The sequence below is a fragment of the Siniperca chuatsi genome, linkage group LG17 (genome assembly GCF_020085105.1).
Source record: "Siniperca chuatsi isolate FFG_IHB_CAS linkage group LG17, ASM2008510v1, whole genome shotgun sequence".
Lineage (NCBI taxonomy): Eukaryota > Metazoa > Chordata > Actinopteri > Centrarchiformes > Sinipercidae > Siniperca > Siniperca chuatsi.
This window is the reverse complement of record NC_058058.1, coordinates 9,227,205-9,371,383: the sequence shown is the minus strand read 5'-3', so window position 1 is coordinate 9,371,383 and position 144,179 is coordinate 9,227,205. Positions and strand designations below refer to the sequence as shown.

General features: G+C 39.9%; 3 protein-coding genes across 6 annotated transcripts in view; all 3 read right to left on the bottom strand.

Moving 5' to 3' along the window:
* Positions 1-7,138, bottom strand: part of ext1b (exostosin glycosyltransferase 1b) — a 124,353-nt gene extending 117,215 nt beyond the window's left edge. The window contains exon 1 of the mRNA XM_044170621.1: positions 5,209-7,138. Coding sequence (XP_044026556.1) covers positions 5,209-6,152 — 944 coding nt within the window. The 5' untranslated portion in view covers positions 6,153-7,138. The remainder of the gene's footprint in view (positions 1-5,208) is intronic.
* Positions 7,139-40,941: 33,803 nt separating this feature from the next.
* Positions 40,942-136,840, bottom strand: samd12 (sterile alpha motif domain containing 12). 4 transcript variants are annotated; one of them, XM_044170620.1, is made up of 5 exons: positions 136,629-136,817; positions 118,252-118,460; positions 110,318-110,447; positions 99,179-99,319; positions 40,942-42,774 (listed from the first exon to the last, which is right to left on the bottom strand). In XM_044170620.1, the coding sequence occupies exons 1-5, from the start codon at positions 136,639-136,641 to the stop codon at positions 42,743-42,745; spliced, it is 525 nt and encodes a 174-aa protein (XP_044026555.1). In that variant the 5' UTR covers positions 136,642-136,817; the 3' UTR covers positions 40,942-42,742. The 4 variants fall into 4 exon arrangements, with proteins under 4 accessions (XP_044026555.1, XP_044026553.1, XP_044026552.1 ...); XM_044170618.1 differs by lacking the exon at positions 136,629-136,817 and adding an exon at positions 135,837-136,509; XM_044170617.1 differs by lacking the exon at positions 40,942-42,774 and adding an exon at positions 96,379-96,518 and having other exon boundaries at positions 136,629-136,840.
* Positions 136,841-142,140: 5,300 nt separating this feature from the next.
* The window catches only part of abrab (actin binding Rho activating protein b), a 4,566-nt gene continuing 2,527 nt past the window's right edge, over positions 142,141-144,179 (bottom strand). The window contains exon 3 of the mRNA XM_044170615.1: positions 142,141-144,118. Coding sequence (XP_044026550.1) covers positions 143,635-144,118 — 484 coding nt within the window. The 3' untranslated portion in view covers positions 142,141-143,634. The remainder of the gene's footprint in view (positions 144,119-144,179) is intronic.

The following is a 144,179-nucleotide window of genomic DNA, read 5'->3' as shown; positions in this document are numbered from 1 at the left end:
ATACATTTGAGCAGATTAGTAGAGCTGAAATGATTAGAAGATGAATTGAGTAGTTGATCGACAACTGACCGACGTCAACAGTTTTGATAATCATTAATCAGATGATAGATAGATGATAGATTAAATGATTCAGCTAAGAATCTAAAAAATAACTGTTGTTATTTTGTTGTTGCAGATTTCCAATAATGTTACAAAGTTAAGCACTTGTAACTTAAGTGTTGACTGCTCAGAAAATACCAGTTATGAAAGAAACAGATGCACTGGCAGACGGGAGCCACCACAGAAATACTGATGAAGCTGTGTTGACTTCTCTCATGTAACGGTGACACAGTGACTTGCCCCAGATAACACCAAATGAGGCTGAAGAAACTCAAATACACAAATGAGACGGTTGAAATGACAAGAGAGAGAGAAAGACAAGAGATATTGAAGTCAGTGGGGATGTGAGATGGATAGACGGGCTGATAAGATAAAAAAACAAACAGGATTTATCTAGTTATAGGCTTAAATCTGTCTCTTACACAGATGCACCCACCAAAATATCAGACTCCTAATTAAGCTGCACAGCATTCAAACACATTATCCTCTGCATCATTAACATTCTCCATCATGAGCTTGGTACTTTATCTAAGAGGGAGCAGGCAATCATGAAATATTCATGATTTATTAATCTGACAACAGAAAAATAAACAATGGCAACCTGGGGAGTGTGACACCCTCTCCTGCTAAACAGCCAGGTAGCAACTTGACTGTGTTTGCTACTTGCTTGGCACTCCAAATCTCCAACAGGAGTCCACTATCAGACGCCGCCGCCGCCGCGCTGGCATTCAGGTGAATGCCGGTTATTCCCACTCATAGTGTTTTACTGAGATAAGGTGGAGAGGAAATGTTGCTGGTTTTCTTCACTTGGCCCAGATCAGCTTCTGCCTCTCATTCTGTGGCGTTGTGTCAACAAAATGTCAACCGTCGCTTCGTCATTCAAAAAAAAAGAAAAAAAAAAAAGAGGGAAATGGAAATGTGACGGGGAGCCATCCCGAGCCAAATCACATCAGTGTTTCCATGTCGTTCTGATAGAGACAGGGAAGCACGGAGGGAGAGAGGGAGGAGAAAGAGGAACGTAAAAAGAACCAGTAGGTAGATAAGGGAAAGTAAAACAGGAAAGAGAGGAAAATGAAAAAAGGGAGGACAAGAGGCTGGCCTCCTTTCCCTTTTTTCTCCCTCTCAGCCACTCATGCTTTTGAGAGAATTTTCTCAAGTGGGAAAATTTCTGCTGATGACATAGTTGTGAGAATGAAAACGCAGCAGCACTTGGTTGATGTTACTGTCACTGACTCCTAATGGGGAAAAATCCCACTACACGCGCTATTTTCTGGACTCTCCATTTCTTTCATCCGAACTCATGCAGCACATTTCGACATACACTGCGCACTATTATCACTCAATCTCACACCCACTTGCTCTTCTTCTCCTTCCACACGCACTTTCAGGCATGCGCAAACACAGACACATTTTCTGTATCTCCTCTTGACTTTCTCATTCTCTAAATCTCTCTCTCTCTCTTTATTGCCCTTCCTCTCTAACTCTGATTTCAAGTCCCCCGGGTGACCTTGAGCAGCAGCTGCCATTGAAGTAGCTAAAGTACAAAGTCAATACGAGCCAACAAAGCTGGTTAAGTATTAAATGGGGGATGATGACGCTGCAGTTAGCCAGAGAAAGGCTTAACAAAGAGAAAATAAAATGAATATGTGCAGTTGGACTTTAATGGAACGCTCAATAGTAATGATGATGTACTTTAAGCAATTGACTCATGATATTAGATGAGATTGCACTTTTGATTTGTGCAGGATAATATGCCTGGCAGTGAAACAAGGGGCACTTACAGTACTTACATGCTGGATTTAATGTTGGGCTACATGGGTATGCCATTGTATAGAGAAAAGTGTAGGGCAAATTAGAATGACTGTTTAGTCTCCTTTAGGTGACATAGTACAGATCTAAATCCATATCTGAAGTGATTCATTACTGAAACAGGAAGTAACGGGTCACAAAATTTGACTTCCTATTTAAAAGAAATAAGAACTTTATTTCCTACAACTGAAATCACAAAGTTGGACACAGAAAATAGCACACATTAGTTAAGAGTATGCCAGTAAAGGAGGTTTAGTCACCACAAGGCATAGCATTACAGCAAAATCCCAGCTAACGTGAAATTTTTCAATTGTCGAGGCTGTAATAGCCTTTCACTGTCCTCTCCCAGGATCATTGTTAGAAAGACCTGAAAACTCAGTGGATAATGTAGCAGTGAAAGGGCCCTTTCATCAGTGCTTGGCCAGGGAAGTGAACCAGAGTGACTCCAATTGAAAGCTATTGCAGCTAAGAAAATCAATTGAATAAATGTGTAGAGCGTGGTGCTTTTGTGTGCATGCATGGTGTGTGGGTGGGAGCTGGTTCAGGTACCTATATACTGACTTTCAGACTTCCCTCCTGCTGCTGCTGCATTCCTTTGTGGAGCAGCATTCCTCTGGAAGGCAACGGGGTCAAAGGTCAGGGAGGCAAAGATGAGCCTGGATGTGGCATAGTTCTGCAGCACCAGACATGGCAGTGTGTACTTATGTATTTATGTTTGGGTGCGTGTTTGTGGTCAGTTGGTGGATGCATATCGATTGCAAACAACTGAGCAGATAGTAGATAAGGCCAGAGATGACCCCATCACTTCTTTTGGGTTCAAGGTATGCCAGGCCACATTCAAAGAGCATCCAGGTACGAACATATACTGTACAGCCAGACAGCCTGCCTTGGCAGTGCTCCTTCCTCAACCTCAAACAGCTGCTCTGACACGTGTGTGCATTCCTGAGTCTGCACCACAGCGTCCCTGCAAGGCATCATCTGTCCGCCCTCAGCCTGTGGAAACGGAGCACTAACAACGGGCCGGCTGCATATAGATCCATTTACCTGAGAGTGCTACGTCAGGGTTTTTGCAAAGCACAGGTTGGCACCCAAAGGGGTTTAAATTAGATTAAAATGAAAGCCATCCGTTTGATTAAATTTAAACAGGCAGCTAAATCAGAACAGGAATTCACGGATTGATTTATTGATTAATTTAATACATGTATTGGTTTCACTATGTTGCCAAATGCCAAAGTAGGCTTGCAATCTAAACACAGGTTATAACCATAATCATCTCTAAAACACGAGAAAAGTCAACTCACAAATGGTTCACAAAGAAGTATGAAAATCACTGAGATGCACAGAAAAACAAGAAAACTGCATGCTAAACACTGTAAAAGTGTTGCGTAAAAATGAAATTGGATTTACTGAGTTTTAGTGGGGACAGAAATCAAATGCAGTATCGATGCTGGAAATGAAATGACTAACAGGCAGCGGTATTGATCAAAATAAATCAACCGTGAAACACACTACAGTGGAAAGACTGGGCAGTGAAAGCCTCGGGTTCCCTGAACTCACTGCGATCAGCTGTGTCAATCAGCTGATTATGGTACAGAGATGTTCTCGAGACAGAGCTACCTCTGGGAAAACAAGGCCCGATCCGTTGGGAAACAGAGCCGTGAGCAGAGCGGAGCAGAGGTGGGCTGTCCAGAGACGACTGGAATGTCAGATAATGGATGACATATCTCTCTCCAGGTGACACCGAGCCCAAGGCATCCAGGGAGACAGCGAGGGAGAGAATGTGTGTGTGTGTTAGAGAGAAGGGGGGGGGGGTGACGAATGGATAGACAAGTGCATGCATGTGAAGTTTTGTTAGAGCTCCCTTTTTTGCATTATCGGTTTGTCTGTGAGGAGTTGGAGGTTTTTGAGTTCATTTCAAGTTCAAGGAGAGCTACTTCCTCCCTCAACCCAACGTATGTTTGGTTTAAAATCTTTCTTATCTTCCCCCACAGCTCCTTTCTCTGTCTTTCTGATTAATTGGATGGAAATATGTGTAGGTTAACTTTCCATATGTTCCCCATCTGTCCTTTCCCTTAACCTTGACATGGTGTGTGTACAGGTACGCACACCCACCCACTCGGAACAATGACGACAAGTGCTGTTATCACATGCCTGAGTTTATCCAGGCTTTACAAAGGCATAAGATCCACAGGTTGATAAATCTAGATCAAACCAATGTCACTCACAGGCAAATGAACCTGACAGTGGAGTTCACTACATAATACAGCTATGTAAACATCAAACACTGCCTTCTACATTAAACCATACCAAGCATTCAAGTACAGCTGTTGATCCCAAGGGGGAATCATTAATTACCACCTTGACAAAACTGAGACCTCCAAAATTAGAGGTAATCAACTGTCCCTGGGGGCTAAGTGGAAAAGATGGCACTAACTCCTGGAAATGAAGGTGATAATTAACCCATTATGACTGATTTATTCGCACGAAATCACCTCATAATTAAACCAAACTTGTTACACACCACAACCTACGCAAACTAAACTACATGCACCTTTAAAAGGGAAGCGGCATTTTGTCATGATAAAGTCACTGTAAAACTGATACTAATTCAGAGAAAACGCTCACCACCGTTGACTTTCACTTAATTTGCACTAAGTACAGGGTGCAAATCGAACATGTCTCTGCATATCCTGGTAAAGGCTGCTGCTGTGCTCTCTGTGGAGTAGAGCTAGAAGGTAGTGGAAGGGGGTGAATTCCTTCATAGGAAAGGCGGGAGGGGAGAGGGGTGTCCAGGGAGCTAATAGACTGGCTGGAGATATTTTACTTCATGCTTGAAAGGGAGCAAGGAGGTGGAGCGGAGGGTAAAAACCAGTCAAGTAGTGGGACATAAAAAGGTTGGTTAACTATTAAGGCTCACAGTTGTTGATAGTTAATCAGTTTTATTTCCAGAGTTTTACATTTCTTAGTGTGATTTATAAATCTAGATTTTAAAGGGGGGAAGTAAACTTATATTCTATGTTTCTGGTTAATACCTATTTTCAGTTAGGAAGGACAGAGTCTAAGTGAATTTGAATGGCTCAACAAACACACACACACACACACACACACACACACACACACACACATCTAAATCACATTGTGCGTCAAAGCATGAGAACCCTGAAGGATGCGCGTCTGTTGCTGTTTCAGATGTGGGTGACAGCTCCATGCACACGGATTTTGGTGCGTAAAAGTTTAAGACCATTAAAATAATATAAAATAAACTTTTTCCAATCAACCACCCCAGTAACTGGAACTTACTTGTCATACTCTGCGTTGTCCTTGTCACAGCGTGCGTCCTTGTGCTTCTGCCAGTCTTTGCCATGCTTGCAGGTGGTGAGCAGCACCACATCCTCTGCGTTGTGGACGTGATGTAAGGCATTCCTGGTGTCCGAGCCGATACCTGTCAGGTAGCGCTTCCCCTTGAACACCAGCATGTATTTTCTAAAAGGCGGGATGGAGTTGTACTTGAGGTACCCCCTCTCTCCGCCGGTCCTCGGGTGCTCCTTGGAGAAGAGGGGGATGGATACGTCGAAGTTGGGCCTGAAGTTCTCGGTGCTGATGCTGGCTTTGGCCAACATGGCCTGACCGATGTCAAAGCCCAAGTCTTCCGTATAGTCCGGCCACGTCCCCGAGTACAAGTTAAATATGAGGTGGTTCCTGCCGTCGTTCCACAGAGGCAGGTTCTGGACCTTGGTCTTCAGGTTGTGGACGTATTGCGGGGACAGCTGGTCCCGGTCCAGAGTGTCCAGACTTAGGACGAACAGACATGCCTGTCCGGGGTCTGAGGTGTAAAACCTGGACCCTTCAATGGTCGATAAAATATTCTGATAACTATCTGAGATCTTCTCCCCCTTCTGCTGCGGGTAAACGTAAACTTTGAATCCGTTCTTTTGACACAGAGAGAAATCAAAGCATGAGTCCATGCGGCACCGTTTGCCTTTGTAAACACTCGTGTTGACGTCCCTCTTCTGCCTCGGAGATATGTGCAGGTTGTACTCCTCGGTGTCCGTCTGATCCCAGGGGAGGAAGAGGTGTAAAGGGTCCGAGAAGTGAGGCCAGGGTTGGTCGGGCCGGTACCCATTTCGGCTGCGGTCATGCCGGCTCCTGCTCGCCGCTGGAAGCTGAACCCCTCCGAGGTAGAAGAGAAGCACTAGACATGCACCGGCGGAGAGCAGGATCAGGTAGCGTTTTTTGGCCTGCATGTGTCCTGGGAACAGGGGCGAGTTGTTTAGGAATTAGAAATGTAAAGTGGCCCGAAGTTAGGCTCTCACCAACCCCGGCTAGACCGCTCCATCCTCCGGCAGCTTCCAAGGATCCCCAACCCTCCTTCTGCGTATTCGGTTCCCAAATCCAGCAATTGATCCAGTGCATGTGGGCGATTTTAAAAGTATTGTCCAGTTCTCCCTCTTCTGTAGAGTTTCACCATATCGCACGGCGCCTTCAGCGGGGCTTGGGTGCACCTAAAAAGACCAGTGCTGCCCGGACAATCACACGCAGCGGGTCTCTTCCCCTGCGCTTCTTCTCAGCCTCATTCAGGCTGGCTATATGGGTCTATTCAAATCAAAAATTGTCCGACAGCCGTCTGGGAAGTCTCTCCCCCTGGATGAACAGCGGCAGGGGTCCCAGAGGCTCTCCCAGACGGAAAGGTATACCCCGGTTTGGATGTTAAACTCGGTAACACATTGACCAAGGAGTGTAAAAACCCGTCGCTGTGGCCGCCGCGCTCGGATCCAAATGCCTCAGGGTGAATTCGTCCTATTCCCCCTCTTTTATCACTCCATGGTCCCGTGTGAAGAGAAGCAAAAAACCGGCAGAAGCGTCGTAGCGTAAGGGGCAGCTCAGCGGTACAACTGTAACCTGACGAATCCCTGCATTTCTCTTCTTATTTATTACAACCTCCCCACAAACCCTCATACGCGCTGATATAGAATAAAACCTGGCTCGGCGGGGAGCCCCGCAACAGGCGAAGTTATCCGGTCGACACGAGGGAAACAAACGCTAACCTCAGACTGGGTAAATAGCTGAGAAAATGTTCAAAAGGACGAGATTCCTTGATCCTAGTGTCCAATTACCGAGTGCTCAGTTGTTCCGATTGTTAGTCGGTAACATTCCAATCCCGACACGACGGCAGCTGACGTGACGTCCCATCGATGCGCATGGGCGCCGCTGATTGGTCCGTCTGTGGGAACGGAAGAGGCGGGACTTGGGGAATGCACCCATTCATAACCGGACTCCTCCGCATGTGCAAATTATCTAATTGTAAGCCTATGGAAGTTGTTTGTTGATGTGCCAGAGAGCAAAGCACCCTCAGTGAAAGAGACTGCCACAGTGAGAAATTCTGTTCTCAGTGGTGGCTACTGAACTCTCACAGCCACGTTTGCACTCATTCTAGCTGGATTAAACTCATACTCTAACTCATAATCTATAGTCATTATCAACGCATCCATGGTTGCTTGGTTGCTTTTATTTTGTCGAATTCACGTATCTACTTCATTATTTATCTTTTAACTTTTAATGATCTAATTTTATTTTTTCATTTCTCCACAAAAACACTTTGGTCATTATTTGTTTTAAATTGACTCAATTTTACTGTTTCGGTATGACTACAAATTGATATTCACTGTATCCCTTTAACCTGAATGTGTCCAATTTTGATCTTGTAGCCATAAATATAGCAATAAAGAGCGGAGCAAAAACCTTCCAGAAATATAGAAAAAAGAATATGAACAGAATATGCAAGCAATTTTTCACATTCAGCATCTACTGTGGGTTGTACATTAGATAGTACACATATTTATTTATTTGTAAATAATTTCTTTCTTTCTTTTATTCTTTCTAAGTGACCACTAAGTAACAATATATATACTTAAGTATTTTCTGAGCTTTTTGTCTTTTTTATATCGTGTTTTAAAAAAACATTTATTGCATTTATTAGACAGCTGTAGAGACAGACAGGAAACGAGAAGAGAGAGAGAGAAGTATGACATGCAACAATGATAAAAGGACTGGACTCAAATGGGTAAATTGCGGTTCCATGGTACAGTATTGTGTCTCAACAACAAGGGTGTTTTTTTTTTGTTTTTTTTTACATTGGCCCTACTGCATTTTTTTCACTAAACCATACTCCCGACAGGGCAAAGAAAATCAAAAGCTACACAAGATAAGCCCTGTGCAATTTACCTGTAACATGTAACACTGATATCACCTACAGGACTCAGCATCCACTCAAATGAATTATTTGATTGTTCATTTGTACCAAACTAACACTGCAAAATAGTTAGAATATGAAGACATTGAATGAGAATAAGTTGTTGGAAGTCAACCCCAGACTAACGTTTTCTCGTATCCACTAACAAACCAAAGTGACACAGCAAAGGCCACCCGCTTGACAAGGAAATTAATAGCAGAGGAGTGGTTCTCACTGAGTGTCACCATGCCTCATAAGCCCGCATAATCCTCCCCACTGCCATTTGGTGGCAAAACACTCGGGCTGGGTGAAGAGGCCATCCTCATTTTTTATCGACCAATTAGCTCAGAAGAGGGGGACTAATTAGCAGGGCTGGCTGGGAGACAGGCCAGGATCCTGTGGTTGGCCAGCGCTCATCATCGGAATATGCTGGTGATGAAGAGGCCTGGGTGCTGTTCCAGAGGGCTGCTGCTGTCTTAATACAATGCTAAGCAGTCCATATAGGAAAAGTTTTGTTGACGGCAATGAAAATGTGAATCCTGAATTCTGTGTCGATGGCTATTTTGCAGCCCATCTAGTAGCCTTATATTTTCTCATTAGTTTCTTCATACAAGAATCAAGAATCCTATTTAGAATCTCTGCACCCTGATGGAAAAGCCACACAACTGACAAACCTACCACCACTATATCTCTTTTGAGAAATCTTACTTTTGTTTATGCCTGGGGGACTTTGCACTTAATTGCTTGCAACTCTAATGGGAATAATGTCTGGTTGGTAAATGACACTTGAAACCAGGATTGTGTTAACCAGAGAAGATGGTGAAAAATGCTTGTCTTTTTAATGTATTGTGGGTTGTTCACATCATTAAACATTTCTCTTGATTGCAGATGAGAAGGAGAGACACAGTAGAGCTTCAGCAGAGACTGCAGTGTTCACTGCTGCACCATCAAAGGCACCCAATGTACTCCCAATGTATCCCCCGTATTCCAACTGTCATGGAACATTTTGGAGCTGTGTGGTCTGACAGCGGTGAGGACTAGGAGTCATTCCAGCGAGCGTCACCTCACTCCACTCCTCCATCCTTCCTTGTGTACACTTCTAATATTTCCACCCCAAATTCCCCTTTTCATTCATGCTTTGGTCTCACTCCTTCACAGGACTGTAGCAGGTCTGAGATATGAGAAGCTGTGAAACCTTAAAAGCTGGACTAAGCAAGATTGTTATATAAAACAACCCTTTTTTATCTGCCAAAATCAAAGAGTTGGGTTTGAAATAATGTAGATTCTCCCTTTCTTCCCAAATTAAATCCTGGTCTCAGCATGGCCATGTGCGGGAAATTGGCCCACTTGTGGAGGAAGAAATATACAGGAAGTGACACATTTTACATACAGGGTAAAAAAGCAAATGCTTTTTCCAATAAAAAATATTTTTAACCAGTTTCCTAAGTTGTTTTACTATTCCAGAGGTGGTAGCCGGACATGACATGTCTCCTTTCTCAACTCGTACAACATGAACTAAAATATAAAAAATGTATGATAAGTATATACTGATTTTTCTTTCCAACCTTATATGTTTTCATACAAAATAACATGCACATTTTTTTGCTTGTTTTACAAAAAGAGGAAGGACATATGTAATTTCCAGCTAAGTGAATTAGGAAATACAGTTGCAACTTGAGAAACGGGTTAAAAATCTTTCTTTTATTTTTTGTTTGTTTGTTTTTGGGTGCAATATCTTTTTATCCAGATGGTTAGAGGAGTCTTTGAGGATTGTGGATGTACCTTCAGAACAGGTATTTATTTGAAAATCATGCTTTGCTCTTTGACTTAAATGTAATGGTAATAAATGAGCAGCACAGACTGAGGCTACTTTGGTGCAACAGTAGTAAGTTGTTTTTCATGTCATCATAGTATTTGGGATAACACAGAAAACACTGTTGCTATATCGTATGATACACCTTCCTAAAGTTTTTGTGTCGCTTGTTTTTTTAGTTTCTATGAAGCAGAAAAACTTGTTTCTGAACCTCATGTGAACTCAAAAGGGGCAAACATATTCCCTTTCTTTCACATTTTGGATCCTGGTTTTCAATGAAGAACAGGCCTCGTTTTATCTGTTTGTTATTATTGATAAGATAGTTTGGGCAACTTCTGCATTCTATATGTTGACCATGACACTCATTTGAATGATCACGATAATAGCCAGTATCAGAAAATGCAATAATCTTAATTATATGTCGTCCTGACTGACTGAACAAACTAAAAAGTTAGTCAAGTAAAGATATGGATTACCAGTGGACTTGCACTGATAAACTGCGTGTAAAGCACTTCTCCTCAGTGACGGCAGGCAGCCATGATAAAGACTTGCAAATTCAGGCCGTGGTAAACAAATACCCACGACTGGAAGGTAATCTGTGGGTTCAGGGAGTTTCAGGCAAGAGGAAGACAAAACAGCCTTTGAGAGTCTTCAGGCTGCTGCTGATCAGTCTCTGATAAACTCCCATCTGGATGATGTAACAAGCTGGGCTCCTGCAACGACAAAGGGCGTGTGTGTGTGTGTGTGTGTGTGTGTGTGTGTGTGTGTGTGTGTGTGTATGTGTGTATGTAGGTGTGCGAAGTCACTTGTGAATACTGTATCTCAAGAGTGCGGTGTGTGTTTGGGTCCATGCACCTGGCTTGTGTATGCCCTTGAGACTATATTTTGTTGTGTATGTGTGTGGGGATGTGGTGTGAATACGGGTTGCAAATCCAATTGAGTTTACTTTTTAAAGGCTTGTGAAGTTCCTCCTAAAACCTGAGAATAGAGTTCCACTGGCATAGTGTGTAATCTTGCCTACATGGTCTCACAGGGAGTGTGCTCTTCCATTCCAACAATACTGCTTTTATTTGGAAGATGTAGAAAAAAGATAAGTATTCATGTCCAATTTTTAGTCTTGTCACCTGTGTTGCTATTTCCCAGTGCTAATTCCTGTAAACTTTGAGAGGGTAAAAGTTGAGAGACATAAAAATATAAACATATTGTAATGAAATGCTGGTCAAAACACTGGCCGGGCCTCAACCTGAGGCAATGAATTAATTCCACGTAGTTGTCACTTCTCATAGCTGACAACAGCAAACAGTGCAGTGACAAACAGGCCAGAAGTTTAGCTAAAAGAGCAATGTGACTGATGTAGTCATGGCAAGTGAGTGGGAGTCAATCTGGACTTGGGCTTTCTGTTCTCAGACTGTCAGCCTCATGGATTGCTTCAGGCTACTGAATGCTAAATGGTGTAGCCTTGGCTATCCTTTCAAAGTGCTGCTCACTCTGTGTGTGGGATGCTTAGTGATCTCCCAATTCTTTATTTATTTAAAGTGACCTTTCGACTCCCGAGCTTAGATTGCTTTGGGCAAACTGAGCTGGGTTTAAATGTTCGGGGGTGTGGGAGGGAGGCCATCGTTTGTTGCCAGGGCCCTGAGCGAACTGCGCTGAAACTCTACAGTTTTAACCCCAGAATTCTACTGGGAAGTACTGGCTGGCAGGCAGCAGCAAATGAAGCGTTTCAGGTTAGATGTGGTGATAAGTTTTTGTCCTCATTAAAAAAGAAATCCCTGCCACTGCTTCCTCATTTGTAATGCACCGCAATTCATTCGAGGTGGATTTTGATTTGGGGATTTGGATAGTGTAAGGCCACTGAAGCCAGAAGGAAAAAAGAATGCATCTTGTAGTTTTGTCTTACGCAAAGCCCTGAAAGAGCAACTTTACATATTTGTCCTGACTTACTTTCCAACTTTGTGGTTAAAGACAAAACCTCTGTCTTGGCTGAACAGAATTAAAGTATTCCTGCTTATGAGAGTGTGTACAGTACGTCCCATGAAACACCTATTCTTAAGCACACTTGCGGCAGAATGTGCCAATCACTTGAAACATCGGCCCCACTTCAGGGAGCTGAAACATAATGAGTGTCAGTATCATTAAATCTACCGTGCTGATATTAAATCAGTATCATTCAAAGGAGCTCATGCTGATATCATTGCTTCAGAAAGTGCTGATGCTGCTGTGGGACCTGCCGGCTACAGTACGATAGGATTTTGCATCCATTCAGAGATTCTATAATTCCCTCAGGGACTATACTGCACAGTAATCCACTTAATTTACAATTACCCATGTAAGCCACACTCATATGGAATGATAAATGGACTCATGTAATCCCACTGATAGAGCTGGTGAGTGTAGAAATCAGACCCTATACACTATATATGGTCTGTTTTTTTAATCCTTCCATCATTTGTCTCCATATACACAGCATTTTGTCATATGTATATGAACTGCTCTCAGTTTGGAAGCACAAGCACACACACACACACACACACACACACACACACACACACACACACACACACACACATATTTACACATACTCTATGTGTCTTCCCCTCTGCATACTGTATGACCCTCCGCCCTGTCTTTGAGGAGATGCAGGGGTAAGGCCTGGCTGTGCAGGGTGAATGTTAATGTTTTAACTCCCCTGCCAAAGATCAGAGCAGTGCCTGCTCTTCTCGGCCCTTTGAACACTAACCCAGTTTTCACTGTATCAACCTCTGTCCTCGCTACGTCTGTGCTGTTGGCTGCTGGGTATTTGGTATTGAGGTAGGATTTATTGGCATGACAATTGTGAGATAGTTGGACGCAAGTGGTTCTGTTCTTGTATCTGTGATTTGATGATGGCACTAGATGAAAAGTCAATCCATCCAACCCACCAAGTCCATGGACGTTGTTTTTATGGGCCAAATCAGGTCGGCCAGATGTGGCCCAAAAAGAGACGATGAAAATTTGTGTAGTCCATCTGATTTTATCCTAATTCAGCCCAAGATGGACATCTGTTTTGGTCACACTGAGCCAAAATATAACCTAATATATTAATTACATTACATACAATTATGATTAATGTCTTTATGAAAACTGGTTGTGGATGTGATAAATTATGCCTAAACCACATAACCTTGATATCCTATATATGTAAATATATGTAGCAATATTTGTAATAATAATGCTTGCAATTATACTGATAATATAGTACTGTATATAGTATCATAACATTCACTGTAAAAACTCAGGGATCACCAAAGTTGCTACAATTCATCCTTAAGGGAACATGAATGTCTTTGCGAAATTTCCTTGTAATCCATCCAATATTGTTGACAGTTCACTTCAAAACCACTAATGTCAACCTCATGGTGGCGCTAGAGGAAAAGTCCAGGGATCATCAAAGTCAGAAGGCTTCATCCTCTGTGCACCATGACTGCCTGTACAAAATTTCCCGGCAATCCATCCATAAGTTTTGAGACATTTGAGTGGTGAACTGACCGACAGACCGACATTGCCATCCCTAGAGCTACACCGTTAGCGTGGCTAAAAACATGTTGATTTTGTCCTTGTGATTAATGTTTTTCCTATTTTCTACTTTATTTTGCCATATTGCAGTTTTCTGTTCAAGACAAATCAATCTTTGAACCTCATTCTCCTGTCTCTGATTTGAGTCTTTTGCTCTAACAATTCTCTCACTTTACTTTCCTTCACACATTTAAATGCCCCTTCTCTCAGTTTCAAGTCAAAGATACGCTAATCAATCTCCTTCTTTCACCTTTTCTCTTGCTCTTTTTCTTGTTCCTTCTTTCTCTCCGACTTAGCCTCTTTGACCCTTTGACTCAGTCAATTGCACTCCCTATACCTCTCCGCTTTCTCTGCTTTGATTCACACATTTTAATTGCCCATTTCCCCATCTCCAGAATTAATGAAATCTTTATTCATACAAAGATTTATTAAGATTTAGAGAGATGAGGGAGGAATACAGAGAAGGAAGCAGAAAACGAAACAATACCCTTTGATTTTTGCTGAGAACAACAGATATTGATAGTAATGATTACCCTATAGCCAAATAGCTCAATCATACCTTACTAACAGGGAATAAATCACAGAAATCAGCCTCAACAAAAGCAAACAAGAAGCACATTTCTCTCTCTGTGTTCAGAGTATCATTTGCTGTCTAAAGCATTTGAGAGAGACGCTGTGAAGGACACACAGCAGATCAAAGCCTTTTCCCTCGCCCTCTCTCACAGCAGTCCTTACGCAGGGAACGACAGATCTGGGTGATGAGTTGACGGCGGAGAAAATGATGCAGGGAAAAAGGTTAGAATGACATGTGAGGACATGTTATGACTGCTGCCTTGACTTGACAATGCAGGGTTAATTATGGATGGCCTCCTCTGTTGGCAAGGGCTCAACACTAAGTCGCAGAGACGACTGAAGCCCGGCTGCCTTCTGGCTATGTGCGTTAGGTCCTCTTATGTTTTATTACTGCTGGAGGTTGCATTGGGGTGGTGGAGTTCCACTTAGGATTTGAAACGAGCTTTCTGACATGAGAAGTTAACAACAGTTTCAGCTGATGTTTTATGGCTGACCCATTTTACTCATGGGTTATTAGCAAAACACATCCCCTGAGGACCATGGAGCCAATGTAACAACTTAACCAACCAGACTGAACAGAGGAACCAGAGTCTGATAGAGAAACAGCAATTTCCTTCCTTTGTTAGTAATGGGATAGAAATTTCCTCTCGTCTTTAAAGGAATAGTTCGACATTTTGGGAAATACGCTTATTCACTTTCTTGCCGAGAATGAGAAGAGATTGATAACAACCTCATGTCTCGGTTAGCATCCTTATCCCTAGCTTAGCATAAAGACTGAAATCAGCCTCTAAACACCTCTTATTTACTTTTTTACTTATTTACTCAAAGCATCATGTTTATTTAACTCAAATATAACCAGAAATGTAACAACAATTTGTAATTTTAGCAGGAGTTATGTGTTGGAGCTATTTCTTGACAAACAACAGTTTATCCCTCCACCCAGCACTTCTGGCTATCACACGAGCTGCCAAATATGGTTGGTGAGCACAGGTTTTGGTTTTATAGGCATGATGGTACTAAACCTGGCAACCTCGCGGAGATTGAAAAGACATACGCACTGTCACTGCACTCGGCTGTTGCTCGCCAAAAAACAGTTCCAGCACACAACTCCTCCAAACACTGTCAATTGTCATTTTTACATTACTATTTATGAACAGGCTTTAAGGTTTGCTTGCAGCCCATCCTCACCTTACAGCTCGTCTTCAACTGTAGGGGCACTAATTTAGAAAATGCTCCTGTGGGTCGTATTAGAGGGTAAGAACAAACGACCTATGTGGTCGTATGGGATGAAGGACTGTCAAAAGCATGTATGTGCAGATGGTCCAAAAATGACGAACAGTGGAAATGCTAATAGCTTCAGACTTAATAAAACTTTGTTTATAATGTCAGTAGAATTAATGTTGTTAGCTGCAACAGCATGCATGTAGCCTAAACTCAGATCAGGATGAAATGCCCTTTTATTGCTATTTTCTCTCCTTTTTTACCCACGCCCTACTGTACGCTATACATGCACACATTTATACTAACTATGTTGTTAAAGTCAAGACATATATAGATTACATTTTATAAACTTGGTCAAAGAAAAAGCAATTTCCTTCTTGTGCCTTATCTCATTTCACTCTGCTATTCATTTTTGTTGCTACGTCTTCAATCAATCAAGGTTGCCCAGCTGACATCGCTGGTACACAAGCTGAGTTGCATTGATTTCGTAAAGGATGTCAGGCTTCTGTGGCTGGTAAATGTGCCTCTTAAGGATCTGTTGTGTTCTCACATCATTGTTGAGGCACAGCAGATTCATACACATTTGATTGCCCAGATGCCATAATTAGCTTGGTCAGGCAAACAAGCACTCTGAAGTGGTTCTGCCTGAGTGTATCTATTTAAAAGACCTTGTTTTTTTCTAAAAGGTATAGATTGGAATAAAGCGATGTCAGTAAGAAACGAAAGCCTGAAACATTTAGTTGATTTACTGACCTGACCTGGCAAGGAGAAAGTTGCTCAAGCCAGAAAAGTACTGGATTTGTCTCTATTGTCTGTAGTCTGGGAAGTAATTTGCCTGCTGCGTCCATGTTTGGGGAAATGGGGGGTGGTTTTTGCTTTGTCATGGGGAACGCAATGATTCATGCTAAAAGAAGCCTAACATCTGGCCTCATTAATCATTTCTTTTCAAGTCTGGGTTTTTGGGGAATACTTTTCTCTTTTCATCACATTCTCTCTCTCTCTCTTTCTCCTTCTTTTCCTCTCCCTCCCTCCCCCCATCTGCACTACTTGTCATCTGTTGACATTCTGGCATGCCTCATCACCCATATCACTCCTCCCTCCTCATTTGCTCCCTAATTTGTTTAGATGGCAGAAGGAAGAGAGGGATGAGAATGAAAGTTACTAAGGTGTGGAGGGAGAAAAGAAAGGAAGGAGAGAGTGCGGGTAGGGAGGAGCGGGCAAAAAAAGAACTGCAGAGTTGTAAATCAAGTTTGATGAAATCTGTTTGTGTTTAACAGTTAGGGAGTTCCTCATTACTCACTGAGCTCTGAGTGAATGCAGTGACACATCCACATTAATGCCACATGCTACATTGCCTGGGGCTCACCAACACAATGATAAGAACAACATTTTCCATTTATTGTGATGACAAAGCCCCCACACTCCACCCATTTACAGGGTTCGGAAATTGCTGCTTTCTGACAAAGTTCCCATGACCGCTGTCATGTCAACTGACATGTTTGTTACTGTTTATTACATTTTATGGCTCAACTGGCAATCCTAAGGGACGTGCTGTTCATAATGGTGACAGAGAGAGATTTATTGTGTATAATAGTAGCAATATTAAAAGACTGCTAAAAACTATGGATCACAGTCAAGAAATAAAGCAGGAACAGATCAAAACATGTCCTATATCATATTTGGGTATTATGTTCAACTAAAACTAGGAAAACCTTAAAAACATGTGAAAAACCATTTTAAGTCATATGTGAAAGTTCATTCTTGACCTCAGAAGCAGTAGTTTTACAAAAAAAACTTAACTCAAAGTCTGCATACTTGCTTTGTCTGAAGTTAATAAGCACATCTCACGGTCTTCCTCAAGGGATGGAAGCACACTATTAATTCACATTCAGTTTGATGTGACTTTATAATCATGACTTAAACGTTTGACTTAAAAAATTGTAACTTAAGTTGTGCTTACTTGCTTTTATTCCAGATATTTCAACCACATCTTACGGTTAAAAAAAGGTCTGCTGTTCATGGCTTTGTTATGTGAGTTGCAAAACAGCATGAAGCAAATAAACCAGTTCCAAAGAGGCAAAGCAGTCAGGTCCAAACTTCCAATGCAGCAAGTTTTTCAGTGTGGCATTATTTGGCAGTTTTCTTTGGCAAAGAGGAACAGCAGTTTCAAGTAAAAGTTCATGGACACTTACTAAGACACATATGCTAAACGCAGTAAAACTTGCACAGAAACATTTCCAAAACTGGTAATAATAACAGGGTTGTCATTCAAAACACCAATTCATAAAGACATTTAACCTGAACTACGAGGGCAGCAAAGCTCGATAAGTAAACAACTGATAAAGTAATAGGGTCTAAAAAGGTAGTTTCGACAGTCTTTCCTGTATCAGGTTTATGGTTGGAAAAAGCAAAATGATGCTCTCAAACCACAGTCTTCTTCCAGATGTTTGCCAGATGGTAGCACGGTAGATATGTAATAGCTTGAGCATCCATCTACAGAGAGTCATATGTCTGATGATGACTTTGTGTGCTTGTACAACAGCCAGAGAATATGCATGAGGCTATTTTACAGAACCAGAAGCAGCACTTCATGATGTAAATAAGACAATGTTCGTCCTTTGTCTTCATTGTCGAAAGCAAGGTACTTCCAACATTCTTTATGTTGTTAAAGTCAAATAAAAGTCCCCTCATGATGCATCCACATGTTGACATAACAATTTCTTTATAAAACTGCTCACATGCTCCTCTCCATTTAGCAGCTGTTCTGGAGTTTTCAATCGTATCACATGATCTTTATCATCAGAGTTCGCCCAGTTGTCATGGAATTTTAGATGTTAAAAAAAAAAAAATCCTAAGCACTTTAAGGACAGCTTGTCTACGTTGGCTTAAGAGCTGTGGTTCAACATGTAATATGGTTGAAAGCTCCAGAACAACTACTGTACTAAATAGACATTGAGGTGAGGTTTCTTCACTGCTGTTTCCAAGGTCAAGAATGATCTTTGAACCTCTGTTTGGCAATAGTTTTATCAATAATCAATTCATCGATCTCTATAGAAAGCTCTGCAGTAAAATTTGAAATATGAAATCTTATGTAACCCTTAAAGAGCTAGACAATTTTCCTTCTTGAAGAGGTATAGCTGATATTACTGGATACTTTATAGTCACATATTGTAAGATATTGCCATCATTTGTTTCCACATATAACTAAACCATATGTTTCACAAAACCTGTTTGGACGCTAAAGAAGATGAGTGCTCAGGTTATTTTCAGACACAACCAAAAATGTTTGTGAAGATGATACAGTCTGTCCAACATGTGATGTTTGGAAAACTGTTTATGTCTTCCACTGTATGACAAATTCGGAAATCTGCATTTAACATGGCCTATATTTTGTTTATTTCTTTTGGTTATACAAGTATGAAAGCTTTCAGAGAAGGTAGATTCTAAAGCCTTTTTTAAAAGTCTGAGCAAAATGGCTACAAGCATTGTTTGTATAAAACTTGAGTTAAGTCCTGAATGATATCAGAGTTTAAGGTAACGTTAGCAACTCTGTCCTGCTCTTTATCGGATTTGGGGAATTTTACACTCCAGTGATGGCAGCCAATGTTACCTGAGATAGTGTTAAGTTTGCCAAACACAACAGTTAATCCTATTCCTGAAAGGCTTTTCTATTGTAACACTAAAAGTGAAAACAAACAATTTAAAAATACAAACAAAATAACAGTCTAATATTTTTTCCTCATCATATAATATTGGGACTAATTAAGTCTACACTTCAATAAAATAATAATGCTATTTCTTTATTTTCATTTCTTTTATATGGATCATAAACTGGTGAAAATGCGGACTTTTGGCCTGGAACACGCATCTTTAGCCTCAATATCATAGCCATCAATGGCTTTAAATCCCTTTTACATGATTCAGGTAAGTTGGAAACATTAAAAAATCAGCCAGAGGCAGCATTTTCAACCAATTCTTGGAGTTAACGTTAGCTTAATAAGCTAGCTAGCTACAGCTAATAAAATCTGCAAGCAGTTGTCATTTTAGCCAGCAAAATCAATGGTCACTGGCCAGAAATGAGAAGCCTGCTTTTGAGAGTTGTTCAGTGTTCAAATGAGAATATATTGTGCCGAAAAATAAAGTTGCAACTTTTGCTTTTGGAAAAATAAAATAAAATGCATAGGCAAAATAGGGAGAAACTACATGGAAAGTCCCTGATCTTCTAGGCTGAAGAGCCAGTCAGAGAGCTCTTTCACTCCAACTACTTCTCGAAAACCAATTCAACAGCAGCTGATGAGGGATGACTTGGGCCAGTGGTGCTGGACACACCACAAAAAATACACTCAAGAAGCTCAAGGACGGCTCATTGGCTCTCAACCTCTGACTGTTAGCTTGGTTTATCAGGGCGCAGAGAAACACAGACACACAAATCAAACTCTCTCATGCCAATTTCTTGTGAATATTGCCCAGTATGCTCTCTGCTAAAGACAGAAGGCTACTGATATCCAACCTCCAGCTGTTTCTTCTGTTCTATGGAATAAAGGGGGGTCTTCCCACTGTAAATCACCTGGCCTTGGTCCGCCATAAACCTCTGTTGGGACTCATCCAAACCTGAACATTTGGTGTTGCCTTTTATCAAAATGCCAGATGAAAAGAGGGGAGGGCAGGGGGTGAGAAAAACCAACAGACAATAAAGAAAGATGAAAGAAGAGAAAGAGAGATTATTGCAATTGTCATATAAATGCCTTAACCAGGATATCTTACTGCGATAAAGATCAGAAGGTGAGTAAACAAAACTTGATTAAAAGAGCTGAGTATCTTGTCGGTGTCAAATTTCAAATATCTCTCACAAATCAAATCATATCTCACTTACACTGTAAACTGTGTGGTCCGCACATACACCACAAAAGTCACATATGGAAAATCTTCACAGGGAGGTCTGTGGATTATTCAGATGCTGTGAGCATTACAAATAGATTCCATTCAACTCCATGGTATTGGGGTGGTGGCAGAAATCTCAGAGAGGGATGTATCAAAACCTGGTCAACTAAAACCCAAAATATCTATATAGCTAGAAACCACTCCAGGTGAGTGGCACAACCTAAACTGGGCAGTGGTGGAAGAAGTATTCAGAGCCTTTACTTTTAATATCACACTTTAAAAATACTTCAGTCCTGCATTCAAAATCTTACTTAAGTAAAAATACTGAAATAGTATCAGCAAAATGTACTAAAATGGTATCAAAAGTACTTATTAGGCAGAAAAATGTCTTCTTTGGTGGAGTTTTATTGTATGATTGAGTCTTAATTTTCTTAAAACAAGTGAAAAGATCTGTCATTGCAGTAAGAATAGTTTTGTTTTTTAAATTTAAACTTGTTTAAAAATGTCCTAGACATGAGTGTTTGTAGCTTGAACAAGAAAGAATAGGACAGGTTGCAAAATGCATTACTACAATTATGAAAATTTTAATTAAAAACAATACTTGTGAAATGGAAATACTTGATTTTGTCACTTTACAAAAAGAAAATAAGACTTGAAGGACTCAATTAAGGACTAAAATGACTCAATAAGCAGATTTTGTGCACTGAACAAGGCATTATATTTTATAAAATGATCATATGTTGATGAATGTAAAATCTTTTCGTGCAAAATAACTGGTAACTTCAGGTATTAAATAAATGTAGTGAACTAAAAAGTACAATATTTTCCTCTGACATGTAGTGGTGTAGAAGTATAAAGTAGCAGAAAAAATTTAATACTCAAATAGAGTGCAAATACCTCAATATTGTACTTAAGTACAGTGCCTGAGTAAATGTATTTTGTTAAACTCCACCACTATAAGTGGGTGAACTGACCCTTTAAAGTGCTCTGCAAGCCTCCTCTTGGTTCTTTCCTCCAAAACCTTCTCTAATGACTCAGGAGTCAGAGCTATTATAGGCCCAGCCTTTTCTTTTTAATAAACTTGTTATTCCTGTTCCAATCATTGACAGTAATACTGCTACCCTAGCATACAACAGAATAAATAAGGCACTAGTCACAGAACTCTGATTCTAAAACAAGATATGCAAATTGTGGTTATTGGGAAAGTCCTGTTGCTATTAAACATGTAAACACCTTACTCAAACAGAAGTTTTAATCAGGACATTCACAGTAGACCAGTCTCCATCTAAACAGACTGAGAGAAATGTGCAAGTCAGGAAATCATGTGCAAGAGGACTGACATTAGTTTACTAGAAGTGTGCAGAGAGTGCAGAGAATAGATTGTGCAGAGATAGAAGAGCGGGTGCATCAATGTTTGCCTGTGTGACAGACAAGGAAGATGAGAGAAATACAAAAGCTAGAGAGCATTTTGGGGATAGCTGGTTTGTGCTGGTTAAACAGGCAAATTCTGAGAAGACCTTGTATGTGTCAAAACCCTTTCTAAGAAAGGTGCTCAGTGCATTTAATTCTGTGTGTGTGTGTGTGTTTGTGTGTCTCCCTATCTACCTTTAATATCAGACGTGTAACTTTATCTACAGTACATTTGGCAATACAAGTCTGGAGAAATGTCTTCATCTCTGTCTTTTTCTGTCTCCTCTCACCGAGCCCCCTCCTCTGCCACGCTCTGCTCTGAGTTCAAGCTTGCCTGAACAGCTTGGCAAGTATCGCTGTAATACATTCCATCTACCAACAGCCCTGCAAACTCACGTTTCAAGGATTTCCAAACTGATTAATCCCTGACAAATTGTCAAAATTGAAGTAACGTCAGGCAGACATGGCCTTCACCCAAATCTTGTCATACATGCGGTAGATTCAAATTAAGGTTATTAAGGTTATTATCCATCTTGTAGCACATGCCCCAGTAAGGGAAGTTCTAAAGTGTGTGAAATGTGGAACGAATTCTTTTACCTCCACTGACAGTAAATGAGAAAGAAAGTTGGTCATGAAATGTTGCTTCTCAGGACTCTATGCATGACCAGAGCTGGTACAGAAAGAACAACAGAAGGAAACAGACTGTAAGAAGAAGAATTGTATCATTGTTTGAAAGTTCATAGTGCGTGAGTGTGTACGCCTAAGGCAGGAGGGGGAGATTCCACTGGGGGAAATGTATTTGACACTGTGCTTGCAGTATATGAGGACAAACAAAAACATATTACAACTGACTGACAGTGGACTAATAAAGTGCAGAGCTGCACTGGATGAGAGTAAAACAACTTATTGAGTATCTGTAGTAGTTTAACGACCCTAAAGTCTACATTACACTCAGTGTCATCTACAGGAAAGCAAACAAAAAGCTTATTAAGGTAAAATATTTTAATTGAAATGTAAACTTAGCTTATATGATCCAGTAATGGGGTCAATGTCTGTATTATTAAAAAACTTGACTCAAGAGATTTAAATAACGTGGATTTCACTATAAAAAACAGCAGGCCTGTGCAATCATCATGATCACACCATTATTTCTGCCAAAGCCAAATTCCACTTTCCCAGCTGGGACATTTAAAGTCCAGAAGACAGTCGATAAGGAGTTTTCACAAAGTTACTTTTAAATGGCAGATTACTGGATAATGGACTTTTTAACTGTCACATTTTAGAGAGGTTCTTTGTATCTGACATTGCTTTTTCTCAACCCAAGTAACCCTAATAATGAGAAAAATGTAATTTAAAGGCGTAAGAGTGGTTTTCAAAGACATGCATGTCAGAGACTTTTAAAGGCTCATAACATTCATAGCTGTGACTGTTAATGTGCACCCCAGTAACACTGGCTAGCAGCTCTGTGAGGGTTTACTGATGTGGTGCTTTGTCCCAAAAGCTAACATTAGCTTGCTAACATGCTCATAATGACAGTGCTAACATGCTGAAGTTCAGCAGTTACAATATTTATCATGTTCACCATGTTAGTTTAGCATATTAGCATGCTAACATTTGTTAATTAGCACAAAACACTGAGGCTGGTGGAAATGTCATTAGTTTTGCAGGTATTTGGCCATGAATAAAAGTGTTGGACAAATTAAAATTTTGACATGATGATGGCACGAGAAGAAAAGTTCAGAGGCCACAAAAGTTTTTACAGGTCATGCTCAGGGGGGCATGAATGTCTGAACCAAATTTCACAGCAATCCATCCAATAGTTTTCAAAACATGTCACTGAAAACCACAAATGTCAACCTCATGGTGGTCCCAGAGGAAAAGTCAGGGGATCTCCAAAGTGAATAAGATTTATCTACTGGAGACCATGAATGTCTGTACCAAAATTTGTGCCAGTCCATTTTTGTAGATGTTGAGATATTTCACAGGATAGGTGAAAACTTTGATCTGCTGGTGGCGCTACATGAAAAGTTCAGAATCACCAAAGTCATTAGGATTCATCCTCTGGGCACCATGGATATCTGTACCAAATTTCATGGTAATCCATCCTACAGTTGTGGAGATATCTCACTAGAAAAACAAAAATGTCAGGGGATCACCAAATTCATTATCATTCATAATCTGGAGACCTTGAATGTCTGTACAAAATGTAATGGTAATCCATCCAATAGTTGTCAAGCAGTTTTGCAAAGTTACTCATTACACACTATTCAATGAAACTAATTGAACTCAACTAATTACTTTAATAAGCAGCAAAAGTTAAAATTATTTTGTTACTCAGTGCCTTTCATCCTCTACACCCACACGTTGCATCTTTTGTATTTAACAAGTGTAGAAATAGAAAACGAGACATTGTGGCTCACCAATCAGGTATTTAAATCAGGGATTTACTGACCATCCAGCAGCTAGCTTAGCCTCGGTCCAGACCTCAGCTGGACACATCCTTAAACTCTAAACAAAACTAGGTGACTCCTGAATGTAGACTTACCCGTAGTGATAGCAAGCCAACTAAGAACACATAAACATGTCTCTCCACTGAACACAGAGAGACCATATTGATATGAAAAACAATTAAACATTGACTGGGCAGCATTGCCTACAGTGGTACATCTGTCCAGCTAAAAGAAAAAAAACAACACATTTTTGCATTTCTGGAGCAAGTAAATATTTTTGGACCTGGTCAGGCGCCAGCTGCAACATCACCCTGCTGTGTCTCACAGTAAGCAAACTAAAAGTAAACTTCTACATATTTTGGGCACATCAAGGTTTTGCCACCTAATGGTTAAGCAGGTACAACCTGACCTACATGCAGTAAATAGAGCGGTTCTTTGTATCAGCAATTAATCAAACTGAGTCCTAACAAAGTGCTGCTGTCCTGGGTACTCCGATAAGGGAAGGCACAAGCAATTATGATAGCGCTGTATGCATTATGCCAGCCTTATATTCCCACTGAGGATTTTTGTGTTTGTGAGTGTGTGTTAGGTGGGAGGGTGTTTTCTCTGTGCATTACAGCTCAATGTGAAGATAAAGACACAGGTTCATAAATAAAGCTTCATCTCTATCTGTCTGCCTGCCTGTCTGTCTTGATATTGGATACATAAGGCAGTCTATCAATCTACCACATGTGTATGTCACCCAGCCTACCCACCTGCTTTCCTGGCATAGTTTCAACAGAAGCTACAGTTTTCAACACCTGAAATTAATTCATCTCACCCATACTACACTTATGTCACTGCACATTTATTTTCTTATGGGCTCTTTGTTGCATTATTGTTTCACTATGCTGTTTTTTGATGCTTGATATGCAATGTTGCATTTGGACAAGTGTTGTCACAATGCATGAGGGTTATTGAAAGTGAATGCATGGGTGGGCGTGTGAAAAATGAATGCCATTTTGAATGCATGGATGCCGTTGTGTGGGAGTATATATCATCAAGAGGGGAAGGCCTGAAATGTTGATCTAACCTTGTGCCCCAGCTGTTTTCATTCCGTATTCAGTAGAGTTTAATAATGAGGGACTCTGAGCTGTCAAAACATATCAGCGATAACGCATATTATGGTACAATGTGCTCAGTTGCATGGTGAGGCACATTTTTCCATGTAGAGAGATATGTTGGTGGTAATATCTCTCACACTAGATGGATGGGTAAAAAGATCAGAGGTCTGTTCCTATCTAACTGAACACATGGTCACTTTTTGTTTTCTCCTCTTGTTTCTGTTGTTTCCCCTCCTTTTGTGCTTGTTAATCATACACAGCTTCTCAATTTTCACTCAGTATAGAAACTGTGAGGAATTTTGCTTCATTGTTAAACTTAAGAGGACTCATGATGAACAGTTTTGAAAAAAGCATTGAAATCATTTTTATTCCATACATTCTGTGGCTTAGTGGTAAAGCAGGTCATCTACCAATCAGAAGGTTGGTGGTTGATCCTGGCTTCCCCCAACCCACATGTCGAAGTGTCCTTGGGCAAGACACTGAACCCCAAATCGCTCCAGAGGGCTGTGCCTTCGGTGTGTGAGTATGTGTGAATAATAAGTTAGTTTCTTTCGACTGATGAGCAGTTAGCATCTGCCATCAGTGTGTGAATGGGGTGAATGTGGAGTGGTCGGAAGACTAGAAAGGTGCTATACAAGTACAGTCCATTTACCATTTATGCTAGTAACGGCTAATATAGCCTCGTGCTGCTAGCCTCAAAAAGAGATGAGGAGCGGGCTACAGAGGTCTGGTACTCTCACTTCTTTCTAACTCCAGATCTCTAGATTTTTTTCTTTTTCAAACTTGTAGTCTTCAGAGCCAACCGATGCTGACTCAGGTGACATCACTTGAGGCAATTCATCAGATTTCGCGCATCTCCCTCTTAGCCAAAACAGGTTTTATACAACTTTTCACATATGTAGTAGTGCTCCCCAAGACCTGTAAACAGACTTTGATGTGTAAAACTGGTGGAGTTCCCCTTTAAATGAAGAAATATTAAGACAATGAACTAACTCCATTTCAGAACAAAAGGTTTCAGCCCAAACACTAGAGTCAACACTGTATGACTAATGAAAAGTGTTAAAATGAGCAGTAGAGTGGAAAACGATATCAGATCCTGAGTCGGTTCTTTCTATTTTGAACCGTTGCTCGGTAGCCAGCCGTTACAGAGTACACTGACAAATGAGGCGAGTCGGACAGTCAGCATAAAAAAACTCAAAGGTTCCACCTCACCTCCACTGTTCCCTGATTTACTCCCATTAACCTCCCTCCCTCCCTCAGCGGCTTGCGGCAGTCTTCGACCTCCATGACTTCAGCCTCCTGCTTTCCAAAAACCATGTCCTCATTTTTGGCTCCTGGATGCCTGGAACCACAACCTGTGAAACTGGTACTTACAAGGCACTATGTTTCCTTTGAGAGTTTGTGACTCACGCTACTAATAACCACACATTTTAGATATATATATAAAGAGAATAATGTGGTTATCATATGAATTTTTGATTTTGAGAAATCTATTTATCAGGAAAAAATAAGCTGAAATATATCTTAATTTGTAGTAGTTAATGAACTGAAAATACAAAGCCTTGTAGCCATCAAATGCAAGGATATTACATTAAACATTAATCTGTGCCTTTCCTATTTAAGCATATTTAATACTAAATACTTTTTCTATCCTCAAAATAAAAAATGCCAAATTACACAGTTAATTTCTTCTCTTATCTGTGTACTTATTCACCACCCACTGACATGGAAATAGTTGAGCAATTCAAAAGCTGGTTAAACTCTGGGATGAAAAATTAGGAATACTAACTGATTAAGAATTTTAATGGACTTAAAATGTATGATATTATGAAAGAGAAGTGCATGAAACTAGGAGCTTCAACTGATCCCAGGCTAGTTGAATTTAAAAGGGCAGTTAAACTTAAATTACGGAAAAACATAGTATTGAGCCATGCAGAAAGTTTGGGTTTAATTGTCTGGGTTTTGAGAAACCTGTTCCTACAGACTTCAACTCTATCACCATACAAGACTGGTGATAATGGACGATTCTGAAAAACCCTGTATAATGTTCATTGACAATATTTTTTAACGTTCAATGCCAATGTTTTAAAAATTCTCACTTTTTACTATATCTGCACATGGCAATTACAATATGGTTAAGGTTAGGAAAAGATTGTGGTTATGGTTAAGGTCTGGTTAAACCTGCAATAACAGATATTTTGGCCTCTTGGCAGCGGAAACAACAACGCCACACTGTTATATTATTAACTTTTAAGTTGATATGATGGATTTTTTTTTAGTGCACAGTTGCCTATTAACAAATCTAACAGATAAGAGGAAACCTAAGCATTCATTTGGAGTCGTGTTTCTAGCTACCCAGTGAAGTCCAATATTCACTCTCTTTTTAGCTCTGTTTTTGATTTGCACTAACTCCTGAGAAAAATATCTAGCTCTTTAGCTGCAAAATCCCTTTGTCTGCCATTTGGTGCTGGGTTAGCAGGTAGTATGAGATCTTTTTCGGGGAAAACAGCTTCCTGCTCTCGCCTAAATGAACACTACGAGAGCCATGAGCGTGAACAAAAATAGTAAAGTTGTGGGCCGCAAAAACCAAAACAATGAGCTAAATGAATCTGTAAAGCTCAGTAGAGCTGAAAGGTAATGCACAGTCACTACAAGCAACCCCTTTCACATTGCACATAATCATTTGATCTATTGCTATTGCTATTGATTACAGCCACTTTAAGGTTAGGCAACTAAATCACTTGGTTAAGGATAGAGAAGACTGTGGTTACGGTTAATAAAAACCAAACCTTGATTGCAGGTCTGAAAAGGGACATGAACTCCAGTCTCCTGCATGGAAGTAATACGCCCATTCACAACCCAAACCTCCACACCCTTACTTTTTGCCTTAAGGGCATAAAGGGCACACTGCTTCCTGCATTGGTACTAAACGTTGGCTTTTGATGTAAATTGTGACTTGCAGAATTTTTCAATAAAGACATAATTCCTTGGGATACTGGGCTGTATGGACAGATGAAGAGAGGTGAAACTAAAATTCAACTTTAATTATTTGATGTAATTCAGTGTAATTCTCTGGTTTATCAGTGAACTGTAAAGAACTAGACAGCAGACTGGAGTCTAACAGTGACAGCCAGAGTTTAATGTGACAGCTGTTTCGTATGAATGAGTGTCAACGCGTGTTGCGAAGACCTGCATTGTAAACACATCTTCTGTATGAAAGGGATAATAGAGGTAAGTGAGAAAATGTTTTTCTGTAATTTGGGTGAACTGACCCTATAAAAAGGTGCAGCTCAGCTACAGCTACTTCTAGCCTAATTTAACACTGCACAAAACTACTCAGCTTCCACCCTGTGACAGGCTTTCTGAAACTACATCCCATGTTTTGCCTCCCATCCAATCCTGTGTGTCCTCCTGCTGTGTGCATGTGTTTGTGTGTGTGTGTGTGTTGCTGTGTGTTTGTGAGTTCTGTCTTGGTTGGCACCCAGGACCCAGCTGTCGCAGTAGAGCGAATTTGTGCCAAGCCGGATACCCACGGGGCACAGTGGAGCCAGAGGCTGCCAGCTGGCCCACCACTCTGTCCCCCCACCCCTCGATGATATACTCACAGAGACACACACACACACACACAATCCCCCCTCTATCTCACACCCAAAAACTCCTCTATTGACCTCTCAAACTTGCCCGCTTCCCCCTCCTCAATACACACATTTAGACACACTCAGGGTGGGCACACACCCAAGTCTTGGCATGTCGGAGCTGTAAAGGCGACAGGAGTGTCAACAACATCACACTGCTGCTACATAATCCTCCTCATCCCCCTGAGCATGCCAGCGCAGACACACAGCCTCAATCAATAAATCAGTCCCCTCGCTCAGCACGTCTTAAGGAAAAAGAGGCGGGGTGGAGCATTCAAGTAATTGCTGCTGGGACAGAAAGTGATGTCATCTTTAATTTTGGTGGACTATTTATTATGGTAATGCAAGATCATAATGGCTGAGATTAAGAGGCCGATTTGGAGATAAATGTGAGAGTGTAATGTTTGAGAGAGAATGTAGGCCAACGAGACAATCAAGACATTTAGCTGTGGCTGAGGGATAAGAGCTGAGAGTGACTTTTGTTCCTCGAATTGTTGTTTATTCACTGTTTTGTTGCCATAGATCTTAAACTGCCCATTTATATTGAAACATTTATTGTTCAGCGTTATTTCAGCCCACGCATTATGCAGATCTCATCCAAGCCAATCAGCTGCAAATGCTCCACAGTGCTGGTTCTTAGAAACAGAAGAATACTTGTCATCATGGGTTATTGTGCTGGATGGTACTGAGAAAACCCGATGTTTCTCACTGTGTGAGTTCACCCTCAGAGGTGTGGACAGGATGTCATCTCCTTTGTTCAGGGGGTGCAATGCAAATTCCACCTAGATTTTAAAATAATAATAATGTAATGGTTGTGTTAATATTAATTAAATAATAATAATAGGAATGATAGCGATAGGACAAATAATGATAATAATAGTAATGAGACTAATAATAACAATTGTAGTAGCAGTTGTCGAGCAGGAACACGAGGGCAGCGGGTGGCATACAGATGGAGAGGGAGGAGGAGCTCAGTGCATCGTGGGAAGTCTCCCGGCAGTCTAGGCCTATAGCAGCATAACTAAGGGATGGTTCAGGACTCATCCAAGCTGGCCCTAACTATAAGCTTTATCAAAGAGGAAAGTCTTAAGCCTACTCTTAAATGTGGAGATGGTGTCTGCCTCCCGAACCCAAACTGGGACCTGATTCCAAAGGAGAGGAGCTTGATAACTGAAGGCTCTGGCTCCCAATCTACTTTTGGAGACTCTAGGAACCACAAGTAACCCTGCATTCTGGGAGCACAATGTTCTAATAGGGTAATAAGATACTATGAGCTTTTAAGATACGATGGTGCCTGACCATTAAGAGCTTTGTAGGTGAGTACAAGGATTTTAAAACTGGAGGTTTAAGGGACTTATTCGGGCAGCCTGAGAAGACATAATTGGGTATCATCCGCATAACAATGAAAGTTTATGGAGTGTTTCCTAATAATATTGCCCAAAGGAAGCATATATAAGGTGAATAGAATCAGTCCAAGCACAGAATCTTGTGGAACTATGTGACTAACTTTGGCGTGCACGGAGGACTCATCGTTAACATATACAAACTGAGATTGTTCTGATCGATAGGATTTAAACCAGCTTAGTGCGGTTCCTTTGATGCCAATTAAATGTTCCAGTCTCTGTAATAGGATATGACAAGACAAGTCCAGAGACAAGTCCATTGTCTGATGCAATTAAAAGGTCATTTGTAATTTTCACCAGTGCTGTCTCTGTGCTATAATGCACTCTAAATCCTGACTGAAAATCCTCAAATATACTATTGTTATTTAGAAAGTCACAGAACTGATTGGCAACTGTTTTCTCAAGGATCTTAGAAAGAAAGGGAAGGTTAGATTTAGGTCTATAGTTGGCTAAAACCCCTGGATCAAGAGTGGGCTTTTTAAGAAGAGGTTTAATTACAGCTATTTTAAAAGACTGTTGCTGTGACTCTGAGGAACTGATACCAGTTTGTGTGTGTGTGTATGACTGGAAGTGGTCACAGGACTATACTGATACATACATACACACACACACACACACACACACACAATCATGCACATCTCGTATCTACCTGTTCATGCACACAATCTCAAGTATGCACACATGATGGAAAGATAGATATTCCTACCTCACCCACACACCTGCGTAAAAGGACTGACTGCACTTGCAAAACACACGTAGTCAGTCCCTGCAGCTCTGCTCCAGTCGAGCTCCAAAGTGACTCACAACGTGAATGCAACATCACATCAATCGTTGCAACCATTATGCTGGGATCTATTGACTTCAACATAACAATGCAAAAATATAAACATATACAGTATATACAAGTTTAAATTGATAACTAAAATAATTTGGTGCAAATAATATTCTGATGATAGGCAGAACCTTGTAAATGTAATCCTCAAATGATCTTCAGTGTAATGTCTACTGTTTGTTTACACTACAATATGATTCCAGCCTGATAATAGCCCAATCCAACAGATGGTTCGGTGAGTAGGACGCTAACAAAGTCCCAACGCAAAATCTCACAATTTCCAACAAGTCCTCCAACCTAAACAACTAAATTGGTCACTTCCAAAATGACCCATGTGAATGTTTTCTAATCTGGCGCCCCTATCAGAAGGACAACATAATTTGTCAGTGCAAATTATGATACAACCAGACTAAAAGTCTACAGCCATGCTATCGACTCTATGAGGCTGTACTTATAGGCAAAGCAGTGCTTTGAGCTAAATGCTAACATGAACATGCTAACATGCTCAAAATGACAGTGATGATGGTGAACAGGTTTTCGGGTGAGGATTTCACTACCTCTTGCCTAATTTGACAACATTTATGAAGGGACTGTGACACTGATCAGCGAGAGACCACATACTCTTCAGTGAAAAATGACAAAGAGGCCCCCTCCTGCTATGTTGGGGATCAACATATAATCTATGTTTGATGGCAACGTCACAGCAGGATTTCAAGGACTTCAAACACAGTCTCCTAACTTGACAGAGTAACCATCTTATTTTCCAGACATAAATGCTGTGTAGTCTGATCCCAACATTAGAGATCCGTGACTGGTGAAAACAAATAAAAAACGAAACAAATGCCTGATGGGTAATCAGATCTGCATAATGCTGTTTGGAAATGACTGCTTAAGAATTGTGAGATTTTTATCAGAAGTTAACCAGAACCCACATACAAGGTTGCACAACAAGGTAGGAGGAATGTTTCTGTTTGTTCCAACCACCCATCTATTACCTGCAGCTGTCATGAATTTTGCATAAAAATATTGTAAAAGGATCCAATTTTCTCTGAGAATAGAATGCAATTGTACAACAGAGAATAGAGGGCACTAAACCAGAATGAATGTCTGAGGCACTGGATTAATTTCACTGGAAAAATTTTCCTCACGTACTGGTTTGTTTGGGTTGAGGTTGCTGACGATAAATGTCCCCCTTCTATTGATCATCAACCTGTAAGACAAATATGACCTGTGACAAGCAAACTGCTTCTGTCTCAATAACAATTCTAGTAAGGGAGCAATTTAGGACACTGACGTTAATCATTCACCAGGGCAGTGGAAATACCCTGACATCAAATATCTCCCGTCCAGGTGGGGAAAATGGAGAACGAAAAGCTTCTAAATTAATATTGACTTATACACACAGTGGATGAAAGTGAGGAGGCCATCAAACAGGCCTGTACTTTAAACCCCTTAGGATAGCAGCACCACTGCATGTTTTACTGTCCCAGTTCTGTGCAACAGTGAAAACAAGAATAGACGATTTCTCACCAAAGGCAGCATGTTACATCATTTCCTCTGTTCTGTGTTTTTGTTCTTTTTTTGTTTTTCTTTTCTTTTTTCTACATGGTATTATTCCACAGTGAAGTCATCAAGCCAGTCACTCACGAACCAGACAGATCAAGGCCCAGCAGTGTGAAATGTGTCGGCCATTTTGGCTCTGTCAGAGCTGGTGGCACGCAGAGCAACTGCTCATTAGAAGGCAAGTGTGACAGAGCCTCTCTCCCCACCACCAGACGAGTTCGACTTCCTCACCCAAACAGAGTTGGGGGGAAAGCAGAGAGGCAGATGGCAGCGGTGGCGAATGAAAGAGGAGAGAAAGCAGGAGCGGGAGGAAGGCTGGAAGGAGAGTGAAAGTGAAAATAGAGGAGAGACGGGAGTGAGGGAGAGATACAGTGCAAGAGAAGTGGAGGGACAGAGGGCAGGCGAGTGAGGGCTGGAGAGAGGAAACGTGCTGGCGGCTATCATTAGGGTCGGGCGCAGGGCTGTTTAACGAGCGAGCTCACAGCACCCCTCCATCCTCAGTGGCGCCTGCTGACTGGAGGCCCCCAGGTTCTGGCTCCCCAGTAGGGGCTCCTGCCTGTTCCATCACGGCTGAACGCAGGGGGAGCTGAGGATGGAGATTTATTTCTCTCACTACCTGTGGAGCAACCAGCACATTTGCACAGACACATGCACAGGTTTAAAAAAAACCCAAGAAACATTCACTCTGGAACTCACTCACATACACACACACAGCCTCAGGGAAGAAAGGTTTACCACATGCGCTCTCTTTTTTCTCTCTCTTCTTTCCCCCTTCTCTCATCAGAGTTATAATTGAGTCAGCCTGACAAATAAACATAGTGGTAATAACCCCGGCTTCCCCCAGATGTTGAGTGGCGGAGCACACAGCTGTGCGAGGTGCTGGGAGAAGTCACTGGGCAGCAGGCGTCTGCTAGCTTGGCATCACTGCTGCCGCCTGCTCAACTGTGTGACTGTGCTGCCGCCATGGGAATCCGACCAGATAACATTTCCCTGTAGACTTGGAAGAAGAGCCATTTCTTATTTGAATACATCAGTGAGAGGAAGGGTGAAAGATTGAAATCACAAGGCTGAAAGGTGATGCAAGTTTCACCAGTGACACAAGCAGAAAGCAAGAGCAGGGAATTATAGAAGGAGTAACAGCTGTTAAGATGAATAAAAAGCCACGTTATAGAGCATCTCTTGGGTATGCAGCAAGAGATACATACATCGATATCAAGCTTTACAAAAATGTGACACCTACTTTAATTGGTTGCTGTGATGAGAATAACACTACATATTATCTCCCTATTAAGCTTCTCTGTGCTATTATAAAATATGATCTTAAAGAATAAGTCTTGTGATTGTCTGTATGTTTCTAGTTATCAACAAATCAGATGACAAAATCACAACCAACAATGAATTAATCCTACTAACGAGTATTGTCTGTGTATCCAACGCTTGATATACGCTTCATTGTGGTACAAAAACTATTAGAAACACATTAATGAGCCACGTCGTAGCACTGGCTAACATGTTGCTTGGCACTGTAGTTTAATTTACTCCTGTTGAGTAATGTTTGCTAAAAACAGTTAAGTAATTTTCTAAAATTACTTAAAAATTAAACTATATATGTGACTCGTTTATAAGGATTTAGATCTTTAGTAAGAACCAATGGACTTGTGATTTGAATACCAACAACAGGAAAGTATTGAGCGACAGACAAACAAATGTTGGTTTTGATCTGTTCATTTTTTTTAATTTAACACAGGTACTTTGCAGGATAATAGAACATTTAAAGTCCTGGTTTCTTGCATGCTTCCTACACAATTTGAACCCCACCAGGGAAAGGAGGACTCCAGTAACAATGAAAAATACTATATGGCGAGGCAATTATTTGATCTAAAAAATCCTGTGAATTTACATATTAAAGGTGCATTCATTGATTTTTTTGGCCATATGGGTGTAGTGCAACAAGCTGCAGCAGACACGGAGAAACTTTATCATTCACTGGTCGTGTTTCTGGCCAAGTGGTGAATGTAATCTAAAATTCATTCTACTTTTACTTGTTGTTTGGTTGGTCTCCACCAACTTGAATAGTCTTAGCGAACCAAAACATTAATGTTGCGAGTGGTAAAAACAAAACAATGAACTGAAAGACATTAAAATGTTCTGTAGGGCTGAGAGAAACTGCTGACTTGGGTATTAATTATCTGTAGGCTGATCACTACGAGCGGATCCCTTCACATTATGCGTAGACAGACCCTATGTATAAAAATATTTATTTATGCAGCTTCAAGGAACAAGCATTACTTTAGGAGAAAGCAGAACTGAATGTAAAGGTGTTCAGATGGAACCTTCCCATTTTTTTGACCCAATTATTTCCCTCTGTACACTGCGGTTGTCCAATTGAATAGATTTTGCAGCCTTCTTGTTTGACCTGAAAAGGACCCCTTAAACTTTGAAAGGTTGCCACAGTAAATCAGTGTAATGCAATGCGCATTATCCTCTGCAGTGCTGACACTGGTCGTGGCAAAGCTGGCAAGATAAAACCCCATAAATAGTGGCTGTTGGAGATGAGAGCATAGTCAGGCGAGAGAGAGGGGACTGGGAGTTCACGACTGGATGGATGTCAGCTTGATCTATACTGAATCAACAGACAGAAAAAGGTGATAAAAAGGCTTAACCTCCTGAGCTGGTGAAGACACTCTCCTGATGCCCACCTCCATGTGTGCACAGTTTTGTATAGATACGGTATGTACATAACGGACACACTGACGTTTCCACTTGCAGATACTGACACACGTAGAGATAATGATGCACACAGAGACAGACACCAGAATACACAGCCCACTGAGATCGGGGGTGATCCTTGCCAAAACAAGCAACATCAACTGCTTTGAAAGTATTTCATATCATATTGACAGGATCAGTGAGAACAGGATGAAGAGGGAGAGAGAGAGAGAGAGAGAGAGTGGAGATGTAGAGGGAGGGTGGGATATAGATGAAAGACAACAGAAGGACAAAAAGCAAAGAGATCAAAAACAAGAAAGAAAAAAAGTTGGATTAAAGTTGAAAAATGAAAGCAAAAGAATAAAACAGGGGGAATAGGGGAGGGGGTTAACGCATAAACAATTTTGACACAAACCACTAGTTGAAAACAACACATACTGAGAAATCAAAGATAAGAGAAGGGGAGAGATAAGACACAGGGAGCGACGAGGAAAGCATAAGAAAGGGTGTGAGAAAAGAGAAGACAGAGAGAAACTTTTCTTTGTCAAAGTGGTAAAGCCTTAGCACTAAAGAAGGCTTCTTGCTCCTTCTCCCCTTCGACAATAAAACATGAAGGAAAACAGATGTGATAACCCTCGCTGCTCAATTGGATACAGTGTCAAGTACGGAGTAACACACACACACACACACACACACACACACACACACACACACACACACACACACACACACACACACACACACACACACACACACAGACAAACACTCTGTGTGTGGCCAGAGCCCCCTATCTGAGTACTAGTGCTCATCCTGACACTCCAAAGGGGCTCAGCGTGCGCACTGTCTAAGATGTTTAATTCATACAGCCGCCTGCTTGTGCTCAACATGAATGTGCGACGGAGGAGGATGGGAATGCGGAGCGTTATGCGCAACAGCCAGGCTGAGGATAATGCAGAGACACAAGAGAGGGAGGCTACATAAATAGAGAAAAGGAGAGAGATAATGCCAATGAATGAAGAAGAAGAGAGGCAGAAAAGAAAGTGATGTAGGAGTATCCACGGCGACAAAGAAAATACGATTATAGAAATAGACACAGCTGAAAACTGTGAAGCAATAAAATGATACCAGAGAGAGAGAGGAGAGAAAAATGAATACATGAAAGAGCACATTTGAAATACATTCTCAGATGCTGGCACACAGAATGAGTGATGGATAGAATTAGAGCAGCAAAACTAAGAGAGAGAGAAAAAAGAGGGAGAGGAAAAGTGACAAAACAGTGGAGGGAAATTTCGCAGACACACACAAAGACAAAAAAAACTGTGGAGATCTCATCCAGGCAGGCGGTGAGAGTGTTGAGGGTGTGTGTTGCAGGTCTCAGGAGAGGCAGGCAGGGGACTGAGTGCTAGTGATTTTCTGTCATATCTCTCTTTCTCTTCATCCCTCACGCCTGTTATCCACCTCCTCCTCCCTAACCCCACCCTCTCCACTGCAGCACATGTAGCAAAAGTAATACAGCATGTGTAGGCATCAATTTTAATTCATCCAAAGATCGATTCCATTGTGGGATTCATCGTGATACCTTGGTATAATTAGTTTCTCAAAATTAAGACCATGTTTTGCATGCAACCTGTTCCTTCCTGTCATAAAAAGAGGAGGTTGAAGGCTGTCTTCTCCCTTATTGCAACTATATGTAAAACCTTTGAGCAGAATGTACTTTTTAGTATATTTAGGACAGTTCAATTATATAAAAGGTTGATAAGTGAGATGAGAATTGATTGTGTATATCTGCCTAGCATAACGTGCCTTTTTAGTGGGCTTTTGTCTTATTCAGGCATGGAGAGTTCTAGAATATTGTACTCAAGTAAAAATAAAAGTACTTGTGTAAAAATGTACTTAGATAAAAGTAAAAAGTAGGTCAGTTAAAATGTACTCTGAGCAAACATTAGATGAGAACACTGATACCACTCGTATGTCTGTCCGTACAGTGTAACGCTGGAGCCAGCAGGCGGTTAGCTTAGCTTAGCATAAAGATTGGAAACAGGGGGAAGAAGCTGGCCTGGCTCTGTCTGAAGGCAACAAGATCCACTCACCAGCACCTCTAAAGCTCACTTAACTTTAACGTATATTTGCCTTGCATCAGCAATTGAAAATACAACTGAAGACATGATGCAGAACATAAACATAAAATACACACAAATAGACATAACCTTCCCTCCAAAAAAAAACTAAAGACCGAGAATTAGAAGAAAAACATTTTAAAGTAAAAACTAACCAAATTTATAAATGTAATAATACGTACAAACATATTTTTGTATCAGTAGCCTTTAATTGAGGCAGCTCAAAGGATTGGTTCATATTTTTGAGCATTGTCTACCTGGCAGTCGCATGTAAGTTTATTGCTGGGGTCACAACAATGCAACTGACAGACGTATGTCAAGTAAGTCCTACTTCAAAGGATCATTTTTGACTATTAATTAAAGGTCCAGTGTGTAGGATTTAATGGCATCTAGAAATTGCAGTTTGCAACCATTTGAATACCAATTGCCTAGAGTGTAGGAGAAACTACAGTGGCCGCGAAACTCGCAAAAAAGGGGAATAACCAGTGTTTGGTTTGTCTGTTCTGGGACGCTGTAGAAACATGGCGGTGCAACATGCATTAGTTGTTGCCATTTTAGGCATGATACACAAGGTGTCCTGATACACAAAAATGAAGGACAAAGAAACCTGACAGCCAATCAGAGACGAGTATTGTCTGCCAGGGTAGAAGACTTCATTATTGACCTGAGTGTGCACATTTAGCTGCTTTTGCTTCCATTGCTGTCTGTGAGAAAGTGGAAAATGAACAGCAGCATTACATACAACTGTGCTTACTATGCATTTGTCATGCCACTGTGGATACATGTATTGTGTTTGTGCACAGTAGAAGTGAGAGAAAGCACAAAATGTGTGGAGAACACACAGTCATTTCCAGGTGTGATCTACGGCGTCTCCTGCAGCGTCCAGAGGCCCGATGGAGGCTGCTGTTTGCAAACCAGAGGAGACCTGTCCCGACTGCAACGGCATGCCTCTCCAGCCACAACATCTGTAACATCTGTCAGGTAATCTTTTTTGCAAACTCAGTCTACATCTTCTGCGTGTGAGTAGATGTACACACACACAGCCCTGCAGTGAGAATCGTAACATCCTAGTTGGCCAATCACACACAGAATAAACAGAGAACACATAATACATGAAGATTAATCTGTTTATTATATGTACTCATCATGATATCAATATCATCATTAATATCCATCATTAGGCACCTTATATGTAGATAGACTGGGAGTAGAGACTTGGTCTGCATGCCTGTTGTTTACAAAAACACTCAGAACAGAATAGAAACATGCTGTCAACATGGCAGAAAAAAAAATCTTACATTTGTTGTCTTGAATGTGTTTGAGGTGTCAGTTACATGTTTGCTTCTACACTTGTTTATGCATAACTAATGTGAAACCTGTGAGCGGCTGTGACTGTTTCCTGCTAATTTGTTGAGAAATACGTGTGTATTTAGCGTCACCGTGTGTGTGTGTGTGTGTGTGTGTGTGTGTGTGCGCGCGCTCGTGTTTGTGTATTTTAAAGTCTTGGTTTGAGTGCATCTTACGTGCGTGCCAGCATGTGTGAAAGTTCTTGTGCAATAACGTTGTGTGAGGTTTAGTTTGGCGTTGTCTTGTGTAACAGTGCACTGTGTATCAGCATCTATGAGTGCGTGCCAAACCTCTTACAGGTACTGGGAGACTATGGACTGAGCCAGTTCAGGCAAGTCCTCGGACATCTTGGCACAGTTGCCAGATCTCAAGCTGGTTATACCTGGATATCAGAGCCAGAAATACAGTGGAAAGTTTCCCTCATGCCTCTGGAGGAAAATCTATTCCCTCGCTGCAGGTAGAAAGCCACCACACACTCTGGAGAGTTACAATAAAGAATCAATATTTTACTGCGTAGACCGAGGGTTATTACTGTGCTATAGCCTGGAATATGGATCACTAAAATGCACTGCTACATTTGTTATGTAGTGCAGAGCCTGCAAACAAATTTAGGTCTTGACCCAAAGTAGTGAATTAATTTTTGAAAAAAATTAATTTCAAAGACGCTTTGAGAGAAAAGGAATACATTTTGATACACGCTTTCAATAATTCTTCACAACCATGTTGAAGTGCAGAATTGCAATTTAGTTAGAACACAGACACAGTACTTTCTTTACAGGGCCACAATCAAAAATATGATGAAATTCAATGCAAGTGGTTCATATACTGTAAGATCACAAGAAGACCTTTTTTTCTTTTCCCTCCAGATTTCAGCAATGCATGGACCTTGGTTTTGTCAGGCTCTTATATGCAAATTTAAATACTTTTGGAATTTAACTTGAAGAAATAGTTTGACATTTTGGGAAATATACTTATATTCACCCTTGCCAAGAGTTAGATGAGAGGATCGATACCACTCTCATGTCTGTCCAATAAATTTGAAGCCACAGTCAGCAGCTGGTTAGCTTAGCTTAGCATAAAGACTGGAAACAGGGAAACAGCTAGCCTGGCTCTGTCTAAGGGTAACAAAATCCACCTTCCAGCACCTTTAAAACTCACTAATGAACAATTAAACTAAATGAAATATAACTTATTAATAAGTGAGCTTTAGAGGTTCTGGTAGGTGGATTTTGTTGCCTTTGGACAGAGTAAGGCTAGCTGTTTTTGCTTCTTTCAAGTCTTTTTGCTAAGCTAAGCTAACTGGCTGCGGCTTCAAATTTATTTGACAGACTCGTCTAACACTTGGCAAGGGTGAATATAAGTATATTTCCCAAAATGTCAAACTATTTATTCAAGTTAAAATCCAAGTTTTGCTTAGATATGGTCAGAAGCATTAAAATTTACACATAAGAGCCTGACAAAACCAAGGTCCATGCATTCCATTCGTTATGTTCATGAAAATAATATTATAGAGTCAGGAACTCCTGGCAAGGGTCGTTTACATAAATGAATCCAGATCTCAAACTCACCAACCTTTTACCACTGCAAACCATTTCTCCCAGTTCACATATTTACAGTTTCCAATCTGAAATGGAGGAGTGGAGAAATTCCAAACTTAACAGAAGCTTAAACCCTCCCCTTCCTCCTGTGGCCTTGACAGACATGGACACGGCATCTCCACCTGACCGTGAAATAGCCACTTGTGTTTTAGCCCCAACAACTCCATTCCTATGTGACAGCGCACACACACACACACACACACACACACACACACACACACACACACACACACACACACACACACACTCCTTGAGGCTTTTGTAATCCTGGAGGATAGACTGTATGTCCTGAAGAACTGATCAATACTATTCAATCTGCAGGTCTTTGCTGCATTAGGCTACAGCTGCAATCCAAACAATGAATGGCTGGACAAAGAGGGACCCATGTACAAATGGAATTAAAACGCAATGGCTCTCAGGGGCCAAAGCTGACCCCCTTTTCCCCCCCTGCTCCAAACGTAGCACCGATTTTATGCTCCTCTGATTGGCAGCTCCCATCCAGGAAAGGAAAGATGTTGTTACCATGACAACAGCTCATGCTACACTGGCATGGATATGAGCTTTTGATAAATATCACTTCAGTACACTGAAATCAGGTGCTGATAATAAGAGATCTTTATACTAGCTACAGGATTTTCTAATGTATTTACACTCATAGACATAGTGAAGAAGATGACGATGGTCCGAGTAACAGCTGATTTGTTTTATGACAGACACATGTGCTTTTAAGTGCCGTTAAAATACCTATAATATCAACAGTGAGTGGCCATTATTCACATTGACCGAGTTGAGTTTCTCATCAGAAATAAATAGAATACAGTGTATCTTCCTAATAGACTGACAAACAACATTTCCGTGATGAGCTTTTGCGCACAGCAACTCCTCCTTTCTACACTATTTTCAATATATCCTCATCATCATCTAAAAATAGCAGTGAGATGGAAAGCAGACAAAGCAATAAAGAGTCTGTGATACAGAGGAGAGGAAATGAAAAAGTCTCTTCTTTTGTAATCTGTGTCTTTTCTTCGTTTTCTTTCCTCATTAGCGGTAAAGAATTTCAAGTCAAAGTATCTCTCGGTTCACGAAGCCCTTTTGCCTTTCCTGCTCCTTTTTTCTTCTTTCAGCCACTCCCTTTCCCTTTGTTTCAGTTTAACCACTAGCACGGTGCTTTTAAAGACAGGGAATTTCCTTCTCACAGTTCATCCCCTTTTTTTCAGGTTCTGCTTCATCTCGTTCAGATTGCTTTTTACAACGATGTTGTTCATATCGGGGAGCCAACTTAACCGTACCTAATGTGATGCCAGGTTCAGTGTTTATTCCCCTACTAACTGTTGGTTGTTTTCACAGTGAAGTTCTCTCAGGCTTACTGTCTACCCTAAGAGAGTGATCCACAACATGGCGAGGGCAAAAAGTGAGGAGAGATATGGATACTTCACCAGGCGTTGTCAAACACTGTTTACAGGATCTATGCACAGAATGAGAGTGAGAAAGAGCACAAAAACACACACATGGTTGTGTAAAATGTTTCCCCTTTGCAGTTATGGAAATAGTCTGTTAGGGGATAAGGAGGAGGAATAGGGAGGGAGAGGTGTTTAGTAGTGGTCTTGTGGACAGTCATTGTGTTGCCACTACTGAAAGTCATCAGTAGGGCAGAACCAGGCTCAGCACTGCACCACAAGAGTACTCATAGAAAAAAAAAAAAAACACATTAAAGTGCTACGATGAAGGAGCTAACATGCCACAAACAGACCAAGAGACTGCATTTGAATAAAGAAGTGGATTATAGTTGTTACTCTTCACTGTAAAGGTAGGTGAGATGTTGTGGGATAAGTTCCCTAAAAGCAAATCAGCACACACACATGAAACTATCATCCAATCACAAGGCAATGGTGCAGAGATTATCTTTGTGTTTTGCTAAATGCTTTTAGGAAACACAGCCAAGCTGAGTGTTGAATTCTGGGTAGATGATCATTAGGAGGGCTTGGCTGTCGGCGTGGTTCTTGAGGGAGAGGGAGTGAAGTGATGTCTGAGAGGAGTGTAGGAGTTATAGCGTGAGGGGTCTGGTGGAGGTTTAGCTGCAAAGGTCATAAATGTCTGGAGATGGGACGCTTGTAATGGAAACTATTGGTCAGATTCCAGGAAGCTGTGAGGAATTGTTTGGACTGCGAGGAAACAGCAAGTCAGAACTCGTGGGAGCTTCTCAGGGGTTGCTGGGAAGAAGGCATGAGTTTTTTCCAGATCGGTCTTTGGAGAAGACGAGGACGGAGACCAAAGGCGTGAGACGGAGAGCTGTGATTGTTCCACGAAGAAGTCTGGGGATCACATGTTGGGTGGATGTTGTCAAGGCGGTGGGCATCTGTGTCCTTTTGTGACTGGGTAGCCCTACTCCGTCAGGCTATGGTGACGATGGAGTGCACTCCAGAGAGGCTGCAGAAAACAAAAACAGAAGACAGAAAGGATTGGACTTAGTTAATGAGAGGGTTGGTGGGTGTGAAACAGAGAGAGAAAAAGCGCTCCCGTTGGAAAAAGGAAGAGGTTGAGAAAAATCTGACCAAAAATAAGAGGAAAACAGAAGAGCAAAAAGAGAAACAATGATGACCATCACGGGAAGAGCGGGGAGTGGGGTGCAAAACGAAACCGAGCGGAGTGACGTAGATGAGAGAGGAAATTAAGAAGTTGAGATCAAACAGGAAAAAAAAAGAGAAAGGGCCGAGATAACAAGCATGGGCACACTGAGGCATAAAAATGGATCAAGGGGATGGAATTAGAAAAATAGAAGGGGGGGGGAGATAAGAGAGACAGGATAAAAAGAGAGAAAGAGGGAGAGAGAGGGAGGACGAATAAAACGAGAGGAGACATAATTATAAAATGGCACGAGAAAATCAATGCAGTGAGCATCATTGTGCTTGCAGGCGCCATACAAAGGGAGATGGAGAGCAGCAGTGTGTCCATCAAACGCATACACACCACCACATGTCAGTGTCACACACACACACACACAGAAGCATTTCAAATGCAGAGTGAAGACAAGGAGGATGAGTCAAGCAGATGAAGCGGAGAGAGACAAGTGACATTTAGAGCTCAGTCGGAGCATGTGATGACAAGGCACAAAGATACATGCCAGCGTGACACTGACAACAGCTTGTGTGCGTGTGTGTGTAGATGCAGAGCTCGGTGCAAGGAAACAGATTTGTGATTTTATATATTATTCTATTCAGCTGTGGGAGCTGAAACTGAGGGCAGAGCTGACACAACACAGAGCTGAGAATTCATATTTACATTTTAAAAATTTGGGGCTAAAGTAAAATAAGTGTAGTGGGAAAAGTCTACACTTTTCAACAGGTGAAGGAAGTATAGGTAGGAAAGAAGAAAATAAATTGTAAAAAAGTGCTGCTACAAAAATGTGTATACATTTTTTTTTTAAACTATTCTCTAATCTCAAACGGTTATTTAAAAGGTCCAGTGTGTAAAATTTAGAAGGAGCTATTGGAAGAAATTGAATATAATATTTTAAGTATGTTTTCATTAGTGTATTATTACCTGAAAATAAGAATCGTTGTGTTTTCATTACCTTAGAATAAGCCGTTTTTATCTACATAGGGATCGATGTTTCTACATCTACTAGCCCAGAACGGACAAACCAAACACTGGCTCTAGATAGGGGCGTTTCCGTTTTTTTTGCAAGTTTTGCGGCCACTGTAGTTTCTCCTACACGCTTGGAAGGGGAGGGTGATGTGAGCGATATTCAAAAGGTTGTAAACTGCAATTTCACCACTAGATGCCACTAAATCCTACACATTGGACCTTTAAATGAAACCATATGAGAAGTTTAAAGGGGTGTAACTGCTAACAAATCACAGACATCTGAAATGTGAAAAGAAGCCCCAACTAGACACTGCTTTTTTGTATGGGGTCACATTCTTTTGGGAGAATGGCCTATAGCTGTCAGATAAATGTAGTTTTCCCTCTGAAATGTAGTGGAGTAGAAGTATAAAGTAGCATAAAATGGGAATACAAATACAGTTCCTAAATAATCGTAGCCATACTCCACCTTAGCTTGGCTATTATTACACAAACACACACACATACACAAACATCCATGCCAATTCAACCACGTAATATTCATCATCATTATTGGCAAACACTGCAATGCATCAAGCTATTTCTGCACAAAAGCATGTAAACACCATGTCAACACACACACACACACACACACACACACACACACACACACACATACAGACTCTCACTCCTTGTTAACTGTATTAGTACCAGGGCTTATCAGTGCAGCGGGACCACACACCACAAAGGGCTGAAATTCATTACAGTCGTAGGAGGGCCTTGACAAGCTGTCAGCATGTTCGAAAGATTCTTCAAATCCCCCTCCTCTCTCTGTCTTCAGAGAATGGTGAGAATACTCAGAGCTTGGCTATCTCTTTTCTCACACACCTACACACACACACATATGCACGCACACACGCAGGAACATCTCCTGGTCTACTTTTTAATTTCAAGGATAGTTTGCATTGTCACACGCAGACGCAAACGACTACATTTACACCGTCATACGAACACAGAAAACTCTGTTCTGAATCTTAATTTCATGGGTAGTTTACATTGACTCTCTCCATCACTCACACACACACACACACACACTACACATGCTCTGCATCTTAATATTAAGTTTGCTGTTATGGCTGTGGTTACATCGATAGGAAAACATTTTCGGATGATCAAAGAGATTATTGTTGCCATAAAACCATGCAAAAAAACAACAACAACAACCTTGGATGCTTTCACAATCTTTATGTGAACATATTTTCCAATCTGGTTGAAAATTTAAGTAGCAGTGTAAAAAAAAAAAAAAAAAGAGTATGATTATCCTTCAGACGCTCTTCAAGGACAGAAAAGGACAAATTACTCTGGAAAATCTTTTCTTTAACATAATTACTATAATCTGCCAAACCTAAATTAAACAGACCAGTGTGTGAATGCCTCCCTGACATGAGTGTGAAGTGTGTGTGTGCTCCAGCGTCTGACAGAGAATAATAATTTCAGCATGTTTCTGTGGTGTGTAATTGCGTGTGTGTGTGTGTGTGTGTGAATGAGAGGCAGTTTGTCTCCAGTTATTACACTAACCAATTACAAGGCCCACTCATCACATTTACGTCTCAAACAAAGGGAGAGTTGATCTATTATTAATGTGCGGTTCCGCAGTGTACTTCCACATGAATTTGGTCTCATACCCATACGTTCACACATGAATGCTTGCACACACATCACACACACACAAATAATGCTCCTATAGCCTGCAGCTGCTCTCTCCTGTGCCACTGGTACAAATGATGAATGTAATTTGCCAGTATTAACAGATGAGCAGCTTTTCAGAGACAGGTAGTAAAATGTCTGGATCATCAAAATCTCTCTCTCTTCCTGCCATGCTTCACTCCTGTCTTCATATCTATTTCTCTCTCTTTCCATGGCTCTCACCCATGCATTCGTAATCAGACCTGTCTTGCCTGTCTGAGCACACCTCAGCATGCAGCCGCATCTGCCCCCTCTCTGCTGTGCACCATGTCTCGTAGTAAAAACGTAGACAAAGACGTATTTGCACTGATTCTGTCCATCTATCCTTGACGTATCTATTCTATAGGCTGGATCGAGGATCGAGGCTTTACCTGGTGGTGTATCCCTGACAGGCTGGCTGCTGGAAACCTTTAGATGTGTTTTTAAAGGTTGGCGATATACTATATTTTTCTCATTGTCAACATATGCCATGAAAACCTCCAAAACAACATCTTCTTGTGTATTGCTTGTGTAGCCAAAGCCTTGGAAGGCCTTCTTCTGTGCCGTAGACCTCCATTTTTGTTCAAATTTTTAACAAGACTAAGAGTCTACAGCCATGGATAGTGGCTCAGTGAGGCTGTACTTACTTGCCATTTAGTTCTACACAAAGTACAACCGAGGCTGATGGGAATGTCACTAGTTTTGTATTGGACAAATAGAAATGTTGATGGTGGCAGTAGATGAAAAGGTATCAGGAAAGTGATTACATTTCATCCTCTGGGGTCCATGGATATCTGTACCAAAGTTCACAGCAATCCATCCAATAGTTGTTGAGCTATTTCAATGAAAACCACAACTGTCAAACTGCTGGTGGCACAAAGTACAAGACATGCATTATTTACTGTAAAAAAAAGAAACTATATATTGTTTACCTAAAGATGTACGTGTTCATTAGAAAAAAATGGTTGTGTTTGAGTGCTACAGACAAGGTAATGAGGTTGGAAAGTATTGTGAGATTGGCTAACAAATTTGGTTTTGGTCTTTTCATGGGATTTGCTGAAAATAAGAAATATTGGTTGGATTGGATACCTTTACGTATTGTATTAAAGGAACACTATAGGGGCACAATGGAATGCCACCATGTCACAATCAAAATCCTGACCTTCGGGAACAGTGGAAGATGAGACAAGAAAAAAAGGGTCAAGACATCCTGATCTTGACTAGGCTGTGGCTGGACAATGATCACTCTTGTCTGTGAGGTAGCAAGTCATTTAATAGAAAGTGAAATACTGTTAAGGATCGAGTCTGTAAGCTCTATTGTTGATCCCTGAAACAAAGTTCACACACTGCACAATCTGACAAGCCTCACTACCATTAATCACCACCAAGTAAGAAATGTACAAAACAGATGATCAGAACAAAAAGTAACTCAGCGAACACTCCTTCTTTAGAACAGTGGTTCCCAAACTTTTTGGCTTGTGACCGCTTATCACAGGTTATGGCCTTAGTGTAGATATGAGCTGTGAGCATTTCAAAGAAAGATTGATTTTTCTTTCTCAGATTGTTTCATTTGAAGGAGTTTCAGAGGCCTGAAGAGGTAAAATATTTCACAAGTGAAAACTGAAGAAAAAATTATATATAATGGTTGATTCCATTTTCACATACTACTAACAACCCTATTGCCAAACAAGAATGTTGGTATTTTACAATTCTGCAAAACCCCAGACTATGCTCAGTGACAAATTCCTTTTTTTCATCCAGTGCCAAAGTCTTCTATAGTTTTTGCTTTCTTCAGTTTGAAAAAAGAAGATCCACACACTGCTCTTGCTTGGCATCACATTTTATTGATCATATTAACATTTCAGTCCCTCTGGACCTTCGTCAAGAATGTTTTAAACAATTCTCAAAACATTGATCTAAAATAGATAATGCTCCGGCCATTCTGTGCGCACAGGAGTGGGACAGTTATTCTCCTGTTGGAGTGTCTCTCAATAATTGACAGCGACATGTGTACAATCTGTCACATTATATTCCACATATAAGAAAAAGAAAAAGAAAGAGAAAAGAAATATATGTGTCGTAGTTTCACTTGTTCCTGTCTTTTCTCTTTCATTTTCTGAATATCACCTTAGAAAAAATTCTTTCTTTCTACAATGTGTGCACAAGGCAACCACTGTATGGTTAATATTAGGGAAAGATTGTAATTATGGCAAAAAATATTCTTGAGGTATGGTCTGTATCAGGACACAAACTTCCACTATTTCCTGCACTGAATATTGGCATTGGGCGTAAAGGGTGAGGTGTGGAATCATCCAACATAGGAATACTGCACTGGAAATTGGATATAAAGAGGCAGCCAAGGTAAAGTAGTATTTGGCATAAATACAACACAACACACCAACACCCTACAATGATCACATTGGTGGCTGAAGGTTAACTTTTATGAAAGTCAGGCCAATCATCACATGCTTTTCTGTGGTTTAATAATTTGTTTTCTGTATGACTCACACTCATATATAAACACCGTAAACATGGTTTGGACTGTAATGACTTATCCAACAGACCAAAATGAAGATGGCCACAAAGTAAACTCTTTACACTAATAGGAGAATGCTTGTTATTAATTTATATATTGATTATGTTAAGTCTATTTTCCTTCTGACTCAAAGGCATCCAGCAGAAGGTATAGTTGTTGTAACTGAGGGGTCATTGAATCCAGCCACATCACATTTGCCACAACTTAGGAAGGGCCACTGATACATATATACACACACAGATACATACAGGCAAATATTTATATTTATGTATGTAGAGTTTTGAGCCTCTGTGGTGCTCAGATAAGGTTTAGAGAGTCTTGTCTACCAGCGTGCATTCAAAATAGGTCATCTTATTCTGCGACTCCGAACAAGCACGCCAGCATCTTTTCCTGCCCTGATTTCAACAACATAAACAACTGACGGGAAGTTTCCCCCTCTCCCTCTCTCCATCTATCTCTTTAAAGCAGTGCTCCTCATCAGCGTAACCCAGTGAGGTTAAGTAAATAAGTCTATTTTATGCAGAGCAAGAGACAGAGGAATGGTAGTTCAAGTGCTTATATTTTGGTATTCTAACTTGTGTCAGGTTGGATTTGTTTGTTACTGTGCCTTTTCCACTGCCACCTGCCAACACATACACTAACGCACAGACACACACACACACACACACACACACACACACACACACACACACACACACACACACACACACACACACACACACACACACACACACACACACACACACACACACACACACACACACACACACACAGACCTTGCCTCCATGCTTCAGCTTCCTTTAGTTGCTCAGCGGGGGACTGTCAAACTGAGCTCAGTACCATTTCTTTACTGTGCTGCTCTATCATGCAGGATATCTCTCCTGACACAGAGCTGTCATGGCCTTCAGGGCTAAAAGATGGCAACGCAAAGGAGCAAAAAGTGGAACAGTAAAAAACAAGCCCCTCATTTATTCCAGCATATGGATGCTGATGTCTGCATGTATCTATATTTGTATGCACGTATTCGTGGGTGAGAGCATAGTTGTATGTGTGGAAATTTCTGTAGATATGCCTTAAGATGATTCATGGTGTGAAAGAGGAAAGCACAATACTCTACTTTTACTATGATAACAATACTGGTGCCATTAGCCCAAGGTTTTAGTAACATCTTTGGTGGTACCTGGTTTTAAAACTTGACCGAGGTCAGAGTATTTCATCATGATAAATAAAGGAATAGCTATGGCACTGCATTATATATTCTAGCTCCTAAAATGGTTTCTGTTGACTAAATACAGCAACATTGCACAGCATGTTACCTGTGGTAGAAATATAATTGACATTTGCTTTCTTGCCAAAAGTTAGTTGTCATTTTTACACTTGGATTTTTGTAGGGATTAAACAAACGAGATATAACATGTTAATAGTGAGTTTTAGAGGTGGTGGTAGGTGGATTGTGTTACCTTTGGACAGAGCCAGGCTAACTGTTTTCCACTTTTTCTAGTCTTTATGCTAAGCGAAGATAACAGGCCGCAGACTGTAGCTTCATATTTACTGCACAGATATGAAAGTGGTATCAATCTTCTCATCATATTCATGGCAAGAAAGCGATTGGTGGGTGCTCCATCATTGTTTGTACCTGCAACAGGCTATGCTAGTTTTGGGTGGTATGATCATATATGCAGTGACACAACTGGACAACTTTATCAGAGATGTTGTCATACTGCCTATACTCAGGTATCTATCACTTTAAAATCTGTTGTTGTATTAGGGCAATGCAAGACTATGTTGCAAATCAGTGAGCAGGACTTCATTATGGCAAAATTGGATTCACAGGACTGTTGCATCATTGTGAAATACCTTAATATGTCAGGTATCCGAAAATAGACATTCCCATCAGGTTATTGGAAATAGTACTGTAGTTTGACAAAATATTCTCAGCACAATCCACTTGTAAACTTTACATTTTCTTCTTCTTGCAGCCTTCATCAGCGGATAGAGTTTGTTCAGATGTTTGTTCTATTCCTAACTTAGGTCACGTGATTAAAACTGAACCATCTCCATGACATCTGAGCAGACTGCATTCGATCTTTAAGGCCATATGATGGGGCTGGAAGCTCTGGAAAATTTCCAATAAGATCTTTTTCAAACTGTTTCTCAACTGTGTTTCCAGATCATTTACCAAATCATACATATAGTATATAAGAGATTTTTTAGTTTAAGTCACTTTTAATGAAAAAACTCCAACCATTCTCGTGTTGCAGCTTCTCCAACGTGACGATTTGCTGCTTTTCTCTGTTATATGTCATTGAAAACTCAATATCTTTGGTTTTGGACTGTTGGTCACCAAATGGATAATTGATTAGTCAAGAATATAATCAGCAGATTAACTGATAAAAATAATCGTTAGTTGCAGCCCTAGATATTGCAATATATGATTACATATATCATGAAAGAAGATTTTATCCATATTGCTTACCCCTAGGCTACACTTTGAAGATCTGGTTTATTTTTGTTTTCTCAACAGTATTACACATTAGACACCCATTGAGGAAATGAGTGAGAAAGGGAGAGGGGTGGAGCAAAACAGAGGCAGAGAGACGAGAAAGAGAAGAAGAGCTAAAGACATTGTGGACACGGTGAGTGACAGAACTATGAACTACCCTGAGCTCTCAGGTTCCTGCTGACACTGATAAATACCTGAGGAATGGGACACAGTTGAGAGCTTGGCTACGCTGTCATTAACCTTGTGAAACCTCAGCCTGCGCTGGTGATTAACGACATCCCATTATGTTCTATAAAACAGCAGCAGAGGAGGGTCTCCTCTCTCATACCAAAACAGCACAATACTGCCAAGGAACTACTTTCCCTGGGCAACATTCTCCCACAGGGACCAGAGTAGAAAAAATTCAGGCCTCAACATTATGCATCTGCTAAGAAAGATTTGTTGCAACTTTCAGAATGACCCACTGTGGCCTAATATCCTCCGACTGCTGATTCTTTGCGTGCCACTTGCATGTTTCCCCTCCCTGTCTTGTTCATAGGTCTGTTATTGTTTATTACAATAGAACTCAGTGGAGTCCCCATAGAGGGCTCAGTGATAAGCAAAATACTCTGACACAGAAAGGAGGCTTTTACCATATGAAAGGCAAGGGAGAAAAGAAAGAGAAAAAATTAAGAGGGGAACGGGAAACAGATAAAGCGAGAAAAGATAGAGGTGCTGGGTCGGGGTGGAGATGCAGGGAGTGGAGGATGTGTGTGTGTGAGAGGGAAAAAGAGAGAGAGGGAAGAGAGACTGGGGCGGGCGGGAGGGGAAGATAAAGGCAGAGCTGTATTCCCTGATGTGGCTGCTGTGTATAGGCTCTTCGCAGCTCCTGCTCCAAGGATTACTGCATTTACACTTCAGCTTAAAAATAGCCCCCGTGATAATTTATTTAGCTGGAGCACGCCATCCGGCATTGTGTTCCCGGAGAATAGTTTTGTTTCCCTGTCTCTATGAGATTCTTCCTCTCTCTCACTTTCTCTCCTTATATTTTAGCTGTGATATTATCTTCTTCTTCACATTCCTTTCTCTTCATCTCCCACTCCCTAAGAAACTGGTCCAAATTCCTGTCATAATCTTATTTGTGCTGCTAAATTGGTTATATGAACCTCTTATACCCTTTGACTCCAATAAAACACAACACTTATCACTAAAATATTCTATTGTCATTTTGCTGATATTTTCTTGGATCCATAAGGATTTGGGAGTTTAAGTTTGCACAGACAGTAAATAATCGTAATAAGAGTAATAGTATCAAAATAATAGTAATCTGCTTATTAGAATAAACCAGTCATCCTAGTCTGGGCCAGATGCATAAAACTCTGTGTATGTTCACAACTAAATGCAAAAAGACAGAAATATGCATCCACTCATATTTATAAACCTGTTTGCATGCATGGTTCTGTTATATAAATATATAAATGTGAAACTGGGCACAGTGCATGTGCTTGATTTCCACTCCTACAGTCAACTACATCTTGGACAAGCAACCATCATCAGGCATTTCATAAATATATGCAACCATATGAAATGCATGATGAAGGTCGCTTGATCGAACCATAGCTATTCAATAAGTGTCGATGGTGTGTGGGAGCTGATTTTTTACTTGGATTGAATACAGGTATGCAAAGATCACTTTTCTTGTATGACTCACTCCCAGAGTTAGCCGTGGATATGAGCATGACCATAATCATCTGTTTGCTTATCAATACCTCTCTCTGCTCCACCAGTCTTTAGATTTGTCAATGAAAAGAAAAGAAGAAGCACAATTTTACAGATTGTGCTGCTTCTTTTTTTTTGCAGCAGCTGTCATTATGCATGACTGTGGCTATTTGAGCTCCTGTATTATCATGAATTTATCACATGTACCTGTAAACCACAATCAGCAGTAATTTCTCAATCATCATCATCAATCGTCAGAATAGTTTGTAGCACAAAACAGACTTTACAAAGTGCTTCACGATGAAGGATAAAATGAAACATGAAACATAATTAAGAAAACAAATGTAATTAATCGATTAATCCCTAAATGCCCCTTTGACTGGCATATCAGATTGCTGTGTAGACTGCAAACAAAGTTATATCCAATCAGTTACATTAGCTAATAACCTAAACAAGTAATGTTTTATTATCAGATTCCGTCTTTCACATACATTTATTGTCCACTACATTATACAATACTCTGCCTGCTGTAGAAATGGCCTAAAGTATGCGTGAGGTGTGCACATTCTTCCTTTATAAATACCTGTTTATGTGTGAGTAATGAGGTATGCATGTTTTTTGTGCAAATTCAACATTCATACATTTGGCCCCTGTTTTCTAAATATCACAGTATATGTTTAACCTGCTTACTCCAACCATGTTATCACATTTAGATGTGTAGTTACTTGGGAATTCTCCACGCAGTATAACCAAAGCCACCAGACATGAGTGAAATTAGCGTTACCACAACACTCCTAAGCCAATGATATACGGCTCAAGTGAAGAAAGCAAGTCTATTACCACAGTGCTATCCAATTTGCCCTTGGGATATGCTTGTTGAGCGTACTTTGAGCATACTTGAAGGAAACGATCCCCCTCAAGTTGCTCAGCTGATACGGCAGCCTATCAAGACTGAAACAGGGTATGTTCAAAGTCAACAGCACTTAAACATAAGATATGAGAGGCCTTTAAAGAGCAGGGACAAAAAGGCTTGGTTGCTATTTTGGAACTGAGTGCTTCAGTAGCTGAGGTTAAAGGGGATCATCACTCTTCGTGGCACATCGAATCTCATTTTCCGCAGAAATGTGATGACTCGACACCCGGGAGGACAGCAGTGATGTAGACGGTGGGAGCAGGGAAGTGGGGCTCACAATAAGGAAGGGATTGCAATGCATTCCACTCAGCGTTTTCTCTTTTCTGTCTGTCTCTCTGTCTCACTTTGTGTCTCTCACAACAGCAAACCTGAGAGCTGTTGGTGAATAATGATGACCTCACAAGGCGCCATGGCTCACCAACACTGACAACTCTTATTTCCTTTTGTGAGTGTAGTAATGGGATCTTATTTCTCTCTATCAGGTTTCTGCTCTTCTGCCAACTGTGAGCAGTTCTGTGGTGAGAAGATGGCACTTCATGTTGCCTTCTGTCCAAACTCAAAATCAGTGATCACAAAGTTAGAGGCAGACAAACAGAGATGCTTTCAAGAGTCACTATGTGATTTGTTAGGCCAAAAAATATTATTTTAATATGTTTTAAATAATGTACACTCATGTAGATCTAAAACTGGCTGTTAGCTAAGCCCTCCCTCCCCTTTAGTTAATGTTGCTAAGCCTGTCAAGCTTTCCATTCTTGCACAGCACACATGCAAAATGATAACTGTAGTAGATTAACCACTTGAAATTTTTATTAATTTTTGAAACAATTGGCCCTTGATTTCAGACAGAGGTAGACAAAGGCAGGCTGCTCATTTCTAGCCAGCAACATATCGATTTTGCCCATATGACAACTGTCGCTAGCTGATTTTATCAGCTGTATCTAGGTAGCTAATCAAGCTAATGTTAGCTCCATGAGTTGGTTGAAAACGCTGTGACTGAGTTAAATTTTTCCAGCTTTATTGTTTTAAAAAGAGAATCTTGTAAAAAGGGTCTTAAATATTCACTTGATAGCTACATTAATGATATCTTGCTAAGAGATGAAGGTTAAAGTAAAAAGTCAGGTCCTCACCAGTTGATAATCCATGTAGAAGGCATGTAATGCTAAAGCATTGCTCTATTATTGCAGTATAGAGCCAGTTACTCCTAGTATTATAAGTACGATAAGGAAAAACGTAAGATTAGGCTGTTATTCATTCTAACAAGACCCTGTTTGGCTGCTCAGCTTGTTCGTATTGGTCACTGGGGTGTAAACATCAAATCCAATAAAGAGCAGAACAGAGCTGCTAACTTTACCCTAAACTCTAATAGCATTCAGGACTGACTTCCAAACAGTGGGGAAATACTACTGTGCTAGTCATGATCAGGGCTTTTTAACGTAACCTGTAACCCCACAAACTAATGTAGTAGTTAATGATATGTATTGAAGCCTTTTTTCTCCACTATGCTGGTAGGTACTAACGTACAGTCAGAGAACAGACTTATCTTTGTTGTTTTGAGGTGATGGCAAATAGAACCTCCTGGAAAAATCACTTACTGCAACTTTAAAATGCACTTTGTAGTTTAAACATCTTTATTTAATGTGATTGCAAACCTTTACAGTTGCAAGTACTGTGTCACTTTTATAAAACAATAAAATGACTTGTGTGGAATTACCATAAGTAAACTGCTGAAAAAGAAAACCCAAGACATTTTCTTTGTGTTTTCCTCAATTTCCATTTAATCTGACTCATGCATCCGTTATGTCCCTGAGGGCACCCTTGCCACTGATGGCATCATTATCCTCACACAGTGACAACTTAAAGAAGCAGCGTTCAGAATTTGGAGGCAGTTGCCAAAGGTGCAGTATTGAAAATATATATATTCTCTTTTGAATCTAACCTGTGTAAGAGATGCATTAAAGAAGTGATGAAGCCCTCACGATTGTCTTTGGGGAGACACTGTGTATACTCAGAAGATAAACCTGGTGGAAGTGCAAAGCCTTCCTCTCAGACATAAGCAATCACCATGAAAAGAAAATTTCATTTTCCTCTCTATTGAAAACTTTTGGAAACACTTTAATTCCCCTTGAGTGGATCTGGGATTTCAAGTTCAAACTAATTTGCTTGTCCGGTAATTAAATAAGAAGTCAATTATACAAACAATTAGTTCCGCCGGTGAATGCAAGCTAGGAGTACTTCTTCAAGTGTTTGTGAGTGTGGTTTTGAGTGTGGAAGTGCTCCTGTGTGTTCATAAAGTATATGCATGAGTTCAGGCACATTTCTGAGTGTGTTTCTTGCGTGGGTGTTGTGAGAGGGATCGCCTTCTTTTGAAATTAATTGCAAAGTTATTGTTTTTATTTTCTGGGAATCAGAAAAGCAGAAAATGTAGGCACATCTTAACACATTCTGATCCATGTTTAGAGCCATTACAATGCCCGATTAGGAGACATTTCTTACATAAAGTAGGAATAATGAAACGTGTTGATAATTACATAAATGAGCTAAATTGAGATTTTGAGCTCCTGAAGACAAACCTAAAGCTGTTGAACAACACTCAGTTTAGAAATTCACATTACTCACACTGTCTGCTGCTGCTTAAACATTATTTACAAGCAACTCACACACATCTCACAAAGCAAGAAAGCAGAGGACCTGAATCTGCAGTGTCATCAAGTCTTGAGTTGCTCTGTAAGTTTAATATTCGTGAATATGCTAAAGCTGCAGGGAGAAAATATGTTTTTTTTCTTTAGACGAAGGTACATTTGATAATTTGAAACAGATAAAACTCATTGGATTTAAAATCTCAAATATTTTTGGTTTATGGAATGTTTTTACCTTAGATAAACTTACTGTCTGTGAAGTTCAATGCTTTCTGTGGGTTATTTTGTGGAAAATACATTATTGCATACCCACTCTCACTCATACTGCCTTATCTACAGTAGCTCGGCATTGGATTTTGCATAGATTTCCCACAATGCATTTGGACAACCCCCAGAGAACAGGAGCAAACATGTTGCTTTCAATTTGTGTGGGAGGAGAATGCAATACAGATAATGATAGCAGCAGCATAGTAACTGCAATAGAGTGAGTATCTCCAGACAAAAAAAGAGGAGCATTATTTCCCTTACTCAACAGACATGATGTTTTGTAGCTGCAGTGCCACAAGACATGTTGTCTATTGTCTCCCCGAGTTCCCTGTGTACGATTATTGAATGTCTTCTACAAAAAAGCTGCACTAATCAATATTTTTTATATGAATAATGAAAAATCCCAAATAATGACAAACCCACAGAGAATTATCATCAGCAGTTCCTCTCAGCTCGAAGGAGTGTTTTAGCATCTTTCAGCTCATTGTTTTGGTTTAACAGGCCAAAACTTTACTGTTTTGGTTCACTGCTGTCATCAGTGTCATTCCGGCCACAGCAGGCAGCTGTTTATTAAAGTTTTAGTTTTTTGTAAAACCCTTTGTCTTATGTAATTCATCAGAGTAAAACACAGCCTAATACATTGGACATGAGGTTGATTAATTTATATTGGGTTTTTCAGATTTTTGCCGTATTGTGATGTATATTGATATCAGAAAACTACTCTTATTAGTATGATATTGATTTTCACTAAATTACCCTGAGCTAAATAACACCTTTTATGATAAATAAACAGCTGGTCTATTTTTTTTCTCTACATGTGGCTACGTGGCATAAAAACTGGCTGTTTATATTATTGCTTTTGTGTATTTTATTTCTTTATAATTCATCATTCACTGAGGTATTTTATTTCTCTTGTTGTGAAGCACTTTTTCTTTGTTTTGATACGTGCTCTATAAATAAAGTTTTATTATTATTATATTACAAACAGCCTATTGACTGGACTGTGTGAGACTACAATATTAGTCTAAAAATTAAGTAGAAAAACAGTGGCAAACAATGGTAAAATACAGCCTTCAGCAAATTTTCTAATATTTTATTTCTGTAATACTGCAAAATCTGAGACCAATTCTTTACTCCTCACTGGAGATTAGAGTTAGCTTTCATATAGTGTAACACAGTGTACAGTCTTCATGTGCTGACACTGAAAATCTTCCTACCAGTCCCTCACACCCTCGCTGCTTCAAAGTAAATCACCTGAAGTGATCGTGTATTCTGCGCGTGCCGCCTGCCTCTGCTGACTCTGTAGCATTAAACGTGTATTTACCAGCTGGGGGTCTGAATGCATGACGAGGCTCTTGGATTCCCAGCGGGACCATACCTGCCACTACTACACCACATCGCCCTTGAGCTAGACACCTTAACCTTAGCACAGCACACAGTCGAGTACGCATCAAGCCAGCTGTGTGTAAATGGATATAATGTTAGTGTCAGGGTGTGTAGGTCCCAGTGGATACAGAGGGGGCATCTGCGGGCAATGGAGGGGCCATATGATGAATATTAATAATCATATGTGCTGTAGATCTGGGGAGAGCCTCTGGAGAGTGTAGTCAAGAATTACCTAGGGGGAATCTACTATATAAATTCATTAGCCATCAATACTACCATATCTGCTGCTGCAACAGGGCACCATGTCCCAGCATGCCCTTCAGTCAGATCACAGTAGTTAGAGCTTCGTGTGTGTGCATGTGTGTTCAAATTATATGCACATTACACCGCGTGTGACAATATTGTTCCCACTGTGCAACAAGATAGCGATACTCTTTGGTGTATGTCTTTGTGGGGCATGCTCGTCTCTTGATAACACACTCTCCAGTGCCTACCTGTAGCTTTATAATACATGTGGGTCAACAGACATTGGGAACACAGAGGGAGGTTAATGTGAAGCAGATAGTGTATCTGCCTCACTGCTGGTAAGCATCAGCATTGTTTGCCAGATGTATTACAGCCGAAATACATGGGGATGCGTGGATGCGGCGTGACTCGTCTGCCGCAGCATGTCCGCAGCAGACCGCAACAAATATAATTAACTGAAGCTGCTACACTGACCACGGAAGCCATGAGCACCCACGCGGGCATCGCGCTTCTCATCTCTATTTTTATGCAGCTGGTCTATTTTTTCTTCTCTACACACGGCTACGTGGCATAAAAATGACATAGAACTGTGTAAAAATGGTTAAAATAATACGTCATTGTACCAACCTTGTGGGTGTTTCACATTAAAATAAATAAATCAATTCAATGTGTATCCATGATCCTGTAGTTAAAATGATCCAGTTAATTAATTCAGTACCAGTTAATATAGCCTATGCTTCCAAACCCTGCATAACAAACTGCATTATCACTTGGCAAAACTCACTATGCACAGAGTGAAGCTGGCTTGCAACCACAAAAAAGGTAAAAAACCCTACCCTGCCTACGTGACGCCGCGCTGTGTCAGTCCCCATGTATTTCGGCCAGTCAGTGAATGACGCTAACTGAAAGAACTGCAGAAACGTATCCAGTTAGAGAACAGACATTTTACACACTTAAGATGTGATTTGTTTGGACTGCCTGAACCTCAATATTGAGCCTCTTATAATAAAGCACTCTTCTTTTTCTTCAAATCAGAGAGCAGTTAGTCCTGAATCTTAATCTATCATCATGTCTCTTCCCTCAGATTTCTGGGTGTCAGACACGTTAAGATGATAAGGAGGACATCTGGAGGAACAAGGTAGGTCAGAGAGAAATGGTTTGGATCAATGAGGCACTTCATTCTTATCATGGTTCCAAACCTGTGAATTGCTGCCTACATACATATGCCTGGTGTTGCACTCATTAACCGGTGTTGCCCCGGCAAACACAAACACTAAGTCGGACTGAATAATGAAGTGAAACAAAAAGCAATTCAGTATATATATATATACTGAATTGCTTTTTGTATATATGTATGTATGTATGTATGTATGCATATATATACATATATACATATATGTGTGTACACACTGTATATGCTGTCTCTTAGCTATTTATGATAATAATTATTAATTAATTTGTCAATCTTTTAGTCTATAAAATGTCAGAAAATTGTGAAAAAATGACCATCACAATTTCCCATAGCCCAAGGCGACATCTTCAAATGTCTGCTTTGTCCGATCAACAGTCTGAAGCGCAAGGATATTCAATTTACAATGATATAAAACAGAAAAAAAAGCAGCAAATCCTCACATTTTATAAGCTGGAACCAGAGACTGTTTGGCCTTTTTGCTTAAAAACATGTCTGACACAATTAATCAGTTACCAGAAGAGTTTCTTATTTAATGTTTCTATTTATTTATCAACTAATCGATTATCATTTGGACAAATAACTGGAATGTCAGTATGCATTCAAGTTCATGTAAAATACAATTAGCTATGTATGCACTGCTACAGGAGCAATTTAATAAAATGAGTTGTGTAGCCTCAGTAAAGAGCTGCACGTTTACATATCCTGCATGGACTGATGCTCTAAAAAAACAAAAAAAAAAACAAACAAAAACAAAACAAAAAACCAAAAACACATTTGACCCATTACATGTAGACAGATTCTCTTTTAAATGGGGTTAGTGGAAGGCTGCAGAAGTTGTCCTCTACAGACGAAACCAGGACTGTAGTAGAACAGATTACTGTATTGAGTAGTAAGTGATACGTGAGTACACTACACACAGACTGAAGTGCTCCAGCATTATTCTTGCTGCTTTTGCTTTGAAGAGCCAGGCATGGAGTGAAATAGTTATCATATTCATCTGTCCTCCATGCGACAGGTAGGCTTTTTGTGTAAATCGATAACTGCAGTCAAGTTGGTGTCCTACTGGTGTAGGAGTAAAAAAAAAGACCACTTTTGCCAAAGTACTTGAATGCAATGGATGGCAACCATTTTTATTTTAAACCAAGACTGGTCTCTTTGGGAAGTGAAAGTGATGAGAGGGAAGATTTGCACAAATGATGACTAATCGTCAAAGCCTTCTTCGCGCACGCCCCGCAAATAAACGTGTCACCTGTTTTCACCGCCTACTTGACACTGAGTAATCACACAGTGAGATACATCTGCCATGTTACTGGATGGCAGCATTACCTCTTACATCCATCCCAGCCAATTGGGAGAGAGGAACTGAGTGCCACAGGAAGTACAGAGGGATTAGGACTGACCCCTTTAACACTACAGGAAGCATCAGATGTTGCAGAAAGCTTTTTGTGCAAACAATAGAAGTATGTAGTGTATCTTCCTCAGGTATCAATGATTCATCCTTCTTTATTTTACTCCATTAAGAGACAAGATAAGCAACATTACCCCGAATAGTATTCCTTGTCCTGGCTGTGAATGTTATTGTAGTAAAATGTGAGGTATAAGCCCTTGCAGCCATACAGGAGAACACCTGCTGTGGGCACAAATAATGTACGAACTGTTAGCCAAGTAGAAAGAGGAGGAGGAAAAAAGAAAGAGGAGGCTTCGGAGAGAAAAACAACAACAGGACACAGAAATGCAAAACAGTGCTACAGATGGAAGAAAGGGAGGAAGGAAGGACCTAGAGACACGGGGAAGTTGGGAATGTGAAAGAAAGTATGGATGGAACAAAGTATTAAAGGACTGAGGCAAAGTGGGAGGCATACAAAGCATTAGAACAAGAGAGCAGGCTCAGTATAGCATTTGAAAATTTGTTTAGCTAATATGTGTGCCAGATGGTTAGGGTAAAATTAAACAACAAACAGAACACCAAATAAGTAAAGACAATCAAAGAAATGTTCCAGCATCTATTTAGTGCATATTTCTGTGCCTTGTTGCAGTAAAACCCCACCCATCTAGTGCTCTATATAGGTTAAAATTAACACTGAATAATTTAAAAGTGCTATTTGACCCAGGTTTGCAGGAGAGTAAGCTATATCAATTGGATCGGATGAAATTCAGGTACGCTGGATGTGAGCCAGTGCTCTAATGAAGGTCTATTATACTGTATATCCTTCTGTTAACAACCCTGGCTTTTCTGCTTCTCTAAGTGTAAGGACGAGTCTGGGGAAAGCTGACTGAAGTACTGACAGAAATGCAAATCAATTCTTTTTCTCAAGCACCCACTGTATGATAATCACTCTCTCTACAAGAAATAAGGTGATTTTAGAAAACCTGAGGGTGCTTAATTGCTAACCTGAGGAGGAATATAACTAAATTACAGTGGCCAGGAGCATAAGTGTGTGAAGAGGTAGAAATGAAACAGGTTACAGAAGAATTGGTTATTAAAATGTATTCGTATGCAGTTTAAAGCATTAACTGATTTCCTTTTGCCACGTGGGGGCAGTGGAACAAGCTGCAAACACAACATTGACATATAATCACCTTATAGAGTGGATTCCACAAACGTGTTAGCAAACATTTGACTATTGTCATGTTTCTGGCCACCTGATGAATGTGAGTCCAATTTTCACTCTCTTTTAGTTCTGTTTTGGTCTCTACCAGCTCCTGAGAAAAATATCTGGCTCTCAAGCTGCTATATGCTCACCAGCTAGTTGCTAACTTTGTCTATCTGCTCTTTGGTACTGAGCAGGTAGCATACAGTTGGTGAAAACAGCTGGCTGCTGCTACTGGAAACAAGGTAGTGACATTAGTAAGACCAAACCAAAGCATTAAAGTTGCAGGCCGTAATACCAAAACAATGAGTTGAGATGCTGAAACACTCTGTCGAGCTGAGGGGAACAGTGTCTGGTGATAATGATCATTCTCTGTGGGTTTGTCATTACGAACGAGCATGTCATGTGACCCATTGCTAATATAAATATATTGATTAGTGCTGCTTTAATCTGTGTTTATTTTTCTATTTGGAATTATGTTAAGATGGAAAAATGTAAATGTGTAACACCTGGCTGCAAAGGTGTTTTGGAATTCAAAATATCTTAATAAACATATCTCAAACACAAAACAAGCAAATGTAAATTACTGCCTCTAAAGATTCCATTAAGTTGAAGGGGAAAGTGTGTAAACAGAATGAATTACCTTGAGAATTTTAATTTGTGGGTTGAGGAATTATGATTTAATTCAAAAAGCATAAACAAGCTAATCTAATTTGAATGTTATAAGGTGCTTTAATGCTGTGGTGGTATATAATTACACCTATTTGCATTGGTAATTACCAGAAACAGAAAAGTTAAAGCATTTTGCGTATACATAAGGGCCCTATGCATATACATTCATGCAACTATCCATGTGCATGTGTGTGAGTTTAAATGTTTGTTTTAATAGGCACTTGAAAACACTAGTGTGCATGTGTGTGTGACTGGGATCCATGAGGCAAAGTATGAAAGGCAGCAAGCTAACAACATATGCTTGAATGCCTCTTTAAATGAATCATCTGTCTCAGTGAGAGGGCACAAGGCACTTAAGCAAAATCTTCTTGGCCTGCTCTAGGCACAGACAGAAGTAAAGATAATTGTGTGCTAAACCCACCGCCGTTAAACAAAAAGATTTCATTCTTCATTACCGGCAGAATCGAAAATGAGTTTGTCTTCATGGATCAGTGGTCGCAAGGCAAGCAGGTAGCGCGCAAACTACTTCGCACCTCACTCTGACAACCAAATAACCAGGACGGCTTCAGAAATCAAACCAAATAGCATGCCAATCCCACACAGCACAAGGCCATCGTTGGCAAGCTAACTGTGATTCAGCCTGTTAGTCAGTTAGAGGGAGTTGATAGACAAATAAGCCTTACAGCCCTTGCCTCTTTATCTCCTTGTTCTGTTTAAGACTGCACTCGTGTGATTGATGGCTGAACGCAGGCCTTGATTTGTAGGAGGTGAAAATATGGGAGTTACAATGCCTGACAAAACAGGAACAAAAGAAGAGGAGATGTAGATAGAAGAGAGGAGGAAAGCGGAGATGTGGAGATCCATTGTTAATCCTTGGCAGAAACGGGCTGACATTTGTTGGTGCAGCAGAACGCTGATGCCTGGTTGAATACTACAGTACATATACTGTATGGGCTTTGTACAGCTTACTCAGTGGCATTGTTCCAATGCAAAGTTACTCATTTTTACCATTTTATAGTGTGTCAAGAGCACCTGATATTTAAAATGAATACATCTTACATTTAGGGCTGACCCAAATATTAAGTATATACAATACAATATGCTTTGAAGCTTCAGTCATTTTGCCATAGTAATCAATGCCAAAACCTGCATTCAAATGCTTGCTTTTATTGTTCAAGACAGTCTTTCATTCAAGTATGCAGATATGTTGACCAGGCTTTGGCTAGTGGGCAGTGAGTATTTACAGAAGAATAGAAGAGGAATACCGGTAGTTTGTATTTGCAGGAGCCATCGCCAGTGAAGTTTTGTATTTTCTATTTCCTTTTGAGGCATTTTAGAGCTTTTCCCTGCCACAGATGAAACAAGTGTCACTGCTGCAGGAGATAAAAGTTCTACAACTCCTAAAATGGAGAAATTAACTTGTCAGAGGAGACTGCTGGTTTGGCTTATTACTCCCTGTTCAATGTCATCAGTTGCCATCTTCCCTGTCAGTCCTCTTCTTGCATTCCCTCTTAACTTCCCTCAAATTCTGTTTGCACTTCCTCATTTTTCCCTTCACTAAACACCATTTTTAAAAAAAGTTATTTCTATTTCCCCCAGCTCTTGTATTTACCTACACTCCAACTGCTCTTGTATTTACCCACACTCCAACTGCTATGTCATCATCTTATTTATCTTATTTCCTTTCCCCCCCTCTTGTTTCCTCCTCAAGCTTTCCCCCTCCTTCCCTGGGGTCTGCAGTGTGTTTAAGACGAGTAGCTGGCATGTAATTACTGTCACAGCCTAAAGATCTTAATCAAGGCGTAGATGTGATAGAGTCACAAGCCTAGGTGACCGTTTAAGGATCATTTACGGCACACTTCTCACTGCACAACAGCACTGTGAACACTTCTAAGATTATGTACACAATAATCACACACACAATAACGTGCACTCTGCTCCAACCCGCAATTACAGAAGCAGCCACTTCAGGCAATTTGGAAGCAACCGCGATAAACTAAGGTGTTTACATCATCAAAACGTTGCTGCACTTGCAGGAGAAAAGAAGAGAGAAAATTAGTGTCGTTCGTCACATGTCAAGATTAAGGAGCGCTGACTTGAGTAAACTCCGTCTTTTCATGTGATACTGATGGAGCCATTCTTCTTACTTACGGCACGTTATCATGTGTAAACAAGTGAAGTGGGGGAATATTCAGTTGCTGTATGCTAAGGAAAAAGCAATGAGGTTTGTTTGTTTTTTTTTACATCACAGCTCAGCAAAGAGGGAAAGGCAAGTAAGCAACTTCTTCTCTGTGCAGCAGTGTGGAAAACTAGACAAGACAAAGGGCTGATTATTGTACGTTCAGCTGTACATCACCTGAGAGTCACTACAGACAACACTGCCAAAGATAAAGGATGTAAAATGGCTTCTGCTTGGCAGCAAAGTATGAGGCCATTAAAATGCACTTGATTGAACAATGTTTTTCATCCCTCTCAGCACTGAAAACTCACAGTGCATTGTTCCACTATACTACTGGACTGTCTCCACCCCTGTTTTATTTACAACTGCAATCCAACTGTATAACTGCAAATTGTGCTGGTTTACTGAAAGTATAATGCAGTGTAATTAATGCATATGAAGTGATTAATGTACCTTGTGCAGACTACTTTCTTCATCAATGAGTTTCAAAGTTTATTTCTGACCTTGGAAACATCAGTTGACATCAGTCTGTTCTGGAGCTTTTGATTATATCACATGATCTTCATCAGCAGGTGGAGTTTACGTAGTTGTTATAGTATTGTAGATGTTCAAATTTCCATTTTTTCTCCAGGCACTTTAAAGCCAACATGGGCAAGAAGTCCTTAAAGAGCTCGATACCACACATATTATATGATAGACCTTGCGCTGTCTTTCTTGTAATATTATAACATTTATAATAACTGTATAATATAAATCAGTTGTCACTTGTCTCTGCTCTTTTGCTAGTCAGTACAAATTCAGAAACAGAAATATATGATATTTGATATAATATATGTAAATAATATAATTTCTTTAATAAGCTCTAACAACAGCTGATTTCCCTTTAAATAAAACCCTCTAAACCTGGGTCAAAACTGCAGCCCACTGAGATTTATTCCACTTACTTCGTGCATGGCTGTAAACATTTAGATTTAGTTTAAGACCTCAGGAGAGAAACAGACTCAGTGCTGGTGCCATGTAAGAGTCATACAAGCTCTCAACCTAAGTACATTTATTCCCCAGGAGGTGGTGAGCTGATGTCGCACGGCAGCGACATTCTGTACACTCTCTGAGGAATAAGCCAGTAAAAATGAAATGCCACTATGATTAATAACCATAAAAATATATGCACACATTCGACTTCAGGTGGCAACAATATGGATGCTGTGAAGCGACCAATGACAAAGTTTAGCAATTTCTGTTTCGAAGGTGCAGTCATGCACATCGTGGGCTAGCCATTTCCTATAAAAAGTAATTTTCAGCAGGCGCATATAGTATATAGGTATTCCTAGAGTCCCAGTAATCATGCAGACCTTCTTCCAAAACACAGCAATCAGAGTGGATTCAGACATGTGTGCAAGTGAGTCAGTGTTCGTGTATGTGCATCTATTGGCAGGTCTATGAGTGTATGTGTGTGTGGTGCCTGCCTGCCTCCTTCACTATTTTCCATCAGGCCGTGTGCTGTCAAGCGGTGTTGTATAGCGTGGAACCATTTGATCAGTCACAGGGAATAGAGTGTGTGTCTGCAGCATGGCGGATGGCCACCACTCCTCTCCCAGGAGCCAGTTCACTTTAATTGAAGCTCCACTGAAACACACGCCTGGGCAGTACAGTAGCTCACACAACACTGTTATCTCCAGCCTCTCTGTCTCCAATAGAAATGGAATTAGAATGACAGCCAGTGGCCTGTAGAGCTGCAGTGTGAGGAACATACACAAAGAAATAGATGCACACACACTTGCTCTCTTCCAAACAAATAAATAGACACACAAAACAGCACATACACAGTAGTAGAGACAAGAGTGCTAGCGCGCACGCACACACACACACACACACACACAGTGTGATAGAGTGGCCGTGACTCTCCATCAACCAAGAAATCTCATATTGGTCTGCTTTATATTGGCCTGAGCTACTGCGAAGGAGAGAAAGGCACAGAAGGCTTGAGAGAAAGAGACGATGGAAAATGGGAGGATCAATGGAAGGAAAATGAGTGATGAGAATGGGAGAGGAGAGCAGAAATGAAAGAGAGAAAAAAAACATTTGGGAGAAGACAAGGAGAGGCACGTCAAGGAAGGTAGAGAGGAAGAGAAAAGAAGCAGAGGGCGGGTGTGTAGTCAGAAAATTAATAGTTACCCCCTCTGTGGTTTTCATTCTACCTTCATGTTCGAACTGGGTTAAGGCTGAAGGTTAAGAGCTAATCATTGTTTAAGTCTGTTAACCATGAAAGCATGGCATGGTGATTTCATACACAGTGTTAATAATTGAATAAATAAACCAGCCTACCCTGAAGAAGAAGCTTAAACCAGATCTGTGATTTCTTGTCTAGGCAGGACTTCTAACTCCATACATTGGAGGCCCTGAACAACCTATTTCTCAATCAGCTTCTTACAATGACTCTCCTGCCTTCAACATGCATGTAGTTGCACATCTATGTAGTGAAATAAAGTTTTTACTGGAAGCAATTGTGAAACTGAGAAAACAGTATTCGATAAAACACAACAAATCCAATTTTTTTGAAAAAAAATTTGATACCATTAACAAGCGTTAGACTAAAAGTATTTTAAAAAATGAATGAAAACTGGATTCACAAAAAGTATGCCAGTAAACTAGACATCCACACAGTTAGCCCAATAGTGAATTAACAGTTACCTTCAGGCAATCTGAAGACATCACGTTGGGCTCTGGAAAATTTTGATGAGCATTTTTAACAATTTTCTGACATCTAGACAAAATGATTAATCAATTAATCATAAAAAAGGAAATAATTGTTAGTGTTGTCCTAGATCATATTCATGTCCCTTGATTTGATGAAGACAATGTGGATGAAAGATGGCTTTTGACATACAGTAAACATTTCATTTCATTGTTATCCACTGTTTTCAACAATATCTAGAAATGTTTCAGAAGGTTTAACAGTGCGGGCAGTTTTTGGCTGATAGTAGACCAGCTCCACTTGATTTGGAATGCCTTTTGATTTCACACTACCAAATGCAATACAAAGAAGCACTGAATTATTAATTATTAATTAGCCTCCAAACCCTCTGGCATTTCCCTTGTTCCACACCATGATCTGAGGTTCTGCAAGTCAAGGTCACATGGTACCAAGCAGTAGTAACTGTAGTCCCAACTTAAAATTTCACATCGTTCGCTAATGTATTCCCACCATTAAGGCCTGCATAATGAGCAGCAGGACACTATTTAGCATGCAGTAAACACCTGCTTGGCCCCAAATCATATTTCACTCTTTCTCATCGTCAGCAACTCTTACAGCGGATGGTGTCGGAGTTGCGGTGTAGAGGACAGGGGGAGCAAAAGGGGCTATTTGTATTCTGCTAATCCTCCAGTACAGTGCTGCAGAGGGTAATGGGGGTTAACAGGACTTTCACTTAAACACACGCTGAGCTCCCTGCTCTCAGTGAGTTTCTTAGAGGCCAGAGGAAGGTGCGCCTCCAGGTACAAACTCCTCCATCAACCTGCTCACCCGAGACTGCCTTAGCTCTCTGATGGGGTTGCGAAGGTGGGGGTAGGGGTGGTTGGGCAGAGGAGGTGGTGGACGGGAGGAATGAAGATGATGGTGAGTGAAGTTGCAGTGGTGGTGAAAGGGCACATGTGGTCATGGTAAGCTATATAATTGTGTTATTACTGTGTGCATGACACTTTTGTAAAAGACACTAGAGGATTCACACACACTTCACGCACACATGGACACAAATGTTCTCTCTCACTCAATTACAGTGGTGGAAAGTACTTACATTACCTCAAAGCACAAGTACCACAAAATTATACCCAAGTACTATACTTAGAGTGAGACTGTCTTCCCAAGAAAAACAACACCATCAGGTGTTTCAGCAAATGCCCCAAAACTACATATGTTTACACTCAAGTGAAAAGCCCTCTAGTGTCTGCAGGAATTATGACTCTTGCCCATCGGGAGAAAAAGGAGAAAATAATGTGACATTTCTTTACAGCCACAAAGTCATCAGAGGGAGGAGGTCCGGGTGGATGGATGGGTCAACAAAATGATGGACTCTGACTATGGAGACTGCTGTTCATTTCCTGTTTCCTACAACGGTCGACTTTGGTTTCCTTTGAACATGACTGCTGCCGTTCCCTAACTTTAACCAAGTAGTTACTTTAAACCAAACCATGATCTTTCCCTAACCAAGTTGTTTTTGTGCCTAAACCTAACCAGACCTTAATCAGAACTTGTCAGATCAGAAAATGGTTATTTTTGTCCTAATGGAGGACAATTACAAACAAAACATTTTGTCATTTAATTTGGGGGACTTGTTGACTTAAATGCAAACTTGAAGTACTTAAAGTAGATTTAGCTGACAAACTTGAATGCCAAACTTTTGAAGGCAGGACTTGTAACAGAGTTTCTACATTGTGGTATTGCGAATTTTACTTAAGTAAAGGAACTGATTACTTATTCCTCCTGTGCTCCTTGGTGGCCTCCTATTCATGTACGTATATATTTACACAGTAAGGTATTCATCAATTAGTTATCTATCCATCCATCCATTTTCTATATGGACTATCCTGTCCATAGCCAAAGGGACCTACAGTAGAACTTATCCCAGTATGCACTGGGCAACAGAAGCGTCACACTGTGGACAGGTCACCAGGCTGCACTATACCAAAGACATGCAGAGAAGGAGGAGGAGTAATTAAAATCCATTGCATTTATATAATTTTAAACAACAATGGACTATTTTCTCTATTATACAGTAATATGTAAACTGTGGAAACTTTCCCAGAGACTAAAACCAAGATATATTCAAATGAAGCACTACTGCGTCTACATTTTTAAATTATTGATTCTGAATGTATAGAACATCCTCGCCCTAAATCGTCTATTAGTCTTACATTTGCACATTCCATTTACTGATCATGTAGTGGCTTTACATTATGAAGTCATTGAGTGGGAAAAGATTTGACCTGAGGCTTGCAGTACAACCATAAGGTCCATAAAAAGAACATTATCTCTTAGAGAACATGAAGTCCTAGAGCTGTCGCTGATGCCATTAATTTTACAGTGTGTTCACATTTTCAATGAGATTCTTATACAGTAGTCTCTTTAAGGTGGTTATGATGGGAGGACTGTAAAATATCATTATAATATCCATGTTAATAAGTATCAATTATCAATAATGTTAATAAGCAATTAAAAATATCAAGTAATTTCTTTCATTTTTCAATATCACTTGTTAAATAATATTGAATGGGTCCTGGCTGCTATTCAAAATATTTCCCAACGAATAAGACATAGACATTTGAACAATTATTAGGCATCATGTTAACACTTTTATAGATTATATTGTAAACAGACTGACAGCATTTTGAAGATTTATTTATCAAATTGATTCTGCTGAATTAGTATCTATATGAAATTTGAGCTCATGGATTTCTTCCCATTTCTGACATCAACTTTAAGGTCTTTCTGCTTTCATTTACAGTAAGCAGTGGACAGAGTCAAGAAAGAAGGTGAAGAAGAAGATGTCTCAAATCGCTTTTAAATCCATGATGTCCAGTGCATGTGGGAAGGAAGGTGGCACAGCGAGCGTGAATAATGCTCTTCTATGGATGACCAAAGTCCAGGCCCCCATGTTTGCAACCATTCATTCACTCTGCTGAAGTGTGCTTGAGCAAAACAGTGAATCTCTGTTAGCTGCTATTCTCTATGTGACCCTGCACTCTTACCTCCCTGTGGAGTGAAAAGAAAATGTCCTTGCAGGAACCAATAAAATATCAAAACTTTATTTTGCAGTAAGCACTGTAAGTTCAAGGGGCACTTGGACATCTGCATTTCTTTTTTTTTTTCCTGATGTTAATGTTTGGTTTGTTCTGCCTTTTTCTTGTTTAACTGACACACTGTGATAGATAAATTGTATTTCATTATTATTTTTTTAATTATTATTTAATGATAACCACAGGAAGATATAGCAACCACTGTGAAAAGCTAAAGGAGATCTACAATTTAAAAAAGCAAAAATACTTTTTGCAAATGACCTTTCGCTAGACCATACCCCTAAGAGTGATTGTTTAATCATACCTTAGCAACTGTAACTAGGCATGGGACTGTTAAGCTTTCTCTACATGGCGAAGCATTTAACGAGTTTTTTAGCTTTTCCAAAGCAAAAAGCACAAGAAGAGAAAAGAACAAGTTGATATGACTCACAGGCAGAAAAGGTTGTTTTCAAAGTATCAGGTTATCAGATATATTTAGAAAAAGGTTCATCGAAAAGGTCTAACCAACAAAATATTCTGAAAAAAGCTTAATATACTCTATGGAAAGACTGGTCTTCCTGTCAGGTCCAAAAATCTACTACCCAAAATAAAATGTTATTTCCTTTATAACAGACTGCACAATAAGTCAAGAAGAAACATTAGATGAATGGCATGATATTTCAAAAAGACTGAACTCCCCTTATGGAGCATTTTATTCTTTCTTTCTGCCACCAAGAATGCTGACACCACCTAAATTCTGCAGGTTTTCTCCCCAGTGCTTCATGAGCCTGATTCATCTTCTTCACAACCTTCTTCTATTTGTGTTCTGGTGAAACCCTTAAGGTGCACAAACATACTCGTACATCTTGCTATTTCTGGAAAGAGTTTGTGAAACCACCAACAGATACTTCATCTGCAAGTGAAAAACTTCATGATAATCTTGCAGCTAAGATAACATGCTACATTTAACATATTTTTTGAAATTGCTACTATGTCTCATTGATTTTTATCAGTAATAAAATAAGGAAATTGGCTAATAAAATACATAATAATACAGTCAACAGAACAAAAATGATGGCCATTTTAAGGTGAGGCACCACAGGTGAAAATTATGTTTGCTGTGTAGATTAGTTTAGACTCACCTTAGTACAGTACTTTTGCATCTATAAGCCTATTAGTTTCACCAAAAAAAATCATTTTTTCAAACCAATAAACTCCATTTTAGAAAATAAACTTGGCCACTAAAATTCTTACCTTGCTTGAGTTGGTCATTTCAAGTGTTTTTTGGGCTGTTTGTCATTTTATTTTTAAACTTTACTTGGAAAAAAAGGTACAATCAGAGATTATTTCATGTACAAGTTACTCCAAACTTTAATAGTGTAAGGATAAATTTAGTAACTTAGTTGGTTTACTCTTATGTGTGTTGAATACCAGTGGGTCTCCTGGGATATGCTTTCTCTTTCACAAAAAGTGCAAATTTCTCTGTCTCAAAGTGCAAATGACAAACTTAATTTTTAATGCGAAAAACAACATAGTTTCTCCTACACGCTTGGAAGGGGAGGGTGTGGCAAGCAATATTCAAATGGTTGCAAACTGCAATTTCACCGCTAGATGCCACTAAATCCTACACATTGCTCCTTTAACTCAAGGTCCATTTACTTGATTTTCCTTAGTGCTTTCAACTGCATCTCATTGTCTTCCGCAGTGGAATAAGTTGTTTGCCATTTTGTTATACCAATAAAAATTGGTTATAAAAGACCTCTTCACTTTTTAAATCAAGTAATAGTTTATTATTAAATTTCATTTTTAAAAATCCTCTGGGGTACCTTGGTGTTCAGTGCATGGCTAGTAGGCCCAAATGGTAATTTTGTTTATGGGATTCAGTATATCACTATCAACAGAAAAGAACAGTCTCTCTCTGGGTTCGAGTATAAATTGACAAAATCTTCTAAAGAAACATTTTCCTTCCTGCATTTACATGTAGGTCATTGGACTTTGAGGGTCAACCAGAACCTTTCCTGAACTTTTGTTTCTCATTGCAAAGACAAGACAGCAGTTTGTCAGTGTCTTTTCTCTCTTTCCTCATCCAGCCCTCATTCACAAAAGCTGTTATTTTCTCTTCTCAGACTCCACCCTTTATAAGGTCACCAATGAGCCTTTCAGAAGGTGGTGTGGAGGTAAAGGTCATCTTTTTTAAAAACACACCCTCCACCTCAGGCAAGAAGATGAGCGCTTCAGTCACGTTCTGTGTTGTCTCTCCTGGACTCTGGAGAGTCAACATATTCTTACTGTGTTTGCCTGCTCTGCCTAGCTCAATGGCCTCTCTTTTCAATAAGTCAGTGTTAATGCCATTTTTGGTACTTTTTTATAAAATCACACTCTAGCCAGGTACACGCATCCACAGAAATAGCAAGCAATCTGCACTCAATATCTCTGTCAGATAGTATTGTAATTGTGTAGGGCTAAGCTGGCAGGAGCAGACTGACTTGGTTTGGATATTGCCTGGTTAGATTTCCCTTGAGCCTGATGCAGTGTAAGTAGTCTCTCTAGGTCTCTCTCTCTCTCTCACATCTGTCTGTCCCCTTCTTGCTCTTCACCTGTCTCTGACTCTTTCTTGCTGTCTCACTTTCTCCCTCTCTCACACATCAGATGCAACATTTCTAACACAAGCAAATTAACGTGTAAATGCACACACTTTTGAAGAGTCACACAATGGAAACACATCTACTAATTTGTACTCTAACATGTGCAGGCATAACGCAACAAGTCCTCAAAAAATGCCATTGCTTTCTAAAAGACACCTATGACCATTACAAAAATGATTTACATGAGCATGAGAAATGCTTTATTCTGATCTTCCACCTACAGCCCAATATATGGTTAGGTTAGTACAATATAGGTTTAGGCAACTAAAACTACTTGGTTAAAGTTAAAGGTCCAGTATGTAACATTTAGGAGGAGCTATTGGCAGCAAAGGAAAATAATATTATAAGTACATTTTATAGTGTATAATCATGTGAAAATAAGAATTGTTGTGTTTTCATTACCGTAGAATAAGCCGTTTTTATCTACAGAGGGAGTGGGTCCCCCTCTACGGAGGGTGCCATGTTGCACCGCCATGTTTCTACAGTAGCCCAGAACGGACAAACAACGCAACTCTAGATAGGGCCTTTTGCGTCCTTCGCGAGTTTCGCAGCCACTGTAGTTTCTCCTACAGGCTTGGAACGGGAGGATGATCCGAGTGGTATTTAAATGGTTGCAAACTGTAATTTCAATGCTAGATGCCACTAAATCCTACATACTGGACCTTTAAGGAAAGACCTTGGTCATAGTAAAAGAAAAGAAAAAAAAAGTTAAGCATAAAAGTTCATTCTTGTCAAGAGTTAGATACCACTGTCATGTCTGAATGCTAAATATGGAGCTACAGCCAGCAGGAGGTTAGCTTATCTTAGCATAAACACTGGAAACAGGTGGAAAACTGGTAACAAAATCCACCGGCCAGCCCCTCTAAAGCTTACTAATTAAGTTGTTATATCTTGTTTGTTTAATCTGTACAAAAACTACAAGACTGCCTAGCAACCTCACAGTGATGTCAGGGCTACGTCACTGCGCCAGGCCAAGAAATAGTTTGGCCCATAACCCACCGTAAAACCACAATTTTTTGTTTTTGTAAGAGATATAACACACAGATATAGTGAGTTTTAGAGATGCTGGTAGCTGGATTTTGTTACGTTTGGAGAGAGCCAGGCCAGCCATTTCCCCCCCGTTTCTAGTCTTTATGCTAAGCTAAGCTAACCGTCTGCTGGCTGTAGCTTCATATTTACCTCACAGATATGAGAGTGGTATCATTCTTCTCATCTAACTTACGGCAATAAAACGAATAAGCGTATTTCCTAAAAGGTTAAAACAAACCAGTGTTGTGGACTGCTGGTAGGAGAAGAAATGTGAGCCACTGTCCTCACTATCAAAGTCAAACTGTGAAAGCCAAACCATTCATCTAACCTCATCCCCAAGAGGTTTGACCTATGTTGTCTTTTTTTCTGATGAGGACAGTCTTGCATCAGACAAATGCCCCCCTTATTACAGGCCTGTAATGACGTGTCAGATTCAACCAATCAATTAGACCCCATTGCAACATGAAATCGCAAGAGGAGGAAAGAAGAAAATGGTGAGATGTTCAATGTGTAAAGGTTATGAAGCAGGCAGTGGTACTGGTTCAGGGATGATAATGTCAGCACTGTAACCACTTTAATCAATCCTTCCTCACACCTTCCTATCTCACTTTCTTTGTCTGTTTTCTGGTGGTTCTCTCCCCTTCTCTCTGTCTCCCTTCCTACTTCTCTCCTCTCTCTCTGCCTGTCTGTTTATTTACACTTGGCTGGAAACCGAATGGCTGGGCCTTAATTCTCCAACTGCAGCCTGGACAAGCTAGCTAGAGACACGGGGCCATTTTAGGAAATAGGATTAAGGGGGAAAAGTTCAAAAGTACAGGAGAGGAATAAGACAGCGAATGACAGCGAGAGGGAGAAAGCACAGAAAGAGGGATTATGAAAAAGAGATGGAATGTGTGGGAAGGAGTCTGACACGTCATCTCATGTTCTTTTGCGGAAGGTGAAAAATGTTTTGCAAAGATGGGAGAGTCAGACAGATTGGCTTTAAGTGCCTTCTCTGTATACGGTCTGGGCTGTAAATATGGAGGTGATGAATAAGTCAGCGTTGTTGGCTGCTAGTCATGTTTAAACTATGCAGCTGCATACTTCCATTTTGACACAGGCCGGATATTTGAAAAGGTCACTTGTTGATGGACCTCGGGTTTCAACTGACAATGGGCTAATTTACAAAGGGGTGCCAGTAAGGAAAATCTAGCTACTGCATCTTTATGGCATCTATAAAAGGTTGTGGATGATGGTTGTAGTTTGGGATCTTTGCATACAGGGCAGTGTGTGTACACGTATAAATGACGACCCCCTGTCATAAAATAGTCCATTGTGATGAACTTTGAAGCATCTGTCTGACATTTGCCCAGCGTTCCCATGTGATGGTAAACAAGGATGGATAGCATCCAGAGCTGAACATAATAACAGCTGATGACTATCATCTTTCTTGTGAAAGATGTGTCTTCCTGTTGTGTAATTTGTCAAACTATTGTGTTCTCTTTCTGTGGAAGAGCACTGAAAACAGTTCAGTCTAACTCATCAATAATGAGAAAACCTAAAAAAAACAGTCAGTCTTCAGCTGACACTATATCAAAACTGAAAGTGAGGTGATATCATTAAATACTGAGAGCTTCATTATAAATATTCATTCAACTATAGAAATAATCATGATGACAGCTAAAGAAGCAATCAAAACAACATTTGTGTTTTCTTTAGTTAACAAACCAGCCATTCACTTGCACAACTAAGTAAGAAACAAGTATCTGTGTTGTTAAAAATAAGAAAATTTGGACTTTGTCAATTATCACTAACAGCATCTTGTCTGTCAGATCGTTATAATTCTTGAAATTGATTCTTGCAACTGATATTAATGAGGGCTTCTTCTTCTACTCCTCTCCATTGCTTCAAACAATCAATGTGATGGTGGGATGTAACTTTGTTCACTTTTTCCTCTGCCTCCCTCCTTCCCTCCATCACCTTCTTTCCTCCACTCTTCCTTCCTGGACTATTTGTTCTTAGTAAACACAGATAGGAACAGACAAGTTACTGTAGAGGCAAATGTGGTATTTTTGAACCTGGGTCTTATTCTCAATTGTAGCTATATAACTCGACTGATACTGGATTTTTGAGGCCGATACTGATATCAATATTTGGGATTTTAAAAAATCTTAACGATATATCGGCTGATAGTCGTTTTCTTTTTACATAAACAAATAATCCTGATATGGATCCCTTAGTTTTTTTCAAAAACCTGTGACCAAGATACATACTGAGTGGGACATATTACAGTTGAAAAATCAAATTGTCAGTGCTCTCTAGTGGACAAACTATGCAATCGTGATTGATGAAGAGTTGTTGTAGAGATTTGGGAAACACGACTTTAGAAAAACAACTTATATTGGTGTAAGCTGCATGAGTCTTTCTACATAAACTCATGTGTTCACAGAACTAAAACAAATTTGCAGCTCTGATCAGCATTGCCATGCTTGAGACTTTGTTTTCACCTCCCCAAAATCAAATGGACAAAAAGACCAAAACTGAACAACACATTCAGCTCTCCTTATGGTAATCAACAGCGACCCCTACAAAGCATTTAAAGCCTTTCAGGATACTTTCGTATTATCTTTTTATCTCTGTTGAAGTAGAGTTGTTTGTTATTGCGAGAAATGAGTACCATAAAACTTAAATTAATAGCCCAGGCTTTTATTTGTATAGTATATATAAATTTGATTTGTATGACGTTCACTTAAAGCAGCGCGCGCGAGAGAGACGAGCGGACTTCACATGACAATATTCACAACTTGGATTAATTTTTATGAAAAAGCATTTTGATTCATTTGATTGGTGGACCCCTACGGACTAAAGGAATATAAATAATCGAGGAATGGACATATATTCAGACTTTATGACCACTTCAAAGGTAGGGAGGCAACACTTTTTTTTCGTCTCTCTTGTTTACTGTGCCGGTAAATCTGAATGAATTATACTTTGGTGCTCATGGTTCCCGATGTGTTTAATGTCCATATTGACAAAAGTTTAAACATTTACATTTGTCTGCGCGATCCAAGCAGCTTAGAACTAGCTCAAGCGGGCGACCCGGTGGGCTTTAAGAGGTTTTAGACATCCAAAGAACTTCTAACCAGACCCGGCGTCTAACTGAGACCTGCGTTTATTTGTCACAACGCGTAGCCACAGCTGGCCAGTAGAAGGGATAGGTGTCTAATGGGAACTTGGCTTTTAACTGAAGTTTTACGGTAGTTTGCCAGTTGGCTAACCAAACAGCTAGCTTGATTTGCCGGCTGGTTGCCCCATAAGTAGATCACCATGCAGTTAACAAAAATAGCTAATCCAGGAGGCTACTTTCTGTGTTTAGTTTTATTTTGGCTTGGAGACAAGCGTTAAATTATTTATGTAAAATGTACATTTATTTAAAAAGCTTTAGGAGGCTTTTGTTCTGAATCTCTGTAACAGAAGTGAGTACATGGTTAGCATGACCAATAATGGCCACAATTACGAGAATAACACCCAAATTGAAAATGTTTTCCTGTAACATCAACAGGTCCTTTTCTTATGCACCTTCATCAGCTGCAGTATTTTAGCAGACCAGCTAAGGTGTGTAAAGCAGAGCAATGATAATATCTCATGTAGCTACCTTCATTTGATAAGCAATTGCAATGACACTGCACATTTTAATTTTGAATAACAATAAGAGTGCCTGTAAGTCTCATCTTTTAATAACCTGGCAAATTATGACCTTGAGAATCATAACCAGCTCCTCAGTCCAATACCTTAATTACACCAGCCTTGCTTTTCCATTGTCTGTTAGAAACTCCCACACGAAACACACAAGAGGCAAAATGAAACCTATGAATAGCAGCGGTGATGTAAAATATGTTGAATTGTAGGGCCCCTGTTGATCAGACGTGAATGTCATTAAATTTAAGTATTCACATACATACATTTAGAGCCTATTGTCAGGAACATAAAAATCATGAGGAATTCTGAGAAGAAAAAGCAGCACCATCACAAACCAGAGGCAATGTGCTGGTTTAAATCTTGCAACGTCTCCATTTAGCATGCATGAGTAAGGAGAGCTATACAATATTTCTCTGAACCTTTACATTTAAATTAGTTTTATCTTTCACAGACAAAAAGAATTCACTAATCCTTTAAGAGTACCCTGGGTTCAGTAATTTTTTGTATCTTTTGAAACTTTGTACATGGAGCACAGACAGTGTGTTTTCACAGATTGTTAAAAAGGGCACACTCTGCTGCTAACAGCTAACCGTGCAAGTGAGTCAGTTCATTGTTCTGGTCTGTCTGTTTGGTCCCACTGTACGTTACCTGCCCAGCACCAAATGACAGACAACATTAGCGACTATAGCTGGTGAATATAGTGGAGCATTTAGCAGCTAAAGAGCCAGATCTTTCCCTTAGGAGTTGGCGGAGACTAAAACAAAGCTAAAAGCAGAGTGAATATGACTTACATTCACCAGATGGCCAGAAACATTAATCTATATGAATGCTAATGTTGCTCTATGTCTGCTGAATGTGTAATTAAGCAACTGTTTGCCAACATCCTAGCCATGCTAGCCATATCAAGGATTTTGATTAGTACCTGCTATCACTCCCACACTGACTGACAGGTCTTCTAATTGAAGGGCTACCATCAAATAACATCTACATCTGAGTTATTAATGTTTTCTGTAAGAATATAGTTTGTAAACAATTGAAAACAGGCGTATATGTTTAATTATGGTTGAGAAGCACACAAAAATGGTTTTGGATGTAGACTATAGCTGCAATTTATTTAGTCAAAAATACTTACATATACTTTACACTAAATCTAAATTTAGACAAAATGTAAATCGTTATTCTCTCTCCGAGAGGCTTGATTTTACTGCATGAATAAGATGCTGAAGGAAACCAGGCCAGTGATCCAAGATTAACATTCTTATTCTGGGAAACTGAAAGCATAGTCCTGTGGGTCCACAGTCCAAATGAGTATGCATGGATCAACAATGTGCTCAACAGAGCAAACAGTGACTCACTCACACCTACATGTCAGTTACCTTCGTTCCGACATGTTTATGCAGTTCATGTGTGACAGGGAAGCAAGATACTGTTGCTGTAGAACAACTTTTATCTCCAAGAGGGTTAGCAAGTGTGACGTAGGCGTAAAACAGATGAGTTGCAGCGGTGAAGTTTGTGTACAACATTTAGCAAACAGAGCATCACATATCCCAATCAATATGAAACTTGCACAGGTCAAACTGTTGTTAGGAGATATTTATACAATCAGACGAGCAGAGAAACACTCAACCTATGCTGTTAATCCCCATAAAACATGTCTATGGTATCTCTTGTGGGAACTGGGAAGCTAGTTTGTGATGTGGTAACTGTTGGAAAAAAGCCATGATATCTTTCTGGATGTTCTTTACTGTGATTATGGGTACTTTGATGATGCTGACGTTGTTCCTGTTCCTACTTCCCTCAGGTATTACTGCTGTAGTCAAACACAAGAACCAGAATGTCCCATAAAAGATAACATATCGGCTATATCCTCAAAAGAGCGGCCTGTTCTCCACTGGGAACTGGTTAAGTAGCAATCTGTACTGTGTCTGTCAGAGTCAAACAGAGTTAGAGTTAAAGGCAATCAAAAGTGAACTACATCCAAGTCACTGGTAATGGGCAAATAAAACTCTAAAGCAAAAACAGGAGTTCTTGTGAATGTTTTCAGGCTCTAGGGTGGAATCATACAGACTGAAAAAAAAAAGAGTAAGTGCTCGCCTAATATTTCAACTGACGATTTAATGTATGCATAATGAAAAATAATATGTCCCTCATAAATATCTGCTGGATAGATTTGGTGTCATGTGCCCCAAGTGTGCACTGTATCATGATATTACTGTGCCAGGGTAGTAAATGGCTGGCATAGCAGAGCATGGCCTGCCTGCCTCATTCTACTTCTTATGGTTTCTCTGTGCCCATTTTATAGTGGCAGCACTTAAAACACTGACATGCCATAATTCTACACTTTCTGCAGTCAAAAGTTGTAACACTGATAGTCTAGAAAAAGGTGGAGGTGGAGATGGAAATGAGGCTGAGAAAAGTGTAAGGAGGGGAGGTAAAATGTGTAAAGAATAAAGGAAGTGACAAAATGGGTGTGTGTGCGTGTGTGTACACATACGTGTGTTGTACATTTGTTTTAAATCCAAATGCCTTTGTTATGAGTCATTGCCTGAGGCGGAACAAATTACTGTAAATGGATCTATTAGGAAAACATGGAGGGTGAAAGGAGGAATTCAAATTAAAGTGTTGCTCACTAGCCACTTACTTTCTCTCCATCTGCATAATTACAGTTAGGACACCAAGCAGTCGCGTGTGTGTTTATGGATCTGGGAGTGTCTGTGTACATCTGACTGAATATCAGAGGTCACAGAGGTTTCCTTTGATTTGCCAAGGTTATAAACACCGACCGTGTTTCCCCCCTTAATCAGCGTACACACAACGAGCTGTTTTAATTACAAAGCGCTTGTGTACATGACAGATGAGCTAAGGAGGGGAGCTGGTATGTCTACATAAGCCAGTCCATACTGTTTAGTGCCTTTTTCATCCACACACACACACACACACACACACACACACACACACACACACACAGATGCAGATACAGAACTAAAAGCAGTAACCCTATTTAAATTGGAGATTACAACTGTACCAAAGTTAAAAAAATATGCACACATAAAGTTTGCCATGCCTGTCCCTACACATATACTCCCATATTCAAGAAAGCAAACATAAACCCACACACACACACACACATTCAGTCAAAGCTGCAGTGTATGCAGCGTGACACCACAGAAGTGGAAAGAACTCTAGACAGGAGGGAAATGAGGAGTATACTGTATATCAATACTACTCTACAGTGGTAGAAGCACAAATTTTCCCTTGCATCCGCTACACTGACAACTTTACGGACCACTGGTTTGACACCTAAAGTCAATCATTCCAATGAAAAATGTTTTGACTGACAGCAATGGATTGGTGCATCGTGGCTGTTGGCTCTGCTGACTGAGGGATGACTAGTGTTTTTGGGTTTGTCCAAACTTGCGAACCGAGCATCAAAATTAGAGTTAAAACAATTAGTTGATTAATTGATTAGTCAATCAACAGGGAATTGACAACAATTTTGATAATTGTTTAAGTCATTTATTAAGAAAAAATGCCAAACATTTGCAAATTTGAGGATTTGCCTGTTTTATATCATTGTAAATTGAATATCTAAATATTCTTTTTGGATTGGTTAGTTGACAGTGGTGGAAAAGATATCAATCTCATCAAAATATACTTAAAGTGTCAAAAGTAAAGGTATTCATTATGCGGAATGGCTCATTTCAGAATAATGTATATTATATTATTGGACACTAAAGTGACGTGTAAGCACCGCTTTAATGTTACAGGTGGTAAAGGTGGGGCTGATTTTAATTACTTTATATACTGCTGGCTAGCTTGTGAATTTCCCCACTAGGGATCAATGAAGATCTTATCTTATCTTAGCCTACACCAATACATCACAATTTATTTGTTAATTATAGTTTGTATTGAGTTAAAAGTACAATATATGACAATATCTTTGAAATATAGTGCAGTAGAAGTAGGCCCCTATAAAGTAACAGAAAATGGAAACACTCAAATAAAGCAGAAGTATCCCAAAATTGTACTTAACCTGAGTAAATGTACTTAGTTACTTTCCACTACTGTTGGTTGGACCAAACCATTTTCTGACATTTTGTAGACTAAAAAAAAAAAATATCAAAAAACAGATTAAATAATAATGAAAATAATTGTGAATTGCAGCCCTACTTAAAATAGCCCAGAATGGCAGAAAAATAAGTTCCACCGTTATGGGATAGAAACCTGAAGTAGGTACAGGGTGAATGAATATTGTGTCAATATGTTTATTTTGATTAATAGAATATAATGCAGACGATTTTCATCTACAAAAAAACCCTCTTAGTGACAGTCCATGAAGCTACACTAAGAAGGCCGCAAATGTAGGGTACCTATGGCCCTCCCAACCTACCACAGTCCTCTGGAGTGTATGTTACCATCTGTGCATCTCATCATTAAGCTTGACTCTGATATACTGTAACCATTTTGCGTTTTTATTTTCAGAATGTGTCAGGTTTTAATGTCACGTCAAAGTTATGCAGTGTGATGCTGCATTTGAGGCTGCGGTAAAACCAATTTCCACATGAGGGATTATTCACCTACTGCTACATCACAGCTATACAAGATGTAGTGATACGTGCTGCTATTTAGCATCAGCATGCTTGTCTGCAAAAGACCACAGGGTAGGTACATCAGTTGTAGAGTAAACTTCATTATTTACTGTTTCCTAATATACAGGAATACAGCCGCAGGTATGAACTGAATGAAACAATAAATCAAGGAGTCAGCCAGCAGTGGGAAACACTAGGCGGCCCTCATTAGCTGCAGCAGTAGTAGCGGCTGGCAGACTGGTGCTGCATCAGGGCCAGGCCATCCTGGGGTCAGTCTGGAGGATAATCAAAAGCTGTAATTATATCAGGAATGTCCCTCAAGCACAGCGACTGGTAGGGATCGCTGACCAGTATCAGACACAGAACATGGAAGACTTACAGATAGAGACAATGAGAAAGAGAAGAAAGAAAGAGAAAAAAAATGGAGTCAAGTAAACATGAAAGAGAAAAAAGTTTCAAGAAAGCACAGATCCTCGAGCTGCTGCTGGAGAAAAGCACTGCTTTTGCAATAATGAAACAGCAATATGGGAGGAATGGAAGAACAAAAGTGGAGAGACAATGAAATACATGAGACATTGACATGTAAATAGACAAAACAGACAGAAAGTAGCTGTGAAAAGAAAACCAAGAGAGAGAAGGAGGGACAAGGAGACCAGCTTGGCATTCGTAGCTGGCGTATGAAAGAGGGGAGGGGTGGGGGGTGTGGAGGAAGATCAATCATGTGGAATAGCAAAAAGACCTTTCAACAAACTGGCTTTAATCTTCTGACAATGCAACAAACTGGTCCTGATGTGAAACTTCTTCCTGAGGAGCAGGGGCCCCTGCCTTTAATGACTCCCCTCTGTGAAAAAGCTAAATCTTTAATAGAGGGCAAGTTCAGCCCAAAACTTCTCTCCTGTAGCACGCACATAACACGAATGGGTAAGAGGCATGGGAAAGTTAAAGGAAAATGCTACCTGTTCTGGAGAGAGCTTAGTGAGAAGACAATGATTGTGTGCAGTTGCATTTGATTTCAGATATTATTCTGTACTTACAGCACATCCTTAACACCTACATGTACAGCACCTACCTATACATGTGCAGACACTCACAAGTATCATCAGCACAGAGAAAAAATGGATTTGTGCTGAGAATTATATCATGAGCTATTTACAAGAAAAGCCTCATTTATATTTCATCCCTCTGGCAAACCTTTCCTCTAAATATTTATTAAGTAATTAAAATAAAAGTTAAAAAGCCTCTGAAGCTTGAGGTCCTGTGGTGGTGTTGTGGATAAAAAGCACAGTTCAGTTACAATTAATTCTGTTTAAAACCTGAAGCTTAAACCAATGCCGTCTCAAATACATTTGGGGAGTAAATTTCTCCTTAAAATGAGCTAACTATCACGGGGCCACTGAATGCTTTACTAGCTGCTAATGCTGCTACTAGAGGGCACCTTACGCTCATGAATAACCTATCAAACCATAACCTGTAAAGTCAAAAACAAATGTTACTCCCATATCTTTATTTATAGATGCCAAGCACCTGCCAGTCAGAGAACCTTTGAAGCCAAACCATCGTCTATATCCAAGAACAACAAACAAGACTAAGAGTCTACAGCCATGCTAGCTGCTCTGTGAGGCTGTATGTGCTTTGACCTAAATGCTAATGTCAGTATGCTAAGATGCTCTTGATAAATGGCTATGCTAGCATGCTGATGTTTAGCAGGTATAATGATTATTACCATGTTCATCATCTTAACTTAGCGTGTTAGCATGCTAACATTTGCTAATTAGCACTAAAGTGGTCCTAAGTACAGCTGAGGTTGATGGGAATGTCAGTTTATTAAGTATTTGGTCATAAGCCAAAGTATTGGACAAATTAAAATTTGGACCCGATCATGGCGGTAAATGACTAAAGCAATCTGAAACTGAGATATTTCTGGATCAAAGTATCGAACTGACCGACCGATAGACCGACACAAACCCCAGGAACAGGTCTGGCTGTGAGGCAATTTTGGTGTAGCAGCCACACTTGGTATTGCAACTTCAATAATACATGCTGTTCTGTTGAGATGACAATGTGCAAAGGCCTAACCATCAAACTTACTACTTTAATATACCAAACATCTGCTCGCCTATAACAGATAATATCCTCTTATTCAATTTCTGCTCTTTCCACTTGTTAATGTAACTTGCCGGGTATATTGCTGTATATTTTGTTTCAGACCACTCTGTATGCTTTGCTGAGAGGCAAATTTTCCACCAGGGTCAATAAAATGGTGAGCACGAGTCATCCAGGACATAGTGTTATTTCTCTGTCATGTTTAATTGCTTCCATCATGACCCAACACACAGTGGGCACAGTACTGTGCAATGTGCAGGAATGAGTACCTGCGCTGAGGGTGTGCTTTACGATAACAAGCACCGCTTCCCAGAACTTTCGCCACTAGTTAAAAACAATTTTTTTTTAAAAAACAAAACATCTTTTTTCTCCAGTTTTAAATTTTTATGTTTTTAAGTCTCCCACTTGGCACTGAGACAAGAAGACAATAACTTTTAATTACTGACAGTTCAGGGGAAAAAAAAGAAAAGAAAAATGCGACAAGAGGGAAATAGATAGGCTGACATTTTGGCAGGCAATCAAGCATAAAAAGACTAATGGCACCAATTACAACTGATGTGGGGTGGGCTGATCTGTGTTTCTTATGCAAGCCTTGCTTCTGATTATTAATTTTTTATTCAAATTGTGTTTTACAGTGAGTCACTGCCGTATATGCTTTTTCAGTGATTGTGAGAGACGAGGGCTATTAGAGTGTACAAGAGTACAATCACATTAATTAATAGAAGTACTATATGGGTGCAACAGTAATGGGCAGTTTATAGCTAATAATTTGCCCATATAGAATCAGATTAAGGCACTGAGTAGTTTATAAGCTTTTGTCCAAAAAAAGTTACTGTACACTGTACAGTCTCAATGCAAATGTAAAATTTAACACAATAATACACATTTGGGGAGAAAATTTATATTTAAGAAAACATACAGTAAAAAGGGAATGCTCAAGTTGCACACAAGATACAAGTTTCTTATTTGCTTACATGTTTCTATCCCAATTTTGAAATACTTAATAATAATTCCCTTGATTCATTTTTAACAGTAATCAGCTGACAAATGGCCGTGTTCTTTTCAGATAATGTCCAATTGCAAACACCACCTTTTTAAATAATGTGCCACTTTTGTGGTAATAACAATTTCAAGCCAAAGTCATTAACAGCTCCCCATCAATCATGTTTGCCCCCAAAGTGAGAGATGTTACAATAATAATGGATGATCAGGTGTGGTGCTGCGCTGTTGCTACGTACACTGCCATAAATCCTCGATACACAAACTATGATCCCCGACTAACATAATATACATCATTTCCTTTTATGTACGTACTCGTTGCACCCCATTTCCCTCAAAATGTCCTTGGTATCTCTCTCTTTTTACTCAACACCTTAGTCTCGCTCGCCTTTATGCTCGTCTTTATGCATTTATGGTACTTTGCGTTCTGAGGTGATTCAGTGAATAAATATTCTTTTTATGTCTGTCACTCTTGCTGCTGGCTTAGATGGCTGTCTGCTTGATGCTCACATAAACATTTGGCAATAACTTGCAAGGGAATAAGTGTTAATAGTTTAGCACAAGAATATTGACTTTTTTTTTAGAATACTTTTAATTAGAGGATCTACATTGTGAATATACCTGTAGACTTGTAGTATTAGAACCATTTTCAATGTAATTACCATATTTCAAATGTAACGAAGTGGTCTCCTTCATGCACTACTGTCTGCCTGAACTGTATCAAGGAAGACTTTATGAAAGAACAGAACATTCAAGTTGAGCTACTGTAAAGTTTATATGCAATTTGAAGACTGACAGTGAACAGGAAGTTAATGTATCTTGCAGCTGCATGAATGTTACACCTGCGTTATTTTTGTGAAAACAATAAATTCAGGCTATGTGCAAAATCTCCAATTGACTAAAACTAATATAATTGTAATGCAAGTAATTGTGTTCTAAGCACAAAGTAGGCTGGGAACTTTCGCAACTGTGGCATTATCTTATTATCTCAAGGAAAGTACTAGGGAAAAGTGACATATTAACACATTATGGTGTCTGCTCTGATAATGCACATTAACTGATAAGTTAACAGTCGCCCTGGCAATGAACAGCAAGCAAAACAACTTCTTGAGTACCATTTTTATCTTCTCCATTACACGTACGTACAGTAAGTCTGGAGCCAGTGCTCAGGCATGTTTATGGGATAATGGCTAGTCTCAGAGTACAGTAAGTGTCCTATGGCTATTGATCCAGGTTGGTAAGATCATGAGCGAATGCTGGGAATCTGAAGGCGTGTGCTCAGGAGTCTCGTCTGTCCATGCCGTCTGGGCTCCTGGATGTCCGGAGGTGGTCTGGGAGGCTGGAGACGGCAGCAGACTGAGTGGAACCAGCCGTGCTGCCAGGCGACCGATACAATGACTTTTTAATGGCTTCTCATTTCACTATAAACTAATGAATGTGGGTCTGCACAGTGAAACCTTACCCGCCGCTTCTGGTTTAAAAAGGCATACAAGAGCAAACTACTGAGCGTTTTGGGTTTCATCGACCAGTGGGGTCGTTTTTGTTACATAGAGTTCATGTTGTGATTTCACACCAACATACCATCTACAGAGTTCAGTTCTGCAAGATGCATGAACTTCATTAAGTTTACATGACTGACGGGATCCAGACTCTGCCGAGACTTGCCCTTTGTGGCGCAAGATCACATCTATACAAATAGTATATTGACAGCTAAGCACTCTGCAAATCTCCCTTTATAGCAGTCACATTATAGGGCACAAGTTACAGGATTGCCACAAACCCAACTGGACAGGACTCTCCGGAGACTCTGGCAAAAGAGCACACACATTTCATGTGATGTCAGGGGACCTGTCAAAGCAATCTGTTTTCCTCCGCCATGAGTCAGAGGCCAGAACATTGAATGTACGTACACACTCACTCACTCACTCTCTCACACACACACACACACACACACACACACACACACACACACGACTAGAGTGCTGGTACTGTGCCTCGAGCCTTCAACCTGTGCACCTTCTTCCTCGGCCTCTCTGTTTTTCTTTCTTGATTAGCTCTCTTTATTTCTTTCCATTTTCTCTTCTTCTTCCGTTCCCTCACATCGTTTTGAATTCTTGCGGTGCCCTCTTTCCTTCAGCTTCATTAAGAGATCTGCACATGTTGTTCATACTCGGCTGCATCCTGCTCTAGTGTCCTTGAGAGTCAGAGTCGGAGATAAGAGTGGGTTTGTTGTATTCATGCATCCCCTGCTTCTCCCTGGGTAAAGCTAGATGAAATGTGCTTCGCCTAACCTTGACGTTGCGCAACTCTCTCTCTGCTCTTTTTCCTGCAGAAAAAAAGAAAATGGCCGACTGGCAGTCCAGTGTGAAGCATTTGGAGTGAGGCTAAAGTCTGTAATTGGGGGCCGTGAGCAGGGAGTCTTCACTGCATGTCAAGGAGAATTATAGCTTGAGGTTATAAAAAAAGTATTTTTTGGAGAAGGGGGATTCTTTTCAATATGCCGCATAAATTATGCTCATTTTCCTTCCGTTCTTTCTCCCTCCCTTCTTATTTCAAAATACAACTAGACTCCATTTACTGATTGAATGAATGCCATACCAGCTATGGGGTGTCTGCTCTACCTTCATTACCGAGACCAGTTTCAATTCATGCCTTAATGAAAGGAGCCTTTGCTTTCACAACAGGGGATACAATTACGCTCTGTATTTCATAACATTATTACCATCTGAGGTGTGTAGCTATATTGTGGATGTCTGCATTTAGGCTTTGAGACCCTCAGAGAGCCACAGCGTTAATGAGCAAGGTTAGTGCACACTGTGTTGTCTGAGCAGCAAAGCCATTTGCTCCTAAATGACATTTCCTTTGTGAGTATGAGCCCATATTAGCTCCTAATGTGGGGTGTCACCCAAGGCATCCACATTGTATTCATATTCAAAGAAGAGTAAAAATGAAACTGTGGGAGACTTTATTATGTGCGATATTACCATACACCTTATATATCTATATGGATAAGGAAAAAAAAACATTATTCATTTTGCCAGACACAGGTATTCACTTTGTCTTCACCTTAATCACATCTTTCAGGCACTGAGCCATAGATGGAGTCTCCGAGGGAGGAATCTTGCTGACAGGAAATTATGAAAAGAATTAATTTGACCTTCGCTCGCAGCAAGAAAAAGAGAGGGAGAGGGAGAAAGAGAGGAGACAGAGGGGAGGGTGGATAGATGGAGTCAAGGCAGGTTTAAGGAGGAAGTGTCTCCACAGAGGGCAGGATCCTGAGGAGAGAACTCGGATAATGAGAGCTCGCAGCTCCCCACACACTGGAGCTAGACATCTGATTCACTGCAAAGCCAAAAGGAAGGACAGTAGTCACCCTGAGGTCCTTAAGTCTTCAGAGCGAATGGTTTCAATAAAGACTTTGGAGTAAAGATACTCTATTCACTTATGATGGCCAACAGGACACACTTTTGCTAGGTGTTGTATGTTGACACTGCCTGGTCAAAGGGACTGAATTCTGATTTTTTTGTTCAATTGAGCAACAGATCAGATGCAGTGTGTATTATGAAAGTTTCAACACTATAACCCTGTCAGACTCACTGTGAGGGTGTCTCGCTACATATCAATAGCTCTGGTCCTTACCAGCAAAATGAGCTATCATTCTTGATTGTAACACCGCCTTATGTGTTGTTATGGTAGTCCAAGCAATGTGTGCAAAGTTTGGCTTCATTCTTCTTAATGGGGGAAAAGGCTGGTTCACTGATTGCATAATTGCCTCTGTTATTTATGATGCCTTTGTAAAGGATTTACATTATAGGTTTTGACCCTTGACCTCTATGAAGTCAGAAATGTTAGTGACATGGTTTGACTGTAGTAAAACTTGAGTAAAAGTTACTCTATGTAAAGGTTTGTTATTGAACTGGTCAGAGGTGCAACAGACTTGAAAGTTTTAACCTTTTCACTCTTGTTTTTAAGCAACACAGCTGGGCAACCAAAAGAAAAAATTAAGAACTGGCACCATAGTGATGTTGGATATCTGCAAAGTAAATAGTTTTCTATACATTAACTAATTATAGTTTGAGTATAGTTTGGGAGAAAAAAAGCTAAAGGACCTAAAGGATCTTTTAGCAGACATGGTGATATAGTTCAACAAATCCTCACAGGGTGCCTTGCTACTTCTGGGCCAAGCTAACAATGTTCTCTCTTCAAGCCTGTTAAAAGTTATTGATTTGACTGCTTGTTATTCCACAATCACCAGACTGTAAAATGAAGTGTTAATCTACTAGCTGGGGAAAACATGAAACCCCCAAGTGTGCAATTCTTGCCTTTATTTGTGCTTTGCTCAGCAAAGTTTCTCTAGTCACTCAAGATCTTCATGTCAGCAAACTTTACATGTTGAACTAGTTAAAAACCATGAAAAAAAGACAGAGGAGGACATCCTGTTCAGTGAAGCTCTCTGACTGAAGAGATTTCCTTTATGAAGCCACGAAGCGGAGAGAGATAATTCATTAAGGTGCCTCGAGCAAAGGAACCAAGGTCTACTAAAGCATAACAGGAAAGCTTCCTTTATTTACTGCCCCGAGGCCACAAAAGCTGTTTTGAACTTTTTCACCCTGGGACCTGAATAAGAAATCTAGACTATTGTGTCTGAGATTCAGGCTTAGAAAAGTGGTTGCTGCTCTTGTTATCAGGAAGCATATTTTACTCACAAACAACACCTACACTATGTCCAAAAAACTAGGTACTCAAACAAGACTAAGAAGGATTTACGCATTTACTTAATTTTTGAATGTCTGCTTTCATATTGTCTGGGATTGGTTGGTGACAACACTGCAAACATTTACATGAAAAGCACCTCTTTACAAAGTACCCAGAAAATCATGGATTAAAGCAAACTAACTTCTCAACTTATAACAAATGTTATAATTCTGGTGGACAATAACAACAGGCACAAATGTACAGAGTGAAGCAAAGTGTAAGCGTAAAGCATCTATGTCTAATTTCTTTCAAAGTTGTCTTCTCTTTTAAATGAGACTCTGTTACAGTAAATGAAGCATAAATAGCGAGCCTGTGTCTACATTCACAGATTAGCACTATGCACTCGGAAAACCACTTTCATAGAACTCTGTCAGCTGTGTAATTCAAGTTTCTTTTAAGAGTGATGATTTCACAAGCCAGTAATAGCATATTTACTGGAATAGGGCTGTTATTGAAAACTCTGAAATGGTTATAAGCATGAAATTGAATATAGAAGAAGACTAAAATGAGATTTTTTTGAGGAGGGGAGAAACGCGCTGGTTTAACGGCTTCCAATCTTTGTATTAGCGTTAATTCAGAGAGATTCAGTGCAGTCACTAGAGGCTTTTACACACAACTATTTGAACGGTTAAATGCCATTATCAAGAAAACAACCCAATTAATCATAACATTCTCATTCCCACTCTTCCATTGTCTCAGAGTTTGACTTTTTAAGCTGTTACAGGGGTTAATATGAAGCCATAACTCACTTTAATTCACCAGAAGAGACACAGATGCTTCTGTTTAACATCCTGCCCTCTACATTTTGTCTCAGGTGCAGAACGATCTGTGTTTGTTTCTATGGATACACATATTAAGGCTAAATATAAACTGTACAATGAGCATGTCTGTCTCAAACGCAGACATTTACAAGAAAAAACACTGACTTGACTAGACAGTAGGTGTTGGGCCAACTAAACCTATATTATGTTTTAAATCACCTCATAAAACTAAGTTTTATTGGTTTTCTTCTATGTATTGACCTTTTATTAAATGTCCTTCCTTTTCATATTTAATGTGTTTGTTTATATGTTGACATTTTATAAAAGCATTTTTCTGTTGATTTTATCTTGCGTTTTCATTTCCCCCCTTTCGAAGCACAGCTGTTCTTGGCAAGAGCTCTTTAATAAAAAAATCTCACTATTAACTGTCAAAAACAGCAGTGATGCATTAAGATTTTCCATACTGTTTTAAAATGAAAACTGTACTTCTCACATTTTAACTTCAGCTGAAGGAGGACATGCTACTTCCTTGATGAGTTGAGGAGATTTGACAACTTTTAGTTGTCAGTTTGATATACGAATGGTAATCAACTACAAATACAAGGCTATTTTTTGTATTTCCTCGGAAATTGGAAAGTTAAGGATGGAAAGACACATTTCACCACTGTAGAGAACAAATTTAGACTTTATTTAGATTTTATTTTCATTTTATGTCATTATGCCGTTATTTGAGTTGCTGCTAAACTTTGCAAAAGTTTTATGACATGGCAAAGCAAAGTCATATTTTTTTATTTCAGTTTTGACTGTTTGCTTGATACATTTATGAAGCTCATTCACTATGTGCTATTGCTATGTCAAGATACTATGTGCAATTAATGTTAACAGCACTATTTATGTAACGTGCAATTTGTGTCCAAATTTGTAATTGATTTATATAATCATATACAGTGTCATCCTTAAAGTGCTTGTTGGTTGCTTGTCCAGAAAGTGACAATTTGACAAGAACGCAAGATTCGAACTACTTCATCAAGTTCTTTTTTCATTCTTCACACAGCTACAGTACTTCTGTCACTTTTTGTTTGTACTAACAAGCCCCCTGTTTGTTAGTAGTAGTAGTGAGGGGAATGGTGGAACTTAGTACCCTTGCTTTGCACCCTGCACTGACTCCGCACTGAAAGTGCCACTATCAGGCTGTCCACTCAACACTCTGAGGCTGTTGTTGATTGGGTATTTGGAGTGCCTCAGTTGTAAGCAATAAGTGATGAACCTCCACTCTCCGCCGTCCGCATGAGACTGAGAGAGAGAGAGAGACACATGTACACCAAAAAAATAAAAAGGTAAGATATTCGCTTGTTTTATTGACTTCAAGAAAGCTTTCGACTCTATTTGGCATGATCTGTTTAAATCAATGCATTTGGAAAATAGATATGCTGTAAAAAAAGAGGTGTTCGTCAGGGCTGCAACTTAAACCCGACTTTATTTAATGTGTATATAAATTAACTTGCTGTACAGTTGGATCAGTGTGCGCCTGGCCTCTCCCTCCTAGATAGAGAGGTGAAGTCTCTGCTTTACGCCGATGGCCTTTTTCTACTGTCTCGTACTGAACAAGGACTACAACAACAGCTGGACAGAGTGGAAAAGTACTGTTAGAACTGGGCCCTGGCAGTAAATATAATGAAAATTAATGCCATGCTTTTTCAAAAATGCCCCAGATGCCAGGAGAACAAATACCAGTTTACCACTAATAATCATATCATTGAACATAGTATGAGTTATACCTACCTTGGTATAACCATAACAGCATCAGGGAGTTTCAACACGGCAGTGAATGCACTAAAAGAAAAAGCTTGAAGAGCTCTAAATGCAATTAAGAGAACATTTTATAATTTTCAAATTCAGCTTAAAATATTTGATAGTGTCATCCAGCCCATTGCGCTATATGGTAGTGAAGTATGGGGTCCACTCAGTCATCATAGCTATACCCATCAGGACAAACATCCAACAGAATCGTTACATGCAGAACTCTGCAGATACATTTTACACGTACACAGAAAAACACCAATAAATGCATGTAGAGCAGAATTAGACAGATACCCACTGATCATTAACATTCAAAAGAGAGCGCTCACATTTTTAAAAAAATCACCTTAAATCCAGCCCCCTAGACAACCTCCATTCCAAAGCCCTCCAAACCCAAGAGTTGAGCCCAGAAAAGAGTCCCCTATGTCAGCTGGTACTGAGACTAACTGCCCCCCGACACACTCTGACCAGTCTCACAACAGCACTGCTTTACAAACACCAATCAGAGTAAAACAAATTATAACACAATGTAATGAAACCTGTTTGGATCATTGGAAAGAAGAAACTAAAAGCCAAAGTAGATCTGAATGTTATCTGGCTCTAAAACAAGATGAAGAATTGGCAGAATATCTCTCTGCTGTCAGAGATAGAAAGCAGAGGCAGATCCTAACCAAGCACAGGCTCAGTGACCACAAACTGGCAATCGAAAAAGGAAGAAACAAAAAATCCTGGGAACCAAAGGAAAACAGAATATGTGGTCACTGTTCGACGGGTGAGGGTGAGACAGAGAAGCACTTCCTCCTACAATATACATCATTCAATGAAATAAGGAATGTTTACTTTAACAAGTTCAACTCTGTAATCTCAAATTTCAAAGAGCTAAATGACCTCTCAAAATTAAAAATACTCATAGGAGAAGGAGACAGGGCAGATCTTGCTGCCCAATATATATCAACATGCCACAACCTGAGGGACAGTGAATGACACACACACACACACACACACACACACACACACACACACACACACACACACTGCAGTGTTAACTTTTCACTTTTTGTATTTGTATTTTAACTGCAAGTCTACAATGTATTATTATTATCCTATGTTACTTATCTGTAGATATTTAATATCACAATTCTTCTGTTTATGTATGTTTTTATTTTACACATGCTTTGGCAATGTTAACATCTGTTTCCCATGCCAATAAAGCCCAGCTGAATTGAAACTTGAATTGAATTGAGAGAGAAAAGGGGGTGGGGGTGGGGGGTGGGGGGGAAATCTAATTATTTCCCTCCCATGGCCTAGCAAGCCTTAAAGGTTAATCACTGTCCGTCTAGCTAATTTTGTCTGGGTACACTGCAGTAATTACAACACCTCTCTCTCTCTCACCCTTTTCTCTATTGTTTACCTTGCTCGCTCCAGTGCTCTCTTCTGCATCCTCTCTCTAGATAGTGGATGTCTCTCATGCTCTATTATTTTTGCCTTTCTATATAGATGGTGCACCTCTCTCTCTGCTCTTCTCTCTCTAAAATAGACCTGGGGCCTTTACCCTTTTTTTTTTTTAGGCATTTATTCGACAGCAACACTATAGATAGACAGGAAAGACGGGGGAGAGAGAGGGGATGACATGCAGCAAAGGGCATGGGTCGGAAGTGAACCGGTGCCACCGCGGTAATAATACATGGTATCTGCTCTACATGGTGAGCCACCAGAGCGCCCCCTGGGGCCTTTACCTGGACTGCAGTAAGCACCAGGCCTTTAATACTACAGTTTTTATAAGTGTATTTTTTAATCATATTTTTAAGACATCTCCCTGTTTTCCAATTTCCTGCCATTTTAATTAGCTGTTGATGCTTTTGGCTGTTAGTTTACCTAACCTAATAATCAGGCTGAACAGCCACTTTTTCTTTATTCATTCAGCCTGACATTGTGTTCATGTTAGCTGTTTTCTTGTTGGAAGGGTTGGGCCATTTTGTTTTGTTTTGCCCTAACCAATCAGCAGCGAGTGACGTATCCTTCCAGCCAGCGTCACTTAAAGCAGTTAATTTTCTGTAAGTCGAGTTACAACAACCTGTACAGCTGTGTCAATGTCATCTATGCTTGTTTCCTTTTATGTGGTCATTTCTTTGTTGCTGTTTTTTTATGGATGTAGCTAGGTGGCTACCCAGCTATGAGTCTTGATAAATTTAGGATAATCTACATTTCCACAACACAAATTCCATCAGTTCAACAGCATAGTCTTATCATATTCACCACTTTGCTGCCCTAAGTTTCTCTTTTTAATAGAGATACGGCTCTAACTCACCAATTAATTCCAGTTGCTTATACTTTGCCATTTTGTTTGCGATCAGTGTTAAGCTACTGTCAATAAAACTAAACCCTTCCTGCCCAGATATTTCACATTTAAAGCCTTCCAGCGGCTCAAATGGAATAAAAGCCTGGTAGCCTTTTAATGTGAAACATCTGCAGGGAAGTGCTGCGTTTAATTGATGATAGCTTAACAGCAATTGAAAAACAGCAAAGTGGGGGAAAAGATAATGAATACATTTTGTCAAAAAAAACTCAGCAGCATATTGGTGAGTTTGGCAATGTGTTACATTGATGGATGCTTCTCATTTGGCCTTTGTTAATCCAGCTAATATTTGAAACTCAGGCATTATTTGAATCCCAGATTTTATTTGAGGATTTGCAGTATATATAGATATTTCCACATATAAACATAAGCTCTCCCTTTTCTCTATGTTCTCACCGCCTCTCTCTTGCCTTTTCTTTCTCATCCTACCTTCTTGTCACCTACTGTCTTCCTCTCTCCCCACTCTTCTCACCATTCCTCCCCCTTCTTTCTTGCTCTTCATCATCTCATCACCACTCCCTGCCACCTTCTCATTTAATTTTTCTCTCTCTTTCTCTCTGGCTTGGCTTCTTACTGGCTACAGCTGTATTTCCCTCTAGCAACAGCTCGAGGAAGTGTGCCTTGGGCCTAGAAATACTCCATCTTCTCCTCCTTCCAATTTCTCCCTCCATGCCAAAAGCATCTCCAGAAGCGACAGCTTAGGATACTTATAATACTTCTGTTACCTTCTCCTCCTTTTCTCACTGGTCCACTTCCTCACCATTCCATTCCATTTAGTGATATAGCTGGTAAATACAAGAAACTCCAAACAATGGTTATGATAAAGCAAAAAACAACCACCGATGTCAAATAAAAATTGTTTAGAAAACTATCAATTTAGGCTGATTATTCCTTACAAAACCCTCCTCACTTACTGTATACCAATTTGTTATTACTTCCTGTGATGATTCTTACAAGTTTATACTCATAATTCATGTCATGCAAATTCATGTCATGCAAAACAACAACCAATATTCTCAAATAAAAACAAAACATTCCTCCTCCTCTACATCATCTCTCTTCCATTTCCACATTTCCTATATCCACCAAATTTCAGTCTTTCCTGTCCTTCTGTCCTTTCTCCCGGAGGTCCAGATAGGCTCTACTAACAGGCTGCTTCCTGCTGAGGCCAGCAGCCTGTCGCTGCTGAGGGTGGTGGGCTGTCGCTTCTGATATCATCAATAAAGAGGAGAGGAGAGGAGAAGAAGAGCAGCAAAGATGAGACAGAAAGCACGAGGAGGAAAGGGATGGCAGGCTGAGAGTAGCCGTTAGCAAAGTGTCATCACTCAGCTAAACTCTCTCCCTTGCACTCTCTCTTTTCCATTTGCAAGGGGACCAAAACAGTGGTGGGGGATTGAAGCTGCTTTATTACACTGCAAATGTTTTCCAAGAATTTCGTGGAGTGACAAACATCCCTAGAATTTGTGTCTCGGCCCCTGCGGCAAAGCCCTGTTTGAGAGTCTATGGGCAGACAGGTGCTGATGGAAGCGGTGGAAGTGCTGCTGGTAGCGGTGATGGAGGAGTGCAGCTGCTAGAATTGCTGAGGAAGAGACAAAGGAAGCTGAGAATCACAGGATAAGGGAGAAAGCGAGGAGAAGATGGAAAACAACAGCGCCTGGCTGTTGTTATGAAACATGCTACAGAGGATGCATTGTGCAAAGTGAGAAGTGAATTGTGTAGAAAGTGAAGAAATGAGGTTAAAGTGACAAACTGCAGGGTGCCACAGTGTGCATATAGGAAAAGATGATAAAGGAAGGATGATGGTGGTCTCTTTTGTAACAGAAAATATATATGTGTTACAATGAAATGCAAATTCTGTAAATTATATACAGCAAAGTTAATAGTGGAAAGGCGAATGTTGCTGGAGCCTACTACATGTGTCTTTGGTGAAATGAGTATATTGTACCTTGTGTGAATATACAGCATGTTCAATTTTCGATTATTATGGTTTGGATTTATACTTACTGACAATGGTGGAAAGTAACTATACATTTACTCAAGTACTGCACTTAAGTTCAGTTTTGAGGTACTTTTAACCATTTTATGCTACTTTATACTTCTACTCCGCTACATTTTAGAGGGAAATATTGTTGTATTGTCAGTTTCTAAAATATGATGCATCGTTACAAATTAAGAAACCCAACAGTATTAAGAAGCAGTTAAAATTAGCTCCACCACGACCAAGTACAACATTAAAATAATGCTTACGTGTTAATGCATTAATAATAATGATCCAATAATATAACACTGAGAGGGGCCATTCTGCATAATAAGTAAAGGATCTGAATACTTCTTACCCCACTGCTTACTGTACTTTACTGTAATGAACGCATTTATTTATTTTTATCTTAAATTGGAAATTATATATTTTTAGATTATAGTCATATTATTTGGTATAGCTGTCATTATGGGTTAGAATTATTTGACAAATTCTTTATATTCTAGAATTCTTGCATTCTAATTGTATTTGTTATATTATACTTGTTATAATGGGCTTCTAATAAAATATTATTGAGCTACCAATATCAACAAATCTTCTATAAAGCCCTCTTTATTTCTCTGTTGAATATTTCCCAAGTATAACAGTTAGGATAATTACCGATTACTGTCACAACTGTGAACTGTGTCTTGAGGAAGCTGACCTGAGTGAATTATGAAGATTTTTCTGGAAGATCGCTTTTGTTACTGGACAGACTTGTTAATGTAAGAGACGTTTCAACAGTTAATCAGTAATACTTTCTAAGCTCATTTTTTGCAGGAAGGTCATTTCTTACGAATGCATTCTGAATTCATTCGCTACAGTATTTCAGTGCAGATATTTCTCCCAAATTTGATAAATTTGATATCTGCTTACAATTAAACTGACTGGGTTTCCTTTTTTGAGTATTAATACTCTCAAAGCATGGCTTGCAAAATTATGAAGGTATTTGTTCTTCAATCAGCATGCCAGCCCAACACTGATAATCCTCGTGCTTGCGTTGGAGTGAAATAGCACCTACACATATTGTTTAGATGAGTGTCTTGCTACAGTCTCTACAGTTATCCTGAAATGTGATGTCAAACAGCTTTACAGATTAACCACAGCTCAAGTTATCACTTAAAGTATAACTATAAAGTTGTCAATCTTAAAAGGTGCCCTGTGAAGTTTTTGACCACTAGTAGCGCTATGGAGCAATGTTTTGCATGAGGACACGCACACATTTGCATGCATGTAACATGATCCACAGTGCTGGTGTCACTGATATGCCAAGAATTGTTGCAATGAGCCAACAAGGCAAGGATGAAGAAGATACATGGATGTAAATAATGTAGGTTTAAGGTGTAAACCTCAAAAACAGAGTGACAGTAATTGCAAAAATTACTTTGTTTGTTTACAAAATACTCCATAGGCTACCTTTAAAGCAGCAGTCACACCACAAAATGACATTCACTCGTTCAAGTGAAATAGGTGGGGCTGGAGGCTTATTGACATAAGCCCCCTTTACACAGCCTGTTCAAGACGGGATTGTTGCGCTGTTATTCCACCTCGCTGTTCTGTATAAAAAGGTACGAACAGAAAATGAGGGGCATTGTTGTTCTGCCTTTGAGCCGGCAGAGGAGGTAGTAACAGAGCCGAATCTGGCAGGACGGGACACACACGTGTGCGTAGTGAGTGTGTGGTTGAGCAAGAGAGAATGTGGCAGAAAGTGAGAGCAGGTGCGGTGCAGAGGAAAAGGCCAAGACCAAAGTAAAGCTCCCGTGTGTTGTTTCCCAACTGTTGAGTTTCACTGCGAAACTTCAGCGTTTAAAATCCTGGTGAGTCCAGGCCTTAAAGCTGTCTGTGATCACTTTACACCAAAAGAAAATGTGTGCATGACTCTTGTAGTTGCATAATCATTTTTGATTCATCACTTCCTGCCAGCTTTAAAACATGCAGTGATTGCCATGACTACAGATGGCATGCACATAAATGCTGCACAGTAAAAGATTTGAATATTTATCAGAATGTGAGATGTTGGTCTCCTTGTGAATAATTTTTACCCGGGAGAGATACAGATACAGTATGTGCTCTAAAAACCTGTAGTGTTTTCAAGCTTGTATGTGTAAATTATCTGCTGAAGGAGCTAAATAGTATGGTGAAATACAGTGTGTACAGTGTGTTTTATATATTTTATAGTGGACTGAGTTTCAAATGGTGAAAATGGTTGCTGAAAAGTCTACCTTGTGTGAGAAGTTGAAGGGTCCTGACTTCCTCCCGGACACGAAGCTGCAGGACCTGCTGCAGGATGTGCTGCCTCTGGCCTTCCTGCATGATACCCATTCTTTCCAGCTTTCTGTCTGTCAGTCTCATCAGAGCCCGCCCTAAACAGAAAAAATAAAATAAGGTTAAGTGCCAGAAGGAGCGGGAAGCCAGGGGGAATGCAATATGCACAGCTGGAGACACTCTAAAAGGCTACAGATAAAGCATTTATGTCAGTGCAAGAACAGAGTGAGGAAACACACACAAACAAATATGGTCAGAAGATTACAGCCACACATATCATGCATTGTATGTTGATAAGAGAGAGCTTTCCAAGGTTGCAACACTGTTTCTGACATGAAAACAAATAGTTTTTAAGAGCCTTTGCCTATTATGTAAATGTCAATTAGTCTGAAATTTGCTATTAAGCCCAGCACAACTCAATGTGAGGCATATTCTTCTAAAACACAGCACATGTTCTGCATAAATATCAGTACTGTATATCCCTTGAGCAAGAATCCCTCACAGCTCCTTCCTTAATTGCAAATCCTTGTATAAAATGCATAATTTAATGATCCAATCAGTTTCTATGAGGGGGATTTGGGCTGCTGGTAAAATGCAAGTAGAGTATAGTGTAATTATTAACGCTTGTTATGAGTGACTCTGTAACATGTGGGGTGGTAAGCAGATAGGATGATAATTTAGGGTAATTACTAGGCATTAGGTTGGACCCCAAGACCTCCCTTTGCTCTTTTGCCCTGATGAGTGCCTGGGCAAGAAACTGGCTCTGATTGGTTGACAGCCGGGGGAAAGATCAGTCCTGATAGGCTCATGGAAGTTAGTCTGTAACATTCTTCTCCCTTGTCTTATTTCTCCTCTTTTCGTCCCCTCTATTTCTGTTTATGGTCATATCATTTAAGTTAACAAATGTGAAGCTTCATTCATTACTGATGCAAGATTCAATGTCGCTTTTTAAAAAAAACAAGAGAGAGACAGGCAGACTATATTAAAATATTTTTGACTTGTTTGGACGATCTATTGTAGTAATGCCAAGCACCTCACTACCACTTTGCTACCACAGCACAGAAGGGAGTAGTTGGGAAAGCTAAGTACCCTTAAGTGTTAGTGGTATAACGTTAGCTGCCTTAACAAAAGAAGTCCTTTGCTTGCCGCTACAGCCAGATGGGGGTAAAATGCCAAACATAGTTAAGATGCTTCATCGCAAAATGGCGCTGAAAGTACCCATTATATAAACACTGGGGAGCTAAGTAGAGTCATAAGGGCTCATAAGTGAGAGGAGCATATTAAATGGGAAGATGGAAAGACAAAGATTAGTGAGGTGGAAAGACAAAGCAGACTGATGAATCAAAGGTGGGGCAGAGGGCGGAAAGTCGGGGAGAAGAGGGAGACGTACAAATTGACAGAAGAAAACTGATGTACACATAAAACATGCTGTTATGAGTCTATAAATATTGACCAACCATCACTCTGCACCTCATCCAAAGATAGATCAGCATGGCAACAGAGGTTTTTCACTTTTTCTCTGCTTCAGTAATGTCTATCTTAGTGGCAGATACAAGAGATACAACACAGCTCTCTGAACAGGAGATTAACAGATGGTTCACACAGCATCTTTACTAATCTTTGTATTGCCCCCCCCCCAAAAAAAAGCTTGGAGAGAGTTTTTCCTTTAACAGTTATGTTTTGTTGACATTGCTTGACTTCCTCATTGTTTGTGTAAAAATAATAATTATAATAATTGCAAAATCAAATCATGGGAAGATAGTGCTATGTGAAAAGTACCACTTTCATGCCTGTAGGTTAAATATGAAGCTAATTCCAACAACCAGCTATCTTAGTTTAGCATAAAGACTGTAAACAATGGGAAACAGCTAGGCTGGTTCTGTCCAAAACTAACAAAATCCGCCTACCAGCACACCTAAAGTTCACTAATTAACCAGGACCTGTTGCCAGGCAACCAGCGGAGACTCCAGGAAGTTAATAGTACCAGCCAAGAAATAGTCTGGGTGCATAATCCCACTTGAACACTAAACAAACAAGACATAACATGTTAATTAATGACCTTTAGAGGTGCTGCGAGGCAGATTTTGTTACCTATGGACAGAACCAGGCTAGCTGTTTCCCCCTCTTTCCAATGTTTATATCAATCTTCTTCTCAGTTTACTCTTGGCAAATGTTTTACAGCTGGGGTCTCTGAGACCTCAAACAAAAGAATGTCCTCACTTAAAAATCTAAATTTATAAGCAATTCTCTTAAAATTAGTTAAAGTCATGAAGTAGAGATGTGAGTGTGACTGTTAAATTTGTTTTTTGAGCTATTAAAGAGAGCCTGGACCTCCAGGACCCCAAACAGAACCTTTGGGCTAATGAAACTTTCCATTTGGAATTGGTCATTAAAAGCATTAGCATGAATGTTTAAATAACTAAATACATTTTCCTGTGGATGTTTTAATACATCAGGCCTGATATCCACTAACAGCTTAAAACAAGATGTGCATTAATGTGGGCAGGTGGAGTACTGCGGATGCCTGGAATATGAGAAGCTCGCCGACGACTATGAACAAACTGCCAGTTCTCGGCAGTGGGTGCCAACGTGGCACTGCTTCCGGTCGGTGAAGCAGTATCAGCAGGGTGGAACAACATTTGAAAAGAGTCCAAGCTTTCACTCTCTTGCCCTGCAGTTCTGAGCCATTGGCTTCGACAATCCCACCAAGCCTCAGCTGGGAATTTTTCAAACCACAATTAATACACTGAGCAGTGTAGCATGGCTGTGAGGAAAGGAGGATGACGAGGACAGAAGAGGAAATTGGTCAAGAGGAAATAAATGAGGTAAGAGAGGGAGGAATGCTTGAAGAAACGTTGAATTTCTGGAAAAAAGTGAATCTGGTGTAAAAGGCATCACAATGCCAAATAGACCACGACTGGGCTGTGTAGTGGTGCAAACAAAATATAATTTCAGCTTGGTGTTGTGCTGCATAATTAATTCCATAGTAATTAATTGGTAGTAATTGACCCAAAACGTATATTTTACACACTCACTGTGACACTGTTGTGACACTGTTGTCCATTCCTCGCTTAACAGCAGGGAAGTTAAGGCAGGCATCTAGTTTTGAGCACGCTTATAATCACTGCACTGTCTTTGAAGGCAAGGAAGATGCTTTTTTACTCCATCTGTGGTCCTGTCACTACAGCTTCTTTTATGAGCATTGACTGGATTCAAATTTCACTTCTGACACCAGACTGAATCTCTTCTCTTGTCTTCCCTTCCCTTCAATGTCTCCTCTCTCCCACTATTTCAATTGAAATGCTTAGCATGTTTTGAGCAAATAGCTTTTTATTTTTCAAATAAAAAGCTAAATAAAATGTGACACGTTATCATCAACAACCTATATGCAAATAGTTCAAGAATACATAACAAGATTACATAATTATCTTGCTGCCACCATCATTAAAGGGGAGCCTGTGACTGCAGTATAAATATAACAGATTTTATTTATAAAAAGGCAAACCAACGATATTTAAGGAAGCTTATAAGTTTCAGGGTTGACAAGTCTCTGTTGAAGCTTTACTCTCTTCTACTGTACTCTATTTTTAACTGAGCACCAGTAACTCTGAAACATTATGGTATTTAATTGCTGCTAAGATGATATTTGTTTTTAAATTAATTAATTCACAGCCTCCGATCAATGTATACCTTGTAGTGTTTCTAATCAGGAACTATGGTGATAAAGAGGGGGTGAGGTGGACCAAGGGCCTCCGTCTGGACTCAAACTGGGGATATTGGAATTATATACACTCCTGAAAACCTTGCTCTTTTAATTCTTTATTTTGGGGGCTTCCTGGTGGAGTGGTGGCTTGTGTAACTGAGTGGCTGCATGCTTTTCTACAGTAGAAGAAGCAGATACCTCAGTGTCGAGGTGTATTAGGAAAATCTGTTTCCATCAGCCTTTATCGCACCTTCTCTTTTTCAATATGTCACCTTCTCTGTCTCAGGAAACCGTAAAAACTTTTGACTTATTGATTTAAAAAAAAAAATGTATGTACAACTTGAAAATTTGCATAAAACAAGTGGGTGGAAAAGCACTGTCCTACCTACAAACCAAGATAAATACCTGTCTATCTGCTTTCTGAACATACAAAAATACTGTACCTAGCCACCCTTCTTTCTTTTCGCAAGCCTTCCCAACTTCCCTCGTCCTCTCCTATCTCACTGCTTCTCTACTGTCACTTACTTATTCAGATAGCTTCCTGACTACCATACTTTTCTGCCCCCCTTGAATGAGGTAAATTGTTTCTTGGCCTCTTTCTATATAACAAGGTTCCAAACTCCCAGGAAGATGAGCTGCTACTGCTTTCACTGAAAATTTCTCTCCTTCAACTACTTCCTTGATGATGCCAGTTACCTGTAGCACATCTCTCTGATTCATATCCAAGAGTCTGTAGTTTATTGGACAAGAGCTATATTGAAGCTATACTAAAAATGTATGACCAGCTGTATTGTACTGAATGTATTTTTACACAAAAAAACAAATATGGGCACACATGTATACACACACACACACACTTTACAAAAACACACTGATGCGAGTACACACACAAACACATTGTCCCTGGGAATTAGATTAATGAGAGGTGGGCAAGCAGCAGTGTTGGGCTGAAGCAGATTAATCTACAGCTATAGCCTGGCATGTCAACCACGGCTTTGATGAATGGGAGCTTACTGTGCATCTGTACACACACACACACACACACACACACACACACACCCACCCATCACATATAAAAGCATGTGCAAACTGGGAAATATTTGCCAAATGTTCACATATACACAAACAGACACTGATCCTGCAGGAGTCCACTTCATTTTGCACATGGAGCTAAAATGCCACACTAATTATAGCTGTGTGTGGGGCAGCCATGGATAAGGACAGGAGCACAAAGGCAGCCAGCTTAACTTAAAAAATAAAAAAATCACACTTTTCAGCTCTGACATGTTTTGGCAGCTGTGCTGAAAGCTAGGCGATCAAGAATGTATTCTATGACTACTTCTCCTCAGGTAAATCTTCCACACCAGTCACACATATTTCTCAAATCTCGCGCGCAGCTGTGTGCCCATATGGGTGTCCTTTGGGGATGAATGTCACTGAGCTGCATCTGGAGAACTGCACTCCAAACCTACACTACACTCTGTCAAGCACAGAATAACAAGTGACACGAGTGTTGAGCGCTGGGTAGTAAGTATACTTCTTGCTGCCATATGCAATAGGAACCCCCTTAAGAATAAAAGTGGTATAACAGCTTTGGATTCAGCTAGCTGATGACAACAAAACACAGGCTGTAGCAGCACTGGGCAGATTCATCACTGGTATTCACTGTGATATGGCGCATCTTGAAGTCCTTAAAGTAAATGGTGACTGATTGTCTCAGCCACAGAGTTGCTTGTAGCCCTGCAGCTAAAAGGCGACTACAGCCACTAAGCACCTGTGATCCAATGCTAATGCTATTCCTGACTGTAGGAGAGGAGGCCAGTTATGATCCTAGAGAGAACAGGGTTCAGTCTAAGTAATGAAATTAGTGTAGCCAGGCAGAGAGGGAGAGAGAGACACACAAATGCACACCCACACACAGATAATAAGCCGCTTCAATCCTCCACTTGTCACAGCAGCAGTAGCCTCATGCTGATTTCACCACTATTGAGCTATTTCAGTTTGCTGATCATTATACCGCACCTCTGTCGGTTAGCCACAGCTAACAACCTGTAGACAGCTCACTGGAACTTTAATGCTGTGGAATCGGTATAAATGACTGAAATCACTGTAAGGTTTACTGTGGAGCTAACTAGCTGTCCTGAGTTAAACAGACCACTCTGAATTTCTGTGGTCATTATGGAAAGACCACTTGCTGTGATTTTAGAGAGCTAACATCATGTCATAGGTGAAGGAGATCATCGCTTGTTGTGCGCCAAAGACTTTCTGATGACTCGGGTTGGGATTGGAGCAAACTCCCGTGATCCTGTCATGCAAGCCTTGAACTGTTCACTGTCAGCTGACACATAACATAACCCTCACTAGTGAAATAATAAGTATGGCTGGGATATTATTCAATATTATCTATCAACTTTCAGCAGAATGATATTGGGATGCTATGATCATATCATGTTATCGCTAAAAACTGCTGTTCTCCAGTGTCTTTGATTGGTGGGTTTCTCTAATGCACTTGTATTTCCTTTATTGAATTTGGGGCATCTCGTTACTGCACTGTGACTGCATTATAACTGTATTGCTGGTCTTTTATCTATATCTCATTTTATTCAATTTTAATTAATTTTATTTTCCTTTTTATTGTGGAAAATGTTGTCCTAATGCATTTTTTTTCCTCATGTAAAGCACTTTAAATTGCTTCCAAGTTTGAAAGGTGCTATACGAATTAAGTTGCCTTGCCTTACATATTTCCAAGAAAGTTTTAATTGAAAACTAACAAAATTAGTAATTAAGTTTTTGTTTGTACATATCTGAAGACTCATGTAATAGATAACAGTTGAACACAATTTATTACTATGAACATCAGTTTGATATGATTTGATACATTTGCCATATCATGATATATATAGTATCAGAACATATCCTTATTAAAGGAAGTATGGTACTTCCATAAAACTGAAGGACTTGCAAAAGACTAATTTTTTTGATTAAAATCAATTCTAAGATTACTGTGATTGAGACTGTAATCACATGACGTTATAGTGGTAATGAGAGGGGTTGTCTTTGAGTAAATCTCTAATTTTCTTGCTATGGTCATTACAACAGGCTCACTGGGGACATGAGCTGTAATGACTTAAATATCAGGAGTCTATTTTTCTCTTTTTTGCCAGGTCAAGGCTTTTCTTCTGTCTTTATGTGACTACAAACAGTAAAACAGTTGGGGAAAAAACGGGAAAAACAAAGAGAAGAAAATAGTATTATAGTATCTGTATAATAAGCCGAACTATACATTCTTTATGTAACTGTTCTACTGCATGTCATTCACAGTCTCTGAAGATTAATTTCCAAACTCTCCATATGGAAAAGCAAGGATGGCATTTTCAAAACAATTGGCAGAACAGTAATTAATTTTATATTACACATTGCTTTATAATCATCTTGCCCATGGCATCATTAACCACAATTCCTTCTGTCTGTAGATCAAATTGTCCCCCAAACAGCTCATCAGCAGCGAGCTGTTCGAATTTCCCTTTTGGAAATTACACAAAGCAATGGCCACCAGTGGAGTGGTTTTGTGGCTCGCGAGTTGATATGCAGCCATGTTTGTGCTTTTGACTCGTTTACTATATGCCTGTTCCTCTATTACACAGCAGCACTTTTATGACAGCAATCTGTGGTGCCTTCAGAATTCATTGTCTCATCACTCAAGTGCTGTTTAGGCAAATATACATTTTGTACCCAGTGTGAGACCTTCCAGTGGACGAGGAGATCACGGCCGGAGCTACACGGGCTGCTGTTATTTTCAAAGTGGAGAGTTGGGTCCGCCAACTGGAGGGGGTTGAACACAGACCTTTAGAAAGAACTGAAGTGGTATGGTGCGAGCTGCTGGATACAAGCTGCCCTTCATTAAACCACTAATATTACAGGCTATTAATTATTCAGAGTAAGGCCTTATGACACCATACAATGGATATTATGAGGCTGGTTATTCATTTATCTGAGTATTCTTGTGTGAGGAAAAACAGTCTAATAGTCGATAGATGGTAGTAATAGTATTCTCTGCATGCTCAGGTCCCAATTCACACTGCACTGCTGTCTCTGTTTTTATCAAACATACAGAATTTTCAAATAAAATTTTGTGTCTATTTCAGTCTGGGTGTTTAATATATCTATGTGTCCAGGGACCATAATCTGTCCGTGGCTGAGGCCTTTTTCAAGTTACAAATAGCAGCTATTTATTGATGTTATTTCATAAGAATAAATATTTAAAGTTGTTACTTTGGCATTAATTTATTACACTCAATCAACAATGTATCTATTAATAATGTACAGTTTGTTAATGCCAAGAACTAGCGCTTTAAATGTGAGCGGACACACTCATTTTAACCCATTCAGAAGTTTCTAAACCCGCTCCTCTACAGCTGCATCTGATTCTGTCTTTGTATGCTTTTAGAAAGCTTTTGAATTTCCACAATGTGATGTAATGGTCTTCTCTGACAGAAAATATAACTTAAAAGTGACTCACCTTTTTTCCCTTTTCCACCCTCTTGCTTTTGATTACCTATGTCATCCCACCTTTGCGCCGATTACATCTAAGGTATCGGAAATTGTGTGTTTAACTAATTTATCTTGCCAAGCTATTCTCTCATCAAAAGAGCTTCGTCCTTGTAATTACAACGGATTAGGGACTAATATCTAATTATGCCTTAATATGCTTTAATGCATTTTTAATGGCAGCTGGGTGTTAAAGTCAAATTTGGCGCTGTCTCTGTTGGGGGTGGGAGGTGAAGATTGAGGGAGGGAAAGGGTTTCTTGGCAGCAGAGGCTGGAGGGAGGATGGGAAACATTGATTTCTTTGGCTGAGGTTACAGGAGCCTAGCAGGGAGGCAGCTGCTGCATACTGAAGTCATTCGACGTTAAAAATGTTGCACCAGCCCTGATACGCAGTAAAATGCATTTCCCTCGCCACTGTTTTATGTCAAAAGGAGGGAGGACACAAATGCCTGTTTGAATTATGATCTGGAATAGAGACCGTTTATTGATTTGCTACTTTATGAAGGGATGACTACATTGCCAAGACAAGTGAGATTGAGTACCACTGGCAGGCGAAAAGAGGGTTGAGTATTTGGTTATGGATGAATTGGACAGAAAATACAGTAAAGACACGCTATGGACTGGAGAATCCAATGTTCTGAAAACCAAAAATCAGGCCTATTCATGCAGATACACACACACACACACACACACACACTCCCAATTTTCAAGGGTCAGAGCTAGTGTATGACAAGCACACTGAACAAACAGATATTCTCAGATGCACGCCTGCATGCACTTATAAATGTATTCATACTCGCTGTTTGTTTGTCTATGCATGATTGTTTTCCACAACAATATTCCATTCATCATTTGTTTCCCCCTTGTTTATTCTAATAGGGTGTAGGAACAGAAAAATATCTGCATAATATTTCAAAGATTGATTGGGATGCAAATTGCCTTGTGAGCCCAATTGGTGTGGCTTGGCCTGTTTTAATTGGGTTCTGTTAATTAATGCTCGATGTGAGGACAAACTGAATTACTTGCAGGTTTTGCGCATGTCATTATCTCCTAATTGTGCCAGTAGAAAAAAACGTGTGTGTGTGTGTGTGCACTGTATGTGCATGAGTGTGCATGCATATTTGGTTAACCCTTTCTTCTCTTGCATGATCCTGTAAAAATCATTGCACCTTAATCACAAACAAGGGTCATTAAGTTAATAAAACATTTGAAAGTTATGTTGTATTGTTTTAATTACTGAAAGACTAATAAGAGAAAATATTATTTATTTACAGGCTATAACTGAATGCATTAGGCTTGTCAGGAACACTCAGGTGTTTAATCTTAAAGTTAGATTAATTTTCCTTAATTAGATATGGACCTCATGAGAAATTCCTACCAAATGAATGACTGGATGACTGCACTTAACATGATTTCTCTTTTATGTACAACACTGCACAGATGTGATAAGAGGAGTGTTTTCAATGGTAGCCTCTGTATGTCTTTTTCGTGTATGTGCTTTGTATTCAGTCTAAATTATTACTGCGAATCATTTATTTTGCACGCAAGACCCGAATTAATAAACTGTAAAAAAAACCCAAAAACAAATCTGGGGCTGCCCCGGTAGCTCACCTGGTAGAGCGTGTACCATGTATCAAGGCTGAGTCTTTACCACAGCGACCCGGGTTTGAATCTGGCCTGGTCCCTTTGCTGCATGTCATCCCCTCTCTCTCCCCTGCCTTTCCTGTCTCTCTCTACTGTGACTATCTAATAAAGCAGAAATGCCATACCTTGAATGAAAAGAAAACAAAATGCATTTTTCAAAAATACTTCCACTTGAAGATGGATCCAAAATATAACAGTGGCCCAGCAAGCATGCAATGAACTGTGGGTTATCTCTTGGACCTCTTTGCTGCTGATGAGATACATGTGTAACTTGAACTGCAAAGCAGCAATATTCATATTTTCAGACCATTAAACAGAGGATGCTACATCTCAAAACCCTCCTTGCAAACATACAACAGTCAAAATGCCTCAAAGGGTAAAACGGGAGCGTGAATCATTACGCCACTCATCATGACCGCTGAGTGGTTTATCCTGCCAGCCAGTCACTGAGTCGAGGAGGTCCTCGACAGCAACAAATAAACATATTAATGTGATCAGTCGTGCTCTGAGAGGTAGAGTGCATGGCAATTAACGGTCGTCTGTTACTATGCGGACCGGAGTGTCGTTAGCGCCGGGTGACCTTGAGGAGCCTCGTTAGGGAAATGATTGACGTGACAACTGTTGTCAGTGGTAACGCTGACAGTGGGAAGGAAGGGATGGACAGACGGGTAGGCCGGGTGGCAGAGCTGCAGGTGGCAGACAGTGGGTGCAGAGAGCACCTGGGATGTTATGAATGAGATCTGGCTTCATCAAGATAAGAAATGACACAGACAGCAGAATTCTAAGAAAGAGATCAGCTGTGTTGCTCCAAGTTTTCACTGTAAACTTGATCTGAAAACATTGTTTAGTCTACAGAAATGGAATGCTTCAGTTGTGATTGTATTTCTGTGTTCAAAGTTGAAAGATGTTTCACGAATATGAATGTGACTAGACAAATGCTTGACAAAGCAAATTACTGCACCTGGTAAATAAAGTGATTCTGACCCACACTTTGCGCAATCATTGTGGATTGGATTGCCCTAACCCTAACAATGTAAATGCAAGCATCATCCACTAATCACCTCGCAACAGCTATGGCAGAAATCCAGTTTTTTTGATTGCTTGAAAAAAAAAACAACAGTTTAACTGAAGAATAAATGGATGCTGGGATCCATCTACCATGACAGCCACTGTACAGGTCAGTGCAAGTGCGACGTTGTACCTGTTATGTCATGCTGTTTGAAGGAGTCGCTGTAGATCTGGTGCTGATTGGGACAATGTTTCTTCAGCCATTTGCACACGTCCTGTTGGGTCCACAGGGCCACTGGCTTGGACAGCTTCACATATCCTGGCTGAGACAAACCAAAATTTTTAATTCAGCATCATTTCATAAACTACAGGACCACTTGTGGTCAAAAACTCCAGTAATGTAGTTGTAACCATTGTGGACAGAGAGTGAAGCTTTCATCCAACTGCACAAAAGTATGACATTTAATATAGGTTACATTAGAATGCATGTCATAGTACACACATATGCACACATTTGTATTGCACTGTACTCTGGTTGCAAGATACCTTTCTAGTTTAAATACTTAGGCAGCGCAGTAGCCTGCCAAAGGATCGCTCTTGAAAGTGCTGGCAATGCTTTTGATTTTGATTGAGGGGCTACTAAAATTACAAACAGAGAGAGGTGATTAAAATTTCACATCCACTCCCCTCCACTTCAGCCTGCTCTCTGGCTGCCATATGGTGTGGCATAGCAATGGAGCCCCTCTCTTCTCCACCCAGAGAAAGCAGAATAACAGGTACTGGCAGCACTTCCTCCACTTTGCCCTCACGCTCCTTCCCCAATCTCTCATCTCTTCCCCCGTATTCAATCTCGCTCGGTCCCTGTCAGATCTATCACACTGTCTTTCTCACTTCCTCTCCCCACATACTGTAGCTCTCATCTTTCCCATCTCCCCCTCTCTCACCTGTTTCTTATTATATGGTACTACCTTACTCTCTCTATGTCTACTGCTCCTTCCTACTCACTCTATATCTAGCCTCCTGGAGAGAAAGAGAGACATGCTGGTTTTGGTATGTGGTCTATATCTCTCGCAGGGAGGCAAAGTCACAGCCAGCCAAAGCAAGCAGGTAGGCAGGTAGGCGAAGCCACCGGTCTTAATGCGATGGCTTGGCAGCCTGTGTGGATAGATGCTGAATCTGCAGGGAAGGGAGGGACACAGTATCGCAGGAAGACACCACATTAACCATTAAACACAGTTCAACTCAATGCTAATTAACCCTGACTAGGAGCCTGAGGCAACAAAAGAGAAAGGAAGGCCTGGATGGCGAAAGAGTGAGGGACAGAGTGCAAGGAAGAGGGAGAGGAGTGTGTGTGTTGAAAGCATGTGAGAAAGGAGAACAGAACTAGCAGGAGAGAAAGGAGAGGAGGCTGGGAGTGTGGAGGGTGGCTGGACTGACAGATGAGGCAGAGGAATAAAGAGGGAGAGCAGAAAAAAAAGCTAGTGCTCCAGAGTGGACTCTGCAGAATTTGACACAGGAGACTTTCTCATTTTCCATGAACCCATTTGTGAGTCAATGGCCATCTGTGTTTTACATTCTGCTTAGCCCATTGCTGCGTTCCCGGGGCTGGTACAATAGGTGAGCTGGTGCCTTCCTGCCTGCCAGCCAGCCAACAGAGCCAAAGGGCGGAGAGAAAACAGCAGAGAGAAGAAAACAGAAGTACAATCATGCTCAAAGAGCTGTGTTCAAGAGACTCCAGGCCAATTAGAGATTTGAGTGACAGCACAGGGGTGAGAGGAGAAGCCTGCTTTATTTCTAACTGCAATACATCTGGGAACAGGCACACACACACACACACACATCTATCCACATGTGCAGCCCATGCACACAAACACCCACACTGAAAGAAAAAAAATGACATGAATGCAATGTATACACACACATTCAGCACACTCATACACACACATGAACCATCCAATTGTCATGTGTGCCAGCATGCATTCAGTATGGTGCTGTCCTTGGCTTTAATTGATAACTGAAAGCCCTGTACAGCTCCCAGTTTTCTTCATGTTACCTTAGCAACAGAGCAAGGACAACCTCAAAAATTAAAAGACGAGGAATAAAGCCTTTGGGGAAACGCACAACCTGAACATGAACCAGAGTGTGGAATAAATATCCACATAATAACGACCACAGTGGAAAACTATTACTTACGTAATGAAGCATGTAATCGCCCTAACACTGATAAGCATTTAAAGATCCGATATGAATGTACTCAGCTAAATTAATCAAGAGGTAATCACATGGCCCCTTTGTGAAGACAGTATTGGAATACAAAAAGAGTTGGGAATTAAAAGCACTGAAAAGCATTCCAGAGAGTGGATTTGGCAGTTGTGTACAGCAGTAGTTGTTTCTATGGAGAAACCCCCCTTGTGTCGTGATTTTGATTTTGGCTCCAAGATTGTTAGGCTGATCACAGGGTCAAATGATTTTACACTCAATTCAAAATGTTAACTACGGCAGCAATTAGTGCATAGAATGACATTGTTTTGTCAATAATTTACTGTATGTAGGAATAAACTGGCCACAAAGACCTTATAATGTAAAATAGATTTTCAGAGATTGTGTTTACTTCCCCAAAATAACTAAAACTGAACCTCAACCCTGGATATTTCCCCAGACAAAAGAAGTGGGCATAGTTCATTTATTGAGCAAATGCATACAAGGGCAAAACAAATATTCAATAGCTCTTTGACAGCACAAGAGCTGTTACTTTTGTTCAGAACCATTACAGTTGTCTAGCAGCCTTCATTAGGAGCAATATTGTTTGTTAGATGAAACATGGCTGTGTTCAAAACAATGCAATCACAATTCATTGTCCAATCAGGTTTTGAAAAACACAACAATGAGATGTCACACTGCAAAGTCAAAAAGCCATTTTAGTCATTCTACAGACTTTTTCTCTATGTTGTCTATTAATTTCATATTTTATTTTCATTAAAAGTGAGAAACCGAACTTTTATTTAGCTGATCTTTTGAGCAGTTTAATACATAATTTCCCTGATGGAAATGTTTGACTAAAGCAGTATTGCTTTAGCGGGGGGGGGGGGGGTTTCCAGACTAGTAAACTGCTGTAAAAGACTGCATCAAAGCAGAGTAAAACTGGAAATGCAGGAGAATGGGAATTTCTGCTGGTAATAAATGAAGAAAATATAAACATACACACAAAATTTTGGACACTCACTGCATTTCACTGTGATTCAGTGAGTCATATGTAACATACTATGTAGCATACAGTGGTAACCCTTAACTTCAACTCCCCTTATTTAGCATTTATAAGCAGTATATAAACATATAATTGTTCATATCACATTATAATGTAGTTGTAAGCAGATAAGTACAAGTGTTTATACATGTACAATATTTTCAACAGTTATAACTGCTCCTCTGAATACATATTTTATATAACTGTTATATTGTCATTCATGATCTGTTACCAGCCTCTGGTTATGGATGCCTCACAGGAAGTTGTTTCAGCTGCATCAATAAACACTAAAAATAATTACATTATGGTGTGTTATAAATCCTTTATTAAATATACTGCTTATAAATACTAAATGTGGGGGTTAAAATAAAGTGTTACCATCCAGTATATCTTGCACTGTGTAAGCTTTCTTAATTTTGCTCTGACTTGTCAGTATGTAAATTGAAAGTATTGCACAGAAATTCAATTCTGATTCTGGTGAGTTTTTTCCATTTATCTTATCAATTTTCAGGAATACCAGAGAAACTACATGGTTGCATTAGACTGCGATCCTTTCGCTATATATTGAACTTGCTTACATTACACCAGTGAGATTCACTGATACATACTACCCTCTAGTGTCACAACTAAACACTGCAACCACTTTTTGAGTGTGACTGGACAGAAAAGCGCTGAGAGGAGGAGGGCTGCTGCCATTAGTGTCATGTTGACTGAGTGAATGGCTGTCTGAGACACGGAGCCCTGTGTCGTCTGCCCTATCTCCACTGCACTGCTAATTAACAGCTCTGGCATGCTCTCTCTCACTTTCCTTTCTCTCTGCTTTGCTCTATTTGTCTCAGCCAGAGCTGACAGGAGATGAAAATTCCCTGTATTAATTAATCTGTTACATACAGTAATGGGGATGAAACTGAGATATGTCTGTCTGTGTGTGTGTGTGTGTGTGTGTGTGTGTGTGTGTGTGTGTCCAGAGAGCTGTGGATGGCTGACAGAGAATAACACGCTATGCTGGACAGATTAATAAGTCTTCATAGGGAGCCTCTGTTTACAGGCAGTGGCAACTTTACTCAGACACATCAAAGAAAGTACGCAGGACCCCTTCACAGTCCCTGACCTTGGGATTCTGCAGGGTCCATAAAGCATTGCAGAGTGTGTTAACACTAAACAAAATATATTCACCTTGAGCTTGATATTGATTACGACTAAGATGAGCAGATTTGCTATGGATGTTATAGCCATCCATTGAGTCTAAATGGCTGTTTTATGCCTCACGTTTAATATATGGCTGAGCCTGGTCTCGATTACAAATCCAGCCAGGCGCAGAATTCAGCTTTAATCTAATATTTAAAATTAACACTGCTGATGTGATGAACTGAAACGACCTATAGTACGCTTTTCTACAAGTACGTACTGTTCTAAGGTCTTCACATTATTCAGAGCTAATGGAGGGATCATTAACTAGGTACTTATGCTCTACATGAAAACCAGATGAATGAGCTTTGAATGAATGAGTCTTTAATTTTCCTATTGCAAAACAATCCTCAGCATTTTTTTTTTGACATAATAACGAAAGTATCACCTTAGTCAACAGTTCTGACAAGTTGACATGTTGAGTTTCCCACCAGTAAGCCGATGAAACGTTTTGAATTATATATAGGGCTGGGTATCAAACCTGAATGCTTCTTTGACCTCCTCAGTTCCTGATTCAAAACAAGATTTTGGCTATTTTAAACAGTACTTTATTTTTACTGTTTTGAAGAAAAACATGTTTATATTTCTCAAAGTAAGGTATCAAACTCAGGTACTGTATTTGCACTACTACGAGATACTAAATAACTTTTTACAGGTTAGCCTTACATAAGGTAGCTAGTAAAGCAATATCATAGGAGGTGGTGTACGTTAGGATTTCCAATCATATCTGAGGGATTTGTTTTAAATCTCTGTCAAAATTATACCAGACCCACATATTCCTTTTCACTTGGAAATACAAGACATTACTGAAGCTGTAGATGCTCTAACTGCTGTTGACTTTAATTGTTAACAGTGTAGCTCTCAATTAAGCTCAAACCCTATAAGTATTAATAAATACTATCTGGCCCGTGGCTGCGTATCATGATAGAATACTGTAGATTCCCATTCTATGTAATTATCTTTATTTACTTGATCTATTGAATTTCCCCCAAAGAGAAAAACTAATTCTTAACTACAATCCAGAGACACAACGCCGAGACTGAAAGCTTAGTCAGTTAAATTGTTTCAGCTAATACAGAACGTCCTCCAGGTCTCTGATGCAATTTAGACTTAGCCGCTGCTTCTAACAGAATGATGCCGGGATATAAAATTACACGATGATGTCCAAACCACCACACTTCACAGATAGTATGTTACAGATACTGTGTATCAGAATCATCACATATTAACTTACAGTTACAGCTCAATACAGAAAGAACTGAGCATCTCCACTCTAAGAGTGTGTGCGTGTGTTTGCACTAATTGAACCCAGGTCTGACTGTCAGTCTGGTATTTCAAAAGCTCATCCAGGGTTTACACAGAGGACTGTGTCTGACTCAAAGTTCTTCCACTTGTTTTGATTGACAGCTGAGTACCACAGATTTTACACAGAGAAAAGAGAATATGAGAGTGTGTGTGCGTCAGGAGCGATCACTCCGTCCGCTCCCACTATCCCAACCACAGTCTATTTCTGGAAGAGGAAGTAAGGAATTTATTCTGCATTTCTGATGATGGATCCTTTGATCTTTTATCAGAAACACTGAGGAAGAGTTGAAACACCGCCTGAAACAACAGCTTGTCTTTCCTTATTTATTTCCTGTTAAATTCTTTGTTTATACTGAAGAGGAAGATGTGTGGAACATAGGGGATTATTTTTTTAAGTGGGTGGTTGATTTGTTTTGTGTGTGGCAAGCAGTCAAATTACAGTACAAGGATATTTTTGTGCACAGACTGTAATTTGACCACATATACAATCAATTTAGTACCAAGTAAGGGTGTTATAAAAGGTAATGAAACCACCACAGTGCATTGCGGTGTAATTAATAGGTAAACATGACTACAAGTGTCTACAGCCATGCTAGCTCCTCTGTTTAGGTATACTTAGGCTAGGCACAGCGGTGCTTGCTAACATGCTCACAATGACAATGCTAACATGTTGATGTTTAGCAGGTATAGGGTTTACCATGTTAACAATCATAATTTAGCATGTTAGCATGCTAACATTTGCTAGTTAGCACTAATCACAAACTACAACAGAGGATGACAGGATAAGTTTTGCAAGTATTAGACAAATTGACAATTTGACCTGATGGTATTTAACATCTTTCAGCAGATTGTTTAAGTTTTACAGCCAGCAACTTCACTGTTTTGGGTCAGTCTCACCACTCAAATACTGATAAACCCATTGTATGCTACCTTACCAGCACCAAACAACAACCACACAATGTTAGCATCTAGCTGGTGAACACAGTGGAGCATTTAAAAGAGCCAGATATTTCCCTCAGGAGTTGGTGAAGACCAAAACAAAAGCTAAAACGAGAGTGACTATTGGACTTACATTTGTCAGATGGCCAGAAACACGACTCCAAATGAATGCTAATGCTGCTCCGTGTCTGCTGGATGTATAAACTGCCAACTGTTTGCTAACAAGTTAGCCATAACAGCTGTATTATCACCTTGATAACTTGTCAGTTTTTTGTTGTTGCTTGTTCTGCTGCCCCCATGTGGCCAAAATAAACAACTAAATGAATGAATGCTTTAAAATCCTACGTATATAACGAAATAAATATAGCATTACGCCATAAGTGACTGAAATTCAGAAAATCATTTCATGTTTTTACTGTTATCTGTTATTGATTGAAACTTGAAAGTAAAGTAAAAAATGCATCCCATTTCCAACTCTTTGGGTTTATTATTGCAGGTGCCTAGTGCTTCAGCCTACTGTACATTTTAGTCAGACTAAGGTTTCTGTTATTTAAACTGAAGACAAACTGGGAAGTTTAGGCCATCCAGTAACACACAGTGGTCAATTACCAGTACAGTGGAAATGCACTGTCAACAAGGTACTTAAGTACCAGTACTTAAGTAAAAGTACCAATGTCAACAATGTAGAAATACATTTGGGTAGAAGTACAAAAGTATTAGCAGCAAAATGTACTTATAGTATCAAAATCAAAAGTAGGATTCTCATTATGCAGAATTACCCACTTCAGAATAATTTCTACTATGTAATTGGATTATACTTATTAACGCATTAATGGGTAAGCAAGTAACTACTTTATATACTGCTGGGTTGCTTAATTTGTAATAATACATCTGAATGTTTTTCTTGATTATATTTTGTATTAATAATCTGAATCTGCAAAGTAACTAGTGACTACAGCTGCCAAATAAATGTTGTGGTACTTCAAAATTGCACTCAAGTATAAAATAAAAGTTAAATATACTTAGTTACCCTCCACCACTGAACTCATAGGATACCATTCAGTGTAACATTAATCAGTAGAGTCAATTGCTGACCTGATTTCTTCACACAATCATGTGTAGAATTTCAACATTTCTGTCTTTGCTGCCCTCAAGTGGTAGTATCACAAAAGACACTATGGCAGTGGGACACGGGGATGAATGTGCTAATAATTTTCACCAGGATTATCTAATTTTTCTACAAACAAACACTGAAATCTGAATAATTTGAAAGATGCTATAATAAAATGTATATCTGACACATGATGGCCTTATATGGCAATTTCCCCAAAGTTAAGAACTTAATCTAAAGAATTATTTGTGATGAGAGTGGACTGCACTGGCATGAAGTTGATTTCCATGCTCTCTGGAAATACTTTTTCTGCAAATGGTGCTTTCGGACCAACTCTTACCCGTGACAGCTCAGACTCAGAGACCGAGCGGTGTGGTGGCGAACGGCGCTGGTACATGGGGGGGCTGACGTCCTGGTAGCTCGGGCTGTCGTCGTCCAGCAGCACAGCCCCCGCGTCCACTGACTCCTCCTCTTCCTCCAGCTGTGACGTCACATCCTCCGGGCACATTTGGTGGTCGATGCCATTCTGGCTCAGGTTGCAGTGAACAGCTGTGTGGGCAAGAAAGCAAAATAAATGATTGAATGAGCGATGGGTAAGGGTAGAAAAGTACACTCAAGTATATTTTCTGAAAGTATGACTAAATTAGTACATAATACCTTTTATGTATCCAGATCACTTAGGTTGTAGTTACTTTAATGTATTTAAGTAGAAAAGCTTAAATATAAATGCTTTTCAGTACTTTTGGCTTCCAAAATATCACTATATGATCTGCTTAATAGTATCCCAAATCACTTTTTAAAAGGATCTCTTATCTAAGGTGCTTTCCAACTGCTTTATAACCTCATGTTACTAGGTCTACTGGTGATATATCCATCTGTGATATGTTGAATCTTCCCACACTGAATGCTATACAGCAAACATTCCACTAGATGGCAGCAGATAATGATAAATGGAAGGTGAGTAGCCACTGAGTCCCAATTCAATACTACATACTAATACCATACAGTCTGTAAAATAGTATACTGTTTTTGCAGATAATATACAAGAACTCAATGTATTTAACCATCAAATGACACCAGGCAAATAATAATAAAGATACAAATCGTGTACTGAGAAATAAAGTTATTTAAAGTGGGACTTGGGAAGACTACTACCAATTTCAAATTTGGAAACTTAAATTTAACTTTTGACATTCTTCCTGTTACAAATGGAAAGTTGAATTCATCAGCAATAAAAAAAAACACCCCTGCTCAACTCAATACACTCAGGTGTTTTGCTGCTTTATCCTCACCTGGTCTGGTATGGCCAGTAGCTGTTAATGGTTAATGTTAACTATGGTTAGCAAACTTTGTTACTGAGTCAGTTTGCTGGCTTTATGACTCTTCTCTACTTGCTTCTCTAACTGCTTCTGTAAAGCTACATTTTACAATTTACCATTATGCTGCCATCGTGACCTTTGCTTCAGCAAGTTACATCGTCTCGCTTTAACAGAGAAAGCTAAATGTTTTTCCAAAATGTACTTTCAGGGATATTTATGGAGCAGTCTAACACTATCTGTTTTACAGTTGTCAGGAGTTCTTCCACATCTGTTGTGCATTTCAATGTGAGACAATAGTGTCCACCGACATCACACTCAAAAATAAAGGGAATTTAGGATTAATACTATCATTGAGTATGTTGTCTGTTTTTTCACTGTCAACATATATTTATTCAAAACCCTGAATTAGCATGCAGTATGCACTTGGGACACGCCAGACGTGCATATATATCAAATCCAGAATACACAAATACAAATTAAATAAAGCATGGTTTTGCATAGATTTTGTGGATGTTTAAGTTGCATAAATTGAAGAAACATCTATTCAGTGGAAGTAATTGCTGTTGTGTTTTGTTAGAATAAAAAAGTGCAGCAAAAAAGCAAATGGGGCCATTATTTTACAGCTATAAATCCAAATAAAACTCTTACTTATGACAAATTGGCAGTCAAGTTCAAATCTCAGGCAGACAACTTAAATTTACTTTCCAGGTAAGGGTGATTATGTTTCAGTGGAGGCTGTATACTATAGACTGGAGCTTTCAGGAGATGAAGGACAAAAGTCACATATCAGCAGAAGGCTTCAATTCCTTCTTATAAACCTGTATGGTACCACTTTGCCATTTACTCCAAGTGATTATTTTTAGTTTTGTTTTTCATAGGAAGTGTCAGGCTGAGGCACTATTTTAGTCTCATCAGTCTGTGATGCAGGCGTAGAAGCGACAGCTAGCAGCGAGTTGTGAGGTGTCACTGAAATAGGCCATTTGTCATCATGCAATCTGCCCACTTGTTCTAGAAACACCGGCGGCTCATTTATGAGGAATGGGAGCCAAAGACCCTTTTCATCACACCTGAAGGCTGCTTCGACTTCTACGTATTAAAAAGGTCAGAGCAATGTTTTTCAAAGGCTGCACATTCTGCTTTGCTTAATGGTCTAAAAGAGAGCGAGAATGAACTTGAAAACAGAATAGAAAATCTGCAAGAAAAGCACATACATTAACGGTCTATAACAAAACACTTCAGAATGAATCCTATAAAAGCTTACGATAAATAAATAAATAGATAAATGTTTAAATGTCCGTGATATCACCGATGGACAAAATTGGTGTTGGCTGAGAATTGAAAGATGACAGCCAAACAAACAAACAAAAAAAAAAATTCAGTCCATTTGCTGGCAGGCCCAGCAAGCCCAGGAAAACAGCCAATTAGGGACTTATGTCAGGCCACTGTTGCCGAGCAATTACAACAACTCTGACACAGTTCTGAATGATTGGAACAAGACAATAACACAGCAACATCTGTGCTGTCATTCCATATAACAGGAGCAGGAGTGTGAAATCTATTGTAGGTGGTCCTGCCATCCTCCTCCTCCAATGACATGATGTACATCTCGGAAACAATGTAGAAACTCAATATGATTCAGTGAACAAATGCACTGCAAATCGTATTCATTCAAAGCACACCTCTCAGAGAAATGTCCACCCCCATGACCTTAAATCACAGCCTCCTCTCAGCATTGTATTGAAAAAGTTTCAGGCCCAATTTTAAAAATCACTTCTTCTACATTTTCATTGATTATTCTGGGGACACCAGAGTATTTGTTATGCATGCTGTCAGAAAGCACTGAACCCTGCACAGTTTTCTGTTGAAGGACTCAAATTGGAGATGTAGGAATGTATGCTTCGGATTTCACTGCGAGTCGCACACTGCAAGAATGCCAAAAAAGGAGAAATAGAACAACAACAGAGGTGGAAAGTACATATACTCAAGTACTGTACTTAAGTTCAAATTTCCAGGTACTCGAGTGTTCCTACTATGTTTCTTTATACTTCTATTCCACTAAATTTCAAAGGGAAATATTGCACTTTTTACTCCACTACATTTATTTGACAGATAGTTACTTCAGTTTTACATAAAAGACATATGATAAGCTTATAAAATACAATAGATTGTTAAAGATTAACAGTGGTTGCAGTGGTACCTCTCAGTTTTATATTGAACCCTAGGTTGGGTTGCTGTAAAACTAGCTCCACATTGACCAGCTTATGCACTGATGTGTCACAATTTAATAATGTGATATATACTAATATCAATCACAGGGACCATTTTTCTGCAGAATGAGTATTTTTACTTTGATGCATTACGCACATTTTGCTGATAATACTTCTGTACTTCTACTTAAGTAAGGGTTTGAATGCAGGACTTTTACTTGTAAGGGGGTGTTTTCACAGTGTTTTGCTGGAACTTTTACTTAGTAAAAGATGAATACTTCTTCCAACACTGTACAAAAATATTCTTTCTTATGTACTTTTCTCTGTGAGGTGGAAAGGGTATACAGAATTGATCACCCTGAAAGTTTGCTTTCCAGAGTCAAAAGAGCATTTAGCAGAATAACACTGACTAACAGATTTAATTGTGGATGGACGGATCAACACAGCACAGCTGCAGACCTGCTCTGTTTTGATCCCTGATAAGAAACTGATATAAACACAGAGAATCTACACGAGTGGGCCATGTTTTAAACAAGGCCAACTTGAGATGCATAGCACGAAGCATTGCTCCCTCAATGCCTCTTCATTCCTCTCTCCTCTCTTTCCAGCTCACTCTTTCCCCTCTCCTCCTCGTCCCTGACTCAATTCACGACCAAGGTTATCGTTAACGAAAACTGAAATAAAAATAAAAACGAGGCTTTACAAAAAAACAATTATTATTATTATAATTATAATTATAATAGAGAAAATGTCCTTAGTTTGGTCTTTGTCTAGTATTTCAGGTGGATATGAAATCTATCTTCCAGTTCTTTAGCTGTGTCAGTTTTACGCCAGCTGTCGACACCTCACGGTTCGTGACGTGTTGCCAATTTGTCCACCAGGCATCATGGCGGCGACGAAAGTCGGGAGAAAGCACCAGAGTCCCATTTGGGATTACTTTGAATACGACTGTGTCACAGATAAAAGCAAGTGCCTTGTAGTAATGGAAGGTGATAAAATATGTGAAACATTTCTCAAGGGGAAAAATGCAAAACTATAATAACCTTGTTCACGAGAGGTGTGCAACAACTCTGGAGGAGAAATGAATTATACATCCTCTGCCCAAAGCATCTAAAAAATGGTACAAGCAGACTAGGAATAGAGGGATAGATGATGACATGATGATGAGAAGGGTTAAGAAAGTGGAGGAACACAACAGCAAACAGAGGGAGGACAGTTGCATTTCTCACTATCCTTTAAAAGGGAGGAAGGGTGGGTGGATGGGGGGCTTGGAGATACAGAAATGCTTTTTTTTTTTTTCAACGGCAACAGTTACTATAAATAGCACCATTACATTCTTCCCTCTCTCCTCCCTGACATGCGCCGTGCAAGCATCGTGAGGGAAGAGAGATAGATGAGGGAGGATGTCTGCATCCTTTCTCTCGCTCTCTTTTTTTCCCCTCTCAATGAGATTCAGTAAAACAGGGGGAAATGAGGGGAGAAAATGAATGAAGCACACATGGAAGTGTTAAAGAACAGCGCCATCCCTGCACGGCCAAATGCAATCCTATTATTGAGAGGAAGATTAATAAAGAATTGGATTAGTCTTACATAACACTGTCTCTCTTAATTGCTGTACATGGTTTCGAACAAGGAGCCATTACCAACCATCGAATTTGAAAAATACCAGCCGACAAAAACACTGTATGTGTGTGTGTGGAAGAGCACGTAATTGGGATATGCTGCTTAATCATTTTTTTCTTGTATTATTACACTGGGATTCTGGACCAGGTGAGTGCTGCTGAAGACAATCAATAGTGTCAAACATATTCAGTTTACAATTATAAAAAACAGGGAAAACCAGCAAATCCTCACATTGGAGAAGCTGCAACCAGAGAATTTCTTGGGGCATTTTTGCCTTAAAAAAATTACTTAAACGATTATTAAAATAGTGGCTGATTAATTTTCTGTCGATTGACTAATTGATTACTTGACTAATTGTTTCAGCTCTAGAGGTAAAGTAAACCACAGACAGTGGCGGAAGAAGAACTCAAGAAGAGGAAAGAAGAAAAAACTAAGTTCTGAAAATCTGTTTTCACTTTTTGGACTTTTCTCTAATCTTTTTTTTGTGAAATACAGAATAATTTGATCTCTTTGGCTTTTGAAAAACTATTTAAATGAAACCACGTGAGAAGTTACAGTCACAAGCCAAATAGGTTGGAAACCACTGGCTTAATCTTTAACAATATGTTGTATTTTATAAGCTTATATGTATTTTTTCTTAATCTGAAAAGTAACTGTAGCTGTTAAATAATGTAGTAAGAAGTACAATATTTCAAGTACCTCAAAATTGTACTTAAGTACAGTACTAGAGTAAATGTACTTAGTTACTTTCCGCCACTGACCACAGAACAGCAAGCAAATCACTGATTATTGATTGAACATAAATCAGATGAAATGCTTATGCTGATATTAGAATATCATAGGTTCACATTTAAGTCATTAATAGTTTAAGGTCTAATATGGTTACATTTTAAGGAGCTGCTGACTTCCTGCTCACTAAATCAGCTGTGTAACTCGGTTGCAGCCTGACATTTATGTTTACTCTGTTACTTAAATGTTAAATGTTAGCTATACTGTGAGGTTTCAGTAAGTCAGATCACTGAATGGCCAACTCTTTTAACTCAACACTTAATAGGGTAATATAGGGAGGTAAATAATTTCTATGCAATTATTTGGGTTGACATGGGTCTCTACCTCCCCATAAAATCACACCTATGGTAGAAACCCAGTTGAAACAAAATGCATGTTTCAAACGATGAGATGAAAGAAGCCAAATGGTGTTTTTCCTGTGCAAACGCCAGAGCCTGTGTTTCACAGCCTGAGCTGGTTCAAAGTGAAACCAGTAGTGGGTCCATAATCAGAAGTGAAGTTTGCTCTGTGTGGGCGCTCAGGCTTATAGTGATCTCTTTCTCTTTGGCTGACTCTCAAAGTGGAGCAGAATGAATTGTTTGCGAAGAGAATCAACTGTATGACCCAGAAACAATGCCTGGAGGCAGAGGCCAGGGTAAGCCAGGCCAGATGACTGTGGAGATTGTACCAACTCTGCACTGCGGCTATGAGACCTTTGTTCTTTTGCCTGCTTCCAGCACGTTTAGCAAAATGGTGAAGCTAATCACAATCCGCTAATAGGCATGTACACGGGACAGGAAGGACGTGGGTGCATTAATTTCCCAAACCAAACCAACTGTGCCAACAGATGCTCTTGGGAATTTGAAGAGGTGGTCTGGCACCAAGACTGGCAGCATCGCAGCAAAACGACATTTCAGTCATCCGCGCAGCTGTTTTTCTTTTTATATGTTAACAGTGGCTTGGAGCTGAATCAGAAATCACTGAAAACACTGAAAATAACTAAGCAGTTCAGGAATTAATGTGTGGATTGGCACATCTTTTTCACAGTGCTGGTCAGCTTCCTCCATCTGTCATCTCCAATCAGCTCACACACACTCATGCATGCATGCATGCACAAATTTGCATCCACAATGATTTACATGCACTTGTACACAAGCCTGCGTGTGTGCATACACAGACAAAGATGCACACACAAACTCCTAAAATGCCTTCCTAACACTGCATGCATTGCTAATTCTCACCCAGTCTGCTCTGGAAAAGTAAGCAAGCCTAGCAAATCTGCATGGGGTGTCAATTGAGTCCAGCCTCAGCTCTCCAATTTAGAAAAAATGTGAGAAGAGTGTGTGAATGTGTGAGGAGAGTGCGTCTGCTCAGCTGTCTCCCCTGAGGACCTGAAGAGTATCTCCATCAGTGGGGGACAGAAGACACAGTCAGATCCTTGTTACACGCTTACTAAAGTACTAATTAGAATAGCTTTGAAGGGTGGAAAGAGACTGGGAGAGAAGCACATCGCCTTCAGTATAGAATGTTTTGGACAGGAGCCTGAAGGAAGAGCTTGCTGCTCAGTGAGATTATATTCAGGAGAAAGAGGAGATGTGTATAGATGATATCTTCTTTTTTGTTTATTCTTCTTCAAAGCTCTTTAGAACATGGCGTCTTAGTTTGAGTCTAATGATTAATTTACTAAAACTTTACAGGCAAAGTTCATTTGAGGCTGCTTGTGAAACGTCCTTGAGCCTAAGTAGACACAAAGAGCAGAATTAAAGAAGTTAATGCTATGTTCCGCTCAGAGAGAAATCTGTGAAATCTCAGTGCTTCCTGCTGTATGAAAGTGTCATTCTTTCAATAACATGTTGCAGCAATCTTCAGTTTACTGAGCTGATTTGAAGTGTCAGACAGAATGGGTGGTTTTGCTTTCAGAGGAATGAGAGCACCTGGTTACGTAAGCCAACTAGGTATTCTACTTCAAGCCGCACATGGTTTAGGTGTTTCTGTTTCAAATGCTGAAATAAGTAGGGCATCAGTCTGTTACCTTAACAGATCCACGAGTCATTAATAGACCTGCCGTTTATGGCTGTTTCTGCAACATTAAAATTCACGAGCCAGCTCTGCAATCTGATTCAAGAAGGCACAGGTGATCTAAGGTAACGTTGACTGAACAGTGGGTCAACTCTGTTGAAGCATAAATTTGAATGAATTTGTTGCCACTATAAGGTTCATTAGTGGGCTAAAAGTTTAAAACAGTCTCAAAGTGAAATGCCAATTAATGGGCTTAAGCTAATTTTCTGTGTTTTTATTTAACTGTTAGCTTTGTCTTGGTTCCAAGCTTAGCAGGTCGGTGCAACAAGGGTTATATTTAAGACTAAGACTATATATATATATAAAATATACAATATACATAAAATTATCACATGATTACTAACAAGACATGATGTCTGGAGGGATTCTTGTCAAGGTCCTTTTAGGCTTACTGGCTTTAGTGCATTCATTAAGGCATACAAAGCCTACACAAGATTTTCACTAGTCTCAACTGACTGAGAATAGAGTTTCAGGAAAAACCTGCACAATTACTGGAAGACTAAATACAATAAAACAGTAGGTAGCATATACGCTTAATTAATAAAAGAAACATACAAGTAACAGTGACCACGTAAAGATGCCTTTGGCATAGTTGTATGCTCAAATTTTACTCTTATATGCTCATTAGTTAGCCTATCTGTTCATATGTCTGCTGTTCAGACAATGAGGACTGACTGCATGGCTAACTATCAAAGTGAAGTCATGTAACAAGTTATCCAGCCAGCTAGAGTCTCAGTGGGGCTCTTAATTCACCCTGACATCCTATCAAAAGTTAACTGTGTTCAAACTTCACAGACAGCCCTCTCCAACCCCGGGGCTAGATCAGCTATGATTGGTTGGTCCTGAGTCAGGCAGGCGCAGATGTGCTCAGCTTTGAACATTTCTCAGCTGCGGAGAGCGAGGGACGATAAAAAAAGAAAAAGGTGAAAGAGAGGGATGAAGTGAGAGAGGATGAAAAGAAAAAGTTGTAGGGAGGGACAGAAAGTGAGAATGAGAAAGACAGACAAAATGAGTCAGAGAGACAGAGCCAGAAAGAAGAAGACAGAGTGAAATGACCCACTTTACAGCACATACACATTTGAGCTAAATATAACTGCTGTTCACTTTGGCTCGCTGTGAAGCATGTAGCCCAGGCATAAAGCCGTTAACGTGCTCTGCTTCAAAGGCAGACACTAAAAGGACGACAAAAATAGATGTCTTAATTTAGAGCTGAATAACATCTATAAATATTTGATAAGAGACACAAACTTCCTCTTTTTGGCGACCACAACAGGAACTATTGCAGATGAATTGGAAAGTTAAAGATTTCTCTGGGTCTCAGCAGTAAGACAAAATCTTAAATGTCTTTTGAACCGGCTGCAAAGTTTGCATTACCAACTTTAATTGCAACAACAACTACAGTCATATTTTCACAATTGCGTTTCACAAGTATTCTTCATGTTCTTTTCTAGCTTGCTTAGATGTCACATTTATGGTTTTTACAGTGTAGGGTCAATAAAGATGATCAGTCCAAAGTATCTCAATGTCAGCACTGACGAAAAAGAATTACAGTATTAGCATGATGGCACAGTAGAAATATCGCTATGTTCTTCTAAAATGTGAGAGGATAAAACACTATTGAATGTCACGGTGACAGCCATTTCTTAATTAAGAAAATCACCTGACCTCCACATCGGCCTGCGTACCTTCCCCAAAACCCCTCTACAGCTCCCCAGTACAGTATAGCCAAATCCAACTCTCCACCCTCCGGACTTGCAGACTGAACCTTTGCAGACTTCTGTCATACGTACCATGATGTGTTCATCATCATACTGTGAAATCAAGTCTGCCAAGTCGCTGGCCACGAGGAGACTTCAGACCTCAACAGTTTCCATGGATATAAATTTAAATTTCTCACCCTGTAACCCCTTTCAAAGTATTTTTCCAAATGGTTCTTAATGGTACAGTATTGACAGCTGTAAAGAGCTGTTAAACACTGCTAATATTAGGCCTATATTCACATCAAACAACGTCACATCATAGGTGGATGAAAAGCAACTTTTGCCTGTCAAACTTTGCAGATTATAACCGTAAAATCCAAATGAAGAAGTATATGCGTTTTCTGTATGTGCAATATCAAACCAGACTACAATGAAAAAATGAAAACAACGTATGTCTTACATAACACTGTACATTATTATTGTTATTATTAGAATTTCTTTGTACATGGTCACATCCATAGTGCTATGAACTATCAAGTCAAGTCAAATTTATATAGCAGAACTATGGGGTAATCTTCCAAGTAAACTCTGGTGCACCCTAAGTGGACTTTCTGGAAGTTGGCAGTCCCCTTGAGGACCCTTGTGGACTTGGCGAATTGTGGATTTTTTCAGCCAAAGGCACTCATGAACTTCCCAGGAACACTCCCATTCGCTCTGTGAGTCTGCAAATTTGGATTCAGCCTTTATTTAGCTGCTCCTTTCCCTGCCAGATCGTCTATTATGCTACTCAGCTTCAGCAGTCCAGCCGTCTTGTTCCTGCCAGCCTGGCTTGTTATGACCTTTTGCGTGTCTTTGTGGACTTTTTGCCTGCCTGCCTTGCCCTTTTTGTTCCAGTATCCTGTGCTGACTGCCTGTCTGTTGCTGAGCCCTGTTATTGTTTTGTTTTAAACTCTGCTTTTAAGTTAACTTTTTGCCTCTGAGTCATGCATTTGTGTTTAACTGACCCATTTTAAGTTCCTCAGTATGTCAGTATAACAGATAATATACTCAATAATATGAACACACTATAGTGATTACCGCACCCACCTTGTGCTTCAAATTATTAATACAAACATTATGATTTTATGCAGATTTCATCTGAGTTGCTCTGAGCTCATCGTACCCCCTCACATTGTTTTTCTCTAAGTCCCTGATTAAATTACTAGTGTTTTAATTAACCCCTCAAAACACTGTAACAATTACCATAAACTGTTTTTGGTCTACACTTTACAGTAATATTCCAGATTGCCATGCAGCTGTATATATATCTCATTACTGTTGTCTAAAACTAGATACTGCATGTGTAAAGGTTGTCAAAATAATCAACTCTGCGGCACTGCTACACTATGCCACATAATGAGTGGGTTCACCTGACATTGACTCCCTCCATCTGTGCCTACTCAGTGACACACAAACTCTCTTAGATCTGCAGCTTCAATCAGTCAGCAGAACACAGCCCAGAGAACTTCATGGTCATCCGGGACTGCAGCTGTCACACCGCCAAGTTTCTGCACTTGACACAACAGGGTGCCAAATGATGCAGAATTTTCACAAAAAGCACAAAGAGAGAGAGGAGAGGCACACAAAAGGCTGGAAGTGCTTTACAGTGGTGAAATGGCTGATGACTGAATGGAGCTTTCAGCAGTTTTTATCTCTTCCCCCTTGTTTAATCTGCCTGATGCTCATACTTCATGAAGGTCGATAAAGTTACTGTGTACAGTAGATTTTGTTCTGTCCTGTTTGGTGACACAGACAAGGACCCGCGCTGTCAGCCAGGTTAATGTTGCAGTGCATTAAAAAAAAAATCCCAAATAGAGGTCAGATGCTGCATAAAACAAAGACAACACAACTCCAAACTCCTCTCACCATTTTGCCTTTGCTCACCTGCATATTCATCAGATCTACACCTTGTCCCTCTTTCATCACTGTGACTCTGCCTCAGTATGTGCAAGTGTGTCAAATACATAAATGGCAAGTGGCTTACAATTCAAGTTGATTGAGCTGAAGCGCAAAGCATCCCGAGGCTACAGGTGACACTTCAACACGGTGAGTGAGAAGTCTTAATGCAGGTGTGACATGAATATGGAAATAACTACAATTCCCAACACCGGCACTTTTTAATTGATTTATCTTCTCCGCTGGGCTGTGTTCAGTATTCTGGGCTGTGGTTATGTAACCCAATTACATCAAACTTGCTTGTACTGGCCTTCTGTAAGTTAAGGTACAGTATCAGCACTATTAATGTTCTCCACTGAAGAATGAGGAAACATTTTGGAATGGGCATTTTGGGAACTACGCTTACTCGCTGTGTTACTGAGAGTTAGATGAGACGTTCAATACCACTTTCATGTCTGTATGCTAAATATCAAGCTACGGCTTCAGATCAAATCACGTTATATCTTGTTTGTTCAAAACTTTAAGTGAAATTGAACACGGTTCAAGGGTCAAGGTACATTTATTTGTCATTCTACAACACAAGGCTGCACAATGAAGTTATAGCCCCCTCCACGTTACACACACAGTAAAAATGAAAATAATATATACAGTTACTTATATACATACAGTATATCATACAAAATGTATGGTAATGTGCAAAACCAGCATAACATAAAGTTCCATATAATTTATCTATGGAGTGCGGAGGATAAGGTGAAGTTGAGGAGTCTCTCAGAAAAAACATACAACAGTAGTGACAAAAGCTTACCCATGTTATATGCTCAACATTACATTTATTGCACCTTTTGCTCTATAGTTTGGATTTGTTGCCTTGGTGTCAACTGTCTTGGTGTTTTACTTGTGCAAGTGAGCCCATTCCCACATATTCTGGTTAAACTAAGTGAAAATAAACTACAGTTGCTTGAAAACAAAGAGTCTGTCAGGTTTATCCAAAAGAGCACTAGACTCTATAGGTTTCACCATCCCTTGGATTCTTTTCCAGCTGACAGTCAGACACAGTGATGCAAGCTGAGGCAGCTGAAGCGCTCAGGCCAGACACAGATCCAATAGCATTGTAATGAGTAAACCCCTGACATTTGTTAGACAGATTCTCTCCAGGTACAAGTTAAGAGATGCAAGTAAGTCTGTTGATGAGAGTACAAGTCTAATATGTGACTGCTGACATTGCTAGAGGACAACTCAGTGCCCACTACTACTTTTTTCCCTATTTTTATTTTCTGCTTAGCTCTCATTCGAAATTCCACGTAGCAGCACTTTAGTATGGTGCATCAAAGATGGCTGTAGGTCCACCCAAGGGATGATTACACAACACTGCTCTCCTATTTGCTACATCTTCTGTCATCTTAATCCAGTTCCTGCTGAGTAAGGTTGGGAAGATGCTCTTTCACCGTAGCAACTCCTGATTAACTTGACTAAGATGTAATCCTATTCTACCGACTCAAATAAAAATGTATGTTCTACTAATTCTATTCCTGGGCTAGATCCCGGGGTTGGATTTGAAATGTTTTCTGAATGGGTGCACAGGCGGGCAGAGCAGGGCAGGACATATCAAGGAGGCTTGACACATAGAGGCAAGAGAGAAGGAGTGAAATGAACAACATCTGCCACGGGGGTAAACACTGCTGTGGCTGGACATAGGGTCCAGTTCTATGTGTGTGTGTGTGTGTGTGTGTGTGTGTGCGTGCGTATCTACATGCACATGCTTCTGTCACATGTTTATGTGAAACCTAGCTCTTTATTATTGCCCTAAGGTCATATAGCCTTTTTATAGCCTGTCTAATTTGACATAAGAATGACATAAGCATTCATGAAAACTGTGCTCAGACTGAAATGAATGCAGGTCTGGTGATCCGCTGGTTAAGATGCATACCATATGACCACAGTTTTCCTGGTCTGATTCCACCAAATCCTAAAAACATTATCTTAAATAGCACTGTGCTATTAAAATGTTGCTACAGGTGCCGATGAGAAGATAAAATATGAAGTCCAGTTGGAAGGTTTATCAGATGCTGAGACACTGCACAACAGTTTATACCCCTTTGACGCCACTCTGGAAAGTTATCACAGCAGGAATAATTTGCTCCTCTGTCCTGACGTTTTTAAAGTAAACAGCAGAATTACGATAAGATAAGATGCTACACTATTCATTCTACTTGCAGTGTGGGCTTGTTTGATTGACCCACCAAGTGCATTGCTGGGTGACTTTGGATTGTGCTAGGGAAAAAAATGCCAGGTCAAACTTTCCAGACAACCCTGCGTTTTAATTTTTTATCGCAGCCTTCTATGTCAGTACCCCTGCTGTGCCAACGTGGTGGTCTCAGTGAAATCTATGGAGGAGACTGCATTTTTGACACAATGCTACTGTTGGTCTGAACGCAGCCTTAAGGCGTCAGTATACTCCATCAGAACTGCTTGTCAGATGGTCAAAAAGCGCCCCCACACCTTTCCGACGTTGGATTGTGTGAGGTGAGAACAGAGCAGGGTATGACTATTTGTCACTTTTCACATGTACAACTGAGCACAGCACTATGAATGCCTTCCAGGAGGATGAATCTGTATTTGCATCTGTGATTAGTTGCGTTGCATAAATACAACTGCATGTGAACAACTACTGTGTAAGGGGGTTTGACCAAGCCACACACCTTCACTAACTGATGATGTAATCTGTCTCAAAGAGGGCATCCGATTCACTGTCCAACATGCTCATGATGTAACTATCCCCACGACTCTCTGTCTCTTGTCTTACACCTCTTGTAGTTAAAAGAGTCAGGGAAGGCCTCACATTTTTTCTGACACACCAATACCAACATCTTCTTCAAGCATTTAATTTCCAGGCTAGACTTTAAAAGAACACGCAATGGGGTATTCATTTTTACAAAACACAAACAAGATGCTTGCACAAAGGAGCAATGCTCCTTAAACAGATTATGAATTTGAACTAAAAGCAGCTATTATGAATTTTCACTCTATATATAGAACCTGATTAAACTTTTCTCTAGAGTATAAATCAAAACCACTTGTTAGCTTTAAGTATTATCAGTACAGAGCTTTGCAGAAAGTTGTGGAGTTTTTTGTCGTCTTGCACAGACTGTATTTGCCAAACACGGCTAAGCGAAAGCCCGCTCCAAAGTGCTAGTTTCTCAAAGAGCATATTGTCTTCTCATGTGTTATAAATGATTAAATACTTGACCTATATTATATGTCTTAGAGGGGTTGGTGGAGCATTGGAACAGCAAACAGTGACAATGCAGAGTTGTTGTGATTGCGCTCAAACGTCACATCTTACATTAAAAGTGATGGTGGTGCAGTGAGCTTTGTCGAATCCACATGGACAGCTTTGCTCGTACCGCAGGGAAATAAACAAAAACAGTTTTAATTAGATCCAGGACTTTTTAGCTAACTGTGGCACATTTAGAAATGGAGATCAGTAATGCACTATGCAAACCAATCAGTAAGTATCATCTTAGAGGGAAGGGGATAGAAACACGATAAAAATAGGATGATACCTGACATGCTTATACCTGCCAATTTAATAGAGCTGCATGTAACAGTTACTTTTATTTACAATCAATCTATTGTTTCTTTTTTGATTAATCAATTAATCATTTAATCTATAAAATGTATAAAACTTAATGAAAACAATTGCTTTTTGCCTAAAAAAAAAAGAGTCATAAAACCCTCAACGTCATATTCAATTTATAATGATAACCATGTCATTTGAGAAGCTGGAACCAAATAATGTGATTTTACTTGATGAAAAGATTGGTCAGTTGTACAAATAGTCACTCATTAATTTCCCACTAATGAACTACTCGACTTCAGAACAAAATCTAAATTATAAATTTAGATGGTTAAATCCTCAGTGTCGGAAGAAGTATTCAGATCCTTGAAATCAAGTAAACGTATCAATACATACATTACAGTAAAAATACTCCATTGAAAGTAAGTCTGTCAAAATCCTTGTTAAGTAAAAATACAGAACTATTAGCAGCACAATCTACAGAAAGTATCAAAAGTAAAAATACTCATTCTGCTGAAAAATGGCCCCATGTCATTGAAATATTATTAAATATGACATTATTAGGTTGTTAATACTGATGCAATAATGCGTAAGAAATATTTTGCTGTTGTAGCTGGTGGAGGTGGAACTAGTTTCAACGATTTTATATACAGTAATGTAGTGTAGCGTCAAAACCGTCTTTGTTAGTCTTTCCACTGTTCCAACAATCACCAACTCTGGTTTGGTTGAAATAAATCCTTAATTCACCGAGTTAGATGAGAAAAAAACCCCAGCTCTCCTCACAGAGGAACAGTTTCACACGAGAGACTCACGTGCACGCGGCCGGTGCAGCTGTATAAACCGAGCACAGAGAGGCTGCGATAACAACACAGGCAGAGGGGGTGTGACGTCATCCTCTGCTCAGGACGCCATTACTCCACTATATCTTTAATAATGCAGCAAGCAACTATTTGCTATTTAATATTCAGAATCTCATTTACAGAACCTTTACATGAAACCATCTGAGAAGTTTAGAGGGGAAATGTTCTTTTGTGAAGCTGCTAACAACTCCTAAACATCTGAAACATGACAAGGTGAAGGGTCACAAGCCCAAAAAAATGCTAATGTTGTGTATTCTATAAGCTCATTGTATGTTTTTTATTTAAAATCCAAATCTGAAAAGTAACCCTTTCTCTCTGAAATGTAGTGGAGTAGAAGTATAAAGTAGCAGAAAATGGAAACACTCAAGTAAAGTACAAGTATCTCAAAGTACAGTTCTTCAGTAAATATACTTAGTAACTTTCTACCACTGAATTCTATCTGACTATAATTCTACTTTTCTCTCTGAAGCGGATCACTATCCTCAATGTCTTCAGGGAGAAAGTATTTCAAAGTATTGTATTTCAGCCACAGTGTACGGCTGCATAGGATGTTTTGGCTGCTCTAGCGAAATCTGATCTGACCTGTGTTTAGGTGTCTACTGCTAAAAGTGCATTACGCTGTTTCTGGTATGTTACAGTAATAATTGTGAGAGGTGATAATTCTGTAAGATATGAATGTGAAATTGTTAGGTGAAAATTAAAGTGGCATCATAATTTTGGAATTTCATGGCTGCGGAGAGGATGAAGTATGTTTCTCCATAACTATTATATCAAACAAAGAGATGCTATTAAAATATTCATCTGTGTTAGCCTGGATAAGAAAAGATGAGAAAGGGATGAAGAAATGGATAAAACTGCATAAACTATTCAGCTCTGGAACAAAGTATGCATCTGCAGGCAGTTTCAGCACCCGTCTTCTTTACTGCTTTGAAAGACAAATCTCAGGAGATGCATGAATGAAACTATGCAGGGCGATATGCTGGAAGGATGGCTGCTGCTGAGCTCACTGTATATCATTAAAGACATATTTCAAGCTTCGAAATGGGTGGCAATATCTTTACACCTGTAGGTCAGCTGTCAGCACCATAAAGAAGCTACAGCGTCAGAGCACGAAGGGCACAACTTGTACAAGACGTGTCTTAATCTTAAAAAGGCACAAATAGAGCGGTTGTTGTTGAGGCGGGGGTAGAGACCTGCAGTGGAGCTTGTGAGGCTTTCAGGTGGTCCTTAAGTAGAATATTTCTTATTTTACTTTATTATGAGTTAGCCTGGTGAGAGAGAATGACTGCTGTGATCAAAGGGTTCACACCTCAGCTAATTTGCCCCCATTCATAGTACAAATGTTGCAATAAAATCTGTAAAATATGAGGAGAGGGAGACCCTGGGATTCAATTTGGCAAAACAGGAGTTCACTGTTTCACATGTGTCTATTTTTGGGTCCTTAATGTGGGAAAATATGAGAAGTCATGCTGCAGAACAGCAAAAACTGCTCTGCATGCAGCTCTTCCTGTTGTTTAATCTGTGCTATCAATGTCATATCAATGTACATATAAATATTGACTGGCAAACACAACAGGACAGAGTACACAATAAAAGTCCACTTTTATAAACCTCAGAAGAGGAACAGGAGAGACGGTTCAGGTCAAACAGCATGACATGTGGGGAATGTCTATAAAATGTCCTGTAATGGGTGTCAGAGATGAATAACCTGATCTAGGGTAGGAGTGCCACAGTCTCATACCAATCATACCTGCATAGGCAAACACACACTGGACTGGTTGGAAAAGCCTTTGAGGAAGAGAGATAGACCAACTGCATGCCTGTTTGCCCCCTCCGCACCCTCCTCCAACATACCTCTCATAGGATTCTGGATCCACAAGATGCCTCCGATAAGGTGAGGAGATTGGCCGAGCATCCCGAGTCTCTGACTGTCACTGTCACCTCTAACGTCCGGAGTGAGCACCTTAACTGTTTGACAATCACGGGGAGAAGCGGGTGACTTCCCCGGTCCACATGTCACACCACCTGCTGCCAGATGAGCAGCCTCAACCAGACTGGTCTTGTGGAACAGGCTGAGGCGCACAACACAGATCAGCCCGGTGAATATTATCGAAAAGACTAAATTAATCTCTCAGAAAAGAGTCCTTGCTATATAAATCTCAGCACTGCAGGGCTCCGGTAAACTCCAGAGAACACAGATTGCACCACGGCACACCGGAGATGATCATGCAAAAGAACTGGACGCTCCTCGGTCGCAGACCTGTTAACCAGTGTTGTCTCCAATCGCAGAGCTTACGACCAGGCGCACACACAGACACTAACAATATAAATACAGAAAGAGGCTGCGCGTTAACACAAGTCTTTATGGTGTGTGACCACGACAGTGAATAGCAGCGGTGTATCACTTCAATTGTACAGTGTAATAATAGGAGAAGATTACCAGGACAGTGTAGGCTAACGCGGACAGAGCACAGGCTGCAGCATCACCCAATCACAGGCTTTCACAGTTGACCCGACTGTGTCTGGGTTGAACCATGCACACCATACAGCTCATATCATCATGGTAACTCTATAGTGTGTGTTATCTTTAAAAAGGAAACAAAAACGGAAATGTCACCGTGGACAGCACAGGGTGAAGCGCCTTACCTTCGACAGCCATTGTGCTACTCCACCGATTTGGGCATCACTCGCAAGGGAGCAGGCGAAATGTAAAACTCAACGCTCTCTCATTGTACCTTGTTCGGCGTGTTATCATCACTTTGCTGCGGGCAAGCCGGAACGCTCAGCTGCTGCCGCGCCTCAAAGGATCCTGGGAAGTGTAGGCTCAACGCTTTCTGGAATATGACGAAGGGCAATTTTAATCAGTTTTGCGAAGAAGGCAGTTTGAAGCCCCCCCCCGTGTGTGTGTGTGTGTGTGTGTGTGTGTGGTGCATTTGCACGTGCCCTCATGGAAAATCACCACAATAAAGCACACAAATATTATGTTAATGTGTTTAATCATTTAAGTCTAAAATCAACAAGTTGTGGTTTTTACGGGGATTATGTGCAGGACTATTTCTAGGCAGGGAGCAGTAACTTCCTGGAGTCTTTTCGTCACCACGAGGTTGCCAGTCAGCCAGCAGAAACTTGAGAGAACACATTGAGAATTGTAGCAATCTTCTCATCTAACTTTTGGCAACAAAGCATTCAGATTTGAAGTATATTGAGATTTGTAAATGTGAAGACAAATCTGTAAATTAGTACATAGATATTCATGGCTGAAAAGTCTAAGTATGTTACTCCAAGAGCTGGAAATACATACAAGTCATCAGTTACAACTCAGGTAAATTTGTTACCTTGCATTTATTTATTTTTTTAAAAAGCAAACGTTACTTACCCATGGGTTGTTCAAAGATCCAAAAGGCTGGCCTGTCTCATTGACAGCAGCCATCATAACCCAGGTGAAACTATAGGTTCAGTTTTATGTTACATATCATTTTTAGACTTGATTGCCAAATTATGAGTATCCGAAGAAATAAATTATTCAACCTCGCGTGCAGTTGGCCATTCTGTTTTCAGTTTTCGCAACACCGTTAACTCTCTTGCCCACAGTTACCAGCTCATGTGACAGAATTTTAAACTCAGCGATTGGATGTTCCTTCAAAGTGAACCATAGGAGTCGTAGTTAACCTAGAAATTTCCCTCCAAGATTCCATCGTAGTCTGCCTTGCATCGGTACAACTGCAGCCACAACTACTACCCAGCCCAGCAATGCTACCGCCAACTGGTGGTATGTAGGCAGTTTAGCTACTGATGCACACAGACAAATCGCCACAGACATTTGCAGATCTCTTCCACAACAGAAGTGTAGCAAAAATCACGTGGAAAAAGACGAGTGACTGAGTTGTAACTGATGAGTTGCCAATGTCTTGAACTTGAAATGTCCATCTCCCTTCGTTCTTTTGCAATTTGAACTGCAAAGATAGCCCTAACCAATCTCTTACAATGTTAGTTTACTGTATATCAGGAGACACACATGATCAAAACTCAACAAAAGGCTAGACAAACTCTTAACAGAAGAAGAGCAACTGAACAACTTTGAGAAGAAGTAGCTCTGGAATGGTACAACGTAATTTCCTGAGGTTCAACTTACTGTGATCATGTGAGTCTCCTCTTTCAAACCATAATTTGAAACTCTATGATAAAGTCATGGTTATTTGGGTTATCCCTAACCCCTAATTTTAATCAATAATCAGATTTCTTTAATATTGTAAATCTTCTAAATCACTAGGAAGACAGATGTAAAGTGTGTCTTATGTGTTATGTTAGAGGTGTGGTATGCGATTCTGGAGAAATCCAATACTATGACAAATACCATGATATAGAGTGAACAACAAAACAGCAAGTAATATAACTAACGTTAGCTAGGTTGTGGTTTAGCAAACTGTGCTACAATTGCTGCTGCAAAGCTAACAGCCAATGAGGACGAGATGGTTTCCCAGAGCCAGCCCACCAGCTCCAGACAGCGATACTCACAACTCTCCTGCTACTATAGCTAACATCACAACAACAGCATATTGTGACAAACTAGAAAGTAAGCTGAATGTCTGTGGGCAAGTCATTGAACGTTACCTGACAACAAATCATGGCTGGAATGGCTGGAATAGTGTTGTGTGGCCCGGTCCGAGCCACTTTGTTTGTTTAGCATTTACAGAGCCAGTGTATAAACATCCAGGTTTTTTTCATCGCACACACTGAACGGACAGCTGGCGGACCGTGAGGAGATATTCGCTGAATTTGACAAAAAGACATGTATTGGATTAGAATCGTATACCCCACCTTTAAGGGAATATAGAGCTGGGGAACATAGGACCTTGGGAACATAGGACCCTGGAAACATAGGTATGACCCCCTGACGGCAACCTCCTCAAAAATGTAGGGTCATCAAGAAGTTTTCTCCAGAGAACAGGACCAAAGTAACCAAAAGCCTGAACACCAGATCTGGATTTTAGCCAGATCAGCAACACTGTATAAAACAGTATCATCTGCCTAAAGATGATTTTTACAGTCAGACACAGTAGAGACAATTTCATTTATATAAATGGTGAAAAAGACAGGTCCCAAAATGTATCCCTGCAGCTCACCCTTTCAATTTTAATTCTGATTTGACCATTCCTACCTCCACACACTGATGTCCATCTCATAAATAGCTACTGAACCAGTTACATGCATCCCTTTCAAGGCCGACAAAGGACAGACTTCGTAAAGTTAGTTAACAACAATATCTCCAAGGGAAGAACATGCAGTACAGGTATTTCAAGTAGGAGACAGATAAACAAAACCAAGTGTCACACAGGGCCCAGCCTACTTGTCTGCCTGCATGTCTGTGTCATGGGTCACGTGTGCTTCATGGTATTTGATTGTGACATTTTCCTGATCCGGGAATGACAGATCATTTATGCGACAGTGTGAGGAAGTCTGTCTGTCGTTTCAGCATATTTCTTGTATGTGGTGCGTAACATGCATCAGCTCACACAGGTGTGGCTGTCGGTATGTTGGAGTGTTTTCTCTGTCTTCTTCCTGGTTTCTTCTTTTGTTTTAAGGTCTGCTCTGAGGGGTTTCCCTGTCATGTCTTTCTGAGAATTAATTAATAAACAGTATATTTACAGTAAGTATGTGTGCATGTGTGTGTGGGTGGTTGTGCTTCATCTTCCTGCTTATCATTCTGAGTTTTTGCTCAGGCATACTAAAAATAAATTAGTAAGAAAATGAAAATCAACAAAACAAAGGGTAGAAATGAAAAGAAAATTATGTTTTATTTTTCATAAGTGGCAATTGTAAGACAAGTATAATTATACTGTACGATTTGTATTAAAGTTGAGGAAGTCAATTAAACAACCTACATTACTGCAAAAGAGCATTAAAGCATAAAAATGAAAGCATTAAAGCATTTTCACTGTCAGTTGAGTACAAATAAGTTGAGTACAAATGTTTTACAGTTGCACATGCTGGATTTAGGAAAACTGCGTTAACACAAGACACACCTTGGGGTTTTAATGCTCCACAAATGCTCCATTAATAAAGAGATAATTTTCTTCATATCTTTCTCCCAAATATAACACAGTTCCAACAGAAAATGTTCTGATCTACAATGTAGCTATACAATTGTTCACAATTAGGTGTTTCTGTGTGAAATGAACTCCTGTAGACAGTGAGCTCTGTGACCTCAGGTCATCCCAGTGGTAAATCCCTAAACTAATCCCAAACTATTGTGCTGTCACACTGTCACCTTGACTTGATCAGAATAATTATGAGGATCAATTTTTTTCTTTAAAAAGTTTCTATTTTTGGATTACTGTTTTGGGAGTCTTAATCGCAGAAACACAATAAGAAAAACTCAACATTGGAGTCTAAATCAAAGGAATAGTTTGATATTTTGGGAAATGCTTATTTGCTGCAGTCAAGAGACAATTAGCTTAGCTTATCATAAAGACTGGAAGCAGGGGAAAATAGCTAGCCTGGCTCTGTCCAAAGTTGAAAAAAATTCCACCTACCAGCACCTCTAAAGCTCACTCATTAATACGTTATATCTCGTTTGTTTATTCCATACACAAACAGAAATGTAAAAACCAGAGGTTATGGTTTTTATGAGGAGTTACGTGCTTTAACTGTTTCTTAGCTGGGTGCAGTGACTTCCTGGAATTTCTGCTGGTTGCCTGGCAACCTCACTGTGACAACAAGTAACCAGGACCCTGGTCAATAAATGACAACTTGTTGCTAGGCTAGCTGTTTCCCCCTGCCTCCAGTCTTTATGCTAAGCAAAGCTAAGCTAATCATCCACTGACTCCAGCTTCTTACTTAATGGACAGACATGTAAGTGGTATCAATCATTTAACCCATGGCTGAAAAAAGTGAATATGTCCCAAAATGTCGTACTACAAGAAGTGGAGACAGACATTTAATTTTTGTTTTTCATTTAATTCAGTGTTTTTTATGTTGAAGGTTTTAGTCATACTGGATTCATTTCAGTTAATTACATTTTACTGGCCTGATAAGGACATAAAATAATGATGACCCAATATGAATGACTTACCAGCGGAATCACGAAGAACAACAAATATGTCAGATTTTAGATTCTAAGACAAATGCAGTTCTCTCAAACATATGCATATATCAGAGCTTTGGAAACCAAAATGAAACGTTTCACAAGGAACAGTAATTTCAGCAAAGTGCAAAATTATTGATTGTCAGTAGGATTATTTGTATGTTGGAACCTTATCAATTGCGAGATTTATGGAAATACAGATCAAAATGTAGGCTACTACAGAACATAGATTGGTCTACTTGTCATTAAATCAGACTTCTATGTTTAAAACCTGAACAGCAGATTTGTTCTCTCATTAATGGCCAAATGGTGACAACTATGTCTTCTCCTCCCCAGTGCTGCCCGTGGTCATTGGAGCACTCGGGGCAGTGACTCCCAAACTGGAGGAGTGGCTACAGCAGATCCCTGGAAGAACACCAGACATCTCAGTCCAGAAAAGTGCAGTACTAGGAACTGCAAAGATACTGTGCAGAACCCTCAAGCTCCCAGGCCTCTGGTAGAGGACCCGAGCTCGAAGGATGAGACCAACCGCGGAGGGTGAAGGACGAAGTTTTTTTTAAATTAATTAATTTTTTTATATATAATACATTACATATATTAGCGTATGCATAAGATAAAGTGCCTTAAAATTGTTCTATTTTCAAATCCTGCTTACTACTGTTTCTAGGTCCATATATCTGTTTCATACCCATTACACTCATAAGTAATAATGCATTAGATGGACACTTAAACTTAGCTAAAGCAGTGGCTGCAAGAAGAGCAAAGATGGCAACATAAAGCGCACTGAAAAAAGAAAAAAAAGTTATTTTATTCTGCATCTAATTTTGAACAATTATTGTAGACTATTGGATGAATAAAAATTTAATCTCACTTGTCTGATTTGTTGTTTTCTCTGTGATCAAAAGATACCTTCGTGAGATAGGAAAGAAAATGTTAATAATTATGATTTACATAACAGAATGCTTTATCTCGTTTTAGATTCTTTGCTCGCAGCCTCTTCTCTGCTCTAAGAGCAGAGGAGAGACACACATACAGCTGCCACTATATTTAATAATGAACCAAAGAACAAATATGCTGATTCTAAACAAAAAACTTTAATGACATGCAATTTGAATTTATGATCTGTAGTACATGATGAACATCATACTCAGATTACTGGTGCAGTTAAGACTGGTATTGTTAAAAAAATAGGCCTACAAATTGTTCTGCTATTTGGAAGTTACTGAAACTTGTTTCTTTGACATGGCAGCTTTGTAATTTCTAAACTTTAAAATGGTGGACACTTACCTGCCGAGCTGCTGAGAACGCTATTATACATTTGTCACGTCTTTGTGTACTTTCATTTTGATTTATTAATATCTGTAAAATCATCTCTACTTTGATGTTTTCCCACCAATCAGTAAATTACAGTATTTCTTTAAAGCTGTATGTGAACACAGCATGGACAGAAGGTCAGAATTGCACTTTTGATGACATTAATAAACAAGCATGCACTGGCTGGTGCTTGCAGATCACAGTGGATGAACAAAAAGATGCACAGTAGTAGCAATATTATTTTTAGTAATTTATCTTAATTATTATTTTAAAAAGCATTTCCTATGCAACACAACAATTTCATATGTATACTGTTGATAGATGAGAGCTTTACTTCACATTAATGAGAATGTTAGCAAATACCTAAAATGCACAGTACGCCTCAATATGGCACCCTTCTGTTGAAATGGTTTCAAAATAGAAAACAAACAGCATCTTCGGTGTGCCTTATTTGTCAAACACTAAAAATAACTGCTAACATTGGTTCTGTATGATTTTACAACCCCCCCCAATTTTTTTTTACTAAAACTCAGTAAGTGTATGTGAAAAGGAAAGTTTTCCTTTTCCCCCAGATAGTCATAGACACCCTTTACATTAATCATAACAGGCTCAGTCTAACAGGCCGTGAGATTTAAAAGTGCTGTGGTCTGCTCTGTTCCTCTGCATTGTGCCCGGTACAGTATGAATGCTGAGCTGCAGGTCTTCAGGCAATGAAACCCAATCTGTGTTTGAATTACTGTGCTACACTATACTGCAAAGCTGCTGGTAATTTGGTGCATTAACACATAATCAAGTATCTCGTTAATATATGCCATAAAGAAAGTGTGAAAGAGACACGTATGAGAATCTGCAAAGAAACTTAAGCAGCCAAAAGCTAGAATCTCTTTGAACTCTATCTCTCCTGAGCTCCTGAATAAAAACTTTAAAGCCTTAGCAGATTTCTCAAAACATGTGCATGACAGCTACAACTCAAATATCCACAACACTGACAGAAAGAGTCTTCAAGTATCCACAAAAATAGCAGCAAAATATTCCTTGGATAATCCACACCGGCTCATCCGCCAAGCTTTGTAGTCTCCATATTCCTTTGATATTGTGCTGCAAGTGTCCACTGAATAGACCCAGGTCAAATTCTATTTTAAATCCTCCTCTTAGCCCCGCTTGATAATGACTGAGGTTATTTCACAAGTTCCATTGTGCCAGCCAAGTAGCTGTAAGAGGATTTCTGGTACAACTCTGACCCAGGTGTTAACATCACACCAGCAGAGTAATGATCACTCCATCATCCTGGCCTTGCCACAGCATCTCCCCTTCAAACTCCACCTTCCCATGTTTCCTGGCTCTCATCAGAATCCCCACCACCTTATCAGAGATCCGAACATATCTGTCAAACAGTTCTCCAAACGTGATGCGGGTCTTTCCGTCTGGGTCCGGATCAGCCATAGTCCTGATCACGTAGCACATATCGTCTATCTCACGGTGGATGTGCTGCTCGGCGCGTTTTGCTCTTTCCGCTGTTTGGGTACCCTCCTTGGGGCGTCCGTAACCCTCTTGGCCCTTTTGGAGGCGGAGCGACATGGAGTAATCATAGTCAAAATATTCACTGAAGGGGTTTAGTTTCTGGTTCACAGTGTGCTCTGAGGCCCAGTTCTGCCAGCGGCTCTTGAGGTTTCCCACAGTGCTGTATTTCTTGGAGAGGGCGTTGATCTTGTTGGCATCCTCAGCTTCCTTTTTGTACCTGGGAGGGATGTCAGATTATATTACAAATATATAAAACATTTACAATATACTGAGGATCT

What these genes read in the sequence shown, in the direction of transcription:
- samd12 (XM_044170616.1), bottom strand. Translation starts at nt 135,897, where the DNA reads ATGCTCGGCCAATCTCCTCACCTTATCGGAGGCATCTTGTGGATCCAG. An exon ending in GATCCAGAATCCTATGAGAG is followed by an intron (nt 118,461 to 135,836) that starts GTATGTTGGAGG and finishes TTGCCCACACAG; the next exon opens with CTGTTCACTGCAACCTGAGC. An exon ending in CCTTCAACTTCTCACACAAG is followed by an intron (nt 96,519 to 99,178) that starts GTAGACTTTTCA and finishes TCTCTTCCTCAG; the next exon opens with CAATTCTAGCAGCTGCACTC.